Source organism: Sipha flava, unplaced genomic scaffold (genome assembly GCF_003268045.1).
Source record: "Sipha flava isolate LNK unplaced genomic scaffold, YSA_version1 0_pilon_pilon, whole genome shotgun sequence".
NCBI lineage: Eukaryota > Metazoa > Arthropoda > Insecta > Hemiptera > Aphididae > Sipha > Sipha flava.
The window spans coordinates 5454311-5590866 of NW_020271713.1; the positions used below are offsets into that span (position 1 = coordinate 5454311).

General features: G+C 27.4%; 4 protein-coding genes across 5 annotated transcripts; 1 reads left to right on the forward strand and 3 right to left on the reverse strand.

The window, feature by feature from the left end:
- Positions 1-5473: 5473 nt before the first annotated feature.
- On the reverse strand, positions 5474-25623 carry LOC112693906 (ras-related protein Rab-7L1-like). The gene is made up of 6 exons (XM_025569169.1): positions 25369-25623; positions 13348-13567; positions 11078-11275; positions 10065-10246; positions 5864-5985; positions 5474-5795 (listed from the first exon to the last, which is right to left on the reverse strand). The coding sequence occupies exons 2-6, from the start codon at positions 13514-13516 to the stop codon at positions 5684-5686; spliced, it is 783 nt and encodes a 260-aa protein (XP_025424954.1). The 5' UTR covers positions 13517-13567; positions 25369-25623; the 3' UTR covers positions 5474-5683.
- A 15781-nt stretch (positions 25624-41404) lies between these two features.
- Positions 41405-45284, reverse strand: LOC112694150 (U11/U12 small nuclear ribonucleoprotein 35 kDa protein-like). 2 transcript variants are annotated; one of them, XM_025569545.1, is made up of 4 exons: positions 45150-45284; positions 44375-44661; positions 42284-42497; positions 41405-42195 (listed from the first exon to the last, which is right to left on the reverse strand). In XM_025569545.1, the coding sequence occupies exons 2-4, from the start codon at positions 44621-44623 to the stop codon at positions 41615-41617; spliced, it is 1044 nt and encodes a 347-aa protein (XP_025425330.1). In that variant the 5' UTR covers positions 44624-44661; positions 45150-45284; the 3' UTR covers positions 41405-41614. The 2 variants fall into 2 exon arrangements, with proteins under 2 accessions (XP_025425330.1, XP_025425323.1); XM_025569538.1 differs by having other exon boundaries at positions 45002-45284.
- An 8277-nt stretch (positions 45285-53561) lies between these two features.
- On the forward strand, positions 53562-54367 carry LOC112694409. Its single transcript, XM_025569862.1, has 3 exons — positions 53562-53954; positions 54026-54215; positions 54285-54367. The coding sequence occupies exons 1-3, from the start codon at positions 53775-53777 to the stop codon at positions 54365-54367; spliced, it is 453 nt and encodes a 150-aa protein (XP_025425647.1). The 5' UTR covers positions 53562-53774.
- A 3229-nt stretch (positions 54368-57596) lies between these two features.
- Positions 57597-83305, reverse strand: LOC112693507 (ribonucleoprotein PTB-binding 2-like). The gene is made up of 7 exons (XM_025568644.1): positions 82557-83305; positions 59699-60241; positions 59430-59612; positions 59268-59358; positions 59127-59207; positions 58960-59051; positions 57597-58862 (listed from the first exon to the last, which is right to left on the reverse strand). The coding sequence occupies exons 1-7, from the start codon at positions 82830-82832 to the stop codon at positions 58011-58013; spliced, it is 2118 nt and encodes a 705-aa protein (XP_025424429.1). The 5' UTR covers positions 82833-83305; the 3' UTR covers positions 57597-58010.
- Positions 83306-136556: the final 53251 nt, after the last annotated feature.

Genomic DNA, 136556 nt, shown 5'->3' on the forward strand with positions numbered 1-136556 from the left:
ATAAGTATAGTATAAAAAAGTCTTACAAGATATTAAATTTGGTTATATAATTTAATAAAATAATATATAATGCTTCGTGATTCGTATTTCATATAGAAAAGAAGTTGTAGACAGAAAATTATTTATTAAATTGTATTACTGAGTATTTTTTTTTATACATTTCAAAATACTGTAGTAAAAAATGTGTGCTTATTAAACAAATAAAACGATCAAGTGTTTTTTTTGTCAATAAAACAATTTTAAATAAATACAAATTTTTGGCTCAAATTATTTAGTCATAATTTTAGTTTGAATGTCAAAAACAGGTTAACTGTATTCACAATTTAAAATGTGGATTTAGATTGAAAAGCAAATTCTCAATAAGCTAGAAGCAGTTTTAAGATTATGCGGCTTAACTCATTAAAGGTCGTTCAAATCTTAAAAATAGTTACGTTCCGCATCATAATTCCAAATATAACAATATCACAATTAACCACAAGACCTTTTTAAAAATCGAAATATTAAATGCATTCAGATCACCAACTGACCAAACTTAAAATTTGAACTAAATACCTAGAAATATTAGTTATATTTTCAATTTCCCGAAAAAATAAATGAAACTCTGGTTCGATTTGAAGAATTAGATTTACCAAAATCTGGGCCGGCTTTAGCTCTTTTAGTAGCCTAGTGCAAGAATTATTTTGGCGCACCTCTCTCTTGAACGACTTAAACATATAACTTAAATACAGGGACGTCACGAAGGGGTGGGCAATAAGGGCAGTTGCCCAGGGCCCCGCGCCTTAAATTATAATTAAGGCCACGTGATTCTGATTTAACTGAACCTAAAATATTTTATTAATATAAATTATAAGACCCAACATTAATTTTGCCCAAGGTCTCGCAAACTCTAGCGCCGTCACTGCTTAAATAGACAATTTGGAGTGCTGAAGAGGCTCATTCATAATCAAAAATGCTCAAAATAATTTTTCAAACTACCATACTTGCTACATAAAGGTATGTAAATCATATAGAGAACATAATAAAAATAATAATATAGTAATATTTTATAAAATTATAATTGTACCTACAAACGCAGCCACTACTTGCATGTTGATATAATAATAATAATAATAATAATAATAATAATAATAATGATACAATTAATTTATATTAAATCACACAATGAAAATTATTATTCTTTCTACCTATAGTAGATAATTTGCGTCGCTAACGTTTGATCATATTTATTTCTAATTTTAACGTCTCTCACGCGCCCTATGCCGTCGCACGCGTCGATCGTATTTAAAGCCGGTTCTGACCAAAATATACATATAAAACAAACTGAATTCGTTGAAAATCAAATATTTATCACAGTTAATACATGATAAGAATAATTAAAATTGATCGGCTTTTAAATGCACATTAACCGATATTTTAACCCAATATAAGTTTATTTAATCCATAGTATTTCAGTTTTTACCAAAACATCGGTAAATTAAAATTGGTAATTTAAGATATGGTCTAAAAACAAATATATTTTAATTTAATTATAATAATTAAAATTAAATTGATTTTTTTATGTATACAATTTATACCATAATTATATAATTTTTCTTCTAACTATATTATTTTAAATTTATAGATAGGTATTAAATAAATAACACAATATATTGTATAAAATGTTTTTTGCTAGGACTCTATTTACCTAAATACTATTTTTTTTTCGGGATACAACTTAGGTACCTATTACTTTTGTTTTCGGGACCAAATTTACCGAGAACAGGTCATTTGGGACCCAATTTACCATCCGCTACAGATATATCTTAATCACCATCATATGTTCTAAAAAAATGCATACATAAATTATACTCATTTTCAAAGAACGTTATTAACATATGTTAAAAAAATGTCTAAACAGTGGTGTAGCTTTAGTCCAAACCGTCCTGCGCCCATCGAGAAAATACGCCTCTTAGGTATATAAATAAATATTATAAGATTTTTTCATGAGTATCAGTCACCAGAAATCAAAGAATATTATAATATATGTGCTTAATATTAGCTAGACAAATCACTCTGTTATTAGTATAATATATATATATAAGAATAAGAATATTTGTTTATTAAACCAAAATAGCAATATTTGTAATAACTAGGGCAGAGGACTTGTAGCTCTAAAAAAAATCGCCAAACATGCAGTTATATACACAAAATATGCATTTTAAAATTAATAATATGCATTAAAAATATACATTTTAAAATAAATATTTTGGAAAAAAAAATAAGAATTTTTTCTTCTGTAAGTACCTATTAATTTAATGAATGTTTTATTTAAAGTTTAAGTACAACTTACATGTTACAATAATTATTGAATTATTTGAATTTATGTATTTATGTGTTTTAACCATTTAGTTATAGGTTCTGGAGGAAGTGAAAGATCAGGTGCGAGGTACCGTATTTTTAAATATTACTACACGAGAAAGCGCTTTAAAAAAAAAAAAATACATTAGAATTTAATAACATTATTTTGGTTGTATAAAAAAATAAAAATAAACGTCGACGAAAAAATATTGATGAAATAATAAATTATTTAAAATATGCATATAAAAGTATAAAATGGAAGAAATATGCCTTAAAAACTAACAAAACTCAAAATATGCATTTATGTGCAAAATAAAATTTCAAAACTAGCTTTGTGAAAGAATGAAACGTACCTATTTTTTTCGTACTCTGCTATTTTTGTGGCTGTATGAAATACGCAAATACTATAAGTCCTCTGCCTTAGTAATAACTAGAGTGCGGATTTTTATGCACTTAAAAGTATATGTCATATAATATGCAGTAAAAATCATGAAAATATGCAAAAAATATGCAGTCAAAATCATGAAAATATGCAAAAAATATGTAAGAATTTTTTATTTATTTAAAATTTATAATTAAACGTATAAAAATTAATTACTTAAATACTTAATACAAAAAAATTTAGGGAATTTTCTGAACTTAATTTATTTTTAAAATTTTATTTATTATTAAAATAAATAATCATATGCATTTCAAGTTTATCTTCTGTGAAGCTGTGTCGTTTATCGGTTTACATATTTTTAAAGACTGAAAACGAACCCTCGATGTCAACCGAAGTTATTGGGGCATATTTGAAGCAAGTGGTATGTCGATAATCGACTGACACAGCAAGAGCGATTAAGTTTACGTCGTAATCGATTATTTATTTTATTACTAAATATATATATAAATTATTATTTAGTGACTATGAAATTTATTTTTAATTTTTCTACTAGACAAAATATTATTTTATACATTTTTTTTTTTAAATTTTCACTTCAATATGCAATAAATTTTGAATTTTGCCAAAATATGTAAAAATATGCAATAATCTCTAAATATGCAGAAATGTGCAAAAAAAATTTCACCATTAGCTTCAAATTATGATGATTCGTGGAGATAACTGACAAAAATCCAAAAATATTGAAAGGAAAAAAATATGCAATTGCATAGAAATCCGCGCTCTAGTAATAACTTACTACATACTCGTATTAATATACATTAGCTTAATATTAGTAAATCAAAATGTATTTTTTCATTTAGTAACTAATACACGAATATTGTAATGATAAATTCCTAGTATGTATGTACAAAACTATTATATTAACATATTATTAATGTCGATTTTAAAAATATAATTAAATCATAAAAATATATTTTTGTTTTTTCGCTTCATAATGTCCCTAAAACACATATATAGAACTTGTAGGAAAAACATTTTTTCTTGATTTTTGTCCAGAAAAGATATCAATAAGTGTATCAAAATCCAATGAATGTGCACGTTTCCAGTTTCAATATCTACTTAAATGGGCTAAACCGTTGCGATGTTGTTGACTTATTATGCTTCATAAATAGTTTTTAATAATTTTCAATTTTGAAAAGAGCGTTCAGAAGTTTATGTTGTAACAGCTAATGTTAAAAATATTACAAGACCAGTATGTACATATAGAAAAGTTGTTATAAGTGTACTATGGTTAGGGTCGGATTTAGGATTTGCTTTGTGGTGTGGGCTCTCCAGGGAGCTTTTAGAAAAAAGGAAGAACATATTCACAAATAGAAACTAAGCCCATTCTAAAATATAAATTTTATATGTTTTATCAGTTTATCAGTTGACATGTTATTATATATATATACATATGTTATTATATATATATACCTATTTTGCAAAGTTATAATCATTCATAAGATCGATCAAAATTACGATTTAACTCGCATAATATTTCTTTTTTGACACAATATTTTGCTAGTCACTGACACCTATTTTTCAACTTCATCCTATGGGAATTCTGAGCCCTGGAGCAATGAATAGTGTGTGTGAGACGCAGAACTATTAATCTGGGAGCGCCCGAAATCGGTCCGATATCTTATCGGATCGATATACTTGCTGGGGCCGTCGTGAATACGTATCTCGAGATCGGCGGTGCTATCTTCGAATGACTCCCGTTCGTGCCTTAACCGTTGCGTTCATTGGATTGTATTTTTTAGTTTTTTTTTTGCGATTCGCCACTGACCACGAGGTTTATCTCTGGGATCTATTCTTGTTTGTTGGAGTCTCCGTCATTTCCGGTCGTCAGTATACTTGAGTTTCCGTCGCACGTGTTGAGAATTAGCCATGGTCGCGTGAGATTGAATCCAATTCTCGAGTAATGAGAGCTGTGCCTCCCTTATTATTATTATTTTAATTGTAGTTTTCTCACATATTTTGTTCATTATTGCAATCAGTGTGAAGACGCCCACTTGAAATTATTTAAATTATTATTATATTTTAATATACAGCTATAAAAAAATAATTAAATTGTAGTCTTTCCATTTTTGTTATTACGAAACGGAAGTCATCCCGCTACACCCTGACCGAACCGAAAACGACATGGAAGTCTTGGATCTCCATATTTATTATATTTTAAATTGCGTACGGCAAAGACGTAAGTGAAGTGCAGCGTCAACTTAAGCGCAAAATAAAAAGCATTAATATTCTGTTAACTATACATCTAAAAATTAAATAATATTAAGTGTGGTTTTGATAAAATGATAATCAATTTTTGAGAAGTGACATACAATAACTATTAAATATACTGCAAATGAACACCAAATATTCAATGCTAGTTAAATAAATAATAAATACACATATAAATAAAGCAACATCTATAAAATCGCAATGTATTAAAAGTAATTCAACATAGTAAATTTATATTATAATAAAAAAAAAAAAAAAAATCAAGTATAATAATAACACTAGAATTTAAAACACACAATTTTTAAAATTCTGAATAGTAAAATTATTAGTAAATGGGATACACGTAGTTTATAAACTACAATGGTATAGTTTATTGATATTTGTACAAAAAAATAAAATGCAATGAAAAAATATAAGAAAATGTTAAAATCAAAATAATTATAAAAACAGTGAAACATATTAAATTAACTTTAAAATATAATATTATATTATAACATTTATATTTTATTGTGACAAATAGACTAATAGAACAGACCATCTCGAGGCTTAAAATTAATCACTACACACGATCCAAATATTGATATTTAGTTTAATAACAACTGGCGATTACAAATTATTTATTGAATTATCTGACAAAAATAATTTTTTTTGTTTTAAACACATACTGGTGGCGTTTAAAAACTTGATTGATAGCTAACAAAATGAACAAGATTTCTTGACTTCAGGATTAGGACCCGATAGTTTTACAAGATCAGGTTGATCAGTTTCATCAGCATACTGGCCCATCATTGAGTTGATTAAAAACCTTAAACCACGACGGTCATTTAATTCAAATCATAGGTATTATTAAGTGGTTATAAAACATTAGCTTACTGCATAGAATCATTCACCATCAGTCCATCTTTAGCTGAAGTTTCTGTCCAGCCGATAAAATTGTTTTCCTTGTAGAACGCTTCAATGTCCAGTTGGTCGATTTGCCGCTGAGGTAAATCACACTAAAACAATTACGAAACAAAATCAGTTAAAAATTATAGTATTGTGTTATATTTTAAAAACATGAGAATATACATTAGGCCAGTTGTTCTTAAACTGTGGGTTGTTTATTTATTATATTGGGAAGAGGCATGAGCTTTTTGTGTAAACTATTTTTATATAAGTGTTTAGTTAAAAAAAAAATCCGTATTGTATTACAAATTTTGATTGAAAATGTTTACACTTAAGACTTAGGGGGCCATAAGAATTTTAAATTAAATTAAGGGGATACATAAAAAGTTTAAGAAGCACTATATTAGGCAATTATTATGTTCATATAAATTTACACTGTAAGTTAATTAATTTAAAATTCACTCGCTATAACTCAAGATCAAAAGTACGAATATTGAAGTGTAGCCTATATTTTTCAATGTCTAAAAATAAAATTATTATAAGTTTCCAAATTTTTTTATTCAAAATTGTAAGATTGCAATTTTGTGAAATTTTCTAGTGTTGATATTTTAGAAATAAAAAAATTTTAAAATAGTTTAATTTTCAATGAATAAGAACAATTTATAGTTTCAAAAAAAAAAAAATCATACTTAAATAAAAGATTAATGAATACGTGAGTATAGACAGTAGACGTAGAACGTAGTTTCAAATATTTAAAACAATTCACTTGCGATTTATCTCTCCTTGAAAATAAAAGGTGTTAATTTACATTAAACTAAAACTGACAGTGAAACGTATTGATTTTAGAAACCATACATGACAAGAGTGCAATTTTGTCCACTATTTTTGATTTTGACCTTCACTCTGTCCAAAAGCGGACAAAATTGACAAAATGTATAAAATAGATAAAACTGACAAAACCTTGTAACTTTTAATATTATAATACAATATAAAACTTTGCAAAATTATAACGGATTTTGACCGGTTCAAACAAAATACATTTAATGTTGATATTGAACTGTTTCATTTTATATGTGTGTACAATTTTATTAATAGGGCTCGAAAGTTGTAGGAGCTAAAAAAGGGAAAATATACACGAAAAAATTGCGAAAATGTAGCAAAATATGCATTAAACATGCAAAAAAATTTAATAAATATGCAAAAAAAAAATATTTTGAAGTTCGAAAAAAAAAATACATCTGAAGTCGTTTAAAATCAACAATATACACAAAAACTATTTATAACTGAAAAAATGTATAGTTGGTTGGCATTTTGACGATAAGATAAAAAGTACTTAACATAAGTATTTCGGCATTTTAGCATGATAGACTAAATGCGTATCATATCGTTATTAAATTAATTATTGACTGTGACTATGACAATAAATATTTTCGTTGATAACTTTGAATTTTATATAATCAATATTAATTGAAATATATAGATGAGGAAAATAAAATATTTAAGTTATTAACATTTTTTTTTAGAAAAATATGAAATATGCATAATATGAGTGCAAAATCAATGAAATATGCATTTTTTTTAGTTAAAATTGATAAAATATGCAAAATATACATTTTCAATTTTCAATTTTTTAACTTCACCATTGTATAGTTCATATTTCTAGCTTGGTCTGCTACAAATTGGGAACATACAAAACAATATGCAACTCCTAGAACTTCCGAACCCTAGTTATTATTTTTCACCAAAAGTAAATAGTGACTAGTTGTCATTTGATGATTTACTAGGAACTTAAAATTGTATCATACGGGCATAAGCATACTAACGAAGGGGGTAATGGGATTTAATCCCCCAATAAGTTATTTTATTTTATTTTTTTTTCCAATAAATTGATATTGCAAGGTATGTGAAAATTAATTTTCTTATTGTATAATTTATATTTACAGTTACAATATATACGTAAATATTTTAGTTTCACCAAAAAAAAAATTATTAATTATTACGAGTATTTATTGACATAATAATAACAAACTCATTGGTTTTTTATTAAATTTCTCCTACCATTGAAAATTCCTAAAAACACCATTTGACGTGGTCCCGTAATAGCTAAGGTACTACATTATGTCACCACTATCGCGGACCCGCACTCACTTTTTACCGAGACAAAATCCGGGTGACGACACACCAGTTCAGCAAACTCCCATCAAAATTTAACGTAGCACGCTGGTGAATGATCCTCAGTGCAGGTGCATAGACGAACATTTGGTTGAATTTATTTTTTTTTTTTTGGGGGGGGGCTATAATAATTCAATGTAAAATAACCCGTAGGAGCTTCGCCTTCACACAAGTAACTTATCACTATTAAAAATATAGATATGTTTAAATTGTATTAAAACAATACTAAATAACGTATACTTAAAAATAATTAATATTTTATTTTAATGACAAATATCTATTTGTATCAGCAAAGATATTTAAAATATCATCGCTTTTAATATTTTTCGATATATCTTTTTCAATATTGAAAGATCGCTAAATTTAACTTGAACCAACGATGTCCTAAGCCAAGTTTTTATTTTTTTTCATTGTACTGAAACTTCTTTTGCAAATAACCGAACTAATTGGTATTGTTAATGCTATTATAAATAGTTTTTTATTATTTTTTATCTTACGATTTTCAAAAAAACGAACAGATAATGATAAAAACAACGAATAACATTTCTAACAAAGTTTCGATTTTGGGGGATTTTTCAAATATATGGGCTAAATATAAACGGATTACATTTTAGAATCAAAGTCGATATATACTATCATGTTATAGGTATACATTGCCAGGAATTTCTTTTATACCTAAATAATTTTTTGGGTAATAGAATTTATTTATCACAAAAAAATTCATGAAAGCAACACTGAATATATATTATGTAAATAAATTTGACATATTTGAATCAACTAATAAACGTTTATTGTTTAATTATTAAGTATGGAGTAATTGATTTTATTTTACTGATAGGTACTCAGTCATTTTTCGAAAAGTATTTTTTTATCACTTTTATTAAATATGTAACAAATTGTGAAAGTGTTTGATACTTATACCCAATATATTATAACTGTAAGTATAGTTACATGTTACATGATTCCATTATTACCTGGCACATTTTTAATTTATCATAAAATCGGATAAAATATTCAAATTCAGGATTTATGTAGAACTCAATTCAGAATCGTTTAAAATTTTATTGCTCAAATGACCATTAGAAAAATTAGCACATAGTGTTTCTAATAAATAAAACGTATTTATCGCATTCTTAATTTGTATTGCACACTAAAATAGAGGCCGATTTATACGCAACTGTTATTTGAATTATATACATATATATTAATTTAACACGCTTTTTTTGTATATATATACATGCTGTATATGAACTAGCGAATTTCCAACTGTTTTTTAGCATATCTACTTCTCATATAGTATATCTTTGAACAAGAAAAAAATAGTAATCTACTTAGTAACAAGAATGTAACTATACACTCATTAAAACAAATTATACGCCAGTAATATTTTTTCCGTAACAACTTGTACGACTACAAACTTTTCTAGGGCTTCCAATGATATAGTTTCGTGTAAAATATTATACTACTTATAAACTTATTATTAATGTTAAAGCAAAACACATCCATGATTTTTAATTTATTCATTTTGATTAGTTTTTGTCTTCACAGAATACCATAAAGTATATTTAATTAATAGATAACTAACGATGACTGTAGGTCATCAACTTCATAACACAATATCGAGGCTAATGGACAGGAACTACTTAACTACTAAACCATTCCTTACTGAGTTGCAGAACCCTAAAGTATTGTATTTTGTGTTTTTATGTATATAAATATAATAATCGGTTTTATATCATAATGTCATTGATTATATATTACTAATAATATATAATGGTAATATGTATTGTTAAAATATAATGAGGTTAATTACAGAGATAACTTAATAGTTGTACACTAGCATGATTTTTAATTTTAGGCTGTACTTAATTTATTTAATATTTATATAATTCTTGTTTGTTATTTCTATCTTGTTTAACATACGTTATTTCATTTTAAAGTCGATTGTTTATATAATTTACGAATTTAATATTAATGTTGTTGTTACAATAATAACTAATAAGTATTATGTCCTTACTTTATTTCCCAACAACATGCATGGTATAGGACTGCCATCCGATTGGGTGCATTTGGCATCAACATCTTTTTTCCATTTAAGAGTATTTAAAAATGAATTCTTATTTGACAAATCAAACATAATCACACACCCATGGGCGTCTTTATAATACACGCGAGTCATCCATGTAAATCGTTCTTGACCTAAACATATAAATTATACAGTTATAAAACCGTACATTTGCGGTTTAAATATAGTAAAAATAACATTAATTACTAGATAAAAAACCTATATTTCTTTTGTTTCATACGAAAAATCGGTATTCTATCATATGACTAAAAAAATCTCGTATTCAGATAATTAAATAAATAATTAATTTAATATAAAATTACGTACAAATAAAATATTTGAAAATGCGTTTTGTATTTTTTTTTTGTTTATAAAAACATATTTACAATAATAAAACTCATTTGAAATTAAATGTCATTGGTAATCAATTTATGACTTTAAAGTTGGTAGAATATTTAAAACTATTTAAATGAATTTATATTTTTGAATAATTATATACTTATAGGGAAAATACATTATACTAATAATTGACAAATGGAATGAATATAATTTTGGATTGAAAAAGTTATATGGACGTAGTAAATAACTTAGAATATAACATACTAATACGTGATTAAATTTGTATCAATTAATTGAGTTATTATATTACCGACAAGTATTAAAAAACGACATAGTTTAATTTAGTCAAATATTATCCACATATTTTTAATAGTTTAAAATAATAATTAAATATAATTATGCAACTTGTTATTTTCTTGCGTAAGACATTAATAAAAATATATAAATAAAATCGTTATATTGTTAATATTAACCAAATAAGACATCTACCAACCTACTTAAAATTTTTAATTTATAAAAGTATATTTTATGAAACGGAAATCCTGAGATTTTATTTTAATGAATAAGATATTAAATATACATAAAGAGTAAATTATGGTTTAAATTATTTAAGACAAAAAACAAACCTGCTATGTCCCATAGTTGTAACTTAATAGTTTCCGTATCGGAAACTTTAATGATTTTTAATGCGAAATCAACACCGACGGTACCCTTGTACTCTCTACTGTACGACTTTTGAACATATCGTTTAACAAATGCAGTCTTGCCTACAGTAGGATCTCCTATTATAATTACTTTAAATAATTTCTCTGGCATTATGGTATCTGAAACGTATACGAGTACAATCTAATAAATAAAATCGCAAAACAATAAGTTCAATGTATTAAAAACTAGCGAGTAATAAAATTAAAATCCTAATTTTTTTAATATAATTGAAAAATTTAAAACATTTGATTAAGGTTTCTTCAATATGTTTTTATTTTGACAAAATTTATTTATCAAAAAGCAGACATCGTTCAAAATTTGAAAACGTTTTAAAATAACAATTTAGTAAAATATATTATTTTAATTAGATTAAAAATTACTGAATTTGTTGTTTAAATATGACAAGATTTTTTTTTTTATATTACTTTTATCCAAAAGATATTACTGCTAGACAATTATGTGTTTTTTATAACGAAATTTAAAATTACTTATTGATAGCTTCTTACTGGGAATCAACAAACAACAGGAGTTTTTAAATTTTATTTATATATTCTATTTCAATTTAGAAAGATATAATCATTATTTATTTTATTTATTTAAATACATCCTCAATTTTTCAAAGGAAGTATCCCAGGTGGTTTTGGTGAATTTAAAAACAAAGAAGAATAGTATTATAGAAGTTTTGGTGTACTCCAAATTTATCAATAAGCACTATACACATACACTTAGAGTTGTTTACATTAGTTACATATACACATTATAATTATCATTTACACGTCATACATCAATGATTATTGCATGATATAAAATATGAATTCACTTATAAGTGACTTAAAAAAAAACCAATAACAAACAATCTAATTAAAAGTAATTATTGCATTACCATGAACACAACAAATTATAAATTATTAAACAAATTATATCATAGCCTAGTGCAACAAGAATGGTTGTGGCAAATATTTATACTTAACTAAGAAAAAATAGCCTTCTAAATAATTGAACTTAAAATCATACGTGGTCATCCATGTATTTGTTACTAAGAATAATGAAGATATAAAATAACAATTTTAAAAATTTAGTTACAGTCGGTATACCGTATGTGCAGTTATAAATGTAATACATACAGGTATATCTGTAATGCAGCATGAAATTACATATATACGAGTATATGAATATTATTTCGCTTGTATAACATTTGCAATTTGTATGAAAATCAAAAAGGACACCGAATTAAACCCGTGATGATAAGATTTATGTCTTCAATTTGGTAAAGACTAACATAACTAAACATAACGATGTATATTACGCAGGTGGATCTAGTTATATTACGGTATTAAATCGAGCACATAGAAATCCTAGCCGAATTATTTTCATTATGTGATAAAGATATTCAGCCAAGTCTTTCAAATACTTAAATAAGCATTATAAGTATACAAATTAAAATGCGTGTAAAAAATAATATATGATATTGGTTAGATACAACCAATATTTCCCTTTAAATATATCACTCAATGCCTTTATTATATATATTAATTCAAAGTCATAGAGTAGTCAATATTTTATTCAATAAATAAAATTAGTATAGCATTTATTACATCTACAGTAAATAAATGTTAATTCGTAATTAATGAAACAAGCTATAACTTATCAAATCTTCTAACACTTAATGTGTATTTTAAAAATAAATGTAGCTTTTAAAACACAGAAGATATCATTATATAAAACGATATTTATCTCAGCTACATTTATAGATACATTTAACATTTTAGCATAAGCATATTTCATATATTAACTACTCATATAAAAGTACGTAAGTAACGTAAGTACGGAAGTATTTCTATGGCCGTGAAAAAGTTGTCTATTCCACTTATGATTGATATATCACACTCGTGATTTTGTATTTTTTGCGATATTTTGTAAATAAATCATAGAAAATAATCCATTATGAATAATATATCTTAATAATTTTATAAATAATATATCCGTACCAAAATATTTTTATAACAAATATGGTACCAGGGAATTAGTTCAAATAGGCTCGTTCAAAATTCAAATTTTTAACTTTTTTACAATTAACTGTTTTACCACAGTAACATTGTTTTAAATTTATAATAATTCACATTTACATAAATATTTAATTTAATTTATACTTATTATACGTTAAAATTTATTTATAACATTTTAACTTTACCTCTTAGACTAAAATCGCGTTTGTCACTTTCAATATCACTATTTTCGATTGTCGATCGCGAATTTGGCCTGAGGATACAACTAGAATATTTGTCATTGTCGTCCCGATAAGATTTTTCTTCTAAATTTGAGTCGTTGTCAACTACGAATTGAGTCTTTAGTAAAGACATAACATATTAGACTCTGATACAGTTGTAATTATCAAACTCTCATCGAAAAAAACCTGAAACAAATATATAAACAAAGACATTTTGATTTATTGTTGAAACATTTTTTGTTTAATTATTATTTTTTATATTGAATGTTACTTGATCGAAAATCCTGAACAAAAAATACAATTTCCCAGTTCATAAAATATTTTATACCATACAAATAATTTCATATTACATTTAGTTTAGTAAATATAGTTATAGTATATATACTAACTGTTTTAATTGTAAATATTCAAAATTATAGAGCGAAACACAACAATTGAATTTGGAAAGTAATGTTAATAGCATGAATATTAAATCATTAAATAATCATTTGTAATTTATAGCTTATATCAACAACAAATTCCAGACTATACAAGATAATCAATTCCAGACTATATTAGTAATAGGTTATTTATTGTTAAGTATTTTAATTCATAATCGGAACAACTATTATAAACTTCATATAAAACACAAGCATTGAAATAATTAAGAGTTAAAACATTAAATTATTTACGCAGTATTTCACAAAACACAGTTATAAATATTGGTGCAGTTTGTGCAAAACGTTAAATCAAATTAAAACAAACATTAAATGGCGATTTATTTAAACAGATTTCCTGAGAAATACATATGTTTATAGCATTAAGTCATTATTTCTGCACAATTGAAATATATCATAATATATTCAAATAAAATTATCATATAAGTACTATAAATGAATATTGAATTGTATGGAACATTTAATTACAAATACTTGATTTTCTATTTTTATGTTACATAGTTTTCAACCCTCATTAATATCTATATAAATACTATAACTTACGTAGTAGGATCAAAAAGTTCCCGGAATTTATTTATAGAAAAAAATCTATATTTCTTATCAAATATCTGATTATTGGAATTAAAAGTAGACTATTATTAGCTATCTATAGGTTTAGTCGTTAAAAGTACATTAGTCTCATGTGAGCCGTAATTGAGTCCATACGAAACTGTGTTTACGCATTTTTTCAAAATGTCGCAATTTGAACAACGCGCCGCATTCCTAAATCATTTTTTAAAATGTTTTGAACTGAACCATACGATATTCCTAATACATTTACCATATCTTAAATGTGTAAACGACGATCTGATTGCACCAAGTTTTTAACTTTTTCGATTGTTTCATCGTTTTTTGAAATTGATGGCCGGCCACTCCGCTCTTCGTCTTCAAGTGACTCTTGGCCATTTTTGAACCATTTAAACCAATCATAAACGGCTGTTTTCTTTAATGTTTCATCATCATTAACTGTTTTCAAGCATTCGAGCGTTTCTGCGGCAGTTTTTCCAAGTTTAAAACAAAATTTAATATTAGCGCGTTGTTCAAATTGTGACATTTTGAAAAAATGTGTAAACACAGTTTCGTATGGACACAATTACGGCTCACATGAGACTAATTTACTTTTAACAACTAAACCTATATATAGCTAATAATGTCTACTTTTAATTCCAATAATCAGATATTTGATAAGAAATATAGTTTTTTTTCTATAAATAAATTCCGGGAACTTTTTGATCCTACTACGTATAATTTTTATATATCAGACTCTATAATGCAACTTATTGAACTTAAAAAAAATTGATACTATTTATATTTAATATTTGATTATTCACAAATAAAAAATTTCCAAATAAATGTATCGTATATTATAGACAAATTTGTTATACATAGTAAAGCTGATCTTTGAAATTAAATAAAACATATTAACATTAATTTGTTATTTCATGAATAGTTTAGATTTACACGTATATACATTATACATTTTATTATAATTAAAACGTGCATAATGCTTGTTAAACTTTTTAAAATAAGTTCCTCGGTAAACTAATTTATTAAATAATTAAATAACAATAATTGTTTAGTTTATACTTGTATAAATATAATATGATAATATTCTGATCACCGAGATAATTTTAGAAATTAATCGATAATACTTTATTGTATGCATGCTGTATAACAAGACAAGCCGTACTAACTATGACAATTAAAGTTTAAAATTATAATACGAGTATAAAATCCTGATACGTAGTGAAAATAAAGAACACGATGAGAAAAATCTAATGTCTAGATCAATTTTTGGATTTTCTACAGTTTATTTTTGACAAAAATATATTTTTTTTCAACAATATTTTCTAGCGAACTGATATAGATATACTGTACTATTTTTTACTCTTACAATAACACTATAAAATGTTCGCATAATAAAAATCGCAAACCTAAATTAATAAATACTTATTAAAATTTACCAAGCGACTTGAAGTAACGAAATTGTAATGAAGTGTGGGAACGAATTAATGTTGAATGAATTTAATTCGAAACTAGTTGGTCCCCACCTAAAATTAACGGATTAGAAAATATAATGTATCAACAATATTAAAACATAGGAACGAATTTTGCGTTATCTACAAAGAAGCAGACACGGTTTTATTTTATATATTTATTTAATAAAAAAAAAAAAAAAAAATTATAATTAATATTTTAAGGTTTATATTTTAATAATTAACATAATAAAAATTTCGAATTTTTATTGAACTTATAATGTTTTAACTTTTGTAAAATAAAGACATAACATCTTTTTAATGCTTATAAATAATATACATTTCATTAAAATATTTCAAAAATATGAAATGTTTTTAACAAAATTACTTAATATCATTAAATGGAAATTCATCAAAATTTAATTTTGTAACGTTTATAAATTATTTTTGCGACAATCCAGTCTTTTTTGATTTATGGCTCAATTTTTTTCTATAATTAGTAACAGATATGTATGATTATGTACACATAATACGAGTAGAATACTATGACAAGGAATTAATTTCAAAAATATAAAAAACATGATATAAAATTGATGGTATTTTTTCCAAGTTCTCTAAATGATCAAATAACCAAAATTTAAATAGTACTTCACTAATTAAATTTTGAATATTTATAAATATTTAATTAATTAAAACATTTACCTATCGGTTAAACTATATACATTAATTAACAATATTCTATAATATCTTATAATATTCTAATAATATTATAATCTATAAATTCTTAAAATTAATTTCTAATTTCTAAATGAACCAAATGTAAGAAATTGTTTTTTATCAATGATAGATACGAATAAATATATTGTGAAGGTATGTTGATAGTTAAGTGTGAAGAACTTAGTATTACATTTTTTAGAATTGTAGTCCATCAAAATTTTCATTTTCATCAAAATCGACATTTTCGAAAAAAATTATCCCTCGAAAGTATGTACCAATTAAGACCTTTTTAATCTCTTACTTTTTATTTGGTGTTGATCAGAGCCCACCTTCTGGTCAAAATAATGTACACAGTCACAAAAAAAAAAAACACCCAGTAAAACCATAATATTTCTCGTTTCATTAAGAATCTAAAATAATAATGTCTGAACAATTTGTTCCCATGGCGTATCGGTTAGTTTTTAGGGAATTCAACAAACAACTATTATAATACATATTTCATAGATTGTGAGAAACCGATGTTACTTTAGTGTTACATTATATATTTTGTCACAATTAATCACAATTATATTTAGAAATAAATTATTAATATGTATTTGCTTAAAGATCTTATATATTGCTATCTTAATAGATAATGTATATTGAAACCATTTAAGTTAAAGATCAATCATTATTATTTTTATTAAGCGTATTCCTTACATAATCTTAAATTAGTTATTATTCTCTTAACATACATAACGCAAAAAAAAAAAAATTAATAAAATAATTTTATACTTTAAAAACCTAACCAGTTTTGTCTAATTAAATTACACAAACCAAATATTTGGCATTAATTATATGTTATTATTATTTAATATTGTGTTTGGAAACTCCTTTAGGAAAATTTAATAAAATTATCAAAAACTCATATATGGCAAATTATCAAGCTACAAATTAGTTTCATAGTGTGTACAGTTGTCTAAACATTATAATAAATAATCAACAAAAGTTATTCACCATCGACATTATACCTGCGAAAAATATAGTCTAAATTACAATAAATTTTAGATTTATGTTAAATAAATATTATTTAATTTCATATTATTTTTATACATTTTGAATATTTGTGTAAATTTTTAAAATTTAAACCCAAGGTTATTTAAAATAATCCTAATTAGGCATATTCATTACACTTCAAAAATTGAACTCATTATATCTTTTATATACACATACCATTTGGAAACGATAAAAACATGTAATTAAAGTTAGCTTTGCAATGATTTATAGTTTTTTTTTTTTAATTTACAATGGAGTAAAACACACAGAAAGGAGACTATTCTACCTGTTATTTTTAAATTATTAACTAAAATGAAAAATCCAGTAAAAAGTTTCAATTAAAAAAATATTAAAAATATCTTAGATTATAAAAGTGAACAATTTACTAACAGTTATATTCCTATGAATTCTTATCATAAATCAATTTGAGATGGCATAAATAATTTTTGAAGAAATAATTAGGTATATTCTACGAGTATACCTACTAGGTATGTCAATATCCCACATATATTTATATTAAACTTTATAATATATTAATAATTTTTGGTAATCATAATTTATTGATGACTGACTAAAAAGTTAAATTCAATTATAGCATAAGTATTATAGATGAATGACAATTAAAAAATTGTTACTATAGGATATGGATATCGAAAAATATAATTTGTACAAAATCTGTTGATAAGTACAATAAATAATTATTGTAGAAAATATTGCTAGTAAAATAATTATGTAGGCCATAAGCCAAATTGATCAGATATTCAAAGTTTATTTAAAAAATATAAATAAATGAACATTTTATATGATCACATCTGAAATTTGTTTAGTCTCCATCAAACAAACATAAGACTCAGCAGTTATAATAAAAATGTGTAAATTGAACTGTCTATACTAAAATACACGTAAAATAACTACAATCAGCACATTTCTAGAAAATGAATAAAAATATTAAAATGTTTACAATATTGCAAAATTATAAAAGAGGGCAAAATACGGCTTCATTTCATTGACTAACATTGAATAACATTCATGTCCTCGTGAAATATGTCTAAGAAAATAAAATGTATTGGTAGATATTTCCTGGTGCATTTATAAATGGGTAGATCATTATAAGCAAATAAATATTTATTTTTAAACATTAGTATCAACATTGTACAAGTTGATCCACCAAAAATAATATTGATAAAAACCAGGAAAAATTGGGTTAATCACTTTCTGAGAAGCATGTACCTATTGTTGTTATCGCTATTCACTAAATACTTATTTATTTTCTGAATTTTTGATAACACTAATATACAAATTATACAATTTCAAATTTAATAATTATTAGAATGATTATTAACAATTTGAAGGAATGTAAATTATATAATATTGGGAATCAAACACTTAGCCGTTTCAAAATGAGCATAACACTTAAAAATATTCATTTTTATGATTTATATGCTGTGATCGTCCAAAATATTTCAAAAAATCCATAAATGTATAATAAAATCTATCATATTATTATTATAATTTATATTATGAAAAAAATTTAACGTAACAATAACTTTGTCTCTGTTGCTTAGATAATAACTATGCATAAAGCTCCTTTCACATTTTTCATTTGTGGCTTTAAACAGTGGTAGAAGAAGTAAGCGCCATATAAAGAAAATAGCCTAACTTGTTAGAGCATTTAAAAATGATAACGCAATAGAGATTTTATTTTAAATATTAGTATAAAAGATTGAAAACGTTGTAACTTTAATTATACATTTATATTTACAATTAATAATAATACAGCCTATATAAAACGTTTCCTATTTTTATAAAATATTATGTTACCTTGACTAGAACTGTAGTTGTCCATTATATAATTTAATATATTGACTATATACGTATAATATATTTCAATGTACAACGAGGAAAAATAATGGTTTTACTATATGCTCATTAATTATGATTCTGATTCGTTGGCAATCTTTTACACATATATATTCAAATACAAGTTTTAATAATGGCTTATTATTGGTTTATATTGTCGGTACTAGTTTAGCCAGTGTAGACACTACGTAAACATTAAGATCATAACAATCATTTATTATACCTTATGTACAAAGAACTCAACTATACCAATGATACCTAATCAACAGCTTTTTATCGTTTTCTCTGACTTCGATCGACGCAATAATTAATAATTACTTCTACATAAAATGTTTATTAATTATTTAACATATAGGTGCATGAAAAAATATCACCCATAATTAAAATATATTTTCAGTTATACATCGTTATCAAATCGACCTCGATTGAGACTAAATTTAAATTTTACTTCGAATAGAATACCACGATAAGAAATTCATTTTGTAGACATGAAAAACATGATACAAAATTGATGGTATTTTTTCCAAGTTCTCTAAACGACCAAAATAATCAAAATTTAGATAATACTTAACCAGTTAAATTTCAAATATTTATAAATTTTTTATTAATCAAAAAACATTTGCCCATCGTTATATGATACTTTATTCAATGATTAACATTATTCTATATGGGACAACAATATAAATTGTTGAAATTAATTTCTAATTTCCATAATTAATAGACAAAAAATGTAAACAATTTTTAAATACCATATAATTTAAGTTCAGATTGTCTATAATATCAAAAATGAATAAAATAATATACAAAGCTGATTATATATATAAACACTTATTAAATAGCAATATGTGTTTACATTTAATCAAATATCCTACATTCTAAATTAATTCTCCTAGTTATAAAATTATACATGATTTATACATTTATACTTAATATAAAATGTATGTAAAAAACAAGATATTATATAAATTATTGATTTATGTATTCTTTATACTTATTTATAATTGCATGTTATAATATTAACCTATTTATTAATGATAATATAATTATCTCATATAAATTATTTTACGAAAATATAAAAGATAAAAAATATTGGTTCAAATGAAACATTATTTATAAAGAAAAAGAAAATGATTTACATAGATTTATAGGTCATATACCATATAAGTACTATATTTTTAAGCAATATTTTTGAGCTTTAATTTGTGAATTTAAAATTAAGAATCTATATGGTTACATTATTTTATTTTGAATTTTACTGTGATAAATTGAAACTTAAAATATTTTTAAAAAAAATATGTAGACATATATTTAAATATATATATATATATGTCTAAAAATATAAATGATTTCAAAGACCTCATTAGTCTGGCGAAAATTTCTTAGTTCACGAATAACAATATGTAGTATTGTTATACTAAAATATGTATTTTATATTAGTAATGAAATATTTGGATAGTTGTATTAATATACCAAGTACGAGACATTTAAATTGTTACCAAATTGTTCAAAACAATTAATTTTTAACTATATTGTGTGATTAATGATTAAAAAATAAGTTTAATATAATTAAAAGATAACTCAAAACTAAAAATAAGAAAAAATAGCATTGTACTATTTATTAACATTGTTTTCATTTTAAATATTTTATCAATAATGAGATATCTTTAAATGTGTTATTTTTTATTTATGATCAAATCCAACAGTTTCAGTATTAATATATGTTATAATTTAAAATATTAAACACAGTCACTTTTATTAGACTAAAATTAAGCACGTATATCGTATATCTAATACCATGCCGTATCCAGGGAGGGGTTTTTCTTGGTTCTATCCTACCCCCTCTATAAATTTCACAAAAAAAAAAATTAACTGTCTTTCCTTTATACTCCTGAAAACCATGAAAAAATGTATTATTTTCTAGATTTTTCTTTAAATTTTAAAGCCAGAATAAAATAAAATTATAATAGATACGTGACGTTATTGCTATTTCCAACCAAGGTTTATTGACGAGATAATGAATGAATTTTTCATGACATTTAATTTTTTATTTTTAGTATATATCGTAATTCATTATGGTACCTTGAGAAGATGTCGATAATATTTATTTTTTTCTCTAGTAGATGGGCGTATTATTTTTTATTTTGTAATAAGTGAAAAATTGCTCTTTGAGAATTACAATTTTGTAAATGTAATAAACAGGGCTCGGAAGTTCTAGCAATGCATATTTTACTTGGTTCATCCTAGAACATCCAAAGTAAGATACAAATATGTTTCAAACTACTTATAGTATTTATAGTATACTTATATAATAATGGTATTTACTTGGTTATATTTTTAAAAATATTTGAATTATTGGAAATAAATAGACCTTGTCAGTTATTATTTTATGTTTTCATCAACAATTTGATGTATTAATAGTTAGTGACGTCATTGTTATTCCATTATTATATCATTAGATTATCAAACATTTTAATAATTCAGGATGATTTCCAATTTTATATAAAATAATTTAATTATAAGTACACTTTTACAAATACTTTAATTAATTTAACATTTTTGTTAACAGTTTATTATTCAATCAATCTAGACTGTGACTATGAGTTCAAAAATTTGCAAAATTACATTTTTTTTCTTATAAATTTATAATTTTTGATTTTTCGTGCTATTTATAGCGCAAATTTTAGAGTTTGTAAGTGCATATTTAAGAGCTAAAAAGTAACATTTTTAAAACTTCCGAGCCTTGGTATAAACATAAATTCTTTTAATGACGGTGATTTGAAAGCACTTTTGTAAGAAAAAAATATGCAACAAACAACAATCTCAAAATATATTATTTAACTTCATGTAGGTATCAAGGTATCAAAAACATATCTTTGCACCACCACATTTTAGATTTACGCCACTGTACCTAATCGTTTATTAGACCATCTACTTTGAAATTCAAGATATTATAACTATTAAAACACCAACTATTTAAACTATATTACTAATAATTGTACTTGTAAACCTACTTGTTTAAATAACATGAAATATGTTATTTTGAACCATGTCCAATTAATGAATATATTATTCAAATAGGCTATTTAAAATTATAACCATAGACCAAATACATTATGATTTAACAAAGTGAATTATTACTTCTCCTTCTTTACAAATTATAACTTGCCGTAAATATTTTCATTGTCATAAAAGTAATGGAGTTACGGCTTATATTTAAATACGACTTATGGTAGCAACAAATATCACGAAACGCTTTAGAATATTTCGTAGAGAATATCGTTTTATACAATACAAAATATAGCCTACAGATACTAATAAAAGTAAATAGTAAGTTAATAAAACCCGCATTTGATTTCCTATTTATCTTTTGATTTGTTTAAAATGACTTAAGTATCAATATTCAATGATCTTGCAGTTACATGATAAAATATTTTGTGAATAGAACTAATGTTATTCGAGTTGATAATTTATACATTGCATAATCGTAAAACGATACTTCCATGATTTCGTTTATGTTATAAGTAGGGCCCGGAATTATATACTTTTGGATATTTTTTTTTGAGTATATGCAGACGGTAGGTTCGAAATCTTTACAAATTATTAAACAGGTAAATTAATAATAAAAATGTTTTTTTTTTGCATATTTGAGAATTTTTAAGATAAAATAATATATCGTATAATAAAGAATATTAGAGCATATATTGATTAATTTTAATAGATGTTCAATATTTTTTGTTGCAATGGCGTAAATAATATAAATTATATGTCCGATAATAATGATATGATATTAATATATTATATGCAATCGTATATATCATAATTATACCCTAAATAGTAATGTACTGTAATAGTATGTAGTAGGTAAGTGACTTATCTAAGATAATAATGCGTAATTAAAATATCAGTTTTTTTGTATTATGTGCTTAATTATTTTGCATATAAATTTATGCTTTTAGTTCAAGAGAATATATTAATAAAAAAACATATTTTTTGTATATTTTATTATAAGTTTTATAGAATATCGGAAGAATATTTTCAACTTTTTATGAAAATATTAATATCTTATTTTAACTATTTTCAAAGATTATTCCGGCCCCTAGTTATTAGTTATGCACACTGTGTGTTATTTAACACAAAGTGTTTCGAGTATTAACTTATGATAGTTATTAAAATACGTTAAATGTAACCCAGTTGTAATTAGAACATTGGGATCGACGATTTAATCAGGGTAATCGTGGTAATTATTATATTTATTCTTATTTTTATGAATCGCAAGTTGTGCACAATTTTTCGACAAAACTAAGCCATGGGAATAAAAATGACGAAAAAACATGTCATCTTGAACCACCGGATGTGTCGAGGATAAACGCTGAACATTTTTAAAATCGAGACGCATTTGTTGGTATTACATAGCACGAGTCCTTGAAATCAAACAAAGCGAAACGAGAGATCCCTCGTCCTGATTTTCGGTCCACCCCACATGATTATGTGCCACCGTCAATGTATTATTACCAACGCCCCACAATATTCGAAAACGAAACAGCATCAGGTGGTCCAAGAGAACAATATTCACGTAAAAACCATCTGTGCGGCGAGGAAAATCAGAAAACCCGCCAAATGATAATGAAACAAGAAATTATTCGAGATTGTAATGTATATAATAATTAAACGTACAATTCTACATATTACAAGTATTATGAAATTGGATTTTCTCTCCGAAGCACATCATAATCAAAAATTGTTTGAATATTGACAAATTAGCTGCAAGAAGTAAGTTGAAAAAAGTATATTTCTAAATATGTTAACAATAACAGAGCATTTAATACGGACGGTTCGACACAAAACGGTCGAGTAGCAATGTTAAAATATTCATATTTGAATTATAATACACACATATTTGCTCGTTAAAATAGTGACAAAATGACAACTATAAGGACACTCGTTACTGAACATCAGATCGATCACGTAATCGTAAGATGCGTTAGTTTCGAAAAAAATGTAAAACCTCTTTAAATCTAATAGATATGAATCGCAAGGATTTTTACCATCACCACTCGCGGCGTATAATATGTTAATTGGTACTGGTTATATTTCCGTCGGAACACGTCCATTACGTTTCGTATTATAATTACAATTGAACATTACGCGTAGCCGATACACCTGTACAGGTACGCGTTGAATTTTAAAGATATTTTCATTAGTTTTGCTCGTTATATACAATGACACCAGTTGTATTGCTTCGCCGTGTGCCGCGTCGCGTTTTGACGAATGTAAATTTTACGAAAAAAATGAAAACCGAAACGGCTAATACACGTTCCTAAATACAGACCATATAATCCTATCCATTCGTATGCAACGAAAAAATCATAAACGTACTCGTTGCGGTATGGCAGGCAGTACTGGGCACACGAGGTGCGTTATACGTGTATTACTCGATAATTATGCGCGCACAAATTTTATGTTTTTTTTTTTTTTTCCCCTTTTTCTCGACACCAAATCTCCTTCGGAGCCATCGTTCCCGATGTCGACCAGCGTAATAACATAACAGTATCACCGGAGAGGCGATCGAAATGATGAAACGACGCGGTGATTTCAACACTCTTCGACGCCGGCGACAGCGGTGAAAATGTCCACGACACCATCGATGTATCGGTATCGCGGACAGGCGCGAATAACGACCGATAACGTCTGCGCAAACAACGGGCCTCGGAGATCTCGGGGTGGCCGTGCCGTAAACGCGTGGACACGTATTGTTACGTTGTTTCCCCGATCGCGATCGCAAAACGCAATCGAGAAAAACCGAAAACGGTCGACTGTCCGATTCCCCGGCCGTTACCACACCGTCGGACGGTCGTGTGCGCGCTACGTGACGCTACGGACGATAATATTGCGGTCCGCAATAGACGGATAATGTGTACTTACGGATCACGAAAACATATACGCCGCGTTCGTGTGTTGTGTGCAGAGACGGTTTTCGAGTACTACATGCGTGAACGATAACGAGACGAGATGCCGTTACGTAATGCACGTGGAGAACGTGGTGCGCGCCAAAATAAATGAAAAAAAAAAAAGAAAACGTTACAACACTAGTGCGCTGCGAACTCACCGGTGGAACGCATGAGACTAGAGCGTTGGACGACGGTGCGACGAATACCGGCAGCGGCGGCGGCGGCGGCGGCGGCGGCGATGTTTATCACGTTTATGCCGTCGCAGCTGTACGTACCGACGACCACGTAAAAGGGAATGTTGTTTAACTACTTCTGCCGCCGCCGCCGCCGCCGCCGCCTGTGCCTCGACGACGTGCTCTTGACGCATCGAATATTATAATACCGCGCGTGTCGGGTCACGATAACAAACACAGTTATTAATGTGCGTTGATAAATGTTGTGGTCGCCTCGACGGTCGCAGTGTTTACGGTGTCGCACCGTTGACTGGTTTCTTAGCGGTCCGGTCGTCGGAGTCGCGCGCGGGACGAATAGGGGCTGTTCGCTCCCTGGAATTGTTTTCGCCGCACAACCGCGCACTACTGCGTACCAAGAATATCGCTTCATCGGTAAATTAATCCCATAACAATATTGTCGCGTCGGAAAAGGGCTATTTATTGTTATAATCGACGAAAATCAAGACTGTCCTAAAGGCCTTACAATATGTAAAATTAAAAATAGATATAAAGTAAATAAAATAAGCATGTGCAGTCCGGGTTCGATTTAGGCGTCTTGAGGTGTTAGGAAAAATAAAAAATGTGACCCCTTGTCAACAGAAACGTACTATACGCACCCCCTACACGCATGAGTTGCACAACATAAATTAACAATTACAATTTACATCTAGATTTTCACGAACAAAATTACAAAGCTATAAGTACATTTTTTATCTCTATAGATTTCTGTATTTCTCTGAAATACTTTGCTGATATTTTTTTTTTTTGTACGATGAAAGTTTTATTAAAAAAAAAAAAAATTATATGAAAATCCGAGGCCTCCTAATAATGAAGACTATAGACAGTTTCTTATCTTGCTTAATGGAAAATATGACCCTGTATGTGAGGGCTTCGCGAAATTCTGCTCTAAAATTCGTTTATAGGTCTATGTTTATTAATAATAGTCACTTGTGCTCACATGATTTGTTGCTGTTTTTTTAACATTGCATTGTTAATGATATCATTTATTATTAATACAGGTTTTATAAGATATTTTGGTTACCTATTACTTTAAAAACTTTTAGAGCTTTTTGAAAAACCATTTTTAATAAATTTTGATAAAATGTCTTCTTAATATGATTTGATAGTCAATTGAACACATTATTTGATTAATATTTCCAATCAAAAATTAATATTGATTAAAATAACACCTACTTCATTAATAATGATTGCGTAGCTATTTTTATATAATTGCTGTAGTAGCTCAATATGAATTAAAATATAAGATGATACTTGATATTCTATTTTTAACTATTAAGTTCATTAAAATTATTTATTTGATTTTTAATTATACCGGGAGGAAAATAAATCCTTGAGTTTATAAAAAATTGACATTATTTAAAATGTTTGTGAATTAATTTATTTCGTGTTCAAATAACCAACTAAATAATATTGTAGATGTATTTTAATGAATATAATTATAATTCAAAATTGTCCATGATTTATAACAGGAAAGTTTTAACTTCAAGTCATCCGTAATTAAAACGTATTGTCCGTTCAACAAAAAGTTAGAAATAAGTTTTATACATTCTGTACGCCCATCTTATATTTAAGAACCACGCATGGATTACATAATTAAGTGCAAAACGATGAAACTCGCCAACTTTTCAATATAATTGTTACATAATCAAAATGATTGCATGCCTGCAGCTAATAATATAAAATCATATGTATAGTTACACTGATGCACTAATGGTCTTACCTAATCGATTTGTGGATCCCGCTTTGGGATTATTTTTAAGTAATCATTATTTACACAGAGTACTTAGGTATCAACTAGGGAGGATATACTTAACATGTGCAGATTATTATATGTGTGAGCATGTACTTACGTTCACGCTTACTTCGAACTTGTCGAAACTCGTCACTGATCGAGAGACAGATAGATTTAATTTATGATCAAACACGGCAAATGAGTGATGTGATGTTTAATGGATCAATGTTCAACGAGAGAAGAAATATTAAAATACGGTGTAATGATTTTTACACAGTGATTTTTTTTAATAATTTTACTTGTAATTCAAAATTATGAAATCGTTACAAGATCATCCTGTAGAACTTAAAAAAAAAAAATCTGATTTTTTAATTTACTAACTCATCTTATTATATTAATTATTATTGATTATTTTACTGTTTAAGAAACAATATCATAATAATTAAATTACCGTAGCAATAGTTTGCTACAGCGGTGAATAGAATGAAAATTATACATTTTTATCGTGACTCATCAAACATTTTGTGATTTTTGAACATTTGAAACATTTGAAAAAATTGGCACCCACCATAGGGTATAATTAAATTTAATATTCATTCGTTTTTTTTATGCTAATTAATTATTATGATGTACTGAATGTGTACAGCGTACACGTACATGCTATTCTAAATATATTATTTTTTTTGTTAAAATTTGATACGTATATAACTACTCGTATGTGTGTATTTAGGTGATAGATGATTACAAATCAGTGCCGAGGTCATTTTTTCAGTTTATTAGTATTTAAAAAAGCTACCAACAAATTAAGAAAAAACGGCAACATTTATTAGGTTCGTGACCAGATAATAATTTATTAGAAGTTTCTAACAACAATACACTAAGACGCTAGAAAATTATAGTTTTTCAAAAATAATTGCTGTTTGTGTTTTATTTTTTCGCTACTCTAGTGATGATAAATCAACTGTAATGAATTAAAATTCTTTAGTACAACAATTCTGGTTTTTCTTTAACCAAACATTTTTTACATAAGCAATTATAACTACTGGACATAATCAATTTTAACTTTTTCTGTACATTACATTTCAAACATAAATAATAAAAAAGTTATTGGCAACCTTGTTTCGATTGGTGGAATTTAATTTTTTTCCATTTAAAGTGATCATATATTAAATACATTTTTTGAGCACAGAACAACTTGTTTTACCAAAAAACCTTATAAATGAAATTGATTTTTGTATCCGAACATTTTTAGATATTTCTCATAACGGAAAAATAATATCCAGTTGAAAATAAAAATTTAACATGGATGCTTTCTAAATAGGTTTTCCTGTTTAATAAGGTTACTAGTACAGTTTTACCATACAAAAATTTGATCACAGAAAAAATAACATAATTTTAAAAGTAGAATCAATTAACAAATTAACCTTCTACAAATCTCATAAATATTTTTGTTATATAATAAATTTCTATCGAGTGAATTCACGTTATGTCCGCCAGTCTAGTATATTATATATTAATATATTAAAATATTCTAATTATAATATTTATTAAACTACAAAAAGCTTATAAAGAGTTAGCTTTAAGGAATAATTTTAATAAAAGGTATGTTGCTTAATAATAATTTATAAATATTTAAATTTTGTTTTAATGTCTTGCATATTTAATCGTGTATTTACTTAAAAGTGTTTGTCTATTTGGCTGTTTCCCAAGTATTGCATATGTGGACATATATTTTATAAACATTCTAATCGTTATATAACACAAAATAAATGTGGATTTAAAAAAAACATAAAATTCGTAATTGAAATATTTTTTATTAGTATATACAATTTTTAACAATGAAGATATTCTATTGTAAGTATTATTGTAACAGTCAGATATATATTGTACTGTACAATATTGTGTTGGCTTAAATATTTTAACAAAGCATTTTTTTTTAAGTCATTATTTTTTCATATTAAGTCTCAATTTTATTGACTTTATATATATACCTATATATATATATATATACATATACTTTATATATGTTATGTATATCTGTCAATGAATTTTGGATTTGAAACCGGTCGTACTTTATAAATATAATAATAATCCAGACGAAACTTTTATTTATTTATTTATTTCTATGAATAAACTATTTGTTTATTTATGTATTACTTCTGTTATATTGAGATAAGTATGAGTTAATACCTTGTACAATATTTTTTTTTGTCTAAAACTCAATATTAAATTGGCTATATGTAATTATAACGTTCCCAAATTCTAAATAATAAATTAAGTATACTTACATAACACAATACTAATACCTAATTAATAATACATTTAATTTTGTATTAGCAAAAATTTACTAAAACAGAAAGCTTTGATAAATTAGAAAAAAACTTAAGTTTATATGTTTTAAATACATTTTTAATTTCATTAAACAATATTTGCTTGATATTTTATTATACTTTAAAACAATACTTTAAAAACAATTAATCCAAATAATGTTTAAACAACTTTTTATGATAAAAATCCACTGATTATTAATATTATTTTTTAAGTATTATTTATTTGTTTTATGAAATCTTTTATAATATTTCTTAATATTGACACTAGATAAAAATATAAAACGCAATAAAAATGTAGTAACTAATTATTTGTTTATAATTTTGGGTTTTTATTAAATGATAATATTAAATAATAGCCAATAGCTTAATCAGCTTGCATCGCTCGTACTATAATTATTATGTAATAATTATCAAGAACATTTAGATGTCTTTCTTTCTTCTTAATAATCTAATATTTGTTAAAATGTACATCACTATTAATTATAAAATATTATGCATAGAACAATATTTAAATATTAATTATTTTAATTTCTAGTCTTCATTCTATAATATTCAGATACAAAGACACTTGTTCCAATATTATTAAAATTTGTAAATAATGAAGCATCGTGTTTCAATACAATTACATCATTATTAATGTTAGTATAAAGTAGCGATAAACAATGAAAAAGAATCGATCTTTAGCGTTAAAATCTATTTTGTTTTTTATTTTTCTATTAGTAAGAAAATGATAAATTTGAGAATCGACGCCGTTTTTTTTAATCTTTGAGTTTATGACAGTCAATAAAAACATATCATTATATTTATATACCCAGGAAGTATTAAGGATTTAATCTGTATTATTGTAAAGCTCATCGATTGTGTGCGGTTATATGCGTCATGTATACACTTTACTATTATACTATTGCGTATATGTGAACGTGCCTATTGATTTGTTCTGGCCTATTATGTGTTCCGTACAAAGATTAGTTTTCGAGATTTGTATAAAAAATTGAACTATTTCGTAAAATAAGAAAAAAAATGTGTCTTCTTCTTTTTTTAAAGTAGTAAAAAACTTATTTTTATGAAAAAATATAAAGTAGTATTGTGTATCGAGTCTGAATGGAAAGTAAACATAATTTTGCCATCATAACTTAGCTATATTATAAATATTTTAATATTTCAACTACCTAAAATTATGCATACCTATAAAAAAATCCACACTATTTGTTAAAAAGGAAAAAGTATTAGGTGCAAATGTGACTCATACATTTCATTAGGTATATATAAAAATCACTGCGTTATAATATAAAAATATTGCTCAATAAATAATATACATATTTGTCAGTGCATATATTTATGAAAATGTAATAGCTTTCAACATATGGTGAAATACATTTTATTTTCATTCGCAATATGAATAATTATACATGATATCAATTTTAATTTTCTGTGTATATTCAATTATTTTTCACCGTGGGATTGAATATACTAATATGTAAACTTATTTATTGTGTAATCCCTGCACAATTCATACATATCACTAGAAAGCCTAAGAATATGTATTCATTAATCTATTAATAAACTCGATTATTTTAATATACTGTGTAATATATTTATTCTTTAAAATAAAGAAATGTTCAAACATCAATTAAACGTGCAAAGTTTTGATATTTAGCTTAAGAAAAAAATATAATTTTACAAATTATTATAAAGGTATTATTTATATTTTTAAAATGTTTCTTCACTACGATAAACTAAGCGATAAATTATAAAAATATTACTACCTATATTATGACTTTATAGTTTATTTAAAAAAAAAATAGGCAAAACAATTTCAAAAAAGTATTCTCATGATTATTTAAATGACAAGTTCCAAATAGACTCGTGAGAAAATCACGCAGTTACGTAACATATGTTACTCGTACATCATTAAATACATTATTTAGTATGTATATCAGATACAATAAATTTGAATAATAATCACGAAAACACTAAAAATAATAAAACGCATTTTATTTTGACATTTCATTACTTTTAGATGTTTATTTGCGCATTTATGCACCGATATAAATCTACCAATAATACAGGTATTCTTTCATCACATGGCGATAAATAATAACTATGGGAATTGTAAAAACACGACTTACGAGATAACATCAAACATTACTATCGTTAACTTACTTAAGTTATTATACTGTATCGTGGATAGCAACATGTTTATTCATTGGATAAATGGTGGGTTGCAAAATGAAAACCGTTCACCAGACTCGTTGTTTCTTGTAACTTGGTTATTTTTTACTGGTCCATAACAATTATTTTTAATTATTGTCATGTTGTGTATACCGTACACAGTACATAAACAAAATGAAAGAAGAATTATATTAATTTGTCCAATAATATTCGTTAGACAGAACTTGTGATTTTATTTTACAAATACTAGAAACAAAAAATGAAAATAAATTTTAAACTAAACCGGTGTATTTTTAAATTTTTAACAAATATAAACCAGCCCAAGAAATGGTGTTCGTAATCGATTATGTAATACAGCGATTCCCAACCCATGGGCCGCGGCTCACAAGTGAGTCGTTAGCAACGTGGAACTGGGCCGTAGACCATCAAGACTAAAGTCTATATTTCTGATTAAGATATTATTTCTAGTTATAATAGTATTAATATGACTATCCAGCAATTGCCAAAATTGCATTAAAAATACTCGAATGAGCTTTACGACTATCTACCGATTTGTAAGCAAATAAAGATAAAGTAATAAACTGAATGTTGAGAGTGATTTAAGGCTAACGCTGTTCAGTTTTAATCCAGATATGGACTATCTTGTTGGGGATTAAGAATTTCAAACATTTCAATTGTTTAATTTATGATTAATTAGGTTCAATAGTTTTTCTTAATAAATAATTTTTTTTAATTCTTTATGTGTCAACTGACTAATAACTGATGAATGTGCACATAATATATGTACCTATACTTTATATGTAGGTATATAAAGGTTTATTTACATATATATGGCTATTAGTGAGCCTCAAAGATTTTTTTTTCGCACAACTTAAAAAGTTGGAAACCACCAACGTAATATATTCATAAATTTGATTGTAATCATCGATCAGACATTTTTTTTTTATTGTTGTTGAACATTATAAATTAAATTTTTCATTTTCACCTGACTATTATAATAGGTAATTGGTTTAATTTTTCTATGCTTGTAGTTTTAAGATTAAATTTAAAACGAGAACGAAAGAAACTGAGATCAATTTAGGTAAACATATTACATAATTTAAAGATATAACTACTTCATTAAAAATTCAAAGAACGTGTTCACCTACAGTTATAATCTAAAATCAAAGCGTTGTAAACACAGTCATCAAAAGTAACACCGACATACAAGTATGTATTGATTTTAATACAAAAATTATTAAAAAAAAAATTTAATTATTACAATTTTTATTTTTAAAATCTGATTATTCTGCAGAAACCTGTTTGATTTGATTAAACTTATATCTGAAATTGATTATGAGTAAATAATAACTTCGATCTAGATCACCTCAGGAAAAAACTATTGAATCCAGATTTAAATCCCCCCCAGGGCATATTACTTACTCTTATACATTTTAGGTAAATTGAACGAAGTTTGAATAATTAACTGTGAAGAAATATATGTGTGGAAAATGCTTATAAAATCAGACCGTTCTTCGATCAAAATGCAAAAAATCTGATAATCCTATTAATTTGATACAGACTTGTATATATTTTGTGTTAATAATTAATAATGATTGAGTAATATTATATGCAATGGTAAAAAAAAAAAAATTCTCACACACACCAGTATATGTAATGAATTAAAATACGGATACCTACAAAGAAGATTAGGACAATTTTATAATAAATTGAATCTTTGATACTTCAATACATAAGAGTAAATGTACGTCTCCTAATACATGCAGTGATGGTACGGGTAAATTGGGCCCGTACCAAAATTGTTGCGAAATATTTGTTGCGAAAAAATTTCAATATCCTGCAACATATTATCATTATGATATGACACCGTTGACGTGCAGTAGCACCGACGCGATGCACCGCACAGATATGTACAATAAATGAATAAATAAATGAATTAATATTGTATATACTTGTGACGCACCGTTATTATTTTTGATGATAAGAATACGTGCGCGACTGTCAACACATCATTGATTAGTATATTTACGTCGAGTCTGTAATTTGGTTTCTCTACGCCACATATTGTGTTTTATAATATTATTCGGTATTTGTTGAAGTACTTTATTATATTTTTTTTAAGTATTTTATGTAGTGTTTGTATTACATTATTACACTCCCAGGAAATCCTCAGCGCAGGCTTAAACGGAGTTGATGTAGAGATCTTCTTTCTTAATTATTTTCATTTAATTAAATTTAACGCATAGCCAAGTGTCACTAATTAGTGGTTCCTTAATCACGCAATCGAATTGTTTATTGTTTTATTGTTTTCATCTAACATATAATACACAATTTAATAGATTATAAATTACATGTAAAAAAATAAAAAGTATTTGATTACTAGTGTTGAACAAAAATCAATGAAGTATTTTTCTCATTATTTTAGACTTCATGTATAATGAAATGATGTTCATTGAAATTAATCAAATATTACAAAATATACATGTATGTGATCCAAAGTCTAATGCATTTTTAAACCCAGATTTATTAAGGAACATAACAAATATGCATCAACCATATAATAATAATGACTTCGAAGAAATTCGTTAAAAAAATCAATAATTAATTAGGAAATCTCTGTTTTTTTAATGCTTCGAAATTGTATGACGTACATCAACAATACTACATGTAGTTATGGTGAAGCCTTTAGCAATTTTAGAAAAATATTTGAATTTACTATGATAATCCCTGTATCCTCAACTAGTGTAGAAAGTAGTTTTTCTATTAATACTTGCATGAGAGCTACAATGCAAAGTACAAGATTCAATAACCTTTTTTTTTTTATTATCTATAGATAAAAAAAACTCTGAAGAATTATTAAAAGATCCAATTCCGGTTCTAAAAGTATTTGGAAAATGAAAAATAAAAGATTGCAATCTCAAATTTAATATTAACCCTTATTTCTTAAATATATGTATACTATACTTTGTAATAAATAATAAAAATATAGTTTGTATTTACATTATATATTAAATAAAATGTTGTTTAAAGAATAAATAACATCTACCTGTATATTTTTTGAGTATTCATTTTTAAGGAACAAATTTGACGATTAAGAACAATAACATTGACTTTATATTGATTATAGATTGACTATACATTATAATAAGCTATTAACTCAATAGCTTATTGATAAATTCATTTACGTCCATTCGAAATTGGAATCCTAGAACCATCCTTAATTATATGAAAGCGTATTTATATTTTTTTTTGGGGGAAGGATGAATTTTCTCTATATAAAATTTCACAATTCATCCAATTAAAAACAAAATTATAATTTTAGTAAACAATTTTAATTTTAATTGTTTTATCATAACACTTTTTTACTAAATTCATGAAATAAAATGAAATAAAATATTTATAAAATTATAATTATCATTTACAAAATAAATTAAATAAAAACTGTTGCTTCCTCAGCCCCTATAAATACGTCTCTGCTATATGATACAAACGTTTGATAATCACATTTTATCATCACCTTAAAAAGTATCATTAGTTGTATAGCATAGTTATGATTGTGCGCATATATAGATTGCAATACGTGTTACAGAACACATGGATAATCAATCAGTGTGTGTGTGTGTGTGTGTATGTGTTATACATTTTAGACGAATTTAGGGAATATAAAATACATTTTAATATAGTCTTATCGACAGGAACGTGTTCGCATGTTTTCCGCGTGTAGGTCAGTAGGAAATTATCGCTTTAAATAACTAAAATAATATACCGCACTAACTGAATCATCATTTATTTACCTACTATAAAATATATATGGATTAGGCGAGTATGCAAAACAAATTTTATTTAAACACTAAAACAAAATTCCTTAAGATTAAAACTATTTTTATTGATAATTAATAACAAAATACATACTTCAAATGTGCCGCTGTGGGTACATGCCCATAGTGCCTGCATATAAATACGCCTCTGTTTATCTATAGCGTAACATGTTCATAATATAAATTCTAGCGATTTCGATGCACCACTGCGTTCAAAACCGATAACATTGTCAGTTATAATTGAACGATTAATGAATAATGACTGTGCATTAGGAGTTGTCAGCTTAAGTGATGTGGTTCATATAGATATCTACGATTATGAGTTATGACCTAATATTATACGGTTTGGATGTATTTGTTTCTAAATCGATATCCTACTTGTTGATGCATTTTTGAGTATATAGGTACTATAGATGCTGAACATATTTAATCGTGTAAAATGCTCGTTCCGAAGATAATCAAAATCAGGTAGTTGCTCGAAATAATAATTTTAGGTCTATTGGGGTTAAGGGTAACCATCACATCGTTTTCTCATAAACAGACATTTTATTTTTTAGTGCGTATGATAGATTGTTTTTTAATCGGTGTTGGTGAGTTACAGCCCAGTCCCTAAATAACGTACGAGTTGCGGCCACACAATAATGTATTTATTATGTATTCAGTACTGTAACCCAACTACTAGAGACCCGTGGGCAAATCAAAATCTTGATACTCCTTATCGTTGGACATTTTTGAGCATTCGACCTTTTGAGGCCCCATAATATGACACGAGGCTCAGGGCCTGTGTACAATGCATACCCAGGCACTAGGATTTTACGGCACTGTATATAGTATATGCAAGGCCGTAACTGGAGGGGTCCAGGGGTCCGGACTCCCCCCCCCCCGAAATTTTCAAAAGTAGAAACATTTCAGCGGTGAATATAACTATATTAACTATAAATTGTATTAAGTAATAATGTTAGACTCCCCCCCTCCGAAATTGTTTTCCAGTTACGGCCTTGAGTATATGAACATCATAATATAAATTTATTAACATTACGTTTTCTCTAGTATTGTCGTATATTAATATTTATTATTTCAAGAATATCATTTAACGTTATAGTAATATTTTTATATATTAATAATATTGTTTTGCGTTTCAAGAAACAAGTACATATCCAAAAGGTACATAGGTAATGATAAAATAATGTCAATGTAATAATGTAATCATTGTAATTACATTGTAATGACAAAATTAGCAGCGAACAGTAGAGCGAGCGTAGGATTTGTTTTTGCTAATAACATTTCTAAGGATGGTTGGCATTTTGTAGAAGGAACTCAATGCACACACACATATCAGCAATACAATTTGTACAACACTTTTAATAGTATATTTGTAGGTCGATACAGATAAAATAGGTACAGGACCATATTTACTGTCGATGTATAATCTGTATTCGTTTTGATTTGTTTAATTGTTGATAGTATTTCCACGAAACATACTCCTGCATCGGTGGCAGAGGATAGGCACTGTGAAATAACTTTGCTTTGCATAATTTCACTGCGCTCGATGGGAATACAACAATCAACCCGTCGTGAACTTGTGTATTTAACAACTGAAAGACAACACTTTATTTAAATATGGAGGGAAGCGGTTGAATTTAATACTTGTTTTTGTATGAATTCTGTTACTATGCTACTGTGAAATTTAATAGGCAAGATGAAGGCGTGAACGCGCAGCAGTGAAATCTAGTCTTCTACCGTACGCGTAATAATACAAATATACAATATAAAGTTAACATGGTACAATAGTCTTGATTTTATCTTCGAACTGCACGCGATTACTAATTATGATACTTAGCTACCATGAAGACATGGGCGTGTTTACAGTGGCTACACTACCTGTACTACAGTTTTTTTAAAGGCGCCAGCCGATCGAGTTTCGATGCGCGATGGGCTATGACCAGGACTGCGAATGCACTTAAATACTATAAGCTGTAAGTGCAATAACTATGTATTAAATAGTGACGAATTATGATTTTAAGAATATAACTTTTATTTAAATATACAAGTTATAACTTTTGATTTTTAGTTTTGAAAAAAATGTCGTTAAGGTATCACCAGTAATTTAGTTACGTTGCTTTTAAGGATTGCCACGCCAATATATAAAACCGTTTACCTACGGACGACCTTTGATTTAAGAGAGAAAAGGGTGGATATATGAAACTTGAAAAACGTCAGAAATATACTAAATACATACTAAGAATTATCTGATTTATATTAATATTGTTGAAGTAATGCCACTGATTGGTATTTATTTTTATATAACTTCCAAATCCCTTCAGATAAGTAAAAAATAAAATAAAATGTTTTAAAGAAAAAGAAAAAAACTATAGTAATTTGTTACTGGTATACTTGTTTAAAGTATTTTATTGTAATTTCTATGTGACATGACCTTAGATTAAAATGATTGAGAACAATTATATTATCAGTGAAGTTGTAGGTTATTGTGAGTTTTTATTATATTTACGAATTGTTATTGGTTACATTAATACTTAAATTTTAACTATTATCAAAGACAACGATAAGATAAAATTAATAAAACAAATATGGTTATGAAAATGAAAATTCTTACTTGTTAGAATTGATCAATATAAATATTAGAAAATAAATTTTATTTTAAGTAATTTGTGTTTATATAATTAAAAAAATAAATAAAATAGCACTCTTTAACTATTGTCATAACATTTGAGTACAACTTACAAATATTATGCTTTAAAAATAGCATGGACATTAAATATGTCACTTAATTTCTGAGGCAATTACATTTATTTTATTTAATAACATTAATTACATTATATTTAACATAAATTCACTATAAATGTATAAAATGTATTAAAATTAAAGTTATTTGATATGCCATAAACTATCACCTGTTATTCTTAATCAGTAAAAATAATATTATTTGATACAATAAAAATTGTATTTGTATGGTCATTTTTATTTTGCCTAAATAAAATTATTGTTACATTGGTTTAATATTAATTTAACACAAAATATCAAAATATTTAATGAACATTTTTAATAATAAATTAAAATAATAACTATATAGAGTGAAATTATATAATTACTTAGTCATATTTAAGTATTTTAGTGATTTTAACTAAAAAATACAATATATTTTAAATATACATAATACATACTACAGTACTATATAATACATATTCAAAATAAAATGCTATATTTTAATTTTTTAACTATATTATAATTACAAAAACAATCAAAAACAATGCAAATTTAAATTATAACAAATTCTAAATTAATTTAATTTATTAATTAAGCAATAATATTTATTTATAAAAAAATATTTCTGGATTAATATTTGTTAATTCCCATATTTTTTATTTTTTTTTTATGTGTGAACAAATGCGATTTATACCAACATTTTATTTACTACTTATTCTTAATTCATGACCAAAGTCATAGGCGTGCGCAGGGGGTATGTAGGGTATGCAACTGCATACCCTAAACATAAGAGCCTTCTTTCTAAAATTAAAAAAAATAAATAAAAATTATGACATATTTGATTTTATATATATTATGTGATTTTTATTATATTTTTATATTCAGTCCCAGACAGTTCAATTTATTTTTAAAACACAAATCATATGCTATAATAACGATTTAATGTGTTAATAAAATTAAGAAGTACAATAATTCAAGCGAGATTAAATAGCTATCAACTACAGAACAAGAAATGGCTATAAATTAAAAACCCGGAAACATTATTGGTGATATTAAGAACTCAACTGTACGCAGAATCGTTTTATGATTAATTTTAATTATTTATCAAATTTATTTTGTTTTTCATTTAAGTATATAATTACGTTTTTATTTATTTACCTTATTTAAACGTATTACTCAAACCATTTCAAGTGTTATGTATTTAATTTTTTTTTCGTAATTTATTTTAAATTTTAATTATGAAGACAGTTATAACGTTTAAGAAATGGCTGTTCAGTCACTTTTTCAGAAAAAAAATTAATATTTTAAATTAAATAGTTATTAAGACCAGAATTTCGAACGCTTAAATTAACTTTCAGTTTTAGGCAGTGGCGTATATAGGTTTTCATTTCGGAGAGGGCCGATTATGTATTGGATTTTTGGATGGAAAGGAAGGAGGAAGCACACTATTACGAAAAAAATTACTTTAACACTATAAGACTTCTCGACAGTCTTTACACCATCAGAAAAATAAGAAACTCAATTTTTTTAATGATTTATTATTTTTTAAAAGTATAAAAACTACATTGTAATAAACAATTTTTTTATCAGAGACACTCAAAATTCACCACATATTTTCTTAAAAGAATAAACATATTTTATAAATATAAAATTTTAAATTATCGCATAAGCAAGATTCTCAGTGTCACGACAAATTTTCGGAAACCCCCAGCATTAAGACATATCCATGTTAAAAATAACAATCTTTAACAATAGTGTTTTTCATTTCGGAGGAGGCCCGGGATTCTTCGCCCCCCCCCCCCATAAATACGCCCCTGGTTTTAGGGGAAGAAGTAGGCAGTGGCAGCCTTTTACATATCCTGAAAAAGAGGTCTGCGCACGCCTATGACCAAAGTACAAATGTAAGACATAATAAAACATTTTCTAAAAAATTAAATAATTACTGTATTAGTTACAAAAATAATTATCTTTTAATATATATGTTTATAAAAATATTTATTAAATTGTATGGGATTATTCCATATCTGCTATAGAAGCCAATTATAATTTTTATTCTAATCTTTTATTTTCAAAACCTTTCAGTAACAGAGATGACTAGGGCTCGGAACTTAATGCACTTAAAAAATACTATAAATGCATGCACTTATGCGCTTAAAAAAGTACAAATATGCTCTAAAAATATGCATTTATATTTTATTTTTGTACACAAAATTTTCATTTGCACAAATATTTTATAAAATTATAAATATAGAAAAAGCAAAGTAATAAAAATAATTTTGATTTTAAAAAAAAAAATAATAATAATAAAATAGCATTAAAAATGTTTCTTGAATAAAATAAAATGCACTAGTAGAATGTTCAATAATCATTATTTCCTAGAAAAATAGTTATAGAAAATCATTGTATTTCGATAGCAGCTGCTCCTATTTGATATTTTTATAATATTTTATTTTAGATGAAGCTAGCAGTAATTATAATTTATAAATATATGTATATTATATAAACCAATAGGAGAAAAACATTGTTTTTAATGTCAAATGGAAATTTGAAAAATACAATACAAGAATATTAAGAAAGTTCTCTCAATATGAATGAATTTTTTATTTTTTTGAATTTTCATTCTGAATCTTCAAAAATCATAAAATATGCTCTAAGAAATTGTAAAGTTAAGAAATATGCTATAAAATCTAAAAATCACTAAATATGCAAAAATATGCACTATAAATTTTTGATATGGTTTTCGTAGTGTCTTGGAACGAATTTCTAGCTCACTTAGCAATAAATCCAATCATGCAAAAAAAACATGCAAATGCAACAACTTCCGAGCCCTAGAGATGACAAATAATAGTAAAACGATTCTATAACATGATAAGATTATGTAGATATGATAAATAATATTGTTAAGTATAAAATATATGAAATCAATGGTTATGATTTCATATTGGAAATAATAACAACTAACTGGATATTTTAAATAAATTTTTTTATAGTTAATTTAAAAAAAAATATCAAAATATTTCAAAATATTAAAGTAATATATATACAATTTTAAGTATGCACTCCTGTTTATTGCTGTGTAGAAGTGGTATCACAATACTTCAAAATTAATAGTAAAAATAGTTTTTGGTAATTGAAAAATAATAATAGTAATAGTTTTTTTTTTTTATGAAATTATTTACTTATTAAAAAAAATTGTGAACATTTTTTAAATTACATGGAATTACAAGAAGTTGAAACTGAATTTGAGGGTGGTGTTAAAGGTAAAGGAGCAACTGAATGTGGTGGTGGTGTCAATGGCAATGTTACAATTGACTGAGAGGGCGGTGTTAATGGTAAGACAATAATTGATTGTGAAGGTGGTGTTAGTGGTAAATTTATATTTGAACATGATGGTGGTGTTAATGGTAAAACTATAGATGAATTTGAGGGCGGTGTTAACGGCAAAGAAATAGTTCTAACCGCTGGTGTAGTTGAAACATTATTTGCGTTTGAATGTGAAGTTGTGTTTGATGTTGATGATCTAGTTGATGATGAAGATCTGGCTGATGATGAAGGTCTGGTTGATGACGAAGGTCTGGTTGATGATGATGGTCTGACTGAAGTTGAAGATTTGGTTGAAAATGAAGGTTTAGTTGATGGTGAATGTTTTGTTGATGCAACTTTTTCTTGACTTCCATCCTTAAATGATTTATTTTTTTTTATATCAATTAAATTTAATGGTGGTTTAAAACATCTAATTCTACCACCAAACCGAAGTTGACCTGATTGTTTATGGCCTCCAAAACCACCACCTAAATAATATTTCAAATGGATTAGGACAAATGTTTAATTTTTCATTGAAATAATTTATTCAATTAATAATCATAATTATTAGTATACCTAATCTACGAGGTTTCCATCCAGGTAATAAGCGCCCACACTCAAAGTCTACAAATACCTCTGAACTATTTAATACTAGAGATTTACAGCGTACATAAGCATTTAATGCCATTTTAAATGTTTCAAACTCAATAAATGCATATTTTTTGCTTAATCCTGTTATAATATCTCTAACCAATCTTAAAGCTTTCATTTTACCATAGCGACAAAATTCCTAAAGAAAAATTAAAAAAAAAAAATTATTAGTTAAAATATTGCTAGTTAATATTGATATTAACTATAGATAATTTATATTTAATATAATTTATATTAGATAATTTATTAACTATAATAATTTTATACTCATCATTTGATATAATGTACTATACTTTACCTTGGAATAATATAAAAAAATTGATCTATGCTCTAAAGCAGTAGGCAACAATATTTTTATAAATGTGAATCAGTAATTTAAAGTGTAATTTATGTAAAAATTCTGATAATCACCTAACATTTATTTCAAGTATTCGTATTGATAAATTAAATAATAAGATTATAAATAAATATATACAGTATGATTATTTTTAAAAGTATCACTAAATAATTCTGTCCAGTGACACCGGATTGATATGCGGTTATCAGGAGAAGATAGGGAATGCCTAAATAGATATTTTTCGATATTTTTCAAAATTTAACCCTTTTACTGTGCGCATGCGCAACACAAGTTGCATTTTTTTTAAATAGCAACACAACACCTACTTTAAATAACAGATTTAGATAGACCAATATTTTTTAAGTCAATTTGGTCCTTTTTATCATAGCTTAAAACCAAAATTGACTAAATGATGAGTTTCAATTAAAACTATTGAATTTTTCAACAATCATCCTAGAATTTTATAATTAAGCAATTTTAAGTATTTATTTTTGTATTTGTAGGTTTGGAAACATTATTTGTATTTAATTTGAGAAATTAATTATCTTAAATTATGCCTTTGACGTACATTTTAGTTAATTTACTAAGAAAAATTAAACAAATTAACACAATTTTTATCATTTTAATAATTTTGATTATTAATTGGGTAAAACAGTTTTTAATAACTATCTAATAAATTGTTCAAAATTTAGTTCATCATTCTCCATGCATGTTTGAAATTGACGCATTACTCTCTTAACAGTATAATTAATAAACAAAATAACTGGTAATGGGCTTATCATAATTCTTATTGGACCACTGATAAAAATCACCAAACAGTTTAGAGAAGTAACATTAGATGTGGGTTACTCGATGGGAAATTTCTCAACATTTTTTTTTTTATGATGGTACGCTTACTGGCATAAGATATTTGGAGTTTCTAACTGATATTTTACCTACATACAAAGATGATGTACAATTAGGGACTAGAAACAATGTATTTTTTCAACAAGATAAAACACCTGTACATAATACAATTGTTGTAAGAGAACATTAATAAAATAAATTTGGCAATCAATGGATGGATACAGATGGAGCAGTAGCTTAGTCACCAATATTTCCAGATCTTATGCCATTAGATTTTTTTTTTCTGTAGGGACATTTGAAAAATGTAGTGTATACAATTCCACCTTTAAATGTTCAAGATTTAAAAAAAAAAAAAAGTTGTAAATGCTTGAGCAGAACTTCAAAAGGAATAGATATTAGCAGATACTTAAAGAGAAGTAATATGTCTATCTAGATCTGTTATTAAAATTAGCGTAATGCAAAAAAAAATGCGCACTATAAAAGTGATAAAAATTTGAAAAATGTGTATTTAGGTATTTTCTATTCTCTCCTGAAAACCACATTTCAATCTAATGTCATTGGACACAATTATTAAATTTTACTTTTAAAAGGAATCAAACTGTATATATATAAATATATATATATATATATATATCATATTGTTTACTGAAATGTTCATAATAGTATATGAATGTAGTAATTTATATTTAAAACATGAAAAACCAAAATATTTTCTCATTTATAAAACAGAAGAGTTGATGGTAATCTAAATTTTAAATCCATGTAGAATTACAATATTATAATAATAGTGATTATAATTAAAAAATAATTTTTATATCAACTATTATTCTTACTTTTTCTAAATCTTTTTCTGTTGTGTCCAAGCTGAGTCTACCGACAAATATTGTATTTAGAGGATTTCCTTTTGCCTTGTAACTAGGTTTGTACTTAGAATTTACAGCTCTAACAATACCAGCATCATGTGGTTCGATATCAGTGCCATCTATACTGCCAGCTTTTATTGGATCATAAACTATTGTTTTTGGATACCAGCATTTTACTTCAGGTACTTCTCTGTCACATCCTTTATAATAGAACGACATTTCCTCATTACAAGCAACAACGTATTTTTTGAAAGAAACTGTAACATAAAAAAATAATATTTGTGTATTTAATTTGAATTTCTACAAAATAATCAAACATTAAGCAACTAAATATTGGCACAAATTCATTGTATTGTTACGTAGGACAAAAAAAAAATCATGATAAGAAATAAACACCAATAAAAGGATATTATGTAACACATATTGTAAATGGTGTCAGACAAAAAACAAAAGTCAAACATGCGTCAAAGTTACGGCACATGGTCACCAACTCTACGTACAGATACATAGTTTTTTCTAAATCTTAGCGATCAACGGTAACGGAACATTATCACGCTTGCGACAAAACAACAGTCTCGATTCATCTACATGCACTACCTGTGGGTTCATCGTGTTTGAATCGTTTTCTTTTTTACTCCGGAGCCAAAAACAATAGACGTCCAACGGTCGAAACGGAAATCGAACGCCACGACCATTTTAATATTATTCGACTGCGCGTCCGCGCGAAACTAACAGTTCTTCTTACCTATTAATCGAGTTGTGTCTGGAAACAACGACGATAATCGGTCATGTAATATGCTTCGGGAAACTGTGAACGGACTGAAAACACGAAGCGTTGGACCCCAGAAACTTATCGTTTCGCATCGTTATCGGCGTGCTATCACACTCCGATTGATAGCGGGAGAAACACCGTTATTGATAACAACCAGAAATTGCGCGATTCCGGTGATGGATAATAATCGAAAAATGAAAATACTGACTAATATTTTAACAGGGTCGGGGTCAGATTAAGTAAAAAGGTCCAGTCCACGATTTGGAAAAATGGGCTCCTAACAGGCAAATGTTTTGATTTTCCCATAATAAGTTTTTTCGCTCGCAGTCCAATTTTCATGTACGTAATAAGTACAATTTTTTTTCAGTAAAATTGCCATCATGCATATTTATATTGCATGCCGTGATTCGGCATGTTTAATGGTTTTATTTTATTTTCAAAAGTTTTTCAGAAATGCTTAGGCATTTTCTGGCCCTAATTAAATTAAAAGTATTTTTTCAGTTGTAATACAAATGTTTTTAATTCATATTAATATTGAAGATATAAAAGGTAAAACAAATTAAACATGAGTAACATCTCAAATCAATAATCTTGATAGTTCTGTTGAATTATTAGCAAAAGTATTAACACCAATATGCTTATCAACAACAAAAGAAAAAGTAGCAGATTGTTGAGAAAAGAGATGAAAAATTCAGAATTTTCACAATATTCAGATGAACATACCATTAATAAATTTGATAGGTACAAGACCTAGACAGTGAGTATATATACATGAAGGATTTGTATTTTTCTTTAAATAAGACTGTAAGCCACTATAAACACCTTTCATATTAGATGCCCTATCAAAAGAGCTAACCTCTTGTAAAATTCAGTAAATTTTGTGCCAAAACAGTTATTTTGTTATATTACAATGAATTGTTTTATGTGTTGTGTAAGAAACGTCGGTTACTCAAATGGGCTTGTTCGGCATTTTGGAGGATAACTGACGGTGCCCGTTTGGACTGTACTCATTATAGTCGTCAGTCGTGCCTTGATGGGACATCAGCTAATAGAATCTCTATAGCATAAGCATTTTTTTACTTATTCATTGTATTATTCATGTCATAATTGTGTAACATTATTTTAATCTTAATACCAATAAATTTCCATGATTTATGTATACTTCATTGTATTAACTGAATGCAGCGTAGACATAGAGGTCACACTTCATTTGGTGGCAGCGATATAACTTTTCACTTAGTGAAATTGTTGATCAACTTTCATGCACTAATGCAGTGGCGTAGCCAGGATTTTTAAATGGGGGGGAGGGCTAACCACTTTTTTAGATAAGTCAGGTAAGAGAGGATATGAGAATTCACCCTTAACCCCCCCCCTACCATCTACCACCAAGTTTCTAAACGTAATTCAAGCATTTTAGTATAGTTTTAAAAATATTTATTAATATATAATTTATAATAATAATAATAATTTTGGTTTCAGTGTTCATTCACTTGCTCCACTCTGACAGCTGCATCCTCTTAGGTGAATTTCTGGCAAATTCAGTTATTATTTCACTTTTATTGAATTGCTCTTTTTTATTTATATTAGCCATAGCTAACCTATTCAGTCTGTTTTCCGACATGGTGCATCTTAAAAAATTTTTAAGCGATTAAGTGCTGAAAACGTTCTTTCCGGAGTGAAAGAGGTAATTGGTAACGTGTATAATTGGTAACGAATAATTGTAAAAATATTTTAATGTTAGATCGAAGATTGGTGCGATGAGAGAGTGAATCAAGAGCAGGATTCGGGTTTGGAATAGTATTTTTGCCTCCATATGAACAGGTCAGCTCTGATTGTAGATGAGGTATCATCATGGAGATCTTGGACATATATTTTAGCAGCTTTTATAATATTTTTATCGTCATACACATTTAAATTGGCCGGAATAAGTCCTTTAAGTGGCATAATATCAATAAGCCTTTGATTAAAACGAGCATCCATTGATTCTATTAAATAGTCAAGATACATTATACATATAAACACGGCCCATGGGGGGGCTATAGCCCCCTTAGCCCCTCCCCCTTGGCTACGCCACTGCACTAATGGTATTTGATAGAGAATATTGTTTTCAAAATAATTTAGGTTAGTGCATCATTAAAAATATTATTAAATTTATTTTTCTTGACTTCATTATGAATATCTTTTATTTTTACACAAATATAAATATGTTTATTTTCCAAAACATGTCTAACAAAATTAGAATGACATTAAACTAAATTCCAGAGATGTGTTCTTTGTATCCATCTATTAAGTATTTTAAATAGTAAATTAATGTAATGCATAATTCATATTATTAGTTATTACTACTGATTACTAACATATAATCAATGATATAATTTAACACCGATATCTATTGATTATTAAAATATATATATTTCATACTATGTTATGAACAAAGTTTTAGTGTATTTTTATGCATTGCTATATCACATTTTTAAAATTCTGCTTCCATTAATTAGTGTTATTGAGATTAAGGACTAAAGGCTCATTTACATGGTGACAGTAAACTTTGACAGTTGCAGTCATAGCAGTCACTGTCAAGGAACTGTCATAGTGTAAATTATTTGGTAGTAACTGTCACGGCACTAAGGCAGTACTATCGCATTTGCATAACAGTAGCTATCGTAGACTGTTAATCGTGTAAACACTGTTAACATACGTTTCTGTCATAGTGTTATCTATTATATGCACGTGTCCATTGGAATGCAATCGGTTAATTTAAAATTTAAATATCTTAAATTATAGTAAATAGTCATGTCCTCTAAGCTATTTTGCACTATAGAATTTCTTAAAAGCTATAAAGAACATCCATGTTTGTAGAACAAGGCCATACCAGATTTTCATAACCGATTGTACCGAAGTATTGGAGATTCCTAAGGCAGATCATCCTATCCATTTTCTTACCCATTCTCTTTCACTACTTTTAGCTACTTCTCCGGTAGGCTTCCTTAAAAATTATAAGACCTGGGCCCCTTACCAAATAGGTGCCCGTAGTTTCAGTTGAATTCAGTAATTTTATTATTTTTAACAATTTTAATAAAATAATTGAAAAGAAAAAATTATATAAAGGACAAATAATAAATTTCGTTGGTTATTTACTGATAATGCAATTTTTAGTATAGGTATTACTCGTATAACTACTAGCTTTGATCATATTTAAGTATTTTATAATCATACGTAATATCATTAATTATAAATACAATAATATATAAATATAATAGTATTTTTAATCAAAGATATTATGTATAAATGATGTATAATATGTATATAGGTATTATATTCATCGAAAACAAATAATTTTTATTTAGAATTCTAGTGAATTTTAATAAGAGCACTAGACATGACAAAGTGGCATGCGGGTACATGGTACGGAGCATCCGAGTTGGGTCCCGAGTACTAAGGTATAATCGTAAATAGTGTACTAGTTGGGTCTCAGATTTTTATAGGTACTACACTAGTTGTGTCCTGAATTATTTTAGGTATTACGCTAGTTCCTGAATATTTTTTAGTAAGTAAATAAAAATTAATAGAAAAAAAACTTAAAAACAAAAAAAAACAAACTATAAAAAACATTTTTAACCATAGCTGTGGTCTAAATATATCATAGACAGTCCTATGTCTATTAAAATGGGAAGAAAAATGTTAGTATAATAATATTATAGTACTTACCAAAAAATATTCAGGAAATAGTGTAGTACCTAAAATAATTCGGGACCCAACTAGAGTAATCTTTTTAAATTCGGGACCCAATTCGGATGCAGCTACATGGTATACCCTGACTGCAAGAGCTGATCTAAGGAGGGTTCAGGGGGTCAGCTGACCCACAGTTAATATTTGTTGAAAAAATTGGCCTCTTGGAAAATTTTTTCTCTTTTTAGATCTTGATTTGGACTCTTGGACAGTTGGCACATCGGAGTTACTTGAAAAATGAATACCATGTATATTCAAAATTTAAAATTTTTCAATTCATAATTTATATTTTAAATTATATCGTTTTAGTAGAAAGTTAAGTACGTTTGTTACGCTGATAAAATTAGATTATATTTATTAATCGTAAATAAGTCATTATCGGTGTTATCACTAATTCTAAAATGTAATATAAATATACTTATAGACTTTTATGAGCATATTGTGTTTTTTTTTTTTACAAGGTATTAATTTCTAATTCAGTTTCATCCCTAATAAATGGTCTCTTGAAATGACTTGACCCACAGTTCCCCGACTTTGGATCCGCCTCTGCCTGATTGTATTTGTTTATAAAAAATTTATTTATAAATTACTTGGATTACTTAATAATTATCAATGGTAATTTTAAATATTCTCAGGAAAATTATAGTAATAAAATGTGTACAAGAAAAAAATGTAATTTATGTTTATTATACAAAACAAATGTTATTTATGAGATCAATATATATTCTCTCGAGTAGGGGTGACGAACCTTATTTGGTTCAACTGCTAAATTTTTCCTTTTAAGGTTTTGAAAATCTTTCACGTGCCTAAAGAATATTATATTTTCTAAGAATAAAAATAAAAATACAGATTTATTATATTATTTTAATTTTATTTTAGTCATTCTTAGCGAAACACAAGCAGTAATTATTTCATTGGTCCAAACATTTCTTTCCTTTTTAATTAAATTAAATTAAATTTGTTATGGTAAATAAGCTTTCACAAACTAAAGTTGACGAAAAATATAGCATGAAAGCATAAGGAATATTGTAATTTTTAAAACATATATAATTTGTTTATTTGAATTTCTTACAAGAAACATTTTACAAATAGTATATATATATTTTTTTTGCATATAATTTTTAATAATTTAAATTTTTTGCGCCTGCCATAGGTTCGCCATTCCTGCTTTAGAGTATAATGGATTATTTGAAGTTAAAAAGTTTCTTTTAACAATTCCTCTTACTTAAGTAACGCGTGAACGATCATTTTCTAAACTTAAAATTATAAAAATACGTTTAAGAAGTTGTTTAACACAAGATAATTTGGAATCATTGTTTTTGATGAACTGTGAAAGGGAATTGTTGGCCAACTGACTTAATGAGTTAACAAAGTACAGAAATGTTAAGAATGTTGAAAGTTTGGTTTTTAAACATTTTACTGAACTATTTATATATTATTTTTAGTGTTGGCCAACGATATCGATAATTCGATACGATATCGATATCGTTGATATTTTCTTAATAATTTCGATACCGATATCTAAAAATAATTATCGAAAATATCACGATATCGGTGTGATTAATCGGGGCTCGGGATTTTACGAACGATTATATTATTTTCGGTATTTTTAATTAAATTGAGTAAACAGTATAGGTATAATAAAATTATATCTATAAAAGTATAAAGTAGATACTAAATTATGATATGATATGGTCCTATCCACATCAAACAATTTAATCTAAATTCAGTGCCGGTTAACTCGCAATGAGATGTCGTAATTATTTTATTTCGTACTTTATTTTATATATACATTAAATAAAATGAGTGAAAACTTTAAATTAGTACCGTTGTCTGGTGCTAGAAGTGATATATGGCAACATTTTGGATTTAAAGTTAATGAAAAGGGGATTATATCAAATAAAAATCAAGTTTTTTGTAAGAAGTGCAAATGTGCTGTTGGTTATAGTGGAAATACGACTAATCTCAAATCACATTTTCAACAATGTTCAAGTACAAAACCAAGTACGTCAAACAGTTTGATTCCATATTTTAAGCAAACTCCATCCAAATTATCAAACAAAACTAAACGAGCTAAGGAAATAACAAAAAGCCTGATGAAATTTGTTATTAAAGATTTAAGACCTTTGAGTATTATAGAAGGGAAAGGTTTTCTTGAATTTATGGAAATAGCCGTACCTAAGTATATTGTTCCTAGTAAACAAACAATAACTAGACTTTGATTAAATACATTGGATACTTTTCAATTAGTACAAAATAATTTATAATAGTTAATTAATTTACACTCATAATATATTAATATAATATGTATTTTATAGTTTTAATGTGCTTTCAATAAACTAAATTATATAAAATGTAACTTGTTGTTATGTTGTTATTTAAATCGATATCGATATCGATATTTTTCCGATATCGCGATACGATATCGGAAAAAAAAAACGATATCGATAATTAAAAATATATCGTTGGCCAACACTAATTATTTTACTTGTATTGAACTATTTTTAAGAACATAATATTCATATTATATAATTAATAAAACGTTTTAAAATGTATTTTTAATATTTAATTTACAATTTATTCAAGATTACTTAAATAAAAATAATTATTTTAATATTGTTGTGTCGGTATATATTTATTTTTATTGAACTTAAATCAAAATGTAGAATTGGTTTATTATTTAGGTTTATGGTTATTTTATAGTTTTGTGTAACAAAAGGGTAGACAACTTGGCTATTGTTATTGATAGGTATATATGAGACTCATTTCTATTGGTATTTATATTAAGTGAGTCCTAATTATATCTAGTTTTCCGGCAGGGAAAATGGACCCAGTACGCGCCTGAATACAGATAACTATAATAATATTGATTGTGTTTGTAATTAGTGTCAGGAAGCCACTCCAAGATTTATATGTTATTGTGTTAATATGTTATGTAACTACAATATGGAAATAAATTAAAATGAAGTAATAGATACATATTGTAAAAAAAAAAAAATGCTTTAAATTAAACCACTAATCAAAACTATTATGTATGTTGTAGTATAATCTTTGAAATTTTTAATAATCAATAAGTTATTGTATTTGAAAAACTGTTCTGAACAATATCCACCGGTGAAGATTTTTTTTTGTAAAATTTTAAATTCAAATCCTGATTAAAAAAATGTTGTACAGGAATTTGCAATATTTTTAAATTTATTTAAGGTAAATATGTATTAGAAAATACAATTGGGAAAAAAGTTATTTCAATCAAATAAACTTGGTCGTATGAATGTAGACCAAAATCAATATGGGGGCCATATAAATTATGAATGCAATAAATTATAATTTTAATTATAAGTATTTAATATTAATTATAACTGCACTGATTCATGGAAAACTTTTTTTTTTTTTATAGTAAATCACTACAAGGGGGGTCCGAACGGTTTTACATTGCTTAACTCCCATGCAGTATTGTTTATTGAGTAAAATTATAATCATATACAATACATACAAATTTGAGGTTTAGGTATATTGGTTAATTATTACTAGGGAATGGACTTTACTGTAATAGAAAAAAATCAATATATGTACCAATTTTTCTTAAAATATGGAATAAAGATATCCAAAATATGTAAATATCTAAAAAATATATTAGTATTATAAATTATATAAAAAAAAAAAAAATGTATCAATATTATATATTTAAATATTATGTAAAAGTAACACAAATGATGTAGGTATATAAAACAACGAGTATTATTCTGGAACAAAGCAATGAGCAACAACATATTGCTGAAGGTTTTCAAATAAAAAATTACAACGATTTGGTCGAAGAATTCTCTTGTATTGACCAAAAGATCGTTCCATATTATCTGATGCGATAGGGTCATAATTCATGTTTACTAAATCAGAAGGAGTGAATTTAATGTCCAGAGATCCTTGTTGATTTTTTCCAATTACAATATCTCTGATGATCATGCTAGATTAACACAATTTTCATATGTTTAGTTATGACAAAGTTTTAAATCAATATAAAATAAGATAAGGCTAAGACATTTACTTCTGTCTTATTTAGATACTTTTAAGATTTTAAACATTCATAAAATATAAATGTAATTAGTCATTATTGTTATAATTTAAAAATACCTACCTAATTATAGAATACAAATATTCTTTAGGTAAGATCTGTCCTTCATATCATCTCCTCAACTTTAATGTACTACTGCATGTGAAAGACGTTTAGTTCTATATTTTATATCATTACTAGGTATTAAAATGTGCTGACATAATATGTTACATACATTTTTTCTGTGTTCGTTATATTAATTTACCATCATTTCAATACCTAGTGTAATTCTGTGTACCATCTGTATTCTATGCGCTCTGACGTTTATACAATTCAAACCAAGATGACCTTGATTGAAACATAAAATATAAATACACATAGATATGGTAATAATAAGTTAGGAACATGAATCGATTTTATGTGGTATCTTATAACTAAATATTAAAAATCATAGATTTCATTTAATTATTTTAATTTAATTACAATAAAGTTATTACATATAAACAATACATTATTATAAATTATAAATAATAAATATAATGTAGGTAATTATAAATAAAATTATAAATACAAATTATTATAAAAATATTGTTTATTATCTATGCGTATTTTATGTAATGTTGAATTTATTTGCACAGATTTCTATGTAGGTAATATTATTGTGCAGAAGCCTACGCGTTTATGTTGCCTCTGCATAAGTGCGTTCGTCCATTTTTTCAATCGTATTTATGTAAAAATTTACTTATTGTTCAGTTTGCTCGAAAAAACTTTTTTCTTTATTACATTCATAAAACATATTGGTTATTTAATACATAAGTGTTATGAATAAAAGGAAACGTTCGACTAACTTCAGTAACACTGAAAAAGAACTTTTATTAAAAATTGTGCTTCCCAGGCTAACAGTGTTGGAAAATAAAACGTCCAATGCTGTTACCTGGAAACACAAAGAGAATGCTTGGAAAGAAATTACCGACCAATTTAATAGTCAGACACTGGAATCTGTAAGTATTTGAATCCAACACATTCTTACACGGTTGGTATTTTGTGCTTAATTTTATTTTTACTGGGATAGCCAAGAAGTACAATATGTTTGAATCAAAAATATGATAACATAAAAAAAAAAATAAGAATTACTAAAACTCAACTTATAAATACTGGTGATTCTCAACATTACAAACATTTAACAGAACTTGAATTGGAACTATTATATGCCATCCAAGTGCCTAATGAAGAAATTAAAATTGATTTCAGTACTAATACTAGTAAGTAAACTTAACTAATTTATATCAATGCGTACATTGGATATATACTGTATATTTAACATTTAACAGAACTTGATTCGGAACTATTTAATGCCATCAAAGTACCTGATAAAGAAATTAAATTTGATTCCAGTGCTGATATTAGTAAGTAAATTTAACTAATTTATATCAATGCGTACATTGGACATAATATCTCAAAATATATATATATATATATATATATATATTATATACTGTATAGATAGATAATTGATTTAACTGAATTAAAAATCCAATGTACATAAGTTAACCCATCCATTCTAAGTAAAAATGTTTGCATTTACTACTAGGCCTGTTTACTAGTACAAATAATTTATGTAGTTATTTTAATGATATCATAAGTCATTATCAGGCATTTTTTGAAAAAAATTAAAAATACATATGTGATAGGTTAATGGTTGTAATAGGCAATTTTTTTCTATTGTTTTAATTTTTAATTTTTTCTAGAACAAGCATTAAATAGAAACTTAAATAAATACGATGCATCAACCAGTGACAATATTTCAAATTTGAAAACAGAAAAAAGAAAGTTGTTGCATTTGCAAAAAAAATTGGTCAATCAGGAACTTGAACAAAGCAGAGAACTACACAGATTAAAAATTAAGCATTTAAATGAAGAACATAAACTGCGAATGATGACTATTTAATATGAACCTAATATTTGAAAAAAAAAAAATTACTTTTATCATAATAGTTAGGTTTTTTAGTTGCATAATGAAATAAAAACTATTTAATACAACTGATTAAATTCAATATATGAAAATTATTTAAATATAAATTGAATATATTCATTTTACCATAATTTTTTTTATTTTTATTAGGTAGTAATTGCTATTCTTTTCTTGTTTTTGAAAAAAAAAGTAGTTATTTAGTACCATTAAAAATGTGAGAATCAATTAGACACGCAATAACTAATCATCCATCATTATTTTGCCGATTTTTTTTAATATGTGTTCTACTTAATGTGTAAATGGATTCATAACTCATCAATTATAACTCTATAAGATATACATTTCTACACAATGAAATATGCAATCTAGGAACCTGAATATATTGAGTAACAAACAAAAGGTTTACTCACAAACTACACATTATATAAATGAAACAATTTCAGTAGAAAAGATACCAACAAACTTAGAATTTAGAGTGCATATCTTTGAATAAGGACAAACATAGAAGGTTAAATATCATACAATATAAATAAATACAATAAAGTAAAATCATAAAATAGTAGTAATGTCAAATATATTCCTCATAATGAATCGTTTTTAAAATAAAATACTAAAAAAAGAAAATTATCAAGAAAAAAAATATAATATAATAATAATAATAGAAAAAAATAATAAATGAACAATCACGTTGTATAATTAATACTACAATTACATACAGAAATTGACACATTTTCAATATTGATTTTACAAAAAAGAAAAAATGTATACATAAATAATAAGCATTATATAAACAAAAATTTATACCAAACAATTTAAGAAAGTAGAATTATATGTAGATACTCATATATATCTTAATTGTTGTGTATACAAAATCACATTGTTCTTTTTTCTACGTTAACACAAGAGCAAAGACTATGAACACTGGAAAATAAAGTACTTAAGAAATAATATTGTTTTATAATTAAATAACACACGTATGTCAAGATAACAACACTATTATAAAAAGTTGCATGAAGAACGAAGATGTGATAATTTCATCATTGTGTGATGATTTATTACTATGATTGATCAAAAAATGTAATAAGACCGAACATAGAATAATGGGGAAATAATGATAGTTTATCAGTAAACTAGTCAGCCTTTTGATTAGAAATTTTTAACTAGTTGTAGAAATTAACTTAAATAAGCATGTCAATTAATAAATAATAAAATGTTATAACTGTTTATAATATATTAATACACCATTATAGACAAGTTATTTTGATCAAATATATATATATATTTTACTGTCATGATAATATTCTTTCTGATCACTTAAATAATTTATATATAATGGTTGACAATAAAAAAAATGATGTTGGAAACTAGAAGTTATAAAAATACATACTTAGCAAGAAATGTTTTCAGAATAATACTAACAATTGAGATGAAAAATTTGTACAAAAAAAAAAAAAAATTGTGGGTACATAATACTTTCAAATAATGAATTACTGAAAAATAAAATAAAGTTACAGTAAAGTAAATAAAAATGATGAAATTAGTTTCATAAAGGATGTGTTATAAAGATAATGTAACACAATAAGATTTTCTTAAACTAGCAATGCATTAAAAATTAAAATTATTTACATTAAACAATAAAAAATTTTAACGAAAATTTGTACTTCGCTATATGAAGCTTGAATGCAACGTATACAATAAAAAAATTAAAAAAAAAAGAGATATTTAAGAAAACAGTTGATGGATAAGTAACATATAAAAATGATTTATACATAAACAATAAATAAAAAAAAAAACAGAAAACCATAAGATTTTTTTGAAGTATGAAAAAGCAGGTTAACTAATCAGCCTTAAAAAAAAAAAAACAAATATTAATTCACTTCTTAGAAACAATTTAAGTTTTTTAAAAAATATAATAATAATAATAGTAATAAAAAAATGTAATTTTTATTGCATACCTTATCATACTTATGCAGTCTTAATATAAAATATTAGGATAAATGGATTAAAATATATTTTGTTTTTGTTTCAAGTTGTAAACATATGTCAGAATAGAATTTTAAACCAAATTAAAGCTGGGCAACCAAGACTGAATGAGCATTTTAAAATATCAATCACTTTATCTTATGAACAATTTTATGTTACGAATAATATTAAAATTTATAATCACAGGTTAATAAAATACAACTTCAAAAACATATAAGTAGTTTATATCAAATAATTACACATTATTTCATGTGTTTAAAAAAAAAAAAAAAAGAAAAGTAAGAATTTTTTTTTAATCAATTATAGATCGATAGTAAATCTCATGTCATTTTCCAAATGTTATGAAAGTATTATTAGTTATTGAATTTTAAGTATGTATTCACAAATTTAATAGTAACATTTTACATTGACATTATATAAAAATATATACTATTATTTGAATTACAAAAGCTAGAATAAAATAATAAGACAGACAAATGTTATGATTACTCACTAGCAAACATAAGGTTCAAGTATAAATAACTAATACATATAAGAATCGTCTAGATTTTAAAAATAAATTAAAAGTACCATTTAATGTGGTAATAAACCATTAAGAATAAATAAATGTTGACGAGTCCATTGAAAGTGTCAAATAAAAATGTATATGTGTATATAATTAATATTTACGAAGAAAAAAATTTGGTCTATTAGACTTTTACAATAAATCAAGAAAAAAATTTTTAAAAAAAAAACATTATGAAAATGATAAATCATCATTTCAGTCAACATTACATTTAATTCAATGACAAAGATTGAGAGTAAAAAAATCAGTCCAGGATATATTAAAAATAAATATGAAAATGCTATATAGAAAACAGAAATAGATAAGTTGCACGCGTGCCATGTATGGTTTTTATTTTGTTTCGCGTTAAGAGAGTTGGCGTAATGCCCTCAAAAAATATGGATCAATGTGAATCTATATTCGTTTTAGTAATTTTATAAATTTTAAATTAAAATAAGAATAAAAAATAAATATTGAATCCTGGACTAAAATATTAACATAATAATTATGTACGTTTTAGACAGAACATAGAAAGTTAAGTCGGAGGAGCAACATTGATCAGTTTTTCTTGTTACGTTTCAAATAAGAATCAGCATAGTGGCCGCCAAGTCCTTGCGAGTGTTGGCCAATATACATGCCTTCAGGACTAAGTTCAGGCGACGGAGGAATGCCTCTTTTTTGACCACGGGACACTTCTTGTTGACCGGGCAATGGAGATGTGGCCGTAGTAGGCGTCCAGATATTTGGAGCCAATGGAGAATACAAAGACTGTGGTGACGGAGTAGAAGAGATGCTTTGCATAGAAGACCATGTGGATGACGGTGAGTAACTTACAGCTTTTTCCGGTGCGGCAATGGGACTAGCTAGGTATGAATCAGTAGTCGAAGTCTGAGTATTTTTTGGCCAAGGTTGATCCAAATTTAGAGACAATGATGAACCAAATGGATAAGTAGGTGTAGTTGGAGTTGGTGTAGCCGGTGGAGTAGTAGTATTAACACCTCCATAAATATTAATAACAACGTTTTGTTGTTGATTAATATTATGTTGTTGTTGTTGCTGTTGAGCTATTTGCTGCCCAATTTGTTGCTGAGCTATCTGTTGAGCTAATTGCTGGCCAATACTTTGTAAATTTTGGTTTTGGTACACTTTTTGAACGGCATCAATTTGATTCAGAGTATTGTTGTTATTCGCAGTTTGTTGTACATTGTCAACGAAATTTGAATTTAGATTGGCATTTAAACCTCCAAATCCATTAGATTTTTGTGTTCCAGCCAAAATTTGAGCAGTTAACAGTTCTCTATAATAGTTAGCCACTAATGGGTTTGTCAAATCTCCATCAAACAACCCAGTAGCCAAATGAGGAGGGACTTCTCCTACAGGTGGACTAGGCAATAATCTTGTTCCAAATGTCTTAAGTGATAAACAAAAAATAAATAAGTTATTAATTTGTTAGATGAAAAGTACATTAATAGTGATGAATATTTTTTAAGACAAAAAGTAATCATACCTCTGAAGTAGCGCCCATGAAAGGTATACTAGTTGGAGAATGCAACATAGTTGGTGGTACTTTATTGTTTAATAAATGTGACCTCAGTGTTGCTATAAATATTTTTAATGAACATTATTAAAAAAAAAGTATAAGTATAAAATAATGGATTCATTTAGTTAACTTACAATCAGAAAAATCTTGAGCTTCAGGGCCCATCTGAGTTGCTTTAATTTGATTAAAAATAATGTTTTGTAAATTTTGTGCAACTATAATAAAAAACATTATTTTAAAAATAAATTACGAATCAAAAAAAGATAATTGCTTACAAATAGGATTTTGTTTTGAAAGATTCTGTAACGACTGCTCGATAACTTCTTGAGGAGGGTCTGGCAATAGTCCGCCGCATTTAGATTTACTCTATTTAAATAACAAACAATGATTCATGAAATATATATTAAATGGATAGCTAGAATATTTCACATTATTACCTGTTCGTTTAATAGTTTTAAAAACAAATTTATAGCTCTAACTCCGGGTATATAATAAGTAATGCGAATATTATGGCCTCTCAATGTGTGTCCATTCAATTCTGTTTGTGCTCGTTCGGCATCTTCAGCTGTATTATACTCGACTAGGCCCCAGTCCAACGGGCATCCATTTTTCAACGCAATCTAAACATAGCAGAACAAAGAAAAACCCATTATACCGTGAAAATAATAACAACTAAGTACAATATAGTCTGTGGTTGTGTACTAACTTGACAATACGGTGGATTAACAACTTTAGCAAATATTTTTCGGAATTCGCTCATGTCTCTGAATGATTTCGGCAAATTGTCAACGTACAAGCATTTGGAATGGAGTGAATCGTACGTGATATGACTGCCGTCCAACCAATCGCAAACAAGTGTAGAGTCATCGATTACCTTACCATCCAAACCGCATTTGGCTGTGATCGCGCACTCTTTGTTCAAATACTCGACAAATCCGTATCCCTTGCTCTCGCCGGTTTTCTCGCTGATTATCAAGAATGTCTTGCGGATCTCACCGTACATCTGCACCAGCCGGGTGAACTGGTCTTCTGTATAGCTGAACGGCAGACCGGCCACACACAAGAGCATTTCAGTGGGTGTCGGTGACACAGGTATACGTTGACCGCGAAGCATGAATTGCTTGTTGAAGTCCCACTCCTCCATTCTTAGTTCAGGATCCTCAAGTGTGACACGTGCCATGCTGCTGCCCGATGTCGTACTGATGTGTATACTCTCGACCGGGAACTCAATTAAAAGTTTTCTGATTTCCTGTAATGATGAAATGTCGAGTAAAATTACAGATTTGAAAATAGTTGAACATATATGATAATAGTTATAGTTCTTAGATTATTGTTTTTAACATTTATAATAAGTCAAGAAATGTAAAACGAAGCAAAAGTTGTACGACGAACTTTAATATGAAATTAGTTACCTATTTAAAAATCGATACCAACAAAAATAAATAAATTTGAGTATTAAAAGTAATTTTGAGAAAGGCGTATTCATTATTTTGAAAATAAAATAAGTGTTATTTAAATTATATTTTTAGATGATTTATTTTGAAATAATATTTAATTGTATTAATAGTATTGCCAGCCATGTGAATTCAGTCAAATTTTAAATGTTTAAAAAATAATCATTGTTTATTGACATTTAAGAATAAACATTTGTACGAATATTTAAATCTTTACAAAATAACATATGGTGCTCTATATTTCCATGGTATAAAAATTTCAAATATTTAACACGCGAACGGGTAAACTGCACTTCCGGTGACTGTCATGCTTCACTAATTTTTTGTTCAGTGTAGTTAAACGTTACACGGGACTGACTATTTACCCTAACGCATTGATTCGTTTAGCTATGCACAAACCTAAAATATTTATTTCAAGTTTTATTCACAATGAATTTAAAAAATAAAACAATATATTATTTAACGTAGATTATATGTAAACTCCATAGAAATATTTAACATAGAAAAACGACTAAACAAAGATTATTAAAGAAGACATTTTATACTTGATAGCTCTACCACCGTATGCAATTTATCAATCTATAATTCTATACAAGTATAGAGCAATAAATAAATTATAATACATATTTATTAAACGATAGTAATTTTAAACAATTTTTTTTTAAACTACATCAATTTAAATATTCAATCGAATACGAAAAAATTTGCACCATTAACAACAAAGTGCATTTAATTAAATAATTGTTAAATAATGTTTAAAATAATTAAAAAAATAACAAAACAATTTAATCAATAACTAATAAATCTATTTTTACATTACTTTAAAAATGTTATTAAATGGAAAGTATAATAAACACTATAAGAAAAAACAAATAATCAAAAATAATAATAGCAAATATGAGAAAATAGAAAAAGAAAATATTTAAAATTATGCAAAAATAACTAGGTGAACAATGATAATGTCACTGAAAAAAATAAATATTGTATTGAACAAATTTTTCTAATAGTTCAGTGGTTAGTTTAACAAATTAAACTTCACAATCATCAATAATTAAACTATTGATTAAAAAGTTTAAAAATTTGAACATAAAATGTTACTTATGATATAAAAGAATGTGTAGTTGGAAAACAACTAAACGTTATATATATATAGAGTATTTCAAATAAAAATATATTTCCAATGTATATCATCATCAGTTAATTAAAACAAATTACAGACTACTAAAAATTTCTTATCACGATTATGGAAAATAGTGAACTCATAAATTTACAATCAAATTATATTTACTTATAAGATACATAAACGGATTTAGGAAAAACCTAAGTTCTATCGAATATTTGTGAAAACTTGCATCATATCTTAAAATTTATAAAAATGACAGACCTATGTAAATAAAATGAGTCAAGTGATTTAATGGAAATTTTATCTGCCACAGTAAATGAATATAATTAAATGGAAATATGTGCACTTTATAAAAAATATACGTGAAAAATAATTATTGTAGTAGATTTACTTACGTAAGGTAAAATTAACTTAATAACGCGTGCCAACATATTTACCACTTAGTAAAATGAATTAAGATGAAAAAAAATATTGGGATCTACTAAGTCACTATTATACGTTTTTCGAAAATTTAAAAATAAAATATATTCCTCAATTCACTCACGCAGAATCTAATAATATCATAATTTTTCATCATGAAAAATAACAAATATACTATAGGGATAAACACTCATTTCTCCTTTAATAATTTGCATAAAATTGATTGGTAATAAATATATGACAAATAGGTCAAGTTAAATATAATACGTTGGTTTAAACATTTATAATAATATTTAATTTGAGTAGTATTTTGATTATTTTTTTATTTATTTTAATTTCAGCTTGAACTTAAATGTTTGAATTATTCATAAAATCAAAGCTATATGTTTTATTTGAGCGTAATCATAAAGAGTATAAATTAGATTTCATAATATTTGATAATGAAATGAATTCGTTTTTAGTATTAAGCCTTTTACGAAAATACGTTTCTACAATTCTAGAGTCACTATCACTCAGAACGTTGAAAAAACGAAATACTTGTCTTCTATACGTCATATATAATCTAATAACGATTATTTTATGTTGTGCGGATTCCAATTACTTTGAGCTCGGGAGCAAAAACAATTTCGCATACCTAGTCAATAATATACATTTAACTGGTAATGTGCATGATAGGCTATCGAAAAAGTAATTTATTCTATAGATTTTATATTTGTAAGCCACGTTATTTATCTTTAGGGGGAAAAACGCAGAATTTTTTATTCAATTGCATCATGCCTGTATATTTCATCTTGAGTCATAAAAAATGATTAAGAAGAAGTAGAACAACTGGCGGGAATCCAATAATTATATGCCTTCTTTTTTTTTTTAAACATCTATGATTATATTTTCGTTTTTAAAAGAATAACCATAGTATAGTAGTCCAAGAAATTCGGCAATGGTAAAATTCTAGATCGGGCACCAATATTAAATAGGTAGAGGAGCACTATCGCGCTGTTAAAGGGCATAACGTATGTAATACATATGGTAGTACAGACGGTTTTTTGAGTAACAAGTATGATGGCAAAGAAATTCAGAGATAAGAATCAATAAAAAAACCAAAAAACCGTAAAAAACACATAAGCGCTTGTAAATTTAATTGGTTACGTTTGCATACAACATTTTAAAAAACAAAATTAAGGAAATGATACATATATACCGATGGTACTTGATTATTTTAATATAACTGCGTCTAATAAGATAGCCAAATCATATTTAATAGCTATACAAGAGGCAATATTAGAGAAAAAAAATTGACGAAAAAATAAATGAACAGTAATTGCCCTAATCAAACGGATTGATAAGAATGATTTAAACTCAAAAAATATATTTAAATTTCAAACCGTTGACTATCGTCGATGGCGACCAAGAATTTGATTAAAACAAAACACGAACAATGTTGTTATCATTGTGTCGACACAAAAAATAAATTATATTCACACTTCCTACTTGTGTATAAACTACTACCTACTTGTGTATATATTGTAACGAATATTATTAAAGTATCTATAATACAGAGACTCATGATGTAACATCCAAACAGGTTAACGGTAGCATCAAAACACAAACAATGTAAAAGAATCAAATATTAAACTAATTTTTACCATACCTGGACAACGATAAGTTTGAATATAATGCTATTTAAACTCCGCACAATCAATAACGTTGAGCTAAATAATGTCTATAAATATAATACCGGTTGATAATAATAACAAATCGAAATGAACAACGATTCTCTTTGTGAGCACGAAACAAAACTATCATTAAATTCGGACTACGCCAATTTAATTGGTTTTAAAATAAAATCGAATTGTCGAATTCATTGCTAATATTAATAAAATATTGGCTGTTGATAAAGAGAAAAAATAAAGTCAATTACAATGGATAATCAAAAATCTTTTTGACATTTATCATGGATTTATTTTATACTGTTCGAATAAAGCACTTATATATCTAACAGTATAATGACAGTCGATTAATTATTTAAGTAGACCTTTCATTTACAGAACACGAATAAAATACATAAAGGTTAAAAACAAAATAAAAAATGATAATAGATAGTAATTTTTAACCTTTAATAAACCGAAGTTAAATGATTTTAATTAAAATTCGTGGTTAGTACTTATTTATGGTTTTATTAATGTAGATAGGCAAATAATAATTTTGATTTATATATTGTGTTGGATAGAAATATCTTCATAAAATTAATACCATATTGTGGTTTGAGCATGTCAGTTTGTAGGGTTTTTGTTTATATTGAAGTTATTGCAAATATTGGCATAACCAGTGAATAGATGAATACATTTTCTTTTTAATTTTGTATAGTGTTTACAATGTAGACTCTACACAATACATTTACAAATTATATTAAGTCCAGAACTACGTAACAGTATTTATAATACAGAAACGTTTAAAAAACTGACAAGTTTATTCCTCGATCAATTTCACGAAGAATTAATAAATACAATTTTTTTTATCAACAAAACTATTTAAAGGACTTAATATATTTTAAAATTAGTAACTAATTAACTTATATATTTAAATATTAGTCAAATTGTACTTATTTTTAATATTTACTAACTAGAGAAATACGTGTAATTCATATATATAAGTGATATAAAATCAATGTTCACCACGAATATTTTTAAATAACCCAGGAGTTATTCTTATAAATAATGTACGAACCATTGATGGGAATTATTCAATCATTCAAATATCAGTATTCGATGCTACAATACAATACGTTACAAAAATTATTCGTTTAAGTTTTCGCGTAACACAAAACGTTTAATAATAAAAGGTATAGTAGCATCGAGTATTCGAATAATTAAATTATTTAAATATATATTACATCTCAAGTACGAACATATCTGTTTAGTTTTATTTCTTCAAATAATTATGTTTTTCTGGTATGGCAAACAAAAATTAGCACATTTATGCGAAAAATAGTATACACATTAAGATTAAAGTTTAAATTTAGGAAAATCAATAAATGTGTTTTAAAATATTGTACAACCTTTACAAAAATATTTAATTTTACAAACACTTTTAGACTGAGAAAACAATTTTATAAGTCACAGAATATTTGTGTTTTTATAAAATATATTTAATTTATTATAATCGAATAATAAATTATTTTAAAGTTGATTTTCAGGAAAAATATTCTGTATATGGTGTCCTTAAATTAAAATCTCTTATTATGAACCGTGTAAATAAATCTTTAGAAATTACTTAAAACTCAACTGGCACAGACAAGTGCATTAACTCATCCAAGGACAAGTACAAGAAGCGAAAGAGAAAGAGGGAGAGAGAAAGAGGGAAAGGAAGTAATCTTCTCGACAACAAGTCCCTAAAGAACGGTATTTTTTAAACACACGCACACCAACAGATTTTTAATTCTAACGGTTCTTCCGTCAGAATTTATTGCATGTATATAATATACAGGTTGGATACACAAACATTTTGTTACGTGTTTTAATATATGTATAAATGACGTATAAAATGTATGCTAAAGAATGTCGAGTTTAACTAAGGATGACGAGATGTGTCAAATCGATAAAAGTGTGAATTAGGATATTAAGGTGAATTAACGGTATGGCTAGATTAAAAACGTGTCCAAGGATAGGGAAATAAACACAAGGCTGGTGTTAAGATCATTGGGATATCAATTTTTAGATTTACATCAAAATATGTTGAATCTGCACACCAGACACGAATCCAATGCTGAATTATTATTTTAATAAACGTCACGGTAAATGTAGTTTAATTAAAAAAAAAAAAAAAAACAATAAGATACACACAAACACCCAATTAGAATTTGTTGCGTATGCATTAATATGCTGTAATAATAATAAAAATAACAATATTTTGTCACTTATAAAACGTCGATATTATATTTCTTATCTCGAGTACACGAAAAGAATTTAAGTCTAGGATTCAAAACTCGGGACGGATATTTTATTTTTTTATATCAATATTTTATTCAACAGTCAAAAAATATCTTAGAAAATACGAATTCATACGAAAAAATAGACTTCAATAAATTTACAAAATTAAATAAAAATATATTAGAACAGAGAATAAAAGTTAAAAATAATTCGTTTGAACATCGGTTACATAGAGAAAAAAATACTATGCGATTAATTTTATTATGTTTCCATGTGCAGATGTTCGAGTGGTTTTATTATAGAATATAGACCCTATTTTGTATTCGATATATTTTATAAGTTATGCACGGTTTAATATCGTAAGAAAGTTTCAATGTAATATTTGAAAACGTAAATATATCTAGTATTTGAGTAAAAAAATAAATTGTTAATTAGAGTGTACAAGGAGCTATTGAATTTTCTTTTTTATTTAGTTAACAAATGTATATATATATATGTATAAAGAGTTAACAAAATAGTAGAAAACTAACGCTGTGAAAAAACACACGTTCCACTTATTGAATGTTAAATAATACCTTGAGAACTTAACACGTTTTCAAAACGAAGGCGCCATAAACCAAAAAAAAAAAAAAGTTAAATTTATAAGTACTGTTTCGATAAAATACTAATTATTTAAGCACTGATACTGCAGATAAGATAAACGAATATGACATAATGTAATATAATTTATGCATTACTTGAAACGCAAAAATAAAACTCATTTTAACCAGAAGAAACGATTTTGCATCTTTTTAGTTTATTATAAAATGCACCTGAGTTTACCATATTGAACGAATAATAATAGTTCGTTTGATATTCTAACAGTAGTAATGAGAATGGTACATAATTTTTTTTTAACTCTCGTGATGAGTCATGTACCTCTATTAATGTGATTATGTGATTACGTTTATAGATAGTAATTATAATACAGAAAAGTCAATCAAAAGTCGAACTATACTCGATAATTTTACGGCCTAAAAATTATATTAATACTACAGATTACTTATTATGACCATAGAAATCACAGCAGGTATTTATCAGTCCACTGTAGACAGCTATAGGATAAATAGGTTGCGAGCAAGAACAGGACAGCATGAGTTACAACCATTAAACATAAGGATAATATTTTTGTAATGAAAAAAAATTAAAATTTTGTTTTCAACTTTGTTTTCCAAAGGGCTAGACCCGTAAATATAAATATAAATAAATAAAATATAGGACAATAATGAAACGTAATGAGTAATTAAATTATTAACTTACAATAAAAAAAATACTATAGTTTTATTAAATTTATAAAAAATATTAAAAACAATCGTGACAAAAATAACTAAAAATAACAATGAAAGAAAAATGTACGGCTGAATGAGTGTATACTAAATTTTTCTCGATATTTGTGTACGAACCTCGACTGTAAGAAGTAACTTGAAGAGATGTATAAGTTATATGTCAAATCAATGGACTTTTAAAAACTATTCAAATACTATACCATAAGACATATTATAAAATACGATTCGGAGAAAAAATTGGTTAATGGAAAGAGCCGTCGGTAGGCAGAAAGGATATCGCTTAGCACAGGGTTCTCGGAGAACGCAACGTTCTCGGAGAACGCCACCAACCAAGTGCACAGAAATCCCGCGTGAAATGCATTTACGGTAATTCATTTCACTAGAAACGCACGGCGAACACGAAATGCACTTTTTTTGCTGAAACACGGGTTAAAAATTATTCCCACGAACTCGAACACGTATTTCCAGTAAAGTTCTCCGCACAAATAGGTACATTGTTTTACAACGAAAAATATTCAATGTTCAAGTATTATCTCATTGCAACGAATATGATACCGCGTAAATAATAATAATATAGTCTCGTCCATATTAAAGACATAAAATCATTCAATTTCATTCAAACGGCATATTAGCAGTACTCAAACACCAATTGACGCGTCAATTCCGGTGGTGAAACAGAAAACTATTCAGTCGTTTCGGTTTTGTATGCATATATGTTGACTACAAATCTATAAGGGTTCTAACCTATTTTGCAGACTCCTCGTATATCATTGACTCCGGGTGTTCGACAACAGAATCAACAAAAAGTAATAAAATTACGTTTCTCATAAAATCGTTTTTTAAAAAAAAAGCGTACGCAATAAATCGACAAAGATCTGTAATCTTTGAATAAGTTGATACATGCATCAGTTCACACAAACATTGCCATGCAAAAAAGAAAAAGCCACGATTGTATATTTATACAATGACGTGTTTAAAAATAATCTCGACGGAGACGGCTGTTGCGATAAGTTTATTGATATAAGTACATCTGATGGGCATGAACTGGATGTAATTATTATTAATGTAATTTATTTTTAGGAAAATTAATAAAAATATGAAAAAAATTACAAATACGTTACTGATCGCCAATAAATACAGGGATTATAACTAAGTATTATTGATGGTAAGAAGATAATTTAAGTTGTATCGAGTTTTTTATATTTCTATTTTAAATGCTAATAATTGAAAGATTATAACAATAGTTAAAGGCTTAAACATTTGTCTTTATTTCAAAGTGTTGCATTAAAACGTGGGATTGTAGATCTAGAAAAAAATTGTAATAAACGCATTGCTTTTAATCTTAATAGCATAATAATTAAATTAAATATGTGACTATAAAAAATATAGAAATACAAATAAAAGATTTTAAAGAATAAATAACGATCGTTAGCTTATAAATATAATTGAATAGAAAAAAATACTAGTTTTTGAACAAAGATTTTGTTTATGCATTTTACAGTAGACTAACTGTTATTTTTGAAAAAAAAAACGAATAATACAATAAAAGAATACCTCAAAACCAGAGAAATATTAATAAATGTGTTTACAAATTCGACCTTCCTTTCTTCCGGTGTACTCAAATAAGCATATATATATATATATATATATATATATAAAATACATTACACAGCATTTTCTTTAATACAACAACCAGAGATAATGAAAAATAAATTGACTTAAAAATATTAAGAAAAATTTTTATAGAATAAATATTTTCTGTTTACAAATATCATAATGCTAATTCAATGGTTTTTAGATATTCCATTTTTTTTTTTTTTTTTAATAATAATTAAGGGGAAAATACACTGTAAGTCCTATTTATTAAAAATATGCAATAAACAGTATTGTAATTTACTAAAATTGTAATATATATATATATATAAGTTACATGTGTATAATTCGTCTAGAGGTCCAAAGAAACATCCAATATTGTTGATGTAACCGAATGTGTCTAAAAAAATCAACTAAACAATATATTTTTTACTACTTCGAGTTAGAGAGAGCAAAAAAATATCAAGACAAAAGCATAATTATGGGTTCCTTGCTTTACAAGGCTAAATTGTAGAAGAGAATGAGCGTAAAAAATTAGTCTGATTTGAAAGATATGATTTTCGAGCGTTTGATAGTTCAGAAAAAACAATAGCATCTCTTAATAATGAAACGTTAATATCGCTCACAGCAATATTTTTGTGTGATATATTTATTAATTATTAATAATGGTCGCAAATGTGAGCACAGCTGACGATTGATGGCGAGTAAAAACCACGAGTGAAATTGATCGTAGAATAAAAATAAATAAGACCAACACCCAGAGGGTTGGCGAATAATTTTACTGTTGGTATGTATAACGAGTAAGAAAACTATATAGGACTCTACCCCCTCTACCCGTAGCCAGTTCAAAACACCAACACGGGTACTATTTTTTTCTGTGTTATAATAATAATAATAATAATATACAGGACGAACGTATCGTGTACACATATACATGTAGCTTAAACCACACGCATAAACGGTAGAACCGTTATTTGGCGACCACCACCGCCGCCGACATAATTCGCTCTGGGTCAACCGGCCGGCCATATAATAGTAATAATCGCGTTGTACCGAAGAAATAAGCCGACTCCTCGAATGATTTCTTTACTATATAATATTATAGTAATAATAACATAATATTATACATCGGCCGGGTTGAATGAACCAACGGTACACGGTAATAACAATAATAATATTCCAATGTAAATTTGTTATCGTGCACGTTTAATAGTAATGGAACAAATATGACATATGGATGTCATTTAGACGTTCTTTAGACCGTGATTATTTAATACATTTTTCTTTCACGCAAAATTCGCACGGTCGCAGCTGAAATACCATTAGCGACAACATCGAGTAATATAAAAAATAAAATAAAACGTACAAATATATTTAAGACACAATGGACGGCCGACCACTACCACAAATTCAACAAAAACGCGGGGCAACAAACTTCTAACGCGTAGCATTGTTGGTCGGTAGTCCGGAGGACGTGTAGTGAGTAAGAATATATCAAAAGAACAACATTTACTGGAAAAAATAAAACAGTCGTATTTTAACAGTTTTCCCACAAAGCACTTAATAAAGCACTTACGGGAATCCGTAACTTCGAAAAACATAAGCAATCTTAATATTATTGAATTGTATACATGATCGATAAAAAGCAATAAAACTTGTACTAATGAATTTTTTGAATATTTTTAATTTATGATGTTCAAAAGAACTTAAGGTTAATTATTATTTTATTAGGTTGGATTTTCTAGAAAAAAATAATAACGAAAGACAAAAAAACGATTTGATATAATATGTATTGAAGGGCTATACGATTATACGATTTGATATAATTTTATGAACTTCATTGAAAAAATATTGCGATAAAAATATATAACAAATTGTTAATAATTTGAAAATACTATACTACTCAAATCGATAAATTTATATATATCTAAAATTATCGGTAAAAGGCGAAAAAATTTAATAAACTTGTGCAATGAAAATAATGTACAATAATATATAGATATATAAAACGAAAATCATCGGAAAAATCTACTGAAAAACCAAAATTATAAATATATACTATAAAAAATAACGAATAAATATATTCACAAAACATTGTGTGTAGGACGAATATAGATTAAAAGCTGAGGATTTTTTTTTTTTTTAATGAATTGTTGGAAAACGTAATATATATATTTAACAATGAAGAAGTAAATTAATTTATCACTTTTTTATTTTTAGACACAGTAATTAATATATGACATAAAATATAATTACGTATTGATAATATCTCAGTATATTATTCGTATGAATTAAATTTTTGAACGCATAAAATATACTTTTACCTTGAAGTACTTTAAATTTTATAATTTTACTATAGTGATTTTTTTTTCGATAAATATCAAAATAAAATATTCAATAATAATATGTAGCTCTCTTGCAATAATGATTATATAATATGAAAAATAGATAATAATTTAATATTGTGTATCCAACTGAAAAATTATAAATTTAAATACGTTCCAAATTAGTCATTACGATGATTCTTGGAAGAGCTTAATTTTTATTATATTCTAAATTAACAATAGAAACTCGATATTTTTAAATCACAAGTATTATTATAACGATTTTTGCTTAACTATAGGCATTATAATTTCAACATTAAATAGTAAAATGGATATTTTATGTTATACACATGGTTGTAAATATTATCATTATAAAGTTAATAAATTTTGTAATAATTCTGTTTTGTTTTATACAATTTTATTATAATTGTTTTTTCATTGAAATTTTGCAGAATCGTGTAAACTACAAAATAACAATTGCATCAACGATTAATTATTATTTCTAAATTCGATTATTATACAAATCTACCTATACGGTAAAATATTAGGTATTAACTTTGAAAATATTTCCAGTTATTTAATAGTATAACAGACCATGAAATAATAAACATTTTTTATAAGATAACATAAATAAGCACAGCAAATCAATCATTAATTATTACCAACATTCTTATATCCTTTAAGTGTTTCAGAAAAAATAATACTTTTTAAATCCAACTTCTTTTATTACATCCACAAAAAAGTGTTTATTAAACTATCATTAATATTAGACTTAATATAATTTTGAAATGATTTTTGACATTTTAATGAAACGCACTTAAAAAGTAAATTTTTTTAAAATATCATAAACTTAAGTGATCTTTTTCATAATTATACAATAATAAAAGTTAGACCTAAGAACAGAATTTAATTGTCTGAAAAAATAAGTTCTACGAATCTGTAGCTGGATTGCGAATTTTAAAAACACGGTTAAAAGTATAAACAATTGATACAAAATTGGTATCATTGCGGCGGTCCGCACAATAAAATATAATTCTTACACTTCTGAGTTTTGCTTCCAGATATTTTTCTTTTAAACTCGATTAATTATAAATATACGAAAACAGAGTTTAATTAATACTACGTATTAATAATATTGATAAAATGTATACAAGTATAGTAATTTATTTAACGCGGAACGGTAATTTGTATTAGCGTTTAATGTATGACGATATGAGTGTATGTGACATGTATGCACCATTTAGTCTTGGCTCTGTTGTTAGTATGCTCATATTTTATAGGTCAATTTGTGCCTCGGGCAAAAGAGGCAAAGATTATTTCGGACAACCCGTGGCCTCCGTGGTAGGTCACTAGCGTACATTGACACACGCCGAGTAATTAATACAATATGATAAATACATGCGAAACCTTAGTGTACTCTGTGTAGCATATGGCATGAGAATTAGAAAAGTTATTTACTTCCAAGTTCCATTAACCTAAAAATATTGGTAGATGAATAACAAGTATCAACGACGGCTGTCCGAGAAAAAATAAACATATAGATTAATAGTAATATTGCGTACGCGTATTTGTTCTATATGGACAACTTTAACGCTCTATTGAAACTATAAAAGAAAAGAATCAATTTCGTCCACTTTATGGCATAAATAATGTGCATGGTTATGAACTTAATGAAACGAGAGACGACGTGTAGTGATTTGTATCGTTGCTAATTATGAACACGATTAAAATATTTGCTAAGTATGTATGATTTTCTTATGACACCGTAGAAAGTTACCGTAGAAGAAAAATAAAAATAATAAAAATAAATTCATTTCAATGTCAGTGTATATAATAATAATAATAATAATAATAATAATAATACATAAAACGCTTGTCTGTTTAACACTGTAGCGGTCCGTTATAAAATAGGCATTATAATAATATAGTTGTAGTAGGAAGAGTATTCGGTCGCACTATATTCTACTGAACTATAATAAAAAAACCAAAATCTAGCGTCGTAATTTAAAATAATATGCATGCGTCGCACACCGCAACGTATACACGAATGTAATAATTAATAAACAATTTTGAAAACACGGGAATAATTCTATATAGAATTTTCAACGGGTCGAACGGATTTTTTTTTTTAATCCGCGTAATAATTATGGTCAACTGTGCTGCTTATGGGAACGAAATGTTGCATATTTCTACATGTCAAACTGGTTTATCCAATACACGGAGAACCGGAAGTACAACGATTCCTCGTCGTGTATAATATCAAAATGTTGTAAAATTTAATTTTTCCTTCAAGTTAAACACGCGTAAAATACATACAAGAAAACAACATAAAGTATTACCACCTATACCATGGTCGACGGAGTGTAGTGAACGTTTTATTATTGTAATGTTTTTTTAATCATCGTTTTGGAAAGGTCGGTACACACCGAACGCAACATTTTGTCGGCGTACATGTAAAATTGCGTTTAAAAAAAAAAAAAAATAAAAATAAAAATATAATACCATGCGAACGTTATGAAGAAAATATTATGTACGTCATCGACAACCACCGTAGATATCGCATTACAACACGTCGTCATAATGGCGTGTTTCTGACAATTTGGCTTCTTTCGGAGGGGAACTTATTGAAAACGTAACAACAATACCTGAATACCAAACACAAACTATACAATTTAGATTAAATATGGATCGAATATCAGAAAACGGCAGAACAGCAGGGGGCATGCATTTGAATGCCTCGAAAAATATTTTATTTTTTTTTTTTTTGAACTACACCGCTGTTATCTCTTGCCTGTGAAATGAAACACGATTTAAAAGTAAAACTTTTCATTCTTTAATTCTACACTCGGCGAGTTTTTAATACATATCGTCCGAATAACGTACAATGTACATATTACTTAAATCGTATACAAAGACACTTCCAACTAGTTTCATAATATTCCAACCCGCATGCAATTACACGACGTCTAACTGCATGGAGCGGCGGGTGGTGCAAAAGTTATAACAATAATTATCTCACATAAATTGTTTTATTATTTATACGAATAAAACAAACGCGTGTTCAACTAATGTATTTAATGACTAAAATTAAAAAATTTCCATTGTCATCGGTGACCGACGACAGTCCGGTGCATTTCACCGGTAACCGAGATCAATCTGTATCGAACCAAAAAAAAAAAAAAACACAGGAAGAAGATTAGGTTTGACAACGTTTGATTTTATCACTCGTACGGGCTCGTAGATCCCTGTACGTGTTCCACGTCGGACCCACGGGAGATCATCCAACGTTTTCGGGCAACGGACGCGATCAGGTCGTGAAACGCAATCGTTGTCGTGAAAATAAGAGACCAAAGTGTCATGGTCGACCGCCATGGTGTGCTCCCGGTTTGACGCCGGACAGGCTTCGGATGGCGAAGAGGGTTTCGGACGGGCTTCTGCGCCGTGTCCACAGGACTTGATGAGGGCAACCAAGAGAAGGGGGAACGGCGTACAAGACCCGGTCGTCCATTACACACGTACACACGACCCCACAACAACAACTACTACTACTACTACCACTAATACTACAGTTACTACGCGCGCGCGCGCGCGCGCACGGAATACAACGACCGGCGGCGGACACGCAAGTGTAGTGCCCGTGGTACTGAACTTGGTGGACCGGTGCCATTGACCGGCGATGGTTTCAAGGTTCCGCCGCCGTTGTTCTTCGGTCGCCGGCACAGCAACAGCGGCTACCCGCCGCCGGGTTCTCCTCCTCCTGCTCCTCCTCCTCTTCCTCCTTCATCTTCTGCGTAGCATCGACAGCGATCACCACAAGAGTGTAGTAACCGGCTGTGTATGCGCGCGTGTGTCTGTGCGGCGTGTTTTTTATTTTATTTTATTATTTTTTTTTTCGACGGTAGCGACGGCTTGCCTGCCGGTCGTCGTCGTTTTTCAACCGAGTGGTTACGGTTCAACCGTCATCGCCGTCGATGCACCTCGAGTAATATATACGTGCGCGGGTACGTTTCGTTACACCTCAGTCGGGGCGGTACACGCTAGTTACAACAGTCGGTTGTTGTTCTTGTTGTTGCTGTTGACGCTGCTGCTCCGTTGTTGTAGCAGTACGAGGAGTAGTAGTAGTAGTAGTAGTAGTAGAAGTCGTCGTCACGGGCAACAACCAACAGGTGTAGACGTCGACGACACGATATGCACCTATTGTTGTGCGTGCAGTACACAATGATAATAGTTACAACGATAATGGTCGGCTCCTCGGGATTGTCATCGGAAGGAGAGACGACGGTTGAAAGAGATCGAAAAAAAAAAAAACAGCGTGAAAAAAATATCGATTGAAAAAAAAAAAAAAAATAACTAAAACGATTTTCACAACCTTCGCGAGGCGGATCGGCGAGGACCGCTGCCGCCGATATCGTCGCCTTCGATGTGGCCAGCTGGCCGCTGTGAAAAAAATCGCCTGCGACCCGTGGAAATGATTTATTTTGTTTTCATTTCTTCCGTTTGGCAACCACTTCACACGACCGATTATTAGGTTAGTGGCGGCACCACCACCAACAGCGACCACCACGCGCTTTATATTATTATTATTATCATCATCATACACATATTATTTATACGACTAAAACCGTTATGATTTAATAAAAATATATACTAATATGCGCGTCACTCGAGATGACGAGTGTATGTACTATAACACGGTCGGTCTTAAAAGCCACATAACCTTGTGCGATGACTAATCGGTATTTATCATTTTTATACGATTTTATATCATGTAAATAGTATTATGCACCGCGGAAATAATAATTGTTTACATCGTTAATATTCCAAAAAAGAAATAACAACATGCAAAATTCAATGAAACACAAGTAATTATAATATAACCATGTGTTTATGGAGAAACGTTTTATTCATAAAATGAATAAAGCTTTACTTTATTGCGCCATGTTTCCCAATTAACCGCGTTTACACTTTAATACAACCAATTCATTAATGATTTGCAGGCTTACTTAGATTGTTGAACGAAAAAAAAAAGCAAGCCAGATGTTTGCAAATATCAAGACAGTTAATTCCTTCTTTTGTTTTTAAATGCGAAAAGTAAATTTAAATAAGAGCACTCATATTTAAATTTGAAGAATTGCATTGATGTATTACGAACGAACAATTTAAAATATGTATAATTTCTATTAGCGTTTCATTTTCCTTCCAATATAAAATAAAATATAATTTATGTTTAATAGTAAACGAATTACGTGGAGAATTGTTAAACTAATAATAATTAAGACATTTTTTTTAATTAAGTGAATATATAACTATAAAAATAAATGTAATATTTTAGTAATACTAGATCGCGAAGCAATTTGTAAGTGCATTTTAATAACGATATAATAATAATTTTAATACATTGGCTATTTAAAATTGCATTTTACAATTATATGTGCGATTGAATAATAACCACACCAATCACATTTAAATATAGTATACGTTTTCTATTGTTTAAAATTATATTTTTATGAAATGATTGGTTTTCATAAGAACATATAACATTCATCGAAATACTAATAATAGTTTATCAAACAGTTATTTTTTGAAAAATAAAAATATAAATACTTCGAACACAAAAATTTTCTTGGAAATCGATAGCTGTGATTTTAAATAATCATAACTATTCAATATTATTCGCATATAATAATAATAAAATAGTAATTTTATAGTTCAAAAACCTCTAACAAGAGGAAATAAGTGTATTATGTATTATTCCCACACAAAAGTTTTAACGCATATCCAACAGAATAATCGTATTTTAACCTACACACATTAATGAATATAGGTTATACAAATCATCAACACTTGGGAAAAACGCGATAATGAATAGAAAACCTGTGGGTTAACTCTTCCTTTTTAGTCTTCTAAAATAACAATGGCCAACGCGGATAACATCATAAATTAATAAATTAAATAGATGCACCTGGGTCGAATAAAACGAGAACATTATACATAAACGATCTCTTATTTTTAGGAGCCATAAGTTATATTTAGCTATTAAACTATAATTATATTTAGGTTGAGAATTCGACAATTCACGCGAACTAAGTAAGAAAATTAAAAAATGTATAATAAAATATAAGAAAATATAAATTTAAATTAAACTGCCAAATATAAGTTGTGGACGCTGTACAGTACCCATAATTAAAATGTTAAGATTCATTACAAATCATAGTTAAAATATGGGTTTTAGTTGTTTTTAAATTTGAAAGCTATCATAAAATATTGCATTCAGAAAATCTCAGTTTTTAAGCATACAAGAATGTTAAATTTTCAAAAAAAAGAAACAATTGAACAAGATTTTTAAATTTTAATTTACACTAAGTTAGAATAAATAAGGTTAATCATATATTAAAATTGGATTTAAATAACTTAAATACAAAAGAAAATTAAATAATCTATAACTAAACCATCAACAAACTAAATACAACTTCAATTTTGAAATTTGATAAAAAATAAAAGTTGTGATCAAAAAATAAATAAATTTGAGTATTTGAGCTTCAGAGTACACCTACATTCTTATATAATATATACATTGTTCTGTTGTAAAACATAGTTATTTATTATTTTTTTCATATACCGGAGAATTATTAGAGCAAAATTTGCTTATATTTTAAGTTTATCAATAAAATTCATTGATTGACCACGTCGTCACCTTGAAATAGAGAACGGACTTTTAGTTTTATAAATTTGTCAAGAGCGCACAAAATTACATGCCTAAATCCTTCAAGGTCTAACTCTTCAATTTCATCCTTGTTTTTAAATAAAATATCTAGAAATCACGTTTTCAAGACACGTAATTTCTATCCCACCTTTTTTTTTTCTTTTCAGTATATTTATGTAGATACAAATAAAAATGACATTTATAAAAATGTTTAATCTTTATAGACCAATATTTATAAAATCTGAATTTATATAAGGAAGATGTTATTTTTTATAAAAATTATGTAATTGCAGTATAATTATTATTACACGGTATTTAACTGTTAACTATTGTCTATTACAGACTAATGTAATGGTTAATAAAATATATTATACAGATACCTATGTAGGTTTATTTGAAATATTTTATATGTATAAAGCGCAAATTGTATTTTGGGTCAGGGTTCATGGTTTAATATTATATTCACGTCATCATTTATCGAAATAGTAATAAAACGTTAGTTATAAGACACAAGAATACTTAACAAATTTTAGTATACATTATGTTTAAGTTACATTGATAGGTACTTATTAGTGGATATTATTCAGAAAAAAAATAATTAATACTAATTATTTAACAAAAGCCCATAATTAAAACATGAAATTCATTTGCATACAACTTTTAGTTGGTTTTAAATTTTAACTAACAAAAATCCCGGCTTAATATTTGTTCAAGATCATATTATACAAAAATACATTATACAATTAAAATAGCTTGAATAAACATTGTATACCAGTAACTTTAAAACTAATACTATTTAACTAAGAATATTATTATTACAAAAGAATGTTATATCGATCAAATCGATAATATTAATATATAGTTAATGGATATTAATTGTATGGATTTGTTATATATCATATTATAATACAAATAAAAAAAATTGGTTCACAAGTCTCGATTATTACATAAAATAATTAAATTGAATAATAAGAACGAGAAATATGACGTTTTTGCAAAATTTATTTATTTAATAAAATTGTAAATAACTCAACTAAAATATGGCTTTAAAGTGGTTAGGTTTAGAAATGTTGTGCCTAGATCAATAATGAAAACGTATGTAAATATGTTTATATATTTCAATCTATGCTTGTATCATTTTCATATCGTATCAAATAGCAAATATCGAAAATATTATATTACTAAAGCAATTTTATATTATCTTTTTATGATCGTTTTATTTACTGGCATAGATTATTACACTGTCAATATCACAGTTTTGGATTCTCATTGTTTTATGTCGCATTTAAATGCACAATACACGATATGTTTTATAATATTATATTTATAAAATCGTATACATCTTTTATACGTATAAGAAGATTTTTGATACATTAGTAAATTCTTTATGTTTAAACAGTGTGTTCCAATAAGTTCTATTAATGGATAAATAAGAACGATATTTTAAGTAAAAATTAACAATCTCAAATCGTTAAGAAAATTACAAGAATACATTTATGGTCATATGAAAAACTAAATAAATAAATAATTTATATCTAATACCTATTATTATATATATATTCAGTACAATGTTTTTTAATAAATATTAGTTTTAATATTCAATGAATTTATTAATATTAGAGTATCAGAGAAAAAAATTATACTAGTTATAATTTAACAAATTATAAAAATATTTATATGTTTATCTTGGAAAAAACTTTTAAATTTAAATGTCATAATTAAATAAATAAAAATTAAATAAAATTTAACTCTAAGCTAAAATAATTTGTAATCGGTTTCTTGTGAATTGGATAAACTACACTTAAATTCTATTTAACATACATGATTTACACGAAAAAAATAAAAATAAAACATTGAAAATGAAAAGAATATTCTAAAAGTCGATCCACACTATGCATGTTTCACGTTTCGTAGTGTTTCGTTACACTTTTCAGTTTACTGTTGTTTAATACGTTTAGTTAAAAATGAATAGTGTAGCAAAGAAGAATTATCAACTACCAAAGTAATTTATATTGTATTGGCTTCAAAACTAAAAAAAAAAAAAAAACCAAAAACACGAAGATGATGGACGACTCCACTCAATGATAATTGATACAATTAATTTACCTATATTTAATATCTAATTTCATTTATAATCCAGTGATATAAACTTCCTGTTTACAAACATATGCAATGCAAAATAACACGAAATCATGTAAAACACAACGAAACGACATGAAACAATTTTTTTGTGTCCTTTGATTTTCTCAATTTATTGATTCACTCTCAAAACAATACGAAACAATTTTCACGAAAATATTTTTCATAAAAAAGCTATAGAGATCAGTAAATGAAAACGTGAAAACACGGAACGCAAAACATGCATAGCGTGGAGCGACCTTTACACAACAAATTACGATGAGAGTAAAAAACTATTTTATAGGTTATATAATCTTCTAGTTGAATTCGAAAAAATGACTATACGAGGAAAATATAATGAATAGGAACCCAGAGATGATTAAAAAAAAAATCAACCTTAGGAATCTTAGGAATGTATTGATACTCAAAAAAAATATAAACTTCTAAAATGTAACATTCGGTAAATTATCTATACTCAATTTTTTAACTAAATATAGTATATTTATATAGTATAACTGTTATTTTGAACGTTTTAGGAAAATTCAAGTAGTATAATTATATTTTTTTTTCGTTACCTAATAATAAAACTACTAATCATAAGGGTTTCATTTTTTTTATTAATTTTCCTCTCGATTTTCCCGAACTCAAAAATTTTAGTTAATTAAACTTAACATATTTAATAGGACAGACATAAGTATTTTCTGGGTAATATTATTAAACTATAATCAACAATTCAATTATTCAATTCATACAATTATATATACCCGTAGTATTACCATATAAGTATAGTATTGTTACTATTCACAATAAATTGTCCAAGTATCACTATGCATAGTACATATAGTACTTTATAAGTACATCACGAAAATATAATAATTTAGCCAATATTATAATCATATGTATTTATTGTTCGTTTTGAAATTAATCAATTAGCAATTCATTTTTAAAACACTAAAAATGTGCATTCGACGACATTATATGAAAACAGGTTATAAGCGTATTGAATTTTTAAAAGACCAATTTTAGATAAATTAAGATAAATCTAAATGGTTTCAAAAAAAATAACTTAATAAGTATCAAATTTTAATGAAAACTACATAAACACAATCACATTTATACATTGCACAGTAATGTAAACTATCAATTATAAAATATATAATAGTTTAGTTCAAAAACAAATATACCAAAAAAGTACTTTGCCTGATCATCCAAATGAGAAAAATATACATAAAATTCAGTAAAAAACATATATCTAATCATTAAGGCTTTAAAACTATAGACTTAAATAGTCGAATATAAAAATGCAATGCATGCAACTAGTATTCACGCAAAGGAAATAAAAGTTTAATGGAATAAATACTAATAATAGTATATTTTTATTGGATATTCTATACTTAACGAATTATATAAGACCTAGGGTGGCTATTCTTAAAATATTAGGCTGAACCTACAATATCTATGAATTTATGGATTTAAAATCTAATAAAAATAATAATTTTAATTAAGTAATTTAAATAAAAACACCATTGTTATACAATAAGATTTTCCTAAAGTATACAAGTTACGAAATAAATATTAATTTAATGGAATATAGTATGGTATTAATTAGATACCAGATTGAATACGGATACACCATTGATAAAAATACGGGAGGACTCACTCCCGTTCCGGTATCGTATCCGCACCGGTTTCTGTATATCGTTATTAAAGGGATTTTTAACACATACCTCCATATATCAAATATTTAATTATCTCACCACTCTCACCCCAACTAATTTACATAATAATATTGGTATAGGGCCATCGGGGATACAACGGATATTTTTTGCAACATTTATTTCGTAAGAACGAAAATAAAAATACAATAAAATTCTAAAAAAGATATTTCACACTAACGTATTTATTATATATTATAGTACATAAATATTTTTCACTCATGATACAAAATACAAATTGTTATCGGAATTTAAAATAGTAATTGTAGTTTACTTCAGAATGGGTGCGATACACATTAAATGCTTATCAACGGATGCCGTTGTGTACCTCCAACACGTGTGTCCGTTTTAACTTGGAAAATCCTTTACGTAGCGCCGAGGGCTCGTCGAACGAGAGTCAATGATGTCAACATAATTGTTATATATGTCGGAAGCCTAGACTTACGCACATGGTTTTAAATTTAGATCAAATGGTATAATTTTTTTTTTTTATTAATGGAATTCGTTTTTGGCCGCCATAAGGGTTTAAAAATAATAAAATATTACATTCGTACAGTAGTGGGTTTACAAAATCGCATTTGGATTAAGGTCAAAAATCATCTTTTGACGTGATGACGCAGATTCGGGATAGTCGAGGCCAAATCTAAAGGTCAACGTATAGAGACCGCCTAGCGCAGACACAAAAACGTCTCCCTGGGGCATTTCCCGGTTCTATTTCCGGTGTTTATGAGATAATAATAAAAATATACCACGATTGCTTGTTTACACACGACGTTCAACGTACGCGCGAAACACGAGTTCATGGAGAAATGCGTTCGTTAAACGTAAGTTATGGAAAAAAAAAAGGTTTTTTGGCTACTCACTTCCTCGCTGACGTTTCTGGGCAAGTGCTTGACCTGGAGCTGCCTGTCCTTGTGGAATTTGATCTTGGCGTCCTGTACCTTGCGCTTGATCTTCTCCTCCGGCTCTTCTTCCCAAAACCGTTCAGTAGACGCTGTGGCTTGAAGCACCTGATGGTTGCCAGCGACCCCGACGCCTCCACCACCGCCGTTCCAAAATGCTTTCGGATCGTTGAGCTTGTACTTGAAACACGGGTGTCCGTCGCTGGCGTACACCGATTTGGCGGTTTCCGTGGTCATCGTGCCCCGTGGTGAAAATATTGCTCGACAGTGGCGGATTGTTGTTAACGGCAATACTCCGCGCTACGATGTGCGAACGACGAGCGGAAGCGAAGAAGAAAAAAATTCGAAAAACGTGCGGCCGCTAACGGTTTTTTTTTTTTTTATTATTATTATTATTATTATTATATTTTTCGCGTTCGTCTCGAACACGGATCACAGTGAATCGGTCTGAATACGGACAGGAATAACGATAATCGATATCATAAGAGGACGGGTCGACGGACGGGCACGCGGTTTTACGTTTGAAATACTGGTCGGTTTGTCGCGAAGATCGAGAACTGTACAACAACTGCGCTATACGTTAGTAGCTCGTGGTTGGCGGCGTTGCCGGTGGACGACGTACACGAGCGCCAAGACGAGTGACAATGAAATACCTGGTCGGCGGCGGTTGCCCGGCGAAGAGGAGGTAAACCGGGACGCGCACGCGCAGGAACGCGATGCATTGTGTACGCGTCGTCGTCGAATCGTCGGCCGGTGCGTGCGTGCGTGCGTGCGTGCGTGTGTACGGCTCGCGTTCACGGGCCCGCGTCCGTGTGTGCGTGCGTGCGAGCGACGCGGTCGTGCGTCCGTGTGTGCGTGCGCATGGTTATGCGGCGAACCGTCGTCGTGTTCGTGCCTGCGGCGCGCACATGTTCGGTTCTCCGCGTGGAGACGCTACATTATGCTAACCCCGCCGGTAGCGCGCAGGCGCGACCAACGAAACGTGTCCGGACGAACTGCTAATTACGAACGATTCACGTCCCCGGGGGTGGAAATGATCTCGATGATCGTTACCGCTCGACGTGCCGTACACGAAGAAAATCTTAATCACTAACGCTTCTGACCTATAATAATAATAATAATAATAATAATAATAATAGTACCTAATATTAACGGCTCTAGCAACGATTTTTGTGGTTAAATGTTTTCACGAACCAGACGTGTCAACTGGCGTTCGAGTTGTGTTCGTGAAAACTTGAAATTTTCAATTTCTTCTCGGCTCAACGCGCAGATGGAAAATTTGCGAAATCAATTGGGTTTTTCAACTTCACATTTTTTTCTTTTTCTTCACGAGAACGCCTTATGTGGAATTCATTTTTGAAATTTTACATTTGGTACTCAAAACATTGGCATTCATACTACTTAAGTAAAAACTACTAGTCAGTTTTAAAGACTATTGAAGAAATTTTTGGAAAACGGTAACCGATAAGTGTATTATCATAGACAAATTGATGTAGGTACTCAAATTCTAGTTCATCTGAATAATCGTAAATTAATAAATTAAATCATGAAGAAATTTAGTGTTACAAAAGGATAAATTTTTTCTAGATGACAATAGAAATCGTATTAAAATTAATAATTCATTGCTTAATATCAAATTACTTAGCAATTCATTTTTTTTTTTTTTTTTGTTATAAAAATATTCATATCTTATCAAAATGTCATAACAACAAAGTAACATATATTATACACAAAAATGTAATTAAAATAAATAAACAGTTATGAAATGGGTTTTGGAAAACTGATACATTTATTCTATCCAATTTCATTGTTTATAAAAAAAAAAAAAAATCGTGTAAATAAATATATTATAAACAAACTGTTTATCGTCCAGACTCTGGACTTCAGAGTATGTTTGTACAGCTTAGATAATAAAAACTGTTATCATTTTCTTAAACTGTTACAAAACGTTTCTTATATTATAAAATTAATTAATTACAATTGATCATGAAAAATGTATTTTGATAAAAAGAGTACAGATAATATCATAATAAAATTGTATTGTTAGCAGATTTATACTAAATATTAAATGGTATCGATAATACGGACCGTTCATTTGGTATGCTAAACATATTTATACATAGACATATTTACATACATATTTATATAAACATATTATATTGTATATATTATTGAACAATTAACATTTGTGGTGTACAAAAAAGTTAACACAGATACAATCATCTAATATGTATATAATCTATTGAATCACCTAAGTAACTAAACACATTCCATTTTTACTAAAAATGAGGGTTAAGTGGGTGTGACACTGAGTCAACACGTTTTAACATCTTGATTATATTATTGTTGCGTCCTCCTGATGCATTATTTATTTTTTAGCTAGTTTAAAAAAAATTTTATAACACAAAATGTGTTTTTTACACATCTCACTGAATACAAGTATATTATAATATTAATTATACAACGAACCTGATACCGAATGACAAATTGTTGATTTTTTATATTAAACCATACACAGTTCTGATCAGTAATTTCAGTTTAATATGTTTAATATAAGTCACATCATGTAACTACATTAGTTTCTATAAACTATATAGCCAACGGGTGTTTAAAACATAGTATTTATTTATAAAAATTAGTATGGATTATTTTTTCTGTACTGAAGATTAGGTACTATTCTATAGTTACTGTAGTTACGATATTTCAAGTTGAAATTGTTAAGCCCAATAGTAGAATGTATTATTATATGTAGTACTGTAATAGTAATAAAACATTCGTTAAATACATGAACTTTGTTATTTCATTGTCATTCGTTTCAGTACCTAGTTATTACTAAAAATGTTATTTTCAACTCAACGAAAATAAATTGTGTTTATAACTTCATAAAAAAATCAATTCTAATAACGATTTATTTATACTTAAATTATGATGTACTTTTTTTCCAATTAATAATAATCATTCACTATTACTTCGTAATTAATTTGACGAAGTACTTAATTATTCAGTCTAGTGTATCTCGTCAAAATATCAAAACAATATAAAAATCATTCAATTGACCGATTGCCAACAGTCCTCAGTCGTAGCATATTTTCAAATTTTTTGTGGTGAGGGGGTATAAATTTTTCTAAAAAACAAGTGATTTTATAATATAAAAAATACAAATAAAGTATGAATTAATAATTATATTATTATACTATTATTATTATACACTATTATTATACATATGAAGAGTTATTTACAACCACATTATATAAATTAATGTTCTCTTTGTACTTCTCTGTACCTTTGTAGTTTTTTAACATTTTTTTTTGGAAGGGGGAAGAGGGGTCAAGAACCTCCTCCATTTAAAAATAAGCCACTGATCCTCATATATTTTATATGACTTGATGTTCTAAAAAATTTGTTTTTACTCATTTATGCTAACATTAAAATATTTATAATCCTACACATTTTGTAATGTGTGAGTTTTTGTCAACAAATGTATGTCTATGATAATCAAGCAGGTCAATCGACCTGCAAGTCAAACTTAAAACAAAAAGAGCGCGCCGCGCCGACAATGGAATAACAGTCAACCGAACAATGCTTATTTTACTCTGCACAACTAAATGGGGTCAAGCGGCATTCACAGCCAGGGGCAGCTCGTCAGGGGAGACTTTGAGACTGAGTCTCCCCATAAAAAAAACCGCACTTGTAAATAATTACTATTTAAAAATGTATAGAAATATTTTATTTTTATTGAAAATATGTTATGTATGCCTGTAAATACGTTATGCGTTTTCTATATTTATTATTATAAATTTAAGGTCACAAAATATAAAACCTATAAATAGTTATTTCGATAGAAACATTATTTTAGTAATTTTGACGACGGTCGCCGTTTCAGTGAAACTGACGTCCGACAGGTTCAATCGTAACAATGTGAAAACAGTTCGGTCCCCATATAGGTAGTGATTTATTAAAAAAAAAAAAGGTTCAATTGTAACATATAATGGTTTGGTTTGTTGGACGGAGGGGGCCAGAGAGAATAATCCGGATATTATAGACGCTATTGAAACTGGGTTCACGACAATAATTTCCATGCCATCGCACCGTAGTTAGTCGCTGTACACCGTCATCTGCGAATTCGCAGATGAAAAAAATTGCAGAATTGAAATAGCTATAAAAAAATGTACAGTTAAATGAAGTTAAAAATATTAACTTAATATTAAATTAAGTATTGAGTATTATTAATTTTCCAATAAAAGGGGTTTTCTTGTTCGTTGTTGTATGGAGCTTATGTTAAATAATTTAAGTCTTCCCAAAATATTTACTACGAGCCGCTACAGTTCACAACGGCCAGAGGAAAAATATAAATACAAATATTTTTATGACATCTTAATATATATGCTCACAGCTGTCAAATGAGACAAGAACGAACATTCTGCATTGATCCTAACCCTCCGTTCTAAGGGTGCAAAAGTAGTCGATTTGACAAAAAATGGAAAAAAATTTTAATCAAGGCAGAGAAAAAACGAATTTATAAAAATTTGGATACAACTTTTTATCAAGGGTGACTAGGGAACAAAAAAAATAAAAATTCAAAAAACTCAAAATTACCTAAAAATGACTCCTCTCAAAATGGGTACAAATCTTAAATATGCATAAAACTCTTCTCTGGTGTAATTAATAAACGTATGCCAAAATTCAAATCTGTAGGGCTGTTTAAAAATACTCCAAAATTGGCAAAACATTCAATAAAGGTAGAGAAAAAACGAATTTATAAAACTTGACAACAATTTTGATACAGCTTTTTATCAGTGGTGAATAGGGAACAACAAAAGAAAAATTAAAAAAAACTCAATGTTTCTCACAAATGCCCCCCCTCTCCAATATGAGCTTAAACCTTTATTATGCATAAAACTCTTTCTGATATGATTAATAAACGTATGTCAAAATTTAAGTCATTCAAGTAAATATATAAGTTTATAATTTAACGATTTCTTTATTAGTATTTTAAACAAAGCTTCTTAAAAAACTTAAGTTTCTTAAATTCTTTGAAGGGCACTGTATAATCATATGATATGAACCATATATTTACATATCTATTATTATATAATAAATAACAATATTTACAAAACGAATTATGTTTCTGTGTTTTTCACCACCAGATAGATTAGTAATTACTTTCTAGGTTTTCTTTGACGGTCTTGTACTAAAAAATATTAATAACAAATTTGTTTTAATATGTTTTCATTATTAAACACTCAATATTTATAACGGTTGTAACAAACAAACCTAAAATTAACATCTTCACTAAATAGAATCTACCACTAAATGAATCAACTAATTTAATTCAGCATCCCCACCAAGTGTTATCATTTGATACATTTATTTTAATTTGATTGTAATTTTCTTGAATGATACCATAAACTTAAACCGTTTTCATTGTTTTACTTTATTTGTTATATTAATATGATCATTATATAATTTCAAAATTTCAGTAATTTCATTTGCTTTTTCATGGCACTGCTTATTCTTTTAAGCAAAAATAAGAACATAAATAAAACAATACATTTAATTGTAAATAATTTAAATTAATAAATTACATACCCTTTTCTAATATTTATACTTAATATAGGTAGTTGTTAGACAGTGTTCTTCACGTAGTAATGTAAGGCGTATTATCTTAGATAAAAAAATGTAGAAGAGGTTCTAATTTTTCAAATTCCAAGCATGGAAAGAAAAAGAAATTAAAATTAAAAACTTAATTGTAACTCAAAAAAAAGTTGTTATGGAAAAAAAACCAATCCAATTGCTGTTGCCAACATAAAAGCTGAAGAAGGTAAAGTATTTATTATAATTTAAACCTATACTGTAAGGCTGTGGTTGTTTGATTTACTAAAGCAAGGTAAACTAAGCAAGCTGTGTCTAAATATACAGTTACATGTTCTGAGAGATGAAATCGTCACTGTGCCTTTCATCCAACAAGGTCCATTTTTATCTTAAAAAGTCTATCAGTCTACAGTGACATATACACACATAACACTAATGATTATAGTTGTTAAAGTCTTACAATTTGAAAGTTTAATGTAAAAGAAAAAATCCTTATTTCTATTAGTTGACGTATGTACACATAGTAGTCTCCAATTATAGTAATTATGTTTGGCCGAGAGTGTTTTGATCATTATAATCGAAAATATCTTTAAGTGGCAATTCAAAAAGTCGGTTTAAAATATTGTAAAAAAAAATTATATTTTTAAAACATTGTATTACTATCATAATACATAGTATTTACATATATCTTATACATATATTGTTTCTTATCCGTACTCATTCCACCTATGGTAATAACTAGGGCTCGGAAGTTGATGTATTTTGCATTTTTTTTTTTTTTTTTTAGAACTTTTTAGACGATGCTCTCCTAGCCACAAATGTATTTCATTAGTATGTGAATTAGAATAGCTAATTTTTATTTTGCATTTTTTTTTTATTGTATTTTTTGGTGTTTATTACTTTTTGAGTCATTTTTTGATATTTTTAGGTTATTTTTCCACATTATTAAGCATTTTTACTGATTTCATATTAGTTCACTTCTTATTATTTATTAACTTAAGACTTATCCGATTTTATCTCGTCGATTACATTAGTCGTTGTCGTGTTGTAATAAATATTATTATAGCTACATTTAATTATTTTTTCCTAATATTCGATTAGTAACCGATTTTATTTCGTCGATTACAGTCGTCATGTTGTTGCCATGTTATAATGAATAATTACAATATCTAACTGTATTATTTTTCCGTAATATTTTCGAAACGGCGAAAATTAAAACGTCGGTTAGTGCTCGTCTGAGTCTCCCAATAATTTCGGTTAATGTGGAGAGAATTTTTTCCAAATATAATTATTTATAAACAGATAATCGTTGTTCATTTACTTTTGATAACATCAAATACCCTCTAATTGTACAATGCACCATTTAAGATATACTTAAATATATAAATATATTTTAAACCGTGGTACAGTGCAATTATTTTAATTGTTGGGTAATTGTAATTTAAGTTTTGATAAATTTATATAGAATGTTAAAGTAAAATAGAGTAAAATATTTTAAAAAATGTATTTTTATTAATTTAAAAAAAATATTTATAATTTTTTAGATAATTTTTTGTCTTTTTTATGTCATATTTGCATATTTTTTAGGTCACTTTTTAATGTTTTTAAGGTCATCATCAACTTCTGAGCTCTAGTAATAATTATCCTTTACATTGCATGCTTCGTTGTATCATTAACGACAGATATATCATTCTGTATCTATTTGCACTTATTTTTATCTGTCTATATACAACTATATTTTTAATACTTCATTTTGTTCGTAATTATTCTAGTTACAAGCTGTTAAATTGTTATTTAATTGTACTGTTATCGGTCACCTAATTTATGTACTTCACATTTATTTTGTAAATTTCCGTTTGGCGTAAATAAAATAAAATATATCATTTAAAACTTGCATTCTTCATAAAACTCTGTGATGAGCCCTATTTTTTTGGTAAATAGACCAACACCTTCTGTTCTAAGTTTTTAAATGTAGCTAAGTAGCCTGTGTCTATGTCTTGATCTTCTTCAACTCTTCTCAATGTATTAATTGTGTTGAGTACCTACTTTACTTTTGATAATTGATACTTGTTTCTTTGCGTATTCAACTTTGTCTTCTTCATGTTCCTGAAGTATAAAATTTTGTTATTCCTTATGTGTAACTAAGGCAGCGATTTTATCATCATTCATAACATGGGAAATTAATTAATTCTATTTTTATCAAATCACTCATTGAAGATTTCTGTGTCTATGAAACATCTTTCCAGTATATCATGTTGCATGTTATAACTTAAGTTATCTTTATTAAATCTTTATCAGTTTTATTATATTTTCCTGCAGAAACTAGTGCATTTATTAAAACCCTGCAATAGTTAAGTGTATAGCTATAGTCTATAAGTATAGTCAGGGCTCGAAATAGACCGGAACGCAGTTCCGAATTACGACAAAATTTTTTTGAGCGTTCCGGTTCGTAAAAAAAAATACGTTTATTGTTTTGGTTCAAACAAATTTTTAGTGTACCTACCATATTTTGGTAAAATTTAAACATTTTGCAGAATTGTTCATTGTAAAATATTTAATAAACGTCAAATGACCGCGATGCATAAGTAAATTTATTGCTTATCTATACAATAATCGCAGTCCATCGATTGTGTATTTTAGCTTTATTTACACAATACGTATGTGAATTTTAAAAGTTAAAAATAAAGCATTAGATTATTTGATATGTAAAAATATAACACATTTTAGATAATCTGTTGTTGACATAACTCTTCGATTTACCAAACCTTGTTCTAGTTTTTAGAATTATTTATAAAATTGTAAAAACTTAAAGGCCTTTTGTTGATTTAACGAATGAAATAGATAATAGATTAACAAGTCTAAATGGTATGAATATTGGAAACATATTACACTCTGATAAAACTTCTGTGGATTTAGCACTCCACATAGCATCAGAGATGAAAAAAAAATGGTTTGCCAAAATATAATTTTAACTAAAACAGTATAAAATAGTAGGTACAACTTATGTAATAAAAAAGGTTTAGTATTTCAGGAAAGGGAAATTATAATTTTCGTGGGTTAAAAACCCTAATTCTATGGTATGTACTAAAAAAAAATATTTAAATCATCCTTGTAAAATATACATATTGTTTGGGGTGATATTTTTGGATCAATTAAAAACATTTCCACATTACATAAAAATGATTGAATTTCATAGTTAAATCTTAGTTGTAAGCCAGAAAGTATGTGATCAATGATTTCTTTATATATTTGATTATATTTACTTTCAGGTTAAAATTCAAAGGACTTAGTTACCCCGTCTTCATATCATAGAGGTTTTCTTTGTTTTTCTAGATTCTTTTGGTGCATCTAATTTTCAATCTGACCATTCTTTCTTTGCAGGTTTCCATAAAATGTAAAATGTATCTCTCAAATTTGAAATAGTATCTTCTAAAGTATTTAAAATTTGAACGGAAAGTTTAAAATATAATAATTTACTTTGCAATATTGTATTTGTAATCTCCATATGTTTAAAAATACTTATCACTATTTTAAGCATTATAAAGTATTTGTAGTATTTCATTTTTTAAAATATCCATTTACCTTTGAACCTGCATCGTTGTGCTCAGTTTTTCTAAAAATATGACAAAAATGTCAATAGCTCCTTGTAGTTATTTATAACAGAGCACAGAGAGGTATATAGATAAGATGGACGTTACATCTAGTAGGAAAATGATCTTAGGGAAGTCATATCTTCTTCTTTTTGATTTATTTTATACCAAAATAGTCCCTTAGGTGATTATTTAATAAATGTAATTAATTCTCTTATAAAATTTAATATATGATATACTATATATCTCTAGCATTTTTTACATTTCGTATATTATCTTGGGTAACAAGATTATGAGCTTGACAGTAAACAAACAATGCTCTTGGTTCAATTTCTTTTATTCTATCTTGTAATCCTCCATGAATTTCAGAATCATTGCTAGCACCATCAAAACATTGTCTTGCAATATTATGAAAATCTAATTCTAATCTATGCAAAATATTTTTTAAAATTTTGAAAATAGTAACAGAATCTGTTTTAGGCGTTTTGTGAAAACTCATAAAATATTCTTGGATTTCAAATGATTCTTAGTCTATAGTGGACTAAGCACTGTCGGGCATTTCTATGGGCTATGGTCAATTGTGACAAAATCAAACTTTTTCTAAAAGTTGATATGTTAAACTGCGGCAAGAAAAAATTTAACATTATACAATCTGCAACAAACCCCATAAGGCTCTTATACAAGTTACGACAATTTATTTTATATACTAAATATTATGTTGCCTATACAGGCAATAAATGTATACAGTTGATACAAAACATTAAAATAAACATATAATATTATTTAATTTTATTAAAATCTAAAAAAATAAAACAATACAATGGACAGATTAATCAAAATACTTACTGAATCTTAATAAAACAGTCATCTCAAAATGTTGATCAGCTATAAAATTTCTTCTCTTATTCAATAATATTTAATAATATCATAGATTATGGAATAATTCCAATAATAATAAAGTACAATTATTATAAAGAATTATTTAGTCAATGATAATATGCATCTATTTTTGTAGTATAGATTTACGGCCACTTTTCATGACAATGGTAATGTAATTCATGGGTGGCATGGCTATTTTTACTCAATAGTCTGAAGACGGTTGAGTACTTTTCCCGAGACCAGTATACCCCTATTAATAGTTAATACCGAGATAAATACATAGTGTCATCTAAAAATTCTTCGAAATTTTTATTTTTATATTTTTCTAAATTCCATGAACTTTTTATCGAATACAGTATTTTACAAAAATATTTTCTGGGCTTGAAAATCAAAATTTACTTAATTGGGATAAATGAAAAAATAATACGTTAATTTCAAGTTAATTTGTAAGAAAATGAGTTAAGTTAATAAGTTAATTTATCAGTAATGAAATAAGTTAAGCTAATGAGTTAAATTAACTTAACTTTTAACTTATTAAATCGTTAATTCCCAGGCTTGGTCAGCAGTCACCGTAAAAAAAATGAAATATTCAGTGATGTTATAATTGAGAACGATTTTCATACATAATACTCAACAATAGTGCCGCAACTACATTAACTTGGGCCCGTGTGTAAGTAAAATGAATGCCCTCTTCCATATCCGGACTATGCAGAGAAATCGTACCGTATTTGTAACCAAACTGTTTTGTATTCCGATTATATAGGCTATAAAAAAAAAAAAAATGTTGATTTACGATAATGTGTACAAAACAAAATCAATCAATTATTTTTCAATCTCCATAAGTAATTATTATTACTAAATAGTTTAATTCTCTTGCTTTCTACATATTTTTAAAATATTATCATTGGGCCCTATTATAAGCTAGGGTCATGGGCTCGTGTGTTTGACACATTCAACACATCCGATTATTGCGGCACTGCTCAACAAACGCTATACAAATTCAATGTATTGTAAATAGCTTCAGTATACTTGAAAAAAGTATGAAAAAAAAATTGAACCACTAATTTCTATTTGGAATGAATATACCTACTCTAAAATCTTTCAAAGAAAATGTTTAAATACAGTTAAAAATATGAATAGAAAATAAGAACTAAACGAGAAAAATAAACTATGCGTTATAATACGTTATTATAATATATAATGTCTAGTATTTAGCACCTGGTACATAATATTTATTTAGTTGCTGTAAGAATTTTTAAATTATTGTTTCTTAAAGAATACGAACGCTTTGATATCGTAAATAAATACACTGAGAATTAAATGTTTCTTAAATATATTTTCTTTTTTTTATCGCGTCATTGACAGTTTAATTATTATAAGAACACCTCACATGTGTTAAATTAAAAACATCTTTGATATGTAAATAATTGCTTCAAAATCTAAATTTAAACGAAAATTGAAATCAATTCATTTTTAATTATAAGATAATTTGAAACAATCGTCTTCAAACTAGGAAAAATATAATATATTATGAACTTTATTTTTGAAATACCAAAAATTAGCTATTATGGGAGATATATTTGATAATTGTTAGCGGCGTTTGGGCACTCCTACGTAGTAATTCAGTAGTAAAATAATAATGTAAAACTTATAGATAATCTAATAATTATTTTCGAGATAAATATTTATAAGACATTAAAATATAAAATATTGGTTGATATGTTGAACAGCAGATTAAAATACGAGAAACTTATCTAAATTCTAAATCGCAAACAGATATTATATAATTATATGTACCAAAAGAATTCAGAGAAATATAAAACAAAAATCATACGTTACTTGGTATTCATAATAATTATTCTGCGATAGAATTATTATGAAAATAAAATTGATATGATATGCAACGGTCAATAAAAATATTTAGTGATAAATCAATATTGATAATTACAAAACGTTATAAATTTGAGTAAAGCGTTTGATTACTGAATTACTTAACATTATTTCACTGACTGATTAACTTTTAAGCATATAAGCCAACGTTAATTTATTATTTCATTTCCATAAGTGGGGAAAGAATTTGTATGGTTCTTATCCTGAAAATATTTGTTATTAGCTATATGATCTATCAGTAGAGTATTAACATTAACATATACATATACATTATATTACCAGGACCAGGTTATACAAAAAGCGTATAACATAATCGACTTAGGTATTAGAAAAAATCCGGTTTAAAATTAAATAGTCTCAGGAAAAAAAATCAATTCGATAAAAAGTCAATAGCTGTAACGGAGAAGACATAAATAAATGTAAATTATTTTTAACATTATTTTAAATTTGTCCTACACTATATTATATAGTAATCATATGGATGTACAAATACGAAAGTATTTAATAATTGACGCATATTATCTAGGATTAGTTTGATAGAAAGGATTGTTTCACAATAACACACAGTATGTTACTAATTTAGAATTCTACAATTATAAGACATATTTGGATATGTCTATTCATTTGATTCAATGCTGATTATTAACCGTAATGATTAAAATATTAAAATACATACTATCCATATTATTTCGTTCATTTAATATCCTAATATCTTATTATCCTGTTATTCAATTTTTTTTTTTCGTAAAAATATTCATATCAAATCTTTCTAATTAAAAGTTTATATTATTATACAAAGTATACTATTTTAATGAAACAAAATCACTTATTTTGTACTTAAAATAACAAAAGCAAAACTTAATATTGTACGTTTTTTTGTATTCTGTATCAATTAACTTGGCTTTTGGATAAAATATTATTTATTTATTTTAAAAAAATGTAAGATTATTTAAATGAATAAAGTAAAATTTTTTGTTGAAATTAATATGTTAAGAAAGAATAACTTAATTGTGACAATTTATTCCATTTTACATTCGTAAACGAAGTAAAATAATGTCCCATTTAATTTTATTACTTAAGAAATAAAGTAAATAATATTCATCTTGAAATAATTAATTATGAAATAATTTCTGCATTCAAGTGATTTATTGATCATGATGAGCTTGAATTAAAATTATTAACTCTTTGGCTTATTTAATATTATCAAATTAATAAACAAAAAATTAATTATTATAAATATGTAATATAAATAAAAAAAATTCTTTATTTATTAATAAATTAATTGTAGTATAATAATTGAATTAAAATATATAATAATATTTATAGTTGGCTAACTCGAATCACTCTTTTGAACTTTTCAACTTTGAGAGAAACAGTTAGGCTGTATTATATATATATTTTTATAAAAAAAAAATGTTATTAAGGTATTTAAAATAATATTTTAGTTAAATCATAATACGAGTAGAAATAATTTTAGAGTTAAATTCAATAAAATTCAATAAACAATTACATTATTACTTAATAGCTAATGAGTATGATTAATATCAATATACAGGCACTAGATACGAACTAATATGACCACGCAAGTTGTTCAATTTTTTTAACTGTAGAAGTTTCGCTACAATAATTAGTAGCCACACCAATACGTAATACAATAATTAGGTAATAAAATAGAAAAAAAAAATTCAATAAATCGAATATTTATAACGAGAATATAATATATTATGTACTTACATACGTAGATGACTGAATAAGTTCTCTAATCATGATAATAAAAAGAAAGTAATTTATAAACTAAATAATTTGTTTGATTATTAAACAATATCAATAATAACAACCCTTACCTAACTTTTTAGAAAAATAATTATTAATGTAAATAATCGCTAATAAAAGCATATTATGTTTCGACTTGTTTCTGACAATTATAAATTTTGTTTTACTTAGGTTTTTTTTACTTTTTTATTATACAAAAATAAATTAACTAAAAATAAATACTGATCAAGTTAAATTGCCTTTATTATTTATATTCAGGGCCGGCCCAAGTAAAAATAGTGCACTAGGCAAAATTAAATTTTGCCGTCTCTAAAAAATAAATTGAGCTCTCATATTAACATAGCCCCTTTCCCTACTTTTTATGTGACATATCAATATATATATATATATATATAAAATATATCATATATTTTTTTTTAATAAAAAATTTTAATTTTTTATTTTATGGATAAAACTTTTTGTAAAAAGACTTAAAAATGATTTCTATCACTATTACTCAAAACCCATCACTATCACGACTATCGGATATGTTGGTTATTTATATTTTTTGAATCATTGAAAACGCCCAGCGAAGGCCATAATATGAAGTAATATAATAAATTTAGACAATATTATTTTATCATATAGGTAAGTGGTTTTTACGAATGAATTCATTTAAATATTTTTCTTATAAAACACCGATAGAATTAAAAAAATGTTCGAGTAAATTTTGAAAATGCCGCCCCTACTAAAGAGCCGCTCTAGGCAGGTGCCTAGCTCGCTTATACCTTGAGCCGGCCTTATTTATATTTCGATACGAAAGAGTGAGTCCGCATTATTACTATCGCTGTATTAATTATTATATTTAATATGAAAAAAGTTCAGATCATGTTTAAATTATAATAAAATTTAATAAAACAATAATAATAATCTCGTTATAATTATAACATAGACTAATAAATACTTGAATAATACTTGACTAATAACTTTTTATTGGATATTAGGATCGCATCGTTAAAATGAACGTTCAATATGTTGGTATACAGTTTTTAAGAAAATATTTTATATTCTGGTATCATTATCGTATTCGGTTCTAATATATTCATCAGATTCTCGTTTTAAATTCCACATAGCTTAGAAATAAAACTTACTATGCCTATGTGTGTGTGTGTAGATGTTTTTATTGGTTATATTTGTTTGAGTGTTTCGGTGTTTCGTAATATTTATGAATAAGGGCGTAAAAGTAACGGTACATTTAAACGAACAAACTAGTTATACTTCTTCTGGACGCACACAAAAGTAATCTTTTCATCACGTTCGAACGGCTTTTCAGACGTAATTTATTGGTTTATTTCCACATTAAAACGTTACGGTAACACTGCATCAGCAACAGTGTACACCACACACACACACACACACACACACACACACACGCGCGCGCGCGCGCGCGCGTATCTAAATTATCTATCTAATGTCAGTTTCATGAATGTGTCCCCGAGATGTTCCGAGTGATATAGGGTAACCAATTTATGTATTATGTATATTTATACCTTAGATAGTCCGCCGCAGTAACAGCCGATCTCTTCGAGAAATTTAAAAATCAACTCTGTTTACCCGTGGTGTACAACGACATGATTTTACAGGACATATTATTATTGTTCTTTCTCCGTTGTCAGAGTTTTAACGCAAGTATCGGTTCGAAACTCGAATTGTTTTTCGTCGCGTACCTACTTTATTAGTTTGATACAATATTATATTATTTTGAACGCTTCGTTTGCCCTCAGACCGACGCACGTGTTTAACTATATTTTCGAATGGCTGAACGCCAATATTGGTAATTTACCATGTTTCTTTTTTGCTGGACAACGTTTGATTTTTTCATGACCAAGCGTTCAAAACGTTAACCGATTCGGCGCGGAGTACGGAGACGTATATAATCCGAACGTTTTTACCGGCATATATAAAATTCGGTTTATAACATTTTCCTGCTGTTGTCTCTAAAACGATATTGAAATTATTTACCGAACCGCGTGCAAAACGTAGACAATCTCACGCTGTTATTACTTATCTCAGGTTTGTGATTTTTTTATTATTAACTTTTTATTGTTTTCACGTTATAACAATTTTATGATTATATATTAATGTTATCAAATTGCGTGTAGAATATAACCGTGCTTTGAGGTAGGAGATTCTAATTTTGTAATGTCTCATTTTTACTGACTACATTTATTAAGGCCAAAAACTATAAATGCTATTGCGAATGATAATCACAAAAATATATCAAATCAGTTGTCACAGAACTATAAATAATGCTTGACCTTCAAAGTTCATAAAATAAAAAAACTATAAAACCACGATGAAAATATGAAACTGCTACAATATATTAATAAAGTACCTACTAGAAAATTTAAACTTGAGACAATTACAAATAATTTAACTAGATTAATCATTATAATACATTCGTTTTTTTATGTAGATCTTGGTTTACTGCAATTTTAACAAATGTTTATAGCACTTACAAAAAAAAAAAAAAAATTGCATCATAAATGAGACACTTAATATCTCTAATAATTTAACCTTGTAATACAATTTTACTTTTATTAACCAAAAATATAAATTCTATTAAAAAACGTCGTTGAAAAATATATAAAAAAAAAAAAACATCAAAATAATATTGTAATAAGATGTTTATATAAAGTTTACTGCGTTAATTTTTAAAGAAAAATTATGACAGTCGTGTTGAAATTCAGTCGCACTCACCTATTTGTTTTATAAATTCAAAAGTACAAATTTATAACGAAATAAAAAAAATTTGATCAAATTTGCAAAAGTTATTTCACCATAGTTTAAATATTCGTAAAAAATTATTAAAATTTACAATCTTTTTTTTTATAATTTTGTACATACTGTACTAAAATATTGATGCATTTAGTTTTAATTTCATGCATTTGAAGTGTTAATATTATAAAATGATCAGCTCCTTGAAAACTACACCTTTTATTCCTTAAAGTTTGTAATTATTTTAATGTATAACGTAAATTAACTGATATAATGTTGAATTTTGGTATTTTAAATGTTCTTTATCTGTTCTAGGAAATTAATTTCCATATTTTTCGAAAATATCTTTATATATTGTATTTATTTATTGTTTCGTTTCATAAAACTAACACTGATAATAATTTATTCTATCCGAAAGCTCTTATACTAGCTAGTATATTTTCTACGACGCTTAATTTTTCTAATATATTTGATCCGATTATTAAAGTTAATGCTTTAACCTTTATTAAAAAATCATATATTGTATGACATTTTATTTTGAATTATTATTTTTATTAAATAAAACAAATAATTATAACTAAATCGTTCAATATCTATTCTGTAATGAATCATTTCTGGTGATCGTAATCAATATTATTTGGCAGAGTTGAAGAGGAATTAATTGTTGAATTAAGCTTTGAGTAAATTTATCTTAAATCAAGTTTAAAGATGATAACAATTTTGTTTTCGCCAATTTTTTTTTTATATTTGCTTATTAAATTGAGATTAGAGTAATTACTTACACAAAAAAAAGGTCTTGGAAATTGTTTCAAATATTTAAATTACAAATATCTCTTTATGAGGTTAAACACAAATTGTATTGTGTTAAACGAGAATAATAAATGCGAGATTCTTTAAAAACAATATAATTTATTATTCATATTTTAAAATGTAATATTCTATAAACACAACTGTACCTACGTAATTTTTTTAAATTTGAAGGAATTAGTATCTATTACGTTTAGCCTTTCTACTTTATTTTTCCGACACGCCTGCATGAATTGTGGTATAAAATGTGCCTACAATGTATTTGAACAATAAAAAAAAAAAAAATATTTAGTTATAGTTTATAATTGTAAACGTATGACTATAAAATCGTAGGTGTTGTTTGTCGACACTTCTGATTATTATAAAATGTAAAAATAAAAAAAACACACAGATTAAGGAGAAAGTTTATTGTTATTGGTATAAATGCATCATAAAATCGCTTGTTGAATAATAATTTTCTAATTAGATAATTTCTATATTAAATCTTCAAATTGAATAATTAATCATTTAAGTTTAATACACCATCTGTGTTACTTTAATCTTCCATCCCCGTGAAAATTAGTTGGTTGATACATAAACGATAAACACCAAGCAGGTCAAGTAAAACTATACGAACTTGTTGTTCCGTATCTTAGTTTCTTAACTACAATTTTGTCAGCACCATCAGAAGTACTTGAAGTCAACTCGAACATACATCTCCAATATTTTTCAATTAATTTAAATGAATGAAAAAATTCTCAATGTTTCATTTTTTTTTTCCCAGAACGCGAGTCGTACAATTATTTATTTTGATCTTTCAATACAGGATACCTCTGATATTTCAACTGAAGTTGAGTACGCCGTGAAAATATTCATAATAACGAGCTCTTGATTATCGGAAAACCTACCTTAGATGAAAACGTATTTAATATGTTTTTGTTTCTGCATGTATCGATACCAGAGTTGATAAAAAACATGATTAAAAAAAAAAAAATCAAAAAAAACTGTTTTAATTGTTTAAAACATGTTTTTTTTTAAATTATTTTTTCAACTATTTTAAACATGATTTTGTCGAGCTTAAAACAAAATATATAATTTATTTTTAAAAAAAATGTGTTCATTTATAGTTAAACTATGTGCAATTTAATGACGTTTTCAGACATTTTAATCTTGGTTGTTAATTATTGATTATAAAGTACCAAGTACTATGTAGTAACTAATAGTGTAGAATTTATATTATTAAATTATATAATTGCGGGTGTTCTGGTGATCGGTCTTATCGATCCAATGTGAATCGAACGTCACCGTATCCGGATCGGTCGTATGATATTTATATATGTACAATATATATATTAATCATTATATTGCATTGTGTGTGTGTACGCCGACCGGCCAAACGGTCCGCGTACGAATATTTTCAATAAATTGTCATGTTCTAAAATGTTGCTAAGTTATCGACTGTAGCCACATCATATTAATATCCTTGCAATGTTATAGAAACGTGTTTCCAAGACGTTGAGATATTATTATATTTCATGTGAATAGGATGTTGATATTGAAACATAAAATAACATTACAATATTAACAATGATAACATATACACGATGTTCAGCAAACGTTTAGGGGCGCTGTTAGCGTTGCAACTAAAACTGTACAGCGCTACGATGTTTTGAAACATTGAATGCACGGTAGGAAATTATGAAGTTCTTAGAAGAATGAAAAAGGACACTTAGTAAACACCATAAAGGTAAGAAAACTCCAATATTTAGGTCACATAATGAGGAATTAAAGTAGGTATACAATACCATTTAGCAAGGGAAAATATATGGAGAAAGAGGCCCTGGCAGAAGAAGAAAATTATGGCTTCATAATTTAAGGGAATGGTATGGAAAGAGCTCATCAGAGTTATTTCGCATCGCAATCGACAGAGAGAGCATTGCTGGAATGGTCGCCAACATTCGAAATCGGATAGGCATCTGAAGAAGGTTGCACGAATATGGAACGAACTATTTTCTTCCATCTTCAATATAATTACAAGAAAATTTCCATATAATATTGTTTGTAGTTTGTGGCTCTATAATGATGTCCACTGAAAGTAATTCAGGGTTAAAAAAATATCCATATGCCTGACTTGTTTCTATTTTGATCAGCCATAATTCGTTTACAAACGGTATTGTTTAAAATTTTTTTGAAACTTGTTCCTGCTATAATTCAAAATTTACAGTGTTTACATTGCTATGCTAATTAATTTAATATAAATAATAAAACAATTTTGTGTACATGAAAAGAATAATGAAATACCTAATTATAGTAGCCACTTAATAATTTGAAATTTAGACCAAACTGAAAATTCAATTTATAGATGTTTTCGATTTACCGTGTGAAATCGAAAAATCGAAGGAAAAAATATATAATTCGAATTATAGAGAGATGAAAAATGTTATTACATTTATTTTGACATTTATTAATTAACATTTATTTAGCCGTAATCATTTTCCTCCAAAAACGAGATACCGTTTTCCTCCACTGTCCATTTTCCTCAAAAAAAAAAAAAAAATGTTGGTTTCCATTTTTCTCCACATTATTTTTGACTAAAATTATGTCTATTATCCTCAGTGGCGGCTCGTGCTATGGAACTATGGAGCACAAGCAGGGTCGGCTTGAAGGCGATTTGAGTTGTGCAGTGGTACAGGGCCCCGAGTATTGAAAGGCCCTGCGGGCCGTGGTCTGTTGCATAAAAAATGATCAGATATTAATTTAATACAGATTAAAAACGGATGGGTTTGGCCACCAAAGCACTATTCGTCAAAAACGTATACGTCTTTATACGTCTTTACCCATCCTCCATAAACGGATAATTAAGTACCTAATACCTAGTGTGGCATGTGGGCAGTGTAGCTTGACTCATTTATTCGTAGCCGTACGACACGTAACGGCAGCGTGATAACTAATAGTACAATTTTGAGAAGCTATAGCTACAATGGGGGGGTTATTCTAATAGGCAAAAATGTTATTGAAACTGGACTCGGTATCTAAACGATATTACAGTATATTCATCGAAAATAAGTAATAACCTCTTTTATTTGTTATTACTAAGCTTAAGGACTTATAGCGCTAAAAAATAAACAAATAGTCATGCAAATATGCTTCCAAAATCAATAAAATATGCATTATAATATGCATTTATATGCATTAAAAAAAAAAAAAAAAATGACCATATAGTATACAAAATAAAACATGTCCATCGGATGTAAATGTATTTTTAAACTCCGAAACAAAACTTTGTAGTCGGCTACTCGTAGACTGTTACACTTTCGGCATTACACAATGTAACAAAATATACTCTTACGACGGTTTACGTATGATTACATAGTATGTCTTAGTATCGATTCGATACTAAGACATACTAGATTAACATATATATAAGAATATTTCTTTGTTGCCTTTTGATTGTACCTCAGAGGTGTCAGAAAACTTTTCTGACTCAATTGAGATTTTATTTAACAAATCTAAACACTATTCTATTTTATACAATTGTTGTGTACTCACAATCGTACTGGTTTATTATATTATACACTCAAGATAAGGCCATATTACTATAAAAGAATTTCCATGATAAAAGATCTTGGTGTTATTTATACCACGTCAGTATCCATTGATAATCTAGAGGTCGGTGCTTTGCAGGTTGGACTGGAAAAATTCTAAATTTTGTAAAATGCAATGATTTTTTATTTTCAATTCAATATCTTGTGAATAAATTATAATTTACTTCTACATTATCAATGCACATATGTTGTCCGTACAAAATAAAACTTACCAAGAATAGTACCGCTATATATAAGCCATGATAGTGTTGATATATTAACCAAAAACGTTCGATCATTTGAAACTGTATAATTCGTGTACTCGTATTTTAATTTTTTATCGAAGTGACATATACACTCACGTTTTTGATGGAATATTATGATTTGCAAGACAAACAGTAATAATTTTCTAAATGTTAAAATAATTGTATCAAAGCATCGTACAGTATTTCATTAGGTTGGACATTGAAAATATTTTAAACTGATAATTTTGATTGAACGAAAAACAGGAAAAAGTTATATTTTTTTAACTTTTAACTTTTAATCAAGTTGTTATTAAATTTGACAATCAAGCTAAATCAGTTTTTTATTTATAAAATATATTACTTTTATGAAATAATACTATAGTCAATTATTTTTTAACATGACTAACAAATTTTCAGCTTCCAAGATCTTAAAATGTTTTAAAATTTCATTTCCATGTAATTTTAAATTGTATTTTCAAAATTTAAGCTTATTTGAGTAAACAAATTACTTTGCTATATAAACTAATAAACTATATACAATATAAATACACTTACTAGTTTTTATTTTGATGGAATAATTTATGAATATGTATTTTGTAATCTCAATATAGGAGTATGCATGCGATCAATTATTATGTGCATAACACTTGAGCGCCTTACCGATCTTTTTAGGATAAAATACAGAATATGCATATTAGTTCGGCCTTCGTGTACTATACAGAATCGTTTTGCAAATACGATGATTCATCATTACTTTCAAATTTATACAAACAACACGACTATAACACATCCGTCCTAGCAACAACGTATTATATTATATCATCATTCTCTGTACGCTGGTTGTCGGTATTCTTATCAAGAAACGAAAGGACGAAGGACACTTGCGGTCCGAATAGTCAGTCATTTGGTCTTTTGCCTCATCGAACACTATTCATTATTATTTTTAATAGCTTTTATGTTATTAAATCACAATTGATGGTGATCCACTGCACAACTTAACTATTGACATCATTACCATTACAATGAAGTATTCAAATACCTGTGAACGACATCTCCGAACAGTGGACACTTTCAATTTCTATGTTAAAGTACTTATAAATGCATTTTAATTTCTCATAACATGTAGACTACTTTATAATACCAAACACTGACACCAAAAACACTCAAGTCTAAAATATATCAATTTTGAGTGCGTATTCAATATCGATTTATATGATTCCAAAAATTTTCTGAAAAGACTCTTGTCTCTGATACGAACTACATACTCGTATATCAATCGAAATATATCAAATATACATATTCTGTGGAACACACATAGGTCATAGTAATTTTGAATAATTGCTATGTCGATCAACTGTGAGACAACAAATTGCATTGCCTCCAGGGCCGGTGTTAGGGAGGGGGATAAAATACTCCCTCACCTATGAGTGATCAATTTATATAGTCGGCAAAATCATTAAATTAAGTAATATAAGTATTGTAGAATTTTGTTTTAGAATGTAGTCGGTAAATTTGTATATTTATAAACCCCCCTCAATATTTTCTGGCACCAGCTCTGATTGTTCCCTATATGCTATAGCCTGAAATCGACCTAAAAGTCTAAAAAAAACTTACAAATTAGTTATTACTAAAACTATAATCATTGTAGTGTTTTCAGGCAGAAAATCAGTTAACGCCGACGTTATATAAATATAAATAATATTTGATACCGCAATCGCAAACGAGGTTATCAAAAATGACAAATTTTTAATTATCAAAACATTGCATACGAGTATGTAAAGTGTCATGTAATGCTAAACTCCTAATATCAGATAAATATCTGATAAAATAAATTATCATACTTATGCGTGTATTATTGTTTGCATAAATATCATAATATTCTAAAGCTTTTAAAATTATAATAGCTATGACAGTATTAAAACGTATACATTTTCAACTTGAGAAATAAAACAAAATGTAATTTTGTACTTGACCTCGTTAAAGTATTAAACATATTGGGTTTGGCTATGATCACCAAAGGTGAATATGTTAATCATTACAATTTCTGATTTCTGGTTTTTACGAACGCTTTACAACAACAATAAAAAAAACATGCATTCATAAATACATTGTGTATAAACGTTCAAAAATAATGATTACCTCGCCTATTTCATGTAATTGATGACCGAAAAAGTATAGATTATTTATTTTGAGAGCGAAACAAAACAAGGAAAAGAAGTCCCAATTTTAAAAATAGAACTAAACGATAACAGTATACGATATTTTTATGCCAATAATAATTATCCTATTCAAAATAATAAATGGTATACATAATAATAATGATACATAATAAAAATGATTTTTTTCTAAAACGATATATAACGCCCGAACTGAGCGTATACTAGGCAACACAACGGTGCTCTTTGACACCGTTTAGATATTAAAAAAAAAGTCACTGTTATAAGAACTCAAACTAAGTATAATTAAAATTCGATTTAATGAAAATATTAATTTGTGGTATGTACTAAATAAATAAATTGACGCATTTAATGTTCGTCTGAAATTAGAGAGTAAAAAATTAAATCAATGGTGAACTTGCTTCAATTTGTTTTTGTAAAATGTAGATGTATGATGTAAATCCCGCGGAAACCATAAAATCAATTTATAATAATCATATACATTTAGAAAATATATTACTAACAAAGATTGTACTTACAAACATACACAGTACCATATTGATTATAAATACTAGTATTACGAGTCTATTTGTACTACTTCATAATTCGTGGGAGGTCTCACACGTAGCCGTGTCAACGGGCTTACAAGTTTTGTTCGAAGTTGGATAGTGTATTTACTGATATAGCGATTTTTGATCATATGAAATGATAATGCAGTAGGTGTAATATTAATTGATAGGACGAATTAAGTGTAAAACAATGTTTAATTATAATAAGCCCAGCGTATATGTATAATTATTTTTAGTGTAATGTGTTGTTATTTTTAAAATGTTTGATGCAATATTACAAGTAAAATATTAGAATGTAAACAGTTTGTATAATACAATATTTATTTTAATGTTATATATTTTAATATTTATTATTAATAACGATGGTAAAAATCCAATACTACATGAATGGCACTAATTATCCAACCACATAAATCGACAATGAACATTATGTTTCCTTTTATTTAGAAATTGAAGAATTTTGATTTTCGGTACTTAGATCTTAGAACAGAATATTGGTGATAAGTATAAAGTAGAACATTGTGTGAGCTTTGCATTGGTCACTAAGAGGAATAAGATGCATGCTAAATTCGTGTTATCGATTAAATGTTTTTGTGTACTTAATCAATGGTAGTATTATTCGTGTACATTTGAAAGTAATGGTTTTTAAAAAATAATGAGTCATCGGATTCGTAAAAAGATTCTATGCGAAGGCTGGAATAATGCAAACGTTATACTTTTTATCTTGAAATAATTATGACTCTAGGCATGATTCGCACAAAAAAGAAATGTTGTATAATTTTATAAAAATTATATACATTTAAATTTTTTATATTCATGTGTTTTTAAAATTTATATTATAAAAATTACTATAAAAATTATAATCATCTTAATTTATCACAATTTATTTTTATTTTTATCCGTTAGCAATGTTAATGATATTATTATTATCTATTACTGTTACTTATTGTATTTGTCTTGTCCTATATTGTGTGATATTGTTGTAAATCTGCTATTTTTTGCATGTGCTAAATAAATAAAATCTATCACAAAATCAATTAACCAATCAAAAAACATTTTTAAATCTACATATCAATAACAATTTATGGCTGGTCTTAAAGCAAATTTTCTTTTTTTACAAAAACCGGAAAACCGATGTTCCGGTTTGTAATATTGCGTCCGTTTCGATTGATTAAAATTAGAATTTAAAGTTCTAATTCGTAAAAAATATTGAATAAAAATTGCCATTTAGTTAGACGTTTCTGACAATATTGCAATCAAGAGAATTAAAATTTTCAAATTTATTTTTGACAAAATATAATATTGTATAGTTGTCCAAGAAGCTTACCGTTAATGATGTTGTAAATAAAGTTATTGAAATAAATTATTTTAAAATATTTATAAACAAATTGTATTCCTTACGTAGAAAAAAAAATCAGAATGAATTTAGAAAAATAGCAAGTTACTTATAATAACAAATTTTAAAAATGGAAAGAATTTTGTTTTCACTGGGTTGTGTCTAATAAACGAACTATTAATACTTATATAAATAGTTTGTCGGCTCTTTATATATGTTTTAAATCTGCTTCGACAGATTTAACTAGAAATTGAAAAAAGTACAGCAGTAAATACAATAGGTTAAAATAAATGAATTCCAGTGTTAAATTTGTTAGTGATCTTAATGCAATAGCAGAAACTTTAGATGAACTAGGAGATTTATCGGGGTAATTTGCAAAGGCTAATATCAATTTTGTAGAAACCGATAAAGTAATTATTAGAATTATTATTATTTTTATTATTATTATTATTATTATTAATTATTATTATTATTATCACAATTATTAGAATATTTTATTAGGCAAACTTGAAGATGAACTATCCGAGGTTTTATAAGCGATTGAATTTAATATTTATAAAAATTTTCCCATTTGAAATGAGAATTCAAAAGAAATTAATACAAACCAATCATATACAGTTAGTATTTAGCATATAATTTAAGAAATCGGATGATAACAACTAATTAATCACACGTAAGAAGTCAAAATAAAAAATATAAACAGGATAACATATATACTTATAAAGATTTAATCGATAGCCTTAACGTACTAGGACCAAAAAAAAAAAAAAATAGTAAAGTTAAAAATATTCAATTTGGAGATGATAAAATACGTCATTTGTGACGCCAATTTAAATTAAATAAAAAAAATGCTATTGTTCCGGGTTTTCGAACATACAAAAGAGGAGAATAATAAAATGTTCTGAACGAATATACCTCCATAGGCTTAAATCCCGTAGCTATTATTCTTATTTCTACAAGTGAGTGTGAGCGGAATGTTAGCTGGATTAATTAAATTATTATCCCCTTAAATTTTTATTAAATATTACTAGGTACAGTATCTACACTTTTATTTGTTAATAGTGCTGGCCCTCGTTTTACTGAATTGCATCCTGAAAAATATGTACTATAATCTTTAGTCAAAGGTAGATATTCTGCTAATGAAACTGCAAGTTGCAAACCTGAAAAAAAAAATGACCAAATTTATGTAGCATTGTTGAAATTATTAAACACTTTTACATTTTAATTGCACAATTACATTTATTTATTATCTATTTAACGAATTATATTTTATTGTGAAGTAAAGACAAATTAAAATTATAAATTAATATTATTATCAACATATTAATTTTATGAGCGTTTCGGTTCGTATAATTTTCCATTCCGAGCACAGTATCATATAAATAAAATTCATTTTTATATATTTTATGGGCATGACCCAATAATATGCAGTAATTGTACGATCGATACAGTTTCATAATAATAAAAATGTAAAAATATAGATTATCAATAATATATGAGAAATAACCTCATATATTGTATTAAGAACAGAGTTTCAAACCGGTTAAAACCATTTTTTTTATTAACCGATTTTATTGAAAAATGTGTATGAACGAAAATAAAAATGGAACCACAATTACTAATTTTATAGAATGAAAACGAAATAGTTAATCAGAAAAATATTTTTCTTTCTCGAACGAAAATAAATACATTTTTAATTATGAAAAATAATTAATATTTAATTTTAGGTTTTACACATTTTGTTAAGTTGGTCAACCTGTTTTGTTTGACAAAAGACAGGTCAAAATTATTAGATAAATATAAAATAATTTGAAAAATAAAAATTGAACAATTGGTAAGTGGGATTGTTGGTTGTAACCCCATTCTACTGTAAATAATACGTGAACACGATTATTGTTATAATACCACTCTTAATGGATAATGGTATTATCTTAAATTGTATCAAATATTTGTAAATTTGTTCAACGTTTTGAATTAATATGGTTCTTCTTTTTTGTCTTACTCGATAATAAATATTGCAGTTATGTTGTTTATTATGAGTGTTAGTATATTCAATATTGTAATAAAAACTTAAAAATGTGTATCATATTATTTATTGTGTATTAATATACGGTCTCTGAAATAATATTAATATATATATAATATATAATTATATATAAATATATTAATATTAATATATATTTATATATTATTATACGGCCTCTGAAGCAGAAAAAAAAAATGTTATAAATATATAAATTATGAACTTATTTTAAGAATATCTCACGATAGTTGAATTTTCTAATTAATTATTTCATAATTATGACAATGAATTGTCTGAAGTATAATATTGATAAAAAAATATTTTTTTAAAAGAACAAAATTAACCGGTTTCATTACATTTAAATCCGGTTTTAAAAAACTATAAAATATAAGACCAATATTAATCAGTTTTTAAAACCGAATAAAATAGTAGATGAACTAAAACCATTAACCACAAAAAATCATTATGGTTTGAAGCCCTGATTAAGAATAGTACGAAGAAGATTCCACAGAGTCGTCGAGTTGTACTATATACAGAAAACTTATTTGATCGAAATACTCATTAGTAATATGGAAAGAACTACGAATATGAATTAATAACAATAATAATAATAATAATAATTCTTAAATCAAAATAACAAATATAATTTAATAAATGTTACGGCGTTATTGTATGTAATCAATTATACATTCGTGTTAAAATGTGTACTAAAGTTATTTTTCATATAGGCGTATTATGTATATTATACATTTATTAGTTATAAGTAGTAATAATAATTATTATAATAATAATAAGAATAATAATAATAATTATTATTCTATTATCTTTGGTTCAGACTTTTTTTTTATTATTTTATTGAGTTAATAAGGCTTCAATACCTGAGGTCATTAACCAGAAAATTTTACATATGAATCTTATACCTATGTGAGTAGATTATGTTGAACATTTGGGGATAATGATTAAATAACTTGTTTTAAATTAACTTTGATAAACCTATGTCAGTGAAAAACATGAAAATGTTTCCCGAGTTTTCCAGGTTTGTTTTATTTTCTATAAGTTTGTTAAAAAAATTAATGAAGTTGTATTTGGACTATAATATGGCATCCGCGATTTTCAGCTAAACCTATTCGGCGAAAGAATATTTTACCAAAAGGATATTTTTGACGAAATTATATTTAAGTGGACGGATTTAATATTTTAATGTGAATATAATAGTCATAAAATAAAACATAAAATATTTTTATAATAAAAATAATTATTGAATAAAATTGAAGCTAACATTAACAAAGAACGTTATGATAATGTACATGTATATGACAATAAAATAAGACCAAAGAAAAATCAGAATGTTTTACAAATTTTCAATAATTAAAAATTTGTACAAATAAAATTGGTACAGATAAAAGTTATTTTTCTCGTTAAAATTATTATCGGTCATCGCGTGATAATATATAGTGTAAGACCTAACATTCAATATTTAGCCTGCTGTATAAATATAATATATTTTATTTTGAAATGATAATGAGTCATATTGAGGCTAGTAAGGAGGAAAAACAAAAAATAAAATAAAAGTCAACACCAAAAAATATAAAATAAAAAAAGGTGGATAACTAAATAAATGAGGATGTTACTTTAAAAGGTTTGTATTTAACATTGATGTTTTGTATTTAATTTACATTATAATTGGTTTTTTTTTCTAATGACCAAATCATGTTTTTTATTCGACAAAATGTTGGTCTGTTTAAATATTCAATCGGTAAAATGTATTTTCGTGAAAATATCCTATATTCGTATAATATAGATAATATAGAAATAATATAAACAAAGTATGCAAATAAGATAATTATAAATATGTTACAACTTATTTTATGGTTTTTATGTAATTATTAGAAGGTTAAATTATAGGTATGTATTTTAAAGTTATTTATTATCGTAGTTGTGTAAGAGTGTAACAACTGGAACGGAAGTTAATTAGAACATCACGAAATGAAATTAATAAAAAAAAAAGATTAGAAATAAGATTAGAAGTATCGGTGGCATTAGTTAAAAGGTTCAAGGAGATAAATATTATTTTTTACTTTAATTCAAGTAAAGGTTATATTAAGTGTCGTTCGAAAAACGTTGTAAGTTAGAATAAGTCAGTTGAATAAGTTCAAAACACATCGTACATAGTTCAATAAACAATAGTTGTTACCTACTTATTAGAATATGTTTCAATCATAGATTTTGTAAGTATAATTACGACTGGATGTTAAATATTGTATATACTTTTTAAAAATATTGGGAAACCATTGGGTTTAAGTTCAAATTTATCTATATTTAACTTATTTATATTTGATGTGATACATTTTTGCATTTAAAAGTTATATGTGACTTTTTCTTATTTATTTAATTGCATTCATAATTAAATCCCGATTTATAATCTGATATGATTTGGTCTATTACAATAATATAGTATTCCTTTGTTGTTTTTGTATAATTCTGGGCTCTGACTATACGAAACACAGGTTTACATTGTATAATTACATTAAACAACAAGCTAAATTACATGTTTTATATATATTACTAAGATTAAGATCAAAATTTAGACTGCGATGGTGGATATTCGAATAAGGATTTCTTTTCGAGCTGGGAAAAACGGGTAAGATGTAGTATATAGGATATCGTATTACCAATTTCAGTGAAATGTCACTTGAGCTATAAAAATATTGTGCTCGAAGTGCACTTGGGTTTAATTTGTAAAAAATTAAATAATTAAATATCATTGAAAATGTGTAGTTGTAACTCGCAACGAAATGTAACCATAACGCTTTTGTTAAAAATGTAGAAAGTCGTTCTCGTGTGTATATCGTTATTGTTCTCCTTCATTAACACATTTCTGAATTTTTTATGTAAAAACTCTTTACTACTCGTTGTGTACAACTAAATTTCGGTCGCACTTAAACAGTTTCTAAATGATTGATGATGACAAATTAACGGGAGACTGCAATGTTTAAGATAGAAAATAAACGTACAAAAATGTTAATCTTTGAAGTGAAAATTAAAAGTATAATTCTATAATAACAAAACTATTATTTGACAAGCAATTTTGTGTAAACTACTTTATACCTATTAATTGTTTTCAAACTCGAATACTATTAGGCTATTATATGTTTATAGCGTGTCAACTCCGAATGTAATACTACGTATTATGACGATCTGCGACAGTAATACAAAAGAGTGAAAAGACAATTAAAAACATTCGTTTTTTCATTCGTATGATTAACAAAGTCAAATATTTTAGGAAAATATGGTTTCAGAATTGTCAAAGGATTTCAAGGCTCTCTTTGTGCTTCAGGGCCCCGGGGAACTTTCTCGCTTTGCCCTATGATAGCTACATCATCGCATTATGATTAAATTACAAAATATTAAATAAATAAATATAAATATTAAAATATCAATGTAATTTTATGCTGTTACATAATTATGAGATGTTTTCATAATAAATTTCATCGTGTTTTAATATATATGTGTGGCTCGTAGACCAAAATGTTTTTAACTGTCAGATAAAACAGTGAACGGCATCTGTGTTTTGTCAGAGATTATTTATATCGTAACTTATCGCATGGCCTAGTACAAAAAAAAAAAAAAACAATCGAATTTTTAATGACGGGAGACCAAAAAAAAAATGATTCACATAGCATTACATACAAATATAATAAAAAATATTATATTATATTTCTAAATATATTAATATTATTATAATGCCACACAGTTCATGATGAATCATAAAATCTTTCCAAGGGTCGTGTTATTGTTATACAACACGTATATTATCTAACGAAGTATGAAAACGCGTCGTAGTGAGATGTTACGATATCTACATTATTGTGTTTTGTTGTGACCCTCCTAAAAATTTTAACTGTTTTCTTCTTTTGTTTCAAAATATTTATTGTAAATTTCTATGGTGACGATACACGATGAATAGATTGATAACAGAAAAACTAATGGTCTTTTACAACTGTTATTTTCGCCTCGGAAATACAAACTGCAATTTCTATACCTACCGTTATTGCAATTGTTCGGTCAAAATGTTTGTAACATACTTCGTTACAAATGAAAGTGAAATTAGGATTGAGTACGTAAATTGTTTAATTGATCCAACGCGTGATTGATGTATGCAAAGTAAATAATCGATGAATCGACGAGTATTTATCGTTTAGTTGTTTATCCTGCATCGTCTCGCTCCGCAAAAAAAATATGCTTAATATTAGTAGCACCGAACTCTATATTAAGATCGGGCCTTGGTCCGACATCTTTTGAAAATTTAGGATAAGGTTGCTTCATATTGGGTTGAAGTTTGGCTGTCAAACCGTATGAAAGCATCATTAGAAAATTAAGATTTAACATCAATATTTTTTAGGTAAAAACCACTATAAAATGAACAAGACATACATTTTATCAGAAACAATCTAAGTCTTAAAAATATAAAATTATTTATTTCGCCAAAAATCGCATTTCGAAAAATCAACACTTAATTTAAAAATCGACATTTTCGCAGACTTTTTTTGAATCTGAAATAACCAAAGAAATTAACAAAAAAAAAATCGATTAATGAAATTTTTATAGTATCTTCGATATTAAATTTAACTGTCACGTTTCTAACTATTAATATGTTTTCAAAAATAATAATTCTAAAGATAAAAAAAATAATATTCTAAAATATTTATCAAAATGAATATACGAATAGTTTCTGTCCAACATTCAAATATTAAGGATGTTGTTACAATCGCGAGATGTCCATTCATGATAAAATATTTTTACATAATAATATTTTTTGTTTTTGTTGACTTTCGTCCAAGTTTTAAATCATAAAATCAACATTATTATGGATACAGTGGGACGTGCAAACTGTTTAATATTAGAACGACAACATCACATACTTTATTATCATTCTGTGCATTATCGCTGAACCCAATCCAATAGAAACATTAATTTTGTTATGACATCTGTTTGAGATTTAACTACTTTGTGAGTGAACAGAACTTATTCATTCTATGGTGTAGTAGTAATATCGTGCATTTTATTTTGTTGGACTCTTATTGATGCATTTTGTTCCAATGAAATTATTGGGTGAACTATTTTTCCTGCGTTTTAATAAATTGTATTGATTTGTTTTAAAGTTTAAGAGGTCTTTAACTGATAATATTGAAACCGAATCTCGGTGAATAATTTTATGACTTTTCATCATTGAATAAATAAATATAAAAATAAATAAATAGCTTATATATAGGGAAACAAATGTAATTTTTAAGTATTATAATACTTGTAAAATATGACGGATTTAGAATTAAAAATTCATCATCAGGTACATAGAAAGTTAATAAAATCGTGACTCAATTTTTAATTAATTGAATAATAAAATAAAAAAATTATAAATACCAAACCATTATTTTTAAACGTTAAGATAAATGTTATCGAAATACATATTTTAACTTGGGTATACATCATTTACGACATCGATGAAAATTGTTATTCAATTGCACACGAGCACAAAACAATAAAAATTAAACACGATTTATTTTATCGAGTAACTTCATATGTATATATGTTTAAAATTAAAATGCAATTTATATAATTTTAACGTTTTAAAAAAATGTAAATGTTTTTAAACAAATTTTTATAATTTTTTTTTTTTTTTGATTTTATAATACAAATAAAATATGGTTTTTAATTTAGCCACTAAAAGCAATATTGATATGGATGATAAATATTGAACAATCAATGTTGTAACATGTATGAGTAAAATGTGTAACTGAAACAAATCTCAAGTAAAAAAACAATTATTTTTAGTTCATTTAAAAATATTTGTAATGAATATTAGTTAAGTATCGATGGTTTCTATAACACATCTACAGTCTAAGACTGACGAAAATTGATGGCCTCTATTACATCCGGAGATCCCGAGGACATGCATTCCCCTTGATCCGGGTTTGTATACATCAACAACAGTGTATATTATATAACTCGGAGGCATTTGGATATTAAAACCTACACTAATTCGTTTTTTTAATCTACAATTATTATTTCGAGTGTGTTTTTTAACATACTGTAATATACATATTGTTATACTGTACTTATATAATAATCATAATGATTAAATGTCCACTACACTAAATATTCTTATTACGTGTATCTGATTCTTATAGTTGTATTATATAAAACCGAAAAAAATCGTTAAATTTGCAGAATTTCAATTTTATTAAAAGAAAAATTAATAAAAACATGTTGAAATATATGTTCAGGTATTTATTTGTCAACTACATATTGTAACATCGTTATAAATATCATGTCATTTATTTTATTACTATTTTATCTAATTTTTAGACTAAAACATAAAAAAACAACTGAAGTTTATTTTTCATAAAAACTGGATAATTGTTGGTAATAGAGTTTAAACTACTGAAGAATTCGACTAATATAGAACATTTGGACGTTAAACATATTGAATATGAAATATAATGAATAAAATAATAAATGAAAATTTTACTACCTATCAATAGTTAGATATCGTGAAATGTTTGTCCTAGTACTAAAAGAAATCGATTCAGACAAAGGCATCAAGATAAAGAAATAAATCATTTGAATATCAATATATTCAAATCGGTTAGGTCGTTATAGCTTCCATAGGCCAGAATCTAAAATAAATCAACAAAAACCAAACAAAACATTTTTATAGTTCTCTTCATTTTATAACCTTCACGTTCATAGAATCTGTATCTTCATCACTTTCAAATTTACTCAAAATTATTTTGAAATGTTTATTTTGATAGTTATTAAACCTGTTCTTCATTTGTACACTATTTTTTTATTTTTATATATTAAATCCATAGATTTTGTTATATAATGTTGTTATTTGCTTTATAACATTCTCTATGTAATGGTATAAAACTGTACTTCCATATTTTGCTTCACATTCATTCAAATAATGGATGTTTTTTCCGTTTTTTTTTTTTTTAACTAGAGATGGTTTGCACATATTGTTATACGAGTACTGCCTTATAAATGTAATTATACTATTAAATACTATGCAAAGTAACTCATTTAATATGTATGTATGTGGATACATATACTATACGAAATACTAAAAGTACTAAAAAGAAAATATTAAATAAAATACAAAATACTCGCATAATGCATAATAAAAGTTCAACATAATATTAGGTGAATTTACGTCACGTTTTCATATGAACTTGCAGAGTAGTAAATGGGCCTAGTTGTATAAAGTCAAAATTACGATCTTAAAGATATTTTCCAATCTTTTTTTTACTATTGTTGACCATAATCTGGCTTTTATGATTTCTTTCAAAGTTGATTGTTGGGTAAAAACGTTGGAAGTTTAAGGTTCAGCTTGATAATATTGTACTAGTTTTAGAATTCTGCTTTTAAGTTGGTACAATGTTTCATTTCAGAACTCGTTATTAAACACTAAACATAAAACATAATTTTATACTACATTATTTATTTGTTTAGAGCCCATCCTCCATATCCAGTGCCGTAAAAACCGGGTGTGCAGATTGTGCTTTGCACGCAGGCCCCAGGCTTCATACCATATTATGGGGCCTCGAAAGGTCAAATGCTCAAAAACGTAAAACGATTAGGAGCCTCCTGACGGGAACACGATCATCAATCCATCTCTAAGTACAAACGATACAAGTCGTCAGTTAAATATTTACAAAAAGGTATGAAAATACAAAGAATAATTTTTTCCTTCGCTTAGTCCTAATATATTTTTGAATATTGTGGCCATTGAAGCGTATAATTTTGCAACTGTTAACGGTATAATCCAAACGGATTACATCGTTAACATAACCAGAATATAATATTAGAATAATAATTGACTTCATCTGTACGGCGATCATAATAATATCATAATAATTGTGGCTGTTTATCTCAATGATGTTCCTCCTCCGTGCTCGACATTCGGTGAATGTCGTGATCAGAGGTGATATTCGAACGATATTGTTCTATACACGTTTAGCCTGAAAAAATGTACGGTACATTACCACGAGAGAATATTGTAATAGGTATAGAGGTACATACAGCATTTATCGAAAACAATAATAATTATCATTTGGTTTGCGATCCACTGCGTCGCATCGCGAAACGCGAACAAAAGTTATCGACTTCCTGTGGTTGTTAAAAAATAATTTATAACGTTTTATTATGTTTACAGGACCGAGCGTGTACCGTATTAAGGACAGACGTTGCCAAAAATGAGTAAACAGTTATGTAGGTATTGTAATACTTATAGTAGTAACTATTTTGCCGGCAGAGTACGGGTAAAGGTGAACGTAAATGTAAAGGTAACGGTGGCGTTTGTCCGACACAAACAAAGACGTAATATAAATAACGTATTATAGTATATTATGTTTTGAAAATACGCATTATTACATTTTTTGGGAACAACAATTGCTGTTTTTGCGGTATGAAATACGGTCTGAACGTGTTATAGAAACTACAGTAAAATGCCGAATACCACGTGTGTGTTCATATCCAAAATGTTTGCAAAATGCTCTGTGATTGCAGAGGTCGACAAAGGAGACGACTCTTGATTAAGGTAAAATCACATCATGATGATTTTGCGTTCTCCTTAAATCTAAGTGTTTGTCTTCATTCGGGAAAAGTTGTTGTCCCTGAAGTGCATGATGTACATATTTTTATTTGCAATAATATTTAATTAAATTTTTAATGATTTTTTTCAATTTAATTTCTGTATCAAGATATTATTTTATATATTGATTATATTATTAGTTAAGAGATGTGATTTTCAGTATAATTTTTTTTTGTTTCTTAATTGAAATAATAAACTATTCAATAGTGGCCTACACAAAAGGGGATAGTCAAGGAGAGGGCAGGGAGGGAAATTGCCTTTGACTATTGATAACAAATATATTAATTTTTAACAAAAATATTAAACTTAACCATATATGTAAACTGCTTATAACTATTAAAATTTTTATTTTTCAATATTTTAAGTATTCAAATGATAATGTCTTACCTAATGACATGATTTCTTAATTTTTTTTTTTCAACAATGCAATTTTACATGAATATTTGTAATGTAAAATGTTTTTTTTTTTCGTATTTACCTCTTAAGTTATAATTAGAGATCATGAAGTATGGCAGTTAATTGGCACGTGTAAAAATTTCAAATTACACTTAATAAATAACACTAAACACGTTTTGATGTATAGTTGTTCACTTGACGGAATTCCTAGCTACGCCCTTACCAACACAAAACCGTGTTATTCGCGTTATTAAATTCATTTTCACGCATCAGGCATATGCGCGGGAAAGTATTTTTCCGGGCGGTATATTATTTTTACACACCAACGACATGAACTTTTTACAGACAAACGTGTGCAGGAGAATAAAGGTCGATGGTCCAGAGTGCACATGGGTTTCGTAAAGGTTTGGTTTTATTTGTGTGCTCGGAAAGACGCCTAGGTTCTTGATCGGCACGCGGCTGATGATTCGGGCGTCTCCCAGTTCGGCCACTGGTCGATAGCAGTGCGGGCGAATCGGTCGGTCCGTTATCAGCACAGGTTGTTCCAGTGAGTTGGACGACGGCCGCGTTGCAAGTAGGTCGAAGACTGTACTCGGACGGCCGGAGACCGCAGACGCACCCGAGTGTAAACATCGAATCGTCCGCGGAGCGCGAGAGGTGACGGATCGAATATGGCGCGCCGCTACTGCAGAAAGCGCGTGTGATGATATCGGGACGGAATATTTCGTCCAAACAGTTTACCGACGACTTGACCTCTAACCGTTCGGATATCGGTTGCACTCGGACGGCGTTGGTCGGGTCGCCGAGGTATCGGTTGCCGGGAGAAAACAGCAACGCGCGTTCTAAGGTTTATTTTTTAATTTTTCCTCTCGCACGACGCGCTACGCACCACAACGCAACAAATAGCGGCGAGTCGTTATCGCGCATTGTAAGTGTCGGTTTCAGCGGTGCGGCGCATTAGCGCTTTGTCAATATCGCAGCGTAATTATCGGCGTATTCACGCGCGACCTGGGTTGGACCGTGCGCGTGTAAAGAACGAGAGAGCGTCAGAGAGATGTGTATGATTCGTTTGTAAGACATGTTTTCCGTCGGTGATTCGCCGAGGAAAACGCACGCGAACTTACCGTTAATTGTTTTCGGGTTGGTACGGATTTACAATGTTTAGTAGCTATGATTTTTATGTTGATAACCGACAGGGGCGGGTTGGGAATAAAATTCAGGTCGGGAAATTTAAGTTTATCCAGGCCACCTGCTATTTACCCATTAAATCACCGAAAAAATGTTTCTTCCTACGCTCGAATGATACATTCCCGTTTGCTTATTTCAATAGAATTATAAAAATACATTTCACATTTTATTTATAATAATATTTATACTTTCAATACGATAAAACTATAAAAATACTTCAATCACTATTTTGCTATTTCCTTTAACTTGTAATATGTTAGGTTAGTATTTTCTAATACAGAAAAAATTTAATTAGTATATAGTTGAAACTTGAAATAAACGCAATATTAATAGTGTTGCCGCCGCAACAACTGCAATTATATTTCGAGACCGGTCAGCACACACACACACACACACACACACATACACACACACATATCATTATCTGTTTTGTGAATTATTTTCGTCCGTTTTTAATTGTGTTGTGTTATGTAAATCATTATCTGCAAAAACGTCGTCGGTCGCAATAATATTTAGCACGGCCACTCGTTTTTATGTTGTCGTTTCCGTACCTCCATCGCGTTACGTTAAAATATTATTACAATTTTATTTTCTCTAATAGAAAAGCTCTAATAACCGTTATTATTTTCTATTATTATAATATATTGTTTTAGGCTCTAATAGCCGTTATATTATATACTTTGCGTGCGCGAATCACTGTAAATGTATTATATTGTTTTCATTGTGTGCGCTAATCGCTATTTTATATTAGATTTTATTTATTTATTATTTGTTTAGGCGCTAATCGCCGTTAGATTTGTATTTATTTATTTATTTTAATATTTAGGTAGCGGATAGCCAGTTCTGTGCACTGACAAAATTGTGAGTTCTTTTTTATTTATTTATTAGTTACCTATTTATTCAAATTAATTAAATTATTATTGTTGGGTCAAAAGGGCCGTGATTTATATATTTATTGGCTATTTATTTTATAATTTAATTATTGTTTGTTTGTTATTTATTTCAATTTTATCTATATTATATTGTTGTGCCTAACAGGCAATTATTTGAATTTTACTATTTATTTTTGTGTTGCTGTAAGTTTTATATATACCGTTTTACCATTTTGTTACCACCAATACATTAAATATTTAGTTACCATTTTTAGTTGTGTCTTGTGTATTATTTTATTCTAGTTCTTAAGTACACACACGACATTTATACACATATACACCTTACACACAATTTTCTCATAACACACATACGTAGTTGTTCGACAGTATTTGCTCGGCAATCCCGACCACTGCTGTTCGAACTACTTACCAAGCACTACACACCGCTGATCGGTAAATGTCTGCGGATTGCGTTTTACTATTTTACGCTCTCGGCCCGTCCAAATAGTTATATATATTGTGTTTTAATGGTTCAGGTGTAGTTATTATTAAAAAATGTATTTATAATAAAGAAACATGTTAATTATAATTTATAATAAACAATACCTATAATAAATTATTAAAATTTATATGATAAGACATATTTATACATTTATATATATTTATATATAAATATAATAATTTAGATAAAAGCTTAAATTTTTCACCAACTGCATTTATTATAGTATTTTTATCTATTTCCATCAGAATTGTCACACAACTCTACACGGACGGACTGAATTAATATTTCAGGCCGGGAATTTTTTTTTTGCCAGGCCGAAAATTAACAGGGGACCAACGATTTAGTCATAACTAGGGCTCGGAACCTAATACACTTAAAAAGTACTAAATATGTTTGCACTTATGTTTTATTTTTGTACACAAAATTTTCATTTGTACAAATATTTTATAAAATTATAAATATAGAAAAAGCAAAGTAATAAAAATAATTCTGATTTTTAATTTTTAATCATAATTTAAAATAATAATAAAATAGCATTAAAAATGTTCTTGAATAAAAAAAATGCACTTGTAGAATGTTCATTAATCATTGAGTTATTTTCCTAGAAAACTATTTATAGAAAATCATCGTATTTCCATAGCAGCTGTTCCTATTTGATATTTGTATAGTACTTTATCTTAGATAAAGCTAACTGCATTTATAATTTATAAATATATATATGAATATATATTATATTAACCAATAGGGGAAAAACTTTGTCTTTAATGTCAAAAGGGAATTTGAAAAATACGATACAAGAATACAAAGACAATTATTTCAATATGAATGTATTTATTTTTTTATTTTTCCAATTTTCATACTGAATCTTCAAAAATCATAAAATATGCTCTAAAAAATGTAAAATCAAGTTATGTACTCTAAAATCAAAAAATCACTAAGTATGCATTTGATATGTTTTTCGTAGTGTCTTGGATTGAATTTCTAACTCACTTAGCAATAAATCCAATGGTGCAAAAAAACATGCATATGCAACAACTTTCGAGCCCTATTCATAAGTGTGCAAAAATAATAATAATGATAAAAAACGTTTATTATTTAAAAAATTTCAACATATTATGTAGATATATAAAAATTGCACATAATATATAAGAATTTTTTTTTTGTAGATACAGTGATACAGTGATATAGTGATACAGTAGATATATTTTAATATAATACCTATATATTAAAATTAACTCTAAAAGTACCTATTTCCTTTTTTACATAATTAGGTTTTTTTTTTGTAACTTCACTAGGTTCCTCAATTCTGTTGATTAAAAACTCGTAATATTATATTTTTAATTTCTAAAATATTATCAGGCCATTTAATCTATTATTGTAACGGGCCACCGGGATTTGTTCTAATGGCCCGCCAGGCCAGTCCTCCCCTGATAACCGATTATTTATTATAAGAACATTATAAAAATTATAGTGCGAAAAAACGACAAAAAAACAATAGTTTTACGTTCAAACGTGACTACAGCGACATAATAAATTATAACAAACTATATACTAATACAAACCTTATGAATTTAAACGAAACTCGAGTCTTTTAGTGCAATCAATCGTAAACGGTATGGTATATTTTTTAAACTACGTTATAATACTTCATTATAAAGTATTCATTCGAGCTCTATGTACCGCGTGATTTGACAGATTTCGTAATTGTTATGTGTTATAACTAAAGAGCGAATTTTCAGGTTCTTAAAAGCCTAAAATATGATGCTAATATGTTCTTACAAAAACCCTAAAATAATCTCTAAATATTCCTTTAACTTATAAATATGCAGATAATATGCTCTAAAAAAACTCTAAAATATTCTCTAAATATTCCTTGAACTTGTAAATATGCAATAATATAATTTTTCTTTCTTAAATAATTCAATAAAAACAATAAATTACTGTTATGGGCCATTCCTTTGGTAACAGGTAAATTATTTAAATGTAAAAATTTAAAACAGTTCATACATAGGAGTATAAATATAATACAATTATTTATAAAAAACAAAATAGTTAAATAAAAATAACGAACAACTTATATGCACTATTACTTGGTAAAAGATAAATTATTTAAATGGAAAATATATATAACAGTTTCATATATAGGTACATAAATATTACAATGAAATTTTTTTTTTCCGTGAAAAATTAAAACTCGAGAAATTAATAAAATATGCTTTTTTATGAACAATGATTGAATAGGTATATTCAAAAGTATAAAAAAATAGGCTAAATATTCTCTAATGTCCAGAATATGCTAAAATATGCAAAATAAATGCTTTCCTACGAACTCTATGATGGATAAATCGTCCACATTATTTATCTTCGTAAACCTGCATAAAGCCAATAAAAATATATAAAAACCTAAAGACCCGCTCTCTAGTTATTACTATTACAACCAAGGCTCAGAACTTTGAGTATTTACATATTCGTTTGGAAAATACATACACTGCAATTCTGGTTCGACACAAATTAGTTTCAAAACGCCTTGTTTTTCAAGCTATGATTAGTATCGTTTATTTTTTATCAAGCGCAAGATTTGAAAATATTATTGTAAATAAATTATTATTTTTCAAATATACCTACATACTAGAATAATATTTAATACCTCTGTTTGATCGATTATTGATTGTACACAATAATTAACGAAAAATCTAACCGAAAAGTATGTAGTGGATAGCAACAGCAGTGGCACCAAAATGTTTTTCTTAGTACAACCAGGACCTACCGATTTGTAACATGTCCTAATTTTTATTTACTGTTTCCGAGTTGAAATGTCAACCAGGTCTACGATTTATGGAACCAGAATATTTTTAGTGTAGAATGTGACCCATTCAAGCTCACTCCTGGTGTTGTAACTAAAGAGCAAGAATTATTAAGGCCGATTCTAATCAGAATTTGTATAGAAAAACTAAAGAAAGTAAATTTACTTAAGAATTTAAATTATTTCTCTTATTCTATATACTATTCATTTATTTTATTTATTCTATATCATTTAATAACAACATATATTGGTGGATAACGGCTATAAATTAATTATTTAATTTCGAAAGTTGCCTAGGACTTTCTGAAAGTTTCACTGTCAGAAATTTCGTATTGAATGAATTCTATATAATTGTTTAAGATATAATTTTAAAAAAATGTGTTAAATTTCTTCATTTGGGTAAACAGCTATTAACATTAAAAAAGCATATTTGTTCCCTGATGATTTAAAAATTGAAGATCAAAAAATATTCTTAGCCACTTTCCTAGGTCATCAGACTTTGTACATGTATTTCGAAATTTATTTTAATTATCATATTTATCTAAATAAATTAAAATTTGAATTAAAATGATATCCTCAAAGTTTATCTATATGTTATATTAATGTAATATAATTATTTAAATACATTACATTTCGTCATCATGCTTGTCCTAGATGGAATCAACAATTAATAATATACACATTATGAAACACTGCTTTCGCTATTTCATGAGCTCCAAGTTCAAAATTCAAATGCAAATTAGTCATATTTAATATTTTTTTTGTCATTTTCAAACATAAATCAGTAAAATACTTTCACATGTCAATATAAGTTTGTTTTAATTTGTATTTTTAAAAAAAATAAACTTTAAGTGGGTACATAATGGTAATTTTTATAACAATGTAAAGTTTTGTAAAGCTGTGTAAAGTATTACGGTGCATACTCATGTGTACCGTCAGCAAAGAAGCAATAGCGGAGGATAAGTGGATCGCCTCCTCGCTCTTGGGATTTGATTTTTTTAAATTTAGTATACCGCTAGCACAATAACACCTATTTGAAAATCTAACCTAGCCACGGATAATATATTATCACACTCTATGTTTCGGTCACGTACGACCTATATAATTATAATTATAATAATTATTATAAGAAAAATTTTATAAGTCAATACCACGGTTTTAAATCAGCTTTTTATCAGGTTTTGTTGAAACCTTGGATTTATGTTTATAGTTTTCACATAAAACTTGACAATCTAGAATAGATATTAAAATGATTGTACTCAATTAATAATTGTTTATTTAAATATGTTAGAATGCTTGTAGTAAATTTATTATTTGATCACTTCCATTTGATTCGTGTGTCTTTGTGTTTTTGAATAAAACTTTATTTATTTAAATCTAATATGACTAGATCTTCACCGCGTTCCGAATGTGTAATTAAATATGAAAAAAGAAAAAATCTATCCGCCAAGTGTTAATATTAAACAGGGCACTATATTTTTGAATTTTTCGCGTAGACCGAAGACTACAAAGAGTAGTTAGTAAGTTTGGAAAGCGCGAGCATATAATTAGACGTATATGTACATTTTTCAGTTATAGAATCAATTCTCAACACATATTAAAGTCTTACAGTATTAGTTATAATTAGGGCTCGGATTCTTATGAAATTGCATATTTTTTTCTATTTATCCAATTTATTGCTGACCTGGATACAAATTTGATTTATGTTCTACTGAATAAAATAATGCTATTTTTACTTTGCATATTTTTGCATATTTAGCGGTTTTGTATTTTAAATGCATATTTTTGGATTTTGTCTCTTATGGCTAGAAGGCATTCGTCACGATGATGTTCTTTTATTTGTTACTGATGCCGTCCCATATATGACTAAAGCTGCCAATTCGTTAAAAGTGCTTTATTCAAAAATGGTGCATGCACCTGTCTGGCACATGCAAATCATAGAGTAGCGGAAACAATTCGTGGAAAATTCAATAATTTAGACGGACTTGTGTGAAACGTTAAAAAAGTATTTTTAAAACCACCATCACGTTTAGAGATTTTTAAAACTGGTATTCCTCTACCTCCGGTGTCTACAATAGCACGTTGGGGAACATGGTTAGAGGCGGCATTTTACTACTCTGATAATTTTACAACTATACAAAATGTATTTTCAAAATTAAACCCAGATGACACAGTTTCAATCGAAAAAAGTATCATGATATTAGCATTATGGCTGAACCAAATTTAGACCCAAACTTAACATTCATTCAGTCCAACTTTAGATGTTTACCAGTCAACATAATTAAATTAGAATCATCGGGATTAACTTTGTTTGAATCAATTAATGTTGTTAATAATACTAGAGAAGCCCTCAAAATGGCTAATGGAAAAGTGGAAAAAGAAATTTACGACAAATTTCAGAACGTAATTGTAAAAAATAAAGGAAAACTTTGATACAAATTTCGAAAATACATTCCGATGAAGTTGATACTACGAAAGGAATAGAAGAAGATTTGAAGGTTGAGGATTTTGCATTCTTCAAATATGCTCCAATAACATCAGTTGATGTAGAACGAAGTTTTTCACGCTACAAAAATTTACTTCCCGATAACAAACGCAGTTACAAATTTGAGCAAATTAAAAAACCCATAGTAGCACAGTGTAACGCTAATAATGTAATAATTAATAAATAATAAATAATAATGTAAATTAATGCAAATTTAAAAAAAATTATTTTAAATTGTAGTAAAAAATAATAATATATAAAAATAACTACTAGCTAATAAAAATATATTTTTGTTTTATAAATTGTAATGCATTTTTTTGTGCATATTTTATCATTTTTAGCGCATATTTTGATTGCATATTTCATAATATTTTAGTGCTTAAATGCATGCATATTACAGTAGTTTTAAGTGCATAAACATCCGAGCCCTAGTTATAATCTAAATTGACTCAAATTTGTACTGATTGTCTTATACATTCGTAAATTATCGATAAAAAAAAATTTTCAGACTTTTGCATATAATTATTTATCTTACTTTTTTATTTTTGCTACGTAGAAGCAGAAAGCGAAATTACACAAGGTATTATTACTCATGGCTAGCGTAATAGCAGTAACATCTTAAATACGATCGTGCGTTTATACAACATACCCATTATATTTTATGGATACACGATAGTTAAAATCTCGCTGTCGTCACAATGCTGTAACTTTAAGAACAATTATAGCCATCACTAGATTTTTGGTTTTTATACCGTTCGTAACGTGATATGTGTTCAAATTTAATCAATATGACATCCGGTATAAATGCATACGTATTTATTTTAAGGTTGTACACTTCACTGTATACAGGCGCAACATGTTTGAAAATTCTATTAGTATATAATTTATACTATTATCATATTATGATGTATTGTGTATTTCAACGTATGTATTTTTCCCTCTTCTCATGAATTCATATGGTTAAATTAAACGAATAAAAACTGTTTATAACTGTTACTGACTTTTTGAGTTCACACCGGAATCAAATCAAGATTATTCGTCTATATTTTACGAGAAACTTTCTCGTCTCGAGTAGGCAATATGATAAAATAAAATAAATAGAAATAATTCGGCCACCTCTGTTCACATAATATGGTTTAAAATTGACTATAAGTGAAATTTACACATTGGTCAACCGCTAAATAATCACAAATTGGCATATTTATTGTAACCGATGATAATCAGAAACGATAAAGACTACAATAAACGATAGTGTTTAAAAATCTATGGGCGTTACACGCCAAACATATATGCTAAATATATGAGTCTAATTTTAGTTGAATTGTTAATATTTTATCAAAATAATTACTATGATATTATTTCGAAATTTGTTTACTCCATTTCGACTTATTACACCTTTTATGCGGTGTTGAAACTAATATGAAGGAATAAATTAAAAAAGTGAATAATAAACGAATTACATCCAATATTTTAAACAGTTGTAAATTTTTCCATTACTACTTCAGTACATGGAAATACCAATTAATAATTGTTAATGTAATCATATATTATAATCGTATGTTTATAAGATAATTGTAATTAATTTAAATGCTCAGTGTTATGTTACAATAGAAGAATTATTTCATAAACGAAAATCTCTGCAATTACATTGATTTGCATTACATATCACATTTAAAATGATAAAATAATAGTTATAAAATGTAATAATCTCATGTCATTCATTACTGATATGAAACAGGGGCGTTATTAGAGGGGAATTAGGGGGATGGATCCTCCCCAAAACTTTTTTTTATATAATTTTCTTTTATTTATTATATTGTGATAATATGATTGTTATCATTATTATTATTATAACAATTACTATAGTTATTATTATTATTATTATTAAAATTTAAATTATTAAAAATTTAGTTCTAGTGGGGTGGGGTGGGGGTTACTGTATGAGGTGTACAGATTTTGCTAAAACCTATAATCTCCTCCCCCCCAACCAAATTCCTAATTGCGCCACTGTTATGAAATCGTTCAATTCAATTATTAATTATTATTGTTTTGGATTTATAATAGTGAATAATGAATGATAATGAATAATTCATTTTTTAATCATCAATAATTATTATTGATGATTAAAAATATATAAATACGATAACATTTTTTTGAATATTGTCTGATATCATATTTTTATTATTCTGTAAGAAAGGAGCAATACATTTTTTATACAATGAATTGTATTCAAACTATATTCTACTCTATTGGATTTTTTTTATGATTTTGGGATATTGTACAATTTGCTCCGTTGTTTTAAAAAAATAAAAAATAAAGCAAATTATTAAAGAATAACACTTATTAGACGTTTATAATTTTTTTTTTTAATTTTATTGTAATAAGAAATTCATAGTAGAAAATAAAAAATACAAATAGTAGGTACATTATCTTGCTACAATAAATATCTACTTCTTATAAAAAATGCTTGTGGTGGGGAGTTACTTTAAATGGAAGAACAAAATTAGAGTTAGCAAGAAGTAATAGATAAAAAATAACACGCATAGAATACAATACTATTACAAATTAATTAATTATATTAACTATGATTATTTCCTATAGATAAAATAAAGAAATTGATAAATTTTGTTAAAAGCTGTATTACAATTTATCAATTGATGTGAATGACCAATTTGCCATAGTTTTTTTGACGTTTATAATTTTAAGGTTTCCAGAATTAGAATATTTATATTTTTTTATATCAATAGACATTGATTTGAAGAACTTGGGACTTAAACAATCAATAACTTTAAGACCAAATGCTTTTCTAGAGTACTTTATTTTTATATCGTAAGCTCTATTTTTTCTTATGTAGTTATATTTTTTCTTTATTTACCCTTAATTTATAATTTTTTACTATAAACATAATTATAATCTTTTTATATAAGTTATATCAATTGGTAAAAACTTAATACAGTAAAACTCGCTTAAAACGCTCCCGCTTAAGACGTTTTCCCGCATAAGACGCTATTTTCCGTCGGTCCCTAGACATTTCCTATACTAGTCAATTTAAAAACCATCTGTTAAGACGCTCGGTTTTTCTCTATGTTATTGGATAAAACGCTCTTTTGTTTAGCAGATTATGATAAATTTTAGTAGGTTTGTCGAAATAAAAATAGACATTTTACTCGTTTACGTGTTCTTATTGTTGTATCGTTTTATTTTATCACTATACATATTTTATCATCAGCTTTTATTATTATCCAGTATCTACTCCTGCAATTACTGCTGGGTTGCAACACCTAACAGAAATTCGAAAAGTATTATCCTCTATAGAAAATGTTGAAGAAATGTTGGATTGTCTCAACAAAATAGAAAACTTTCTTGCTGAGACGCATTGTCAGCATCGTAAACAAACAGAAATATATCAATTTTTTAAATAAACAATAATAAAATATTTAATAATAATTTTTTTTAAATTAAATTCAGTAGCAAAAAATATATGTACACATGTACATATATAATTTATTAGTGTCTTTTTTGTTAAATCATGTTCAATAATAAAAAAATTAACTTCAAATTTCAATTACTTCATTTTTTTCCAACCCCGCATAAGACACTTTCCCGCTTAAAACGTTCTGAAAAGAGAGCTGGTCCCTTAAAGAGCGTCTTAAGCAAGTTTTACTGTACTTTAAAATTTTCTTTTGTTCAACCTACATACAATGTTGTTTTTCAACAAGCGTATCTTACAAGTTGTATTTATTGTAGTATTAAAGGTTTTAACACATATTTATCTAAGGCCCTCTCATACTAAAAGACCATATTGCAGTATCGATTGAAATAGATCAAAATATATTATCTGCATACATACAGATCATATATATTGGAGATTGTGACATTTTTTATTAATTTCAATATTAGTTTTGGAGTGTACGAAACGTAAAATTATTTTTAGCAATCCATAAAATCTTTGTAAAATTATTTTTATATATAATATAGTAGGCGTATGATTTAAAATTATTGGGGTGTTTGCCAACTTGCAATGATAGAAATTGTTTAAGATGGACGGAGCAGAGTAGACTTGTCATCATTCATTCCTTTAACCAGTCCCTATTTTTTAGTGAATCCCGACACAAAGTGTGTAGTCCGAAACTGCAAGTGTGCATTACGGGATTCGAGAAGTATGTAACTACTAAATACTAATAGATAATACTATTATGAAGGTGTTTTTCGGGAAGTCAGTTTAAGCAAGATAGCTGATGAGGACTTAAATATATATTCCACATTAAAATAAATAATTTGTAAACAGTTTTCAGATTTATACCAGACAATAGTATATTTTCAGTTTAAAAAATAATATCGGATTGGTTTTTAGTTAAACTAATTATAATGTGCAATTCGATTAAAAAAAAGACTATTACTAAAAATTATTACTGACATTGTATTAAAAATTATAATCATATGGAGGGGATAGAGAGAAGCTTTGTATCATATCATTGTATATTAAAAAATGTGTAGTATGAATTTTCATGAAAAATAGGGACTGCCTTTAACCATTTGTTTTCAGTATTTGCAATTTTAATTATTGATGCATAATTTATTGCCTTATTTAATTTATCAATAAAGACATAAAGAAATGTATTAACGTCATTAGTACTGTATATGTCTATCAAAACTTGTTTCATTAATATTTCGTTTTACTTATTATACACCGTTATTTTATACACTTTATTTTGTAGCTCTGTTTTGTACATAATTTACATAATTTCTATTGTCTTATACATTGTAAAACGATTCGTGACATTTGAATTTTTCCTGTCACAATTTTTCTATTAAATAATTATTAAATTTTAAAAAAAAATGCGATCTAAACAAGTGTTTACAACCTAACGGAGTTTTAGAATACACATTTTTATATGATCTAACTTCGTATCCCGATAGCTTGTCGAGATAATCATTATTATATTTGGTTGTTCCTACAATGTTTATATTTATATTCTCAATCATCATAAAATGTCCAAATGTCCATTGACATAATTTTCCCGTAATTAATAAACTATATAGGTTAGTGGTCAATAATTCATCGATATCACTTTTCGGTGATCTATATATGGATATTATATAATTATAATATAATTATCGGAGTGTTATTTATTATTAATATTAGTTTAATTAAGCTTGTTGCTAAGTGTTTGTACTCAAACATTTCTACACTTATTGAGTTTTTATAAATAGCATTATTCCATTAGTTTGATTTCTCCTGAATTTCGAAAAATATTTTTCGTAACCAGAAATCACTTTCCAACGAGGTTAGTAACTAAAAACAGTTTCATAAACATTTCATTCTATTATCATATTACAAATTTATTATTTTACCATTTGTCAACGTGATAGATGATGTTTAAACCAGTCCCATTCAATTATTGTTTATCCACATGGAAAAAAAAAAGTTTTGCAATAATTATAGTTTTCTACGATAACGGTTACCGCAGTTATCGTTATACACAATTAATAGATGAACTAAAATTCTGTCTATTATAATATATTATAACATATATGTAACAAATTAACAGAATGACCAGTAGTTCCTATACATAGATGTCCTCTTGCGGCCTATGTTGGGTATACTTAGGTAAATAGTTTAGTTTAACTATTATGCATTACACTAATCCACGGTATACCAGGAACCGACACCACGAAAACATTAATTCTCATTGCATAATTGATGTTTTCAATAATATTGCATACATAGTAAACATCGATGTCATTATACGAGCACTGCACTGGTGAGAATGAGAAAACCCTAAACGACGTGTGAGCTGTGAAAGTTCTTATAATACCGTTTTAAATTATCGTAGGCCTGCTACAGTGACACTACACCGAACCTCATATCATTATGATTTATGACTTAATAATTGATTTTCTTCCTGAATGTTATGAGTGTCGCAACGAAAAAACGTTCATGATGTTTCAGATTCCTGCTCACAAGTTTTCAAGACATAGTCTAGGCGTCGATTTTTTGAAATCTCGCATTCAAATAGCATTTATTTTTCATGTATTGCAAATGGAGGTACTTGTAATACAAAGACGAATTTAGATTTAGAAAAGCTTATATACAATACATATAGTTAACGAACGACTGACACATACCGGTGTATTAGTATTTACTATACAGTATATACGTATAGTGAAATGTAATAAGTAGTACACATTTTAAACTTAAATGCACGTACGAATTTACATTTAAATTGTGCACAACCAAACAGTTATAATTGTATGGTTGAATACGTGTGCGAAGCGTTTCAAACTTTTCGCAGTGTGAAATTTGAATATGTGTATGAATAAGATGATTTAATTATAAATATTTTTTTGAGATGCATATGTAAGAACAATAACACAATATTTTATTTAACATCCCTGATTTCAATGCGTGTCCTCAAACATTTTCAAACAAAAAACATGAGGCATTGAGCATTGGGCATTGGCTGCTTTTATCAACGTGCATTAAAGTGATCAACAAATGATTATAATTATTATAATCTACACATATGCTTATGGACATGGTGATCATAAATTACAGATTTATTAATTAAAGTTTTAATAAAAAAATAAAAAATATAAGCGTTTTTGCTTTTTGATAATTTTCCAAAATTTTTCTTAACTTTATCCGAACGGAAAATAATCTTACGGAGGTGTGATATACTGATATACTTTTCAGAGTTATTTGTTGATAATAATCAGTTGTAGACAATTCGTCACCAAAATCCGATCTACATAACAGTACTAATATTTTTGTAAATGTATATGTACACACGTAGTATGTAATTTTGACCTGTAGTTTTTGAGTGTTGATATTATAGGGTTTGACCAATTTGAATAGATACTTAAAGACAATACAAACGTTTAAATGAATTTAATACCGAGCCCAGCATACAAACACGCCTCTACTTCATGTATATTATTAGAATCGATGTAATATTTTTGAATTCGTATGGCAAATTACATACAGTTTTGCTTTTAGATGAGTGAAACATTTATTCATTCTTCTCAATTATATCTCAATGTTTTTCAATTTAAGTATGTAACGAGTTTGATTTTAAAAATATTTTGATTCACACATTTTGGAAGCTAATTTTATTCGGTTAAGAATGGCGTATTTTTTCGTCCGCTTTGAAATATTTGACCCACGATTGTGATCGAAAAACTTCACTATTAATGTACATGCACTAATACTAATTAATCTATCTTGCCCCATTTGGCTTCTTAACCAAGTTTTTAATCTAAAAAGCATGAAGTAAAAAGCAAGCAATTAGGTGACAATTAAACATTATCCAAGTACAGCAAATATACTTTTGAAAACTTGAATAATCACGAAAAGTAAAGGATTACTCATAATTTTATTACTTTATGGAATATCTATAGTTCGTGATGTCATAGGCGCAAATAGGGTAAAAAATTTCGGGGGAGGGGGCTACAGTCCTCCTATCAAAATTTAAAATAACCTGTAAATCACCCCTACTCTTATATACCATGTTAATATATTTTAGATTCTGAGCCAAGTTGTATTTACTACAATGTGTCTTTTTTTGTATGTGACACTATTGTGAGTTACGTATGCTGTATGCGGTTTACCATGTATAAAATGGAGTATTTATGGGGGAGGGGTTGAACCTTGGTTCAGGGGGGGTGATTCCCTCTATCCCCTCCTAGTTGCGGCTATGCATGGTATACATTGTGTAAGTTATAACCAGTGCGATGGTTACAGTCATCTATCTATAACCGTTGTCAGTACTATTAATTTTCATACAATATTATTATTACCTTTTATTTATTAATATTTATCACTGATCATTATTATTTCGTTAACAAAGGGTTTGTTAATACATTTTTTAAAATTGCTATAGGGGGTGACTGCTCCCTTCGTCCCTCTCCCTGGGGACACGCCTGGTACGACGGCAATATAATAAAAATAATTATAAAAATATCAACAACATATAATCAATGATACGGATGGTATCATGCCGCTTACATTAATAATAGTAATAGTATAAATAATACGTCGACCCGATTACGCGACGACGGCGACCAATCGACCTTGAATCCGTATGTCCGGTGCATTAGTCAGCATACGACAACGAACAACTTTCCGTAATATTCACAGATTCACGAAAATACGTTGTTGTAAGACGTTGGTTCGGATATCAATTTTGACTAAAACCACAAATTTAAACGTAAAATGCACGTGAGACAGACATGGAAAGGTCAATACCGTCGGTATATGTCCAAAAAGCAGCTACGGATATGCATGCACGCGATCCGAGGTGGATTGTCTCGCCGGGAACTCGGGATAGAAGCTCGTCGAGGGGAAACAAAAGTCATTTTGAGTCGAACAAGATTTTGAAGGTAAAAAGAAAAATAATACTTTATAATTGAAAATTATTTGTTTTTTTTTTTTTTACATATTATTCAAATGTAATGAAGAAAGGCAGTGTGACGATTGTACTTTTTAAGTGTATGGAACAAAGTAAACTGTCAGTATATCGATATGAAAAACTATTTTGGATTGCTTTATATTATTGGAATTTAATGGAGTAAGGATTGTTTGAGCCTACGTTATAAATCGAGAAACATACATCCAGGCGACAAGAATTTCATGCGACAGTGGTAATACCATACCACAGAAAAAATGATAACACGGAAGTTCAATGAAATCGTTTAGCTTAAGATTTGATATATTAAACGCCCTGTATACGTATTATTCCTTTATGGTACATATTTTACAATAGCTACGGGCGAGGGGGGGGGGCGCATTAAGACAGGTTTTCGCCCTGACGACACTCATTCGTCGCGTCTCCGCGCCACGATAACGCGCTACTCGTCTGCCACTCGGACACCAACGGGGCAGCTACGGTATGTGATTCAGTCCTGCCACATGCGGCCAGGTATTTATTTGTAGCGTGTGTTCTTTACTATCCGTTTCGACCCTTCCCGCACACACGGCTCCCCGGAGTCCGGTATCGCGTACACGCGTATGGCTTATGTGCGCGCTCGTAAAACTGCTACGTCACATCTCGGACGAACGACGAAGACCGACGGGTTGACGGCCGGTGGGATGGGGGGGGGGGGGAAAAATAAAAATAATAATAAACAAACAGACGAAGAACCTGCGCGTGGTGGGTGGCGGCGCGGGGCGGGCGAGGGAAACTCGTTTCGAGCGGACAACGCGCGAGCGACGCGGCGGATGCGACCGGACGGCGGTGCACTCGTCCGCGTGCGTGCGAGCGTTTCGAACCCGACTCGTGTGCAACACGGGCACGCGGCACACGCATTCGTGGTACGGTGTACAGGTGTAACGTACACACCGGTACGCGCTCGCGCATGCGTATTCGATACGAGACGCGCGGACCGGAGCGAAATCTTCGGGGCAAAAGTACCGGAGCGGAATGAACATGCACCGCCGAACGACGCATTTGCGCCGCGTTCGGAACGCGTACGTTACACGCGCACGCGCACCGGGGCCGCGAAAACCGAGCGTGCGTGGTGCGCGTTGCCCCCCCCCCCCGTGCCCGGGCCCTATACTGTGCTATGGGGCCCTCGTCAAAAGTCAAAAGCATAAAAATGTATAAACGCTAAGGGGCCCCGAGATTTGTATCCGGGTCCCGAGTGGTTTAGTCACGGCACTGACACGCGCAGCGAGTTAACTAACCACTCCGTCGCGACAGTGCTCTCCAAGGGCTGGCGTACGCCTTGGTGCACTCCGTGGCACCTGTGTTAGTACCAGCAGCGCTCGTGCAACGGTCCCAGAACCATATAAGCATTCTCTTTTTCATAAGCGCGCTAGTCGTTCGAAATGTATTCGATTTCGAAACTGGGTTCGAGCAGACATTTTTCCGTTGGCTTTTG

Excerpts from the sequence above, each read along its gene's own strand:
- LOC112693507 (XM_025568644.1), bottom strand. The coding sequence starts at position 82,832 with ATGACCACGGAAACCGCCAAATCGGTGTACGCCAGCGACGGACACCCG. Across the intron at positions 59,613-59,698 it reads TTAATCCACCGTATTGTCAA|ATTGCGTTGAAAAATGGATG; the intron begins GTTAGTACACAA and ends TGCTATGTTTAG. Across the intron at positions 59,052-59,126 it reads AGCTCAAGATTTTTCTGATT|CAACACTGAGGTCACATTTA; the intron begins GTAAGTTAACTA and ends AAATATTTATAG.
- LOC112694150 (XM_025569545.1), bottom strand. The coding sequence starts at position 44,623 with ATGTCGTTCTATTATAAAGGATGTGACAGAGAAGTACCTGAAGTAAAA. Across the intron at positions 42,498-44,374 it reads CAGAAAAAGATTTAGAAAAA|GAATTTTGTCGCTATGGTAA; the intron begins GTAAGAATAATA and ends ATTTTTCTTTAG. Across the intron at positions 42,196-42,283 it reads ATGGAAACCTCGTAGATTAG|GTGGTGGTTTTGGAGGCCAT; the intron begins GTATACTAATAA and ends AATATTATTTAG.
- LOC112693906 (XM_025569169.1), bottom strand. The coding sequence starts at position 13,516 with ATGTCTTTACTAAAGACTCAATTCGTAGTTGACAACGACTCAAATTTA. Across the intron at positions 11,276-13,347 it reads ACGCGATTTTAGTCTAAGAG|ATACCATAATGCCAGAGAAA; the intron begins GTAAAGTTAAAA and ends TATACGTTTCAG. Across the intron at positions 5,796-5,863 it reads ATGGTGAATGATTCTATGCA|GTTTTTAATCAACTCAATGA; the intron begins GTAAGCTAATGT and ends TCGTGGTTTAAG.
- LOC112694409 (XM_025569862.1), top strand. The coding sequence starts at position 53,775 with ATGAATAAAAGGAAACGTTCGACTAACTTCAGTAACACTGAAAAAGAA. Across the intron at positions 53,955-54,025 it reads ATAGTCAGACACTGGAATCT|CCAAGAAGTACAATATGTTT; the intron begins GTAAGTATTTGA and ends TTACTGGGATAG. Across the intron at positions 54,216-54,284 it reads TGATTTCAGTACTAATACTA|AACTTGATTCGGAACTATTT; the intron begins GTAAGTAAACTT and ends AACATTTAACAG.